Source organism: Oratosquilla oratoria, chromosome 1, assembly GCF_046742065.1.
Source record: "Oratosquilla oratoria isolate Oo_2021 chromosome 1, ASM4674206v1, whole genome shotgun sequence".
Classification (NCBI taxonomy): Eukaryota; Metazoa; Arthropoda; class Malacostraca; order Stomatopoda; family Squillidae; genus Oratosquilla; species Oratosquilla oratoria.
This window is the reverse complement of record NC_134777.1, coordinates 43,033,111-43,136,996: the sequence shown is the minus strand read 5'-3', so window position 1 is coordinate 43,136,996 and position 103,886 is coordinate 43,033,111. Positions and strand designations below refer to the sequence as shown.

General features: G+C 40.8%; 2 protein-coding genes and 2 long non-coding RNA genes across 6 annotated transcripts in view; 1 reads left to right on the top strand and 3 right to left on the bottom strand.

Moving 5' to 3' along the window:
* Positions 1-3,745: 3,745 nt before the first annotated feature.
* LOC143030611 (uncharacterized) lies at positions 3,746-6,245 on the bottom strand. Its single transcript, XR_012966919.1, has 3 exons — positions 5,939-6,245; positions 5,550-5,646; positions 3,746-4,973 (listed from the first exon to the last, which is right to left on the bottom strand). It is a non-coding gene; the product is annotated as an uncharacterized LOC143030611 (long non-coding RNA).
* A 15,648-nt stretch (positions 6,246-21,893) lies between these two features.
* spoon (A-kinase anchor protein spoonbill) lies at positions 21,894-65,776 on the top strand. 3 transcript variants are annotated; one of them, XM_076186392.1, is made up of 10 exons: positions 21,907-21,986; positions 28,588-28,702; positions 30,255-31,989; positions 38,293-38,409; positions 38,523-38,649; positions 39,667-39,812; positions 40,325-40,505; positions 50,885-51,091; positions 55,508-55,638; positions 64,773-65,776. In XM_076186392.1, the coding sequence occupies exons 3-10, from the start codon at positions 30,268-30,270 to the stop codon at positions 64,845-64,847; spliced, it is 2,706 nt and encodes a 901-aa protein (XP_076042507.1). In that variant the 5' UTR covers positions 21,907-21,986; positions 28,588-28,702; positions 30,255-30,267; the 3' UTR covers positions 64,848-65,776. The 3 variants fall into 3 exon arrangements, with proteins under 3 accessions (XP_076043406.1, XP_076042507.1, XP_076041908.1); XM_076185793.1 differs by lacking the exon at positions 21,907-21,986 and adding an exon at positions 26,996-27,130; XM_076187291.1 differs by lacking the exon at positions 28,588-28,702 and having other exon boundaries at positions 21,894-21,986.
* LOC143027031 (uncharacterized) lies at positions 65,180-77,315 on the bottom strand. Its single transcript, XR_012966578.1, has 2 exons — positions 73,473-77,315; positions 65,180-72,627 (listed from the first exon to the last, which is right to left on the bottom strand). It is a non-coding gene; the product is annotated as an uncharacterized LOC143027031 (long non-coding RNA).
* Positions 77,316-95,533: 18,218 nt separating this feature from the next.
* The window catches only part of SdhD (succinate dehydrogenase, subunit D), a 9,919-nt gene continuing 1,566 nt past the window's right edge, over positions 95,534-103,886 (bottom strand). The window contains exons 2-4 of the mRNA XM_076184649.1: positions 100,403-100,533; positions 99,211-99,407; positions 95,534-96,152 (exon numbers count right to left, since the gene is read on the bottom strand). Of these exons, the coding sequence (XP_076040764.1) occupies positions 95,975-96,152; positions 99,211-99,407; positions 100,403-100,533 (506 nt within the window). The 3' untranslated portion in view covers positions 95,534-95,974. The remainder of the gene's footprint in view (positions 96,153-99,210; positions 99,408-100,402; positions 100,534-103,886) is intronic.

Here is a 103,886-nt window from a genome sequence, read left to right as displayed (position 1 = left end):
CAGGGAGAAATCCCTTCAAGCTGCGTCAAATTTTGCTCACACATACTACCTCACCCCCCACCCATTCCACCTCATGCATCACATCATCATCCATATACAACCATTCTCCATTCACCCGTCTTCTGTCCTCTCCCGTCCTTCCTCAACAGACATTCCCCTCTTCCCCAAAGCCCCCTTCACCCCATCCATCCACCTCATCCTAGGACGTCCCCTCATGTTCACTCCCTTCACATCTGCCTTCCATACCTCTTTTACTAGTCTTTCTTCACTCATTCTTTCCATGTGTCCAAACCATCCCAATACTCTTTCATCAACCCTATCTCCCAACTCCCTTTCCACCCCCGTTCTTCTCCTCACCTCCTCATTTCTCACTCTATCTAGCCTAGTAACCCCCATCATACTTCTCAGACACCTCATCTGCAAATGTGGCAGGAAAAGGTGGAGTGAAGGTGGAGGTAGAATGTAAATTGAGAGAAGTGAGTAAATGCCTTGGTGTATTGAAGAGTGTAATGAGGAATAGACATTTGGGAATGGATGCTAAGAGGAGACTGTATGAAGGAGTGATTGTGCCAACAGCACTGTATGGAGCAGAAACATGGAACATAAGAGAGGAAGAGAGAAGGAGTTTGAATGTGTTTGAGATGAGGTGTCTGAGAAGTATGATGGGGGTTACTAGGCTAGATAGAGTGAGAAATGAGGAGGTGAGGAGAAGAACGGGGGTGGAAAGGGAGTTGGGAGATAGGGTTGATGAAAGAGTATTGGGATGGTTTGGACACATGGAAAGAATGAGTGAAGAAAGACTAGTAAAAGAGGTATGGAAGGCAGATGTGGAGGGAGTGAACATGAGGGAACGTCCTAGGATGAGGTGGATGGATGGGGTGAAGGGGGCTTTGGGGAAGAGGGGAATGTCTGTTGAGGAAGGACGGGAGAGGACAGAAGACAGGGGTGAATGGAGAATGGTTGTATATGGATGATGTTGTGATGCATGAGGTGGAATGGACGGGGGGGTGGGGGTGAGGTAGTATGTGTGAGCAAAATTTGACGCAGCCTGAAGGGATTACTCCCCATCTTCTCCTTTTATGCATGGGGGGGACAGAGAGGGGGGGTCGCCGATTTAATGAAGTGGCCTTGCTATGGATGTGCTTTGTCTTGCGACACTGCTTCTGACCCAGGGCAGTGGACAAGGCGCAGGGATGACCCGTCATCCAGGGGGTGCTAAGATAAGAGGGAGGGTGGAGGGGTGTGGAGTGTATTCAGGGATGGAATGGGTGGGAATGAATTTATGCCTTTTCCTTTTTGGCTACCTCCCTTGTAAGGGGGAAAAAGCCTTGGTATATGTATGTATGTTTTACTGGAAATTAAACCCAGAGTTTGACTATGCAGAAAAACCACAGTCTCTCTTGTGATAAGCCATCATAGAAATTATTGGTGTTCCTGACAGAACAACAGGAATAACATCAATAACCAGGGACATTTTGCCCAGGGCTTTATACTCCTGTGAATTTAATTGTTCATGGTGGTATAGCCTAGGCCTAGATCTCTGCAAAATAACAGCTAACAATTATATTGAGATACTAGTGTTAATGCATAGTGCTGTGATATGCTGGTACACAAGTGGATGAGTTTGACCAGGATGTGGGACAAGTTGGCAACAGGACTTGACCTGTTGCCCAATGAAGTACCTTTTTCACTGCAAAGTTTCCCTCAGTCAAATAAAATCACTTAAAGTAAGTTAATGTTCAGGATGACACAGATTGTTACTTTCCAAAATGTGTTGTTTTTTTTCAAACTTGTTTGGACAAAGTAAAGCATTTTCTCGATGAAGTTATTACAAAACAAATTGCTTTAACATGTTTAGCACCACAGGGGCAGTGGAAGAAACTGTGTTTGCAGAAGGAATGCCAGGACTCCTATTCCCATCTGAACAAATACTTGGTACTCAAGAAAGCAACTCATACACTCGACCCTCCATTTAATGGACACCAATGCAACAAATCCTCGACTTAATGGACAAAAAATCCCATCCATTATAGAGCCGGATGATGGTCCAATCACCATTGCTGCATACAGTTGACTGATCCAACTCAGGGTGGGTGATGCCGACAAGACTAGTATCAAACCTTTCTGCCTCAAACTGCAGAAATTAATAGAAGGTGAGGGGCTAACATTATCACAAGTGTACAGTGGCAATGAAACAGGTATTTTTTGGCATTCTATGCCAAAAAAACATAACCACATGAAGAAAAGCAGAGACCACTAGGGGGTAAAAATCAAGCAAGGAGCACTTGTCATGTTAGGTATGTGCCAGCAGAAGTGGTACCCATTGCCTTTAATTCACCACTGTTGGCTTACCTAAGGTGCCTTGTGCATTGCGAGCTGTGATGAACAAACTTCCAGTGATACATTTTAACAGTAAAGTCCTGGTTTAACCAACAAATATTCCTTGAGTGTTTTCACAGTCATTTTGTACCAGCAGTGAGGAAGTTCCAGATGCATTTTAAAAATTGCAGCAGTGGACGTCAAGGCCATTCAACTCCTGAATAACACTCCCACACACCTAAGGGGCTTATAAGTGACAACAGACATATTAGAGTGGTTTACCTGCCACCAAACACCACCTCTGTCATCCAACCTATGGGTCAAGACATATCTGCTTTGAAGTGCTGCTACATCCATCATTACCTTGATGAAGTGTTGGTGGTGTTGGAGGACAAGAGTAACATCTGCAGAGCCCATACAATTGCCAACATTAAAGCCTAAACAATCCAGTCTGGAATAAAAAAAAATTCATCAAGTAGGCAGAGATGAAGGTGTCTACACTGGCCAATTGTTGGAAAAAGCTCTTGATTGGCATGAACAGTGATGCAGACTTTGAAGCTGAGGACTTCTGCACACAACTTAAGTGTGGTGGGGAAACGGAGCCTAATGTTGAGGATATGTGAGTGGTTGAAGGACCAGGATTCATTTGAGAGATATGAAATCTTGACCAATGACCAGATTGTTACTACAATTGTTAATCCTCCCTTGAGTGACAGCAGTGATGATGAAGAAGATATGCAGATGAAATGTTGCAAAATATTAACTCTGAGACAGGTTGTGGATGGGCTAATTGACTACACAATGTACATCAAGTATCCTGAGCAAGTGATCAAGTACAAAACTCACCTGCTCCAGCTAGCCCATAGCCAGACCCCTCAGGATTGCTGGGCACTGCCACTGCTAGCTCACAGCCAGGCCCCTCAGGCTTGTAAGCCCCAGCTAGCCCAGAGCCAGGACCCTCAGGTTTGCTAGGCCTTCCTACTACTAGCCCACAGCTTAACTGGCCCCTTGCCTAGCACCTCTGGCACCAAGGCCCCTTCACCAGACCTCTTTGACATTGATGAGCCATTTGAGGTGTCTGTTGGTGAGGGTGGGGCCATGGAACTAGAATAACAAGCATTCTAGATCCTGTAAATAGTGTACATTATGCCTTTCTGTTCATTTATTTCATATCTACCTTGTGTGTGTGCCAAAAGCTAATCGATAATATAGTATTATATTATTATTTCCAGGCACAGTAAAAGAAATCAACAAATGTATACCATACCATATTGCCAGCAACGGTCATTTGTCCATTATTTACTGATCTGATCCATTCTGTTTACATTTGGTAGGAACAGACTGGTCCTTGCACAAATCTGTCCATTAAATGGAGGGTTGAATGTACTTGTAAACTGGGTAAAAAAAAATTAAAATACCATGTACACCTTTTTTGTTTTGATTTTTTCTAGTTGTAAAGAAATGGTTAATAGAAATAGGCTAGTTTCAACCCTTTCACTGCAGAGGTTTTTTCTTCAATTTAGCATGGCAGTTAGAATTAACATCTAAAGTTGTGAAATGCATTGAAAAGATTTATCTATGATGGAGGGTGGACAACAAACTTCAAGAACTGAATAATTCAATAAAACTTTGAACTTGGACATGTGCACAATGGTTACGATAATTTTAGGTTTATAAGGTGGGGGGGGAGTGCCACAGGGGGATGGGTAACTGAATGATTTGGGAGTGAATCATCTATGCACTGTGTACAGATGTAACAGAGAGCTGCATCATGAGGAGCTACAATTGAAAAATAAATTTGAAAAGAACAAGGTGAGAATCAAAGGACTGGGTTAGCGCCTTGATCCCTTGTGGTCTACTACAAGGGTGCCATTGTTAGGTCATAAAATACCTACCCCCTCACCCCCAACCTGCCTCCCCAGTCAGGCAAGGTTTAAATGGTCAACTGAACCACAAGCCCCACCATATCTCTCAAGCTTCCTCCCTCCCTCCTCCTACTCTCCCTCTCTCCTTTCTTATTTTTCTTATTCATATTCTTTTTCTGATCACATTTCTTGATTTTAATCTCCCACTCATCCATTGAACCCTCAAGATGACAACAGTACACAAGGCTGTTTTATACTGGCTGATAACAGCACATATATAGAACAGTCATTCAACTTTGTACCCTGTCATAGGAGGTGCAGAGAATCAGTGGAAGGGTAGCTCTATGGGTTTGACTCAGTTATAAACTACAATAACATTAAAGATCATTTCAGTCTTAGATCTATTGTGGACACACTTCTATCATCTATAATAACAAAACTGCAGTCAGGGAGGAAGTGTAAACAATTGGGGCCTACTGTGAACAGTGTTCAATATATCTCTATAGTAACTTTGATTCTGGTGGAAAACATAAACCCAAACCCAGGCCCACCCAATTGTCCATGTTTTGTATGTGAAAAGGGTATCAGATCTAACAACCATGCCATCAAATGTCTCCAGTGGACTCACTTGAGGTGCTGCGATGCAAGCACGGAGGAATACCATAACAATGTAGAGTTATCATTCACCTGTCCTCAGTGCCTGGTAAATCAACTACCACAGCTGGTGCCTGAGGACGGTGAACATGCCAAGTTGTTTGGCAATAAAGACACCATAAGCAAGGACACAATCTGCAATGATTTTGGGTGCTTCAGAAGGCATGGTCTTCGTATTCTTCATCTAAACATGCATAGCCTGAGTCTCATCCCAAAAATAGCAGAACTCCATGGACTTGCTTGTGATACAAACACTATGATGTCAGGCTTCACAAAAACATGGTTGGACAACACAGTTACAGACAGGGAGATAGACATTCGTGGATGTAGCTGTATCCGAAGGGCCAGTAATTGTCATGGTGGAGATGTATCCATGTACATCCATAGTGACCTCACATTCAACATTCACAATGATCTGAACAAGACACTTCAGTTCCTCTGGATTGATATCCTTTCACCAAAAACAGGGACAATTTATATATTCACACAATAGTACAAGTTGATATATGGCTCATGTGTTTCTAGTGATAAATGTTGTGATATGACTGTAGTGTATCATTTAAGGTGATTTCAATACTAATGTCAATAATGCAGACTCTAATAAAATTAATTTTATTTGTGTAAAGGTCTAAAAACCCTCTCATTACCTCATACATGCAGATCACTATCTATGTTACTCTAAATCAACATGTGTCATATCAAAGAACTTACCAGGATTTAGAAAATATGTAGTTCTATAATTGATCTGATCCTGGTGACAGATCACAGATGAGCACAGCCACAGAATTTCTAATAGTGGTGTATTAACCTGTGATGTAAATGACCACAACATAAAATTTATTATACATGGAAAATAACTAAGAAACAAGTAATAATAATAATAATAATTAAAATAAGTTTATGTGGCAAAGAATCAATATACATGAAGTGCAGATATTGACAATAACACATAGTTCAAAATAATAATTGCAAATTGCCGAGTATAACACAAAAAAGCATGTTGTATTGTAATTGTACGCTTATTTCCATTATGGTCCTCACTCGTGTCTTTATATTTGCTCTTTGAAACGCTAAAATAAAGAGTTTCAGTGAATAATTACCTACTATTGATTGGTCAGTAGTATTGAACTGTATGGATCCCAACACAACCTGGAAGAAATACTAGCTAGAGCCTAGATTAGTTAGTACTAGTTGCTAGTAGATGATAAGGTATCTCCAATCAAAACATTTAGGTTAAAACAAAGGTTTAGTGAAAGGTCTAGTGAAATTTTAAGTCACATCTATCTTATGGACAATCTATTGAAACAGTTCATAGTATCAATGGATCCTGGGAAATGATAGGTTAAAGATACTTAGGAACAAAATACAAAAGCTCATCTACACTGCTAGTGACTGGACTGTCAGCGTTCGTTACCGTATACTGGTGGCTTCGTTCGTTAGTAAATTTGCTTGTAGCATTTTCTTTTTTTTATTTCCGCCAAGAAAATCGCACATTACGTCCATGTATTATAATCTATAAAATTAATATTTAATATTCTAATGCTATATCGCGTAGGTGTGCACAACTAAAATAAAACCACAATCTTAGATTATAAATATGATGATACGCGAAATTATTTTGAGAACTTTCAATCTGTACTCTAGAGGTTAATTTTTTTCTAATCTACAGCCTCGCTTGGTTTGCTCAGTATTACTTCCATCTGCATCAATCACATCACTACCCTTCAACTACATGTAAACAAACAAAGACCCATCCGAAACTCACTCTCAGTCAACATTGCACTGTTATCATATTTTGTTACAGGTCGTTTCGCTACATTGCCAGTTCACTACCAACCATTTCGCTACTTTCCTCGGTCGTTTCGCTACATTCTTCGGTCGTTTCGCTACGTTTCTGCTGTCGTTTCGCTACATTCTTCGGTCGTTTCGCTACATCCTTTCGGTCATTTCGCTACACTGTTTTTTTTCGCATTTGAGATACGAATATGATAAAAAATACAATGTGTGCAGGTTTATAAAGTACCTGTAACCCATTGGACGTTTCGCTACATGGCCAGTTCGCTGCTAACGATTTGCTACATTCTTTGGTCGTTTTGCTACATTCTTTCGGTCGTTTCGCTACATTCTTCGGTCGTTTCGCTACATGGCCAGTTCGCCACCAACCATTTCGCTACATTCTTCGGTCGTTTTGCTACATTTGGCTACGTTGTTCGGTCGTTTCGTTACATTCTTTCGGTCGTTTCGCTACATTCTTTGATCGTTTCGCTACATTTCGCTACACTGTTTTTATCGCATTTGAGATATGAATATGATAAAAAAAAATACGATTTGTGCAAATTTATAAAGTAATTTTGTAGGCTACGGAAGCAGAATTTGCGAACTGGCCATGTTGCGAAATGACCTGTAACCGCTACATTCTTCGGTGGTTTCGCTACATTTGGCTATATTGTTCGGTCGTTTCGCTACATTCTTTCGGTAGTTTCGCTACATTCTTTGGTCGTTTCGCTACATTTCGATACACTTTTTTTTAATCGCATTGAGATACGAATATGATAAAAAAAAAATGCGGTCGATGTGTGCAAATTTATAAAATATTTTTGTAGGCTACGGAAGCAGAATTTGCCTAATAAGGCGATTTGGCGATAGATAAAATTGTTTTTATCGGCCCTTGCTTTATGCAATCGCCAGGCAGATTATCCAGCAGATAATTATAAAACAGTGACTTATCGTGCACATTACCAGAGCTGGGCGCGTTCCTCGGTGCGTTCCGCTTTAGTTTGACCGCGGTTAGCATTCCCAAACTATTAAAGCAATATAGGTGCCGGTATAGTATGTGGCCTACGAAATTTTTCTTTGGTATAGTATGTGGCCTACCAGACTTTTATTTCGTTACGAACCTGTCTCTTAAGCTTTAATTTTTTATCGTATTCGTATCTCAAATGCGATAAAAAGAAAAAGAAAAAAGAGTATAGCGAAATGTAGCGAAAGGACCAAACAATGTAGCGAACTGGCCATGTAGCGAAACGGCCGAGGAATGTAGCGAAATGGTTGGGAGCAAACTGGCCATGTAGCGAAACGCCCAAAGGGCTACAGGTACTTTATAAACCTGCACACATCGTATTTTTATCATATTCATATCTCAAAAGCGAAAAAACCAGTGTAGCGAAATGTAGCGAAACGACAGAACAATGTAGCGAAACGACCAAAAGAATGTAGCGAAACGACCGAACAATGTAGCGAACTGGCCATGTAGCGAAAAGACCGAACAATGTAACGAAATGGTTGGTAGTGAACTGGCCATGTAGCAAAACGCCCAAAGAGTTTCAGGTACTTAATAAACCTGCACACATCGTGTTTTTTATTATAATCATATCTCAAATTCGAAAAAAAAACAGTGTAGCGAAACGATCGAACAATATATTGAAACGACCGAAAGAATGTAGCGAAACGACCGAACAATGTAGTCAAATGTAGCGAAACGACCGAACAATATAGTGAAACGACCGAAAGAATGTAGCGAAACGACCAAACAATGTAGCGAAATGACCGAAAGAATGTAGCGAAACGACCGAACAATGTAACGAAACTACCGAACAATGTAGCGAAACGACCGAAAGAATGTAGCGAAATGACCGAAAGAATGTAGCGAAACGACCGAAAGAATGTAGCGAAACGACCGAACAATGTAGCGTAACGACCGAAAGAATGTGGCGAAACGACCGAACAATGTAGCGAACTGGCCATGTAGCGAAACGACCGAACAATGTAGCGCAATGGTTGGTAGCGAACTGGTCATGTAGCGAAACGCCCAAAGAGTTACAGGTACTTTATAAACCTGCACACATCGTATTTTTTATCATATTCGTATTTCAAATGCGAAAAAACAGTGTAGCGAAACGACCGAACAAAGTAGCCAAATGTAGCGAAACGATCGAACAATGTATCGAAACGCCCCAACAATGTAGTGAAATGGTTGGTAGCGAACTGGCCATGTAGCGAAACGACCAGATACACGGTCGTTTCGCTACATTGTTTGGGCCGTTTAGCCATATGGTTCGGTCGTTTCGCTACATTTCGCTACACTGTTTTATTCGCATTTGAGATCCGAATATGATTAAAGATACGATGTGTGCAGGTTTATGAAGTAACTTTGTGGGAGACAGAAGAAGTTGCCTAATGATACGATTTGGCGATAGATAAGGTTAACAAATTAACTTAGAAATGGAAATGAATAGCTTACACTTCAAACGGGGATGAAACAACTTTCTTGCAAAGAAAATAAATTGGTCTGCTGCAAATAAAATAAATAAATTTGTCATCGCAAAGAAAAGAAATATTTATGCTCTGGTTTGGACGGAGAAGCACCCGTTAAAGTAAAATATGCCTGTTTGGACACTACTACAAAGTTTTTAGGGCCTATACCGGTATCAAAACAAATCCTACGGAATAAAACTAACATGGGCCTAAGCTAACATAGGCCTAGCGGGGTGTATAACGCTGGGTATAAAATTTGTAACGTCACTATGACTGCAGAGCTAACAGTGCTAAAAAGTCATGCAAAAGAAAAAAAAAACACTTCATATTTCAAGGGTACAACGGACAAGCAGGTACCAGTATCAACCTTCTTTAACAAAAAACAAACCACAAGAGATCCTATGGCTGTGGCAGAAATTAAGCTGGCAAGTATTCTAGCTGCACATAATGGGCCTTTTAAAAAGGAATAAGAGTCAAACTTCAAACTTATTTCAATTTCTGTGTTTCTTTAGAATACAATAGAGCAACATTACTGAAACATATGAACAATAACACTGGTCATCAAGGAATTTGTCCCAAAGAAAACAATAGCTGTATCTTATATGTTTTTGCATGCAGAATCCAAAAATAATGTCAGATTTTTTCCATCATCCACATTTTTTGTTCCACGGATGTTACGGTACGTGCGTTATTGAGTCAGGGAGGTCTGAATGATCTTGTGCTGGATTTAAATTTGTATAAAAAATAAATAAATAAATCAATCAATAAAAAATATAAAAAAAAAATCTTGCTTCCAGGTTAAAGGGTTGGAATCTTCTCCAGAAAGAATCCAATTTTATTTTTTCATCGTAAGCGACATTATGATTTTGAACATTTCGTCTTGATGCTGTGGTGTTTTGCAATGATGTATATTCTGTTATGGATGAACTTGACCACAGATGTAACAGGAAAGAGTGTCGCTTGTTTAATGACTCTTCAAAAGTGAGCCTGAAAGCTGTTTTGCTCCACAATGGAAATAAGTTTCCTTCTGTTCCTCTGGCCCATGCAGCAAACATGAAGGAAACATATGAGAGTATGAAGCTTCTATTGCAAAAATAAATAAATGAATGAATGAATAGTGTGAAGAACATAAATAAAATATCTGTGGTGACCTAAAGGTTGTTGGAATGCAGCTGGCTTACACAAAGTTTTGTTTCTTTCTCTGTGAGTGGTACAGTCGGGATAATAAAAATGATTATGAAAAGAATGTGTGGCCGAAATGATCTCTGACCCCAGGAGAGAAGAATGTTGTCAGTCCTCCTCTTGTTGATTCAGAAAAAAAAATATTTACTTCCTTTGCATATTAAGCTAGGGTTGATGACATTTTTTGTCGAAGGTATAGATAGAACTGGCAAGGGATTCACATATCTGAAAAGTGTTTCCTAGAGTGAGTGATGCAAAAATCAAAGAAGGTATTTTTGTTGGACCACAGATTAGGGAGCTGATGAGAGACCAGAACTTTGAAAAAGCTGCACGACTCTCATTTAAGAAAGTTTGCGCAGAGTTTTGGGGGAATCACAAAGCAAATAACTATTCTGAAATCATAAAAGAGCTACTGACATCCTACAAAGCCTTGGGATGCAATATAAGCCTAAAAATCCACTTCCTAGACTCTCACTTGGACTTTTTCCCTGCAAATCTTGGCCCCGTCAGTGACGAGCACGGTGAGAGGTTTTACCAGGACATTGTGAACATGGAGACCCGGTATCAAGGGAAGTGGAGCCCTTCAATGTTGGCTGATTAACGGACACTAAAAAAGGATCTCCCAGAAAATCATACGTTTCTAAGTATATACGTTGGATTCCCCGGTAGGCACAAGTATAAATGACGCTTGAGGAATTTCTATTTACCAATTTTAACTATCATCGATCAGATCCCGAAACAAACTGCTCCAACAACCCTACCCGGAAAACAAAGACGAGATCCTCAAGAAAATATTAATGTTTGATGCTAAAGCAGAAAACCTAGAAGCGAACCAACAAACAATATATAACCTCTGGAAATACAGCAACCAAGGTCCGAAATTAAACGAAGCAAAACCCAAAACGGACTAGGGGTGCCGAAGCCAAGGCATCCACACCACCACCACCACCACTTCTACTACTACTACTACTACTACTACATTTTTTTTTTCGTTGAATTGTGTGGTGGAAGCAAATATTTCTCCCACAAACAGTTCATTGGTCCCTCTCCCGCCAATGACTGTGGTCGACGACCCTTTTATTTTTCATTTTAATGAGGGCTAATACAGAAGTTCATTTATCCTACTGTCTATAACCGTCTGCTCAAAATCTAGGTTTTGTACATGTGCTGATTTGGGCGGTGGGGACCTGGTACCTCTCAGGCATAGGAGGGCTGATCTTAGGAATGAGAATGACTGTGTACATCTCATCCATGAAACAATGCTGCTTTTTTGGTTGTTGTTTCTTTTCAGGCATCAGCTCTGCCAGACGAGCGTAGAATGCCTTTGCCCTAGGACCCATCCCACCTGAAGTCGTAAAGTTTATAAGAGTGAATGAGCCCTGGTCCACAATTTTTTTTACGCTCTTCATACATCTTGATTTTCTCATACTCGTTCCGAGAGTGAGATGCCTCAATGGTTAGGCTATTGTAACAGGGGGCCATCGGATCAAATATTTGCATGTCAAAAAAAAAAAAAAAAAATTGTCCCCGTGTCCAGAAACCTCTTGCACTGACATCCACTCTTGCTTCATGTGAGGTGTTGGACGAGCGGTACCTGAAGTTCTCCCCTCCTAGTGGGAGTAATGTTAGTTCGATGGTCACATCCTTACACGCCTCCCGAAACATTTGGGCAGTGAGATCCCTTACCTCATCATGTCTCATGCAGATGAATCCACCCTGCTAGCATATCATCGCATGGTCTGAACTAAACTGTACACCACAGGAACATCTGTTAGGCAGCCCTTCCAATGGCCATCCATACCTCAGGGCAATGACATCCGTAAATTCTCTTTTGTTTAGGGTGAATCCCTTTGCCTTGATTGGTAGTGCTGTCAGCCAATTGGACGCCCAACTTCCTGTGCCATTGTTATAATTCTTTTCATACAATTCAATAGCCGAGCTAAAAGTACGCAAAGCTCCTCCTTCTGCCTCTCTTCCCTTCCCTTTGAAATGTTTCTTTTGTTTTCTCTGATTTCCTCCACGTTAGTCTCCTTCCATTGATCTTGTGACAAGATGTTTGTCAAGGAGGACGTGAGTTTCAGGGAGTTTCGGTGTTCTATGTCGGCAATGTTTAGTGGGTTGGAGATGCATAATCCTCCCGTTCTTGGTGGATGTTTAATAAGTTTTCTTTCCTCTTCGTTTGTTGTCCGTCCGTTGGTGATGGCCGGTATTAGCTCGTATCTGATAGTTTCTTCAAGGGGTCTTAGTAGGTCGGTGATATTTGGTACCGTCCTTAATATGTAGTTCCACTTATGTTTAACACCATATATGAATGCGACATATGCCGCCTGCGGTTCAGTCTTTGCAAAGTTGGCTAGTAGCCTAACTTCCGCCACCCATTCGTTAACTTTATTTTCCATATATTGCTTTTTAAAAGATTTAGAGCCGATCACTGCACCGAGATGTCTTTCCCCCTCTTTTGTTACCTTCACTTCACTGTTCTCGAAGAGGATTTTGGCATTGTCAAAGTAGTCTGGCTTCACTACGAGGACAGACTTCTTTGCATTTGGGATGTAACCCAAATCCGAGCTGTGTGCCAGCACTTTTTTAAGTCTGCTACTTTCCCTGTCCCCGTGAGATCATCTGCATGTGCTACCTGTTTGACCTTGGTGTCCTCATGTTGTATCTTCTGCTGCAGGTGCATAAGACCAAGATTGCACATTGCCTTGGCCACAGAGTCTTCCTGAGTGGTGCCCTCTGCAGATCTGATTTTACTACTACTATTCGCATGATACTTTTAGTTGTCCACTGCCATGAACAGTAGCATGTTTTTTTTTAAATATTTAGCCTATCTTATTGGAAGACACTTTAGCTATATATACTCCACCTTTTAACAAATAATTATCAATAGCTCTGGTGTTCGTAGAATTAGGGACAGTTGTAAAGTGTGACTTATATTTTCCCGGGGCCTGGACGTTTGAGATATCGTAGATCTTCTCGGCTTTCCTCATTTCCTCATGTATATATATATATATATATATATATATATATATATATATATATATATATATATATATATATATATATATATATATATATATATATATATGTGTGTGTGTGTGTGTGTGTGTGTGTGTGTGTGTGTGTGTGTGTGTGTGTGTGTGTGTGTGTGTGTGTGTGTGTGTGTGTGTGTGTGTGTTGGCGGTGCTGGTCGTGAGTATCGGAGGCTACGAGGATGTCGTCGATGTAAACGGTGATGAAGTCGAAGTCTCTCAGGGCATGGTCTATGAACCTCTGGAACGTCTGGGCGGCATTTCGGAGGCCAAAGGCCATCATCTTCCATTCGAAGAGGCCGAACGGAGTGGCAATGGCTGTCTTCTGGACGTCTTCCGGCGCTACAGGGATTTAATGAAACGCCCTGACTAGGTCGATCTTAGAGAAGACCTGTTTCCCGTGAAGCTTGAAGTGGAAGTCCTGAGCGTGAGGGATGGGGTAGCGGTCGGGCTTCGTGATGCGGTTAAGTTGACGGTAGTCACCGCAAGGCGGTTAAGTTGACGGTAGTCACCGCAAGGCGGTTAAGTTGACGGTAGTCACCGCAAGGCGGTTAAGTTGACGGTAGTCACCGCAAGGCGGTTAAGTTGACGGTAGTCACCGCAAGCCCGCCATTGGTTGGGCGGTGGGGGTGGCTTGGGAACCATGTGGAGTGGTGATGCCCAAGCACTCTCCGATGGTTGGATGATGTCCTGGTCTAGGAGTTCTTGGAACTCCTGTTTGGCAGCGGCCAACTTTTTGGGGGAAAGTCGTCAAGGCTTGCTGTATACTGGCGGTCCAGATGTCTGGATGTGGTGCATGATGTTGTGAGGGGTGGTGGTGGTGTTGGTCTTGTCTGGCGATGTTAGCTGAGGAAACTCCTGCAGAATGCGTGCATAATCGCCATCGGGCTGGAGTGACGATATCTGGTGGGAAGTTGCGTTAGTGGTGGTTCCTGGTATGCTTGTTGTGCCGTGGTACAAGCAGTTATCCTTGGCGCTAACTACCATATTGTAGTGCTGGAGGAAGTCGTAGCCAAGGATGGGTTGCTGTACCGCTACTATGACGAATGACCAAGGGAACTTGACATCGTGGAGTTCCAGGACGCTGTGGTGGCTGCCGTACGTTGCGATGGGCGTACCGTTGGCTGCAAGCAGGTCGTAGGATGGCCAACGTGTACCGTGGTTGGGTTCTTCCGTCGGGGGTATGATGCTGACGGCTGAACCTGTGTCTACCAGGAAGGACAGGCCAGAATGGCGATCATGTACTGAGAGGAGGGTGTGGGTATGGTTAGCGGGGGTAGGGGTGGTTACCGACCCCCGCGTTTGGCGTTTCCCTGCGACCAGCTGCATGGTTGCGTGCATCTGAGCGCCTTGGCTCCGAAGCGGGTATGGTACCAGCAGGAGGTAGTATCCTGTCGTGGAGCGGGGCTACGTGGTGGTTGATGGCTTCCCTTCTCGGCTAAAAGCTGGTTGAGCAAAGTCTTCATGTCGGCCACTTCCTGTAGTAGCTGCTGCACACTTTGGTCACTGGCACTATATGACACGGGAATGTTTTCACTCACAGCACTAATGTCACTAACACCTGGGTCGTCACTACACTGAACACTTTGCATTGGTTTGTCATTGGGGTGGAAGCTGCTGGCTGACCGGACTTGTACCGAGATATGACGTTGGAACAATCTATCTGCTATTTCGCAGTATTGTTCGTCGTCCTTATCGCCGGCTAGAGCTTCCAGGTGTAAATGGAGCGGAGGAGTTCCTTGGGCAATGACACCTTTGCCCGGGTGTTGAGGGCGGCCATACGGGTGTATAATTGTGACGGGGTGATGTCGCCGAGTTCACTATGCTGGATATCTCGGTAGAGTTGGTCGTCGGGCTTGGTGTAAAGCTTTCGTAAGGCAGTCTTGAGGGCGGAACACTTGCCTTCTTGTGGAAGAGAGGAGACGACGTTACGGACAAGGGCGATGACGTCCGTTGGTAGAGCGGCGATGTACGCGCCGAAGGCTTAGAGGTCCGGCACGTTACCTTGAGTGGCTAAATAGGCCTCTGTGTGAACTAGCCAGCTCTCCAAGTCACGGGAGAAACTGGGAAGTTTCACTTGTGTGTTTTCCATAATCCTGGTTGTCCTTCACCGGGGTCACCACTTTGTAGTAGTTTTAGTTCGGAACAACGGCAGGACAAATGAAAATCAACACAAAATATCTAATCTCTTTCTTTTGGTAATTAGCCACAAGGTGCGACACTAGAAGTGTCACATGAGAAATATAGGTGAAGCTCGGACTAAGGCCACAGCTTAGTGTAGCTTATGGTTGTAGCTGGACGTGGAGCCTAACGTCAGCGAGGCGGTATCAGATGATGACGGCGAGGCTCGATGGGATGGCTAGAAGATTGGACGAGGAGATGTTGTTGTATGTGCTGGTCGGTACTGTTCTGAATTCTGAATTCCTAGGAAAGACCACCCGCTTGCGCGGGATCGGTTTTTGTGGGAGGGGAAGAATGTAAGAAAATGAAAAGATAGTAGCGTATAAAAGAGGGCTATTGCCACCTGGCGAATTAGCGAGCGATTTGGGGCAGTTGGTGGTCGTGGCTCGGGAGAAATGGACTGGGGGCTTGGACGGGGGTGCCGACGCCGGGATTAGGATTAGGATCACCAACGAAAGTTTAGAAAATGGTAGGAGGCGGTAGTAGAGAAAGGTGGAAAACAGAAAAATCTTTAGTGGGAGGTAAACTGAAATGAGAAGATGTAGTAGAAGAGAAAGTTCGAAAGGAAGCGAATTTTAGTCGAAGAAAAAGGAAGTGTAGATGTTTGTGCCTGGGTCGTGGCTATGTTCGTGAGAGGTGTGTGTGTGTATCTTACGGGAAGTGAGTAGAGTTCATTTCCCGCGTGTAGAGCGCGTTCCTGATAAGCCTCAGGTAAGGCATGATCTCTCCTGCTTTTCCCCAGGTTGGGTTTGAGTTGTGTATGGATGTAGCCTGTCAATTATTGGGCTACATGCAATATTATTATTACTATTATTATTTCATCATTATTGCTATCACCAGTCAAAGCTGGTGAAAGGGGTGTATTATTAATAGGTACGGTTATACACGTTTTATCGTGTACATCGCACGTGGGACGGGCGCAGCTGACAGATAGTCTGTACGGTGTGGTCTAGGTGTAATGTGTTGTATCAGGTGTTTGTGTCTGTCGTGCAGTTTTTCTAGGTGTCTTGAGTGAAGTTTGTGTTTGTGTTGGTTGAGTGGACGGATGTTGGAAACTCGGTGTAGAGACTCAGTGGTTCTGAAGTCGCTCCATCATGAACCCGTGATGAACTTGACAGCGGCATTCTGAACCTTCTGATGCTCGTAGTTATTAGTGGGACATGTCAGCTGGCTTAGTCCCCGGGACTGGCACAGAATCGGTCTGACGAGGGCTAGGTACAATCGACGTTTGGTGGTCAGTGTTGCAGTTTTGAAGTGTCTTAGCTTTCCCAGCACAGCCCTAGCCTTCGCTCCCTGCTTGCGGAAGTGTGGGGTCCAGGTAAGGCCACTATCAAGTGTGCTACCCAGCACACAGGTGTGGTCCTTCACTGGGATGTTTGTGTTGTTTATTTTAAGAGGAGTTTTTGTGATTGTTCTGTTGGTTCGCTTGCAGCAGAAGTATACAGCATTGCATTTCGACGCGTTGGTCTTAATGCACCACTGTTGCTCCCACGCGTGTGCCCCGTTAAGGATGTTTTGCATTACGTGTAACGCTCCCTGCAGCGTTTTGTGTCTGCTGATGTGGTTAGTGTCGTCCGCATACGAAAGAGTTAGAGCCTGGTTGCGTGGATAAGCTGGCTCCGGCAGGTCATTCGTATATAGATTGTACAGAGTGGGGGCAAGGACTGACCCTCGCGGTACTCCAGCCTTCGGCACAAAAGGTTGGGACAGACAGCCCGCCACTTTATTCTTATTGTCCTGTCGTCCAGGTAGTTGCAGAGCAACCTTGTGAACGGCAGGGCAAAGTCGAAATTGTGGTACAATTTGTACTTAAGGCCTTCATGCCAGACAGTATCGAATGCCTTCTCCACATCCTTACAAACCAAAATGGCCTTACCAGGGCGACCGTCTGGCGGTCTTTCAACCCATTGAGTGATCATGGATATTACGTCGTCTGCACCGTGCCCCGGCCGAAAACTAAATTGGCAATCCCTCAGTACATTCTCCGTCTCTAGGTATACGGTCAGGCGGCGGCATAGGACGTGCTCAAACACCTTACCAAAGTACTCCAGAAGGGAGATCGGCCGGTATGAAAGGGGGGCGGAGGCGGGTTTCTGGGGTTTAGGAATGAGGATGGTGTGGGAGGCCTTGAATAGTTGTGGGAAGTACCCAGAGGCTAGTGAGCTATTGTATAGTGTCGTCATGTGTGAGATTATGTTGTCTGGCATACGTTTGAGTATGTGTGCATCGATGCCTGAGAGGCCAGGGGATTTTAGTTTTAAAGCCGAGATAACCCCCTTTACCTCCTCCAAAACGATGGGGCAGATAAGGGGATCATCTTCATCTAACTGAGAGAGATCAACAGTCTCGTCGGGAATGAGGTCACTACATCTGTTCATGAAGGAGTTAACACTGTGCAAGGTGCTAAAGCAATGTGGTCCTTGCACAGGATGGGGTTTAAAGACCTCACTCCATGCTGATGCCAGAAGGTCAGCTTGGTGTTGGGGGGAGTGTGCAGAGTGGTTAAGATGGTTGATGACCTTGGGTGGAGGCACAGAGCACTCCTCCAGCTGACGTTTGAGGGCCCTCCAGAACTTGGAAGGGTCCGTCTCACAGGCACCGGAGAGCGAGGCCATCAGTTGCTCCTTCTCTCGATGGGAATCGATGTAGAGGGACTTCCTCAGGCTACTCTGTAGCCAGTGCATGTCTCGTAGGATGGCGACACGGGCCTCTAGGGGTGCTTGTAATAGATCTGTAAATCTGTTCTGTAGTGCAATGCGTAGTCTGTTAGTGCGCATAGAAGCGGTGAACGTGGCAACCTTTCGGTGCTTTGTTCTAGGAATGTGCTTTTTTTTTTACAGCGTTTTTGACCAACTTTGTAAGTGAGCGCCATTCCTGCTCTATCGCCGCATGTGGAGCGTTGTTCATGTTGGTGTATGTCGTGAGTGTTTTTGAAGCCTTCCCAGTCGGTCTGACTGTAACGTAACCGAGGCTCACTGGGGATAAGGATGGGTGAGGTGGAGATGCGAAGGATTAAGGGTATGTGGTCTGAGAGGGCGGGGGCACCGGGTGAGATAGTGGAGTTGAGGAAGAAAGCTCGGCTGTTGGAGAACACCAGGTCGGGCTTACCCTGCAATCCATGACCTATGAATGTGGGAAAGTCCGGACCTAGGAACTTCAGCCGGTGAAGTATAGTAAGAGAGTGTAGTTGCCGACTCACTGAGCTGCTGTTGTGCGTTCCAGGGCTCCAAGCAGCATGCCTGCAGTTGAAGTCGCCAATGAAGAAGGTTGGGACTTTGTATGACATCACCTTGGCAATGTCAACAAAGGGGAGGAAGGGGATACGGGGAGGGCGGTAGAGGGTACAGAGGAGGATGGGACCGCGAATGGTGCTTAACTTGATCGCGAGCGTCTGCTCATAATGAAATTGATCAAGTATAGTTGCCTGAAGGGACTTCCTGGCTAAAATACAGACGCCCGAGTGCAAAGCAAGACCCCGACTCCAAGTGTTGAAGCCTTGAATCTTGGGAAGAGAGTCGGGGGCTGGATCACCCATCGAAGTCAAACAAATGACATCAGGACCATGTCTGGCAATCTCTAACAAGGTGCTGGTCCTTTGTGGGGTCCAGTGACGGACGTTCTGGTAGAACACACGTAAATCCAATCTATCCATAGGAATAGTTGGCTTCAGTGAGTCCCACTAACTGGAGGGAGTTTTGAGAGGAAGCTTAGTTGGCCTTAGGGGCTTGGAGGGTTAGCACTTCGCTGTCGGAGGAGGAGGAGGAGGATACACTATCGTTAGACTGGACAGTGTCTGGAGTAGTGCTGGTGAAGGGGATTATATCCCGCAGCATCTCCTTTGTGAGCTTAGTCAGGTTCAACTTAGGCCTCCCAGTCGAGCTGGCTCGTGGTATGGCCACGCGGCGCGGGAGCCCGGATGAGGATTTGTTTGCCCCTGACGAGGAAGAGCGAGGGCTTAGGATTGGGGAGCGTGAGCGGTTGCTACATTGGTAGGATTCAAGTCTGGATACCCTGGACTTGGGGCTTGATTGCCTTAGGTTAGGTTCTTGCGCAGCCTTCTTGGGGCAGGTGGAGGAGGAGGAGGTGGAGGAATCAGAGGGAGGGGGTGCGGAGGGAGAGGGGGTGGAAACGGAAGGAAAAACAGAGGGAGCGGTGGTGGGAAGGGTAGGGGCTGGGTGGGGATAGGATGGGTTGTTGGGACCAAAGGGAATAGCCTCTAGGACGTGAGGTGGAATGGGGAAGGCAGGTAAGCCGAGGTGAGTGAGTGCTGTTGACAGCATCTCCTGCACTTGCTCTTGGACAAAAGCATTGCCGAATAGACAATACTCAGAGGAAGCACGTGAGTATCCCTCGCTTGGTTGCATCTTTTGTCTCCAGACGGGCACTGAAGATTAACAGCTGCTTCCCCTTCCAGGGTGGTGCTGATAATTGACGCGACCGTATTAGGCAGGGGGCGGGTGTTGGGAGCTGACCTAGCCACCGGTTGTGCGGGCTGCGTTGTGTCAGCTACCTTTCTCCTTTCCGGGCAGGAATTGGAGATGGCACTGTGGGCTCCACCACATAGGAGACACTGGAGTCTCGCAGCTTCGCATTCCCTATACCGATGTCCATCGGAAGCACACTTCGAGCACCTAGTCAGCTTGGGTTGGGGGCAGGATCGGGAATCATGTTTTAGGGAGTAACATATCAGGCATTGCCTGACCTTGAGGTTCTTAACCTCTCTGATTGATGAAGGGGGCAGATACATGAAACTAATCTTGAGTCCTACCTTAAGAATCTTCTCAAGGTCGGACCTAGATTTCATAGATATTCTGACGAAGTCAGAGGCCGGAAGACGTCGACAAAGACAACATCCGTGTTCCTCTCCCTTAAATCACGCAGAATGGCGTCCTTATCTCCGAGCGAGTCAAGGACCATCCTACCCACGTACATGGACGCTCTAACATGAGTATAAGTGGTTGTTAACCTACGGGGAGAGAATCCCAGCTTCTCCAGCCTAATGACAGTCTTCTTCTCGAAGCAGGCGTCGAGACTTTCCTGATCCATCAAATGGAAGAGGACATTCCGTCTGGGCGAAGCGCACAGGAGCACTGCCTACACACCGCTCAATCGGTTGGCATCGTCAACAAGTGAGATGTCATCCGGGCGTGAGTTGCCTCTCACGAAAACCACTTGGAAATTAGTTCTCATGACGAGGGCGCTTGACGGTAACCCGTATACGAGAATCAGACACGCCAGAGAAGAAAAAAGAGAAAGAGCAGAAGCACCTTCGGAGCAGACGGTCTAGTCACGAATTTTCGTTAGGCGCTAAGAGAAGAGGATATAGAGGGCGGGCAGTGTAGTTGAGTATTGACTTAATCAAGTCAGAAGCTTGTTGCTAGTGTCTTTTGTGTTAACTGTGACCTAGATGCAGACACAGCTAAATGTTTTGTGTTCTTTCTCTTTTCTACGAGAGCGATTACGTTATTTCGGAAGTGTCTGTGTAAGTAAAGTACACCACTGAGTATCAATGGATATTAAGCACTTTTGTGTCTGTGTTTACCCTGAGAGATTTCTTTACTTACGGAGAATAGGCGTTGCTATTGAGTAAGTTTGTTGGGTTAAGCGTGAGCAAGAGCGTGGTGTGTATCCTGCACTTCCATTTTCATATTGTTCAACAACTTTATTTATCTATCCCTTTCTGTGTTGAATACAGATTGGGTTTTTCATTATTTGTTTATTTTGGTTCATTGTATATTCCCATCAACTTTTGGCTCGGAAGTTCCATGTCTACGTCTCAGTTTGCCTCTTACAAATCTAACAGCTTAGTTTCATCTTTACATTTGTTTTTCTTCATCTTCTAGTTCTTGTGAAATCGTTTCTGGTTCTATTGTATTTTCGTTTTGTCTTAACGGTCTATCTATTAGTTTTAAGTTGTTTCACACATTCTTTAACATTTTTTTATTTTCTCACACTCATTCCTGGTAGTTGGTACATATCTCTCGAAACCCAGGTTGTAAAATTTCAATCGGAAAATGGAACTAACATTAAAACAATTCTTTTCTTTTTATATTTCAATCGTTAAACCAAAATTAATATATCATATTATTGTTGGTTCAATGATTACTTAAATCTGAATATAAAGTGTCTTTTAACATCATAAAACAAAAGTGAACAGCTTTCCTCTCATCGTTGTCCACAACAAAGTTATTTAAACTCCCGCGTGCGTGATGTTATTTACTATTGGGTAGGAAGTTGTTTTCTAAAAGATGTTTTCTAAAAAATATGACACAAAGATTCGTTTTATAGTAACATTATTATCTAAATATTAAAAGATTGTAAAGTTTTATTACGTTTACATTTATTAAATATTTCTGTAGATGTTGTATGTACCTAGATAACGAAAACTTTAAAAAACTCGGATGCTTTAGGTATATGCCATGGTGTTATTGGTTATGGAGAAACAGCGTGTTGTTTTACGTTCTAAAGTTGTGAGACTGTGAAAAGAAGTTGTATTAAGGTAGGCATTAGTGAAGTGTAGTTCTACATTTCCAAAAGATAGAATACATAATCCTTGTGGAGTAGATAGTGCAATAAATGAGATATTGAGTGTCTTACAGTAAATAAGGTGATATAAAGAGCTGTGGTTAAATATGCAGTTTACACCAGCTGATTTACCCTAGCAACAATATGTTCTATTTGCCCCTGGACTTGGCACTGAACTAACGTTAGGCATGTGCACAAGAGCTTTTAATAATGGTACTGGAAGTGCATTAGAAACTACATAATAACAATCCAAAACCAGTGTTTGCTGTCATGGGGTAACCAAACAGCTGCAGGAATGTGAATTTTTTCAATTTATGAGAAACGTGATTGGGATGAGTAGCAATTCATACAGTCTTAGCCAGAGTTCCCAGTAGAAGAGTCTTCAGTCCATGTGACATGTCTAATTAGATGAAGATGTAATGCAGTTGTCATAATGACAATATGTTGGTTATAATTTCTGGCATTTAAAGGGGTTTGGACTAATGGTAAAATTTTAGTTGTGCACCTACGTAATATAGCAATAGAGAATCAATCATTAATTTTGTAAATTATTATAGGTCAACATAATATGCGATTTTCTTGGCGGAAATCAATAACAAGTTGCTAAAACCCACTTTCTAGTGAATGAAGTTGAGGCAGTTGAATGATATGCCATGTTTGTTTTGATAGGTGCTGAGGTTGAAGAATTGAAAGGATGTCTATTCTTATAATTCTAACCTAACCTACCAAACCTAACTTAACCTAACCTACCCAACCTAAGCTAGATAACCTATATTTATTATTTAGTACCTCAAATTCTAAAGAGCATCCAGGTCATTGTCGTTGTCAAAGATGCTGATGGCCAGATCATTATTGTACCTCAGGCAATTAACAGATGACGGCAGAAGACCATGTTCTCTCATAAAGTCCAAGGAAGCTCTATTGTCTCGTAACAGTGCTTAAATGTCAGAGTTGGAGAACACCCGGTCCACAACATAAAAGTAATCATCTGATAGTGAATGGACTGGCATGGTGTTTGGACCATATCCTAGTAGCTTCATTCATTAGTAAATTTGCTTTTAGGAATTTTTTTTTTTTCCATCAAGAAAATTGTGTATTACATCCATGTGTTATAATTTACAAAATTTATATTTAATTATGGAATGCTCTATCACATAAGTGTGCACAACTAAAATAATACCCTAATTATTTCCATTATTTCTTTGTTTTGTCATTGGTATATATTCTGGTAAATTTTTAGAAGTGCACACTGATGTGATATAGCAAAAACATTAAATAGTAATTTCAGTGGACAGGGTGCAGGGATGACTCATTATCCAGGAGGTGCTAAGATAAGAGGGAGGGTGGAGGGGAGTGGATCATTGTATTTAGGAATGGAATGGGTGGGAATGATTTTATCCCTTTTTCTTATTGGCTACCTCCCTTGTTGCAGTATTATTTTAGTTGTGCACACCTACATGATATAGCATTAGAAAATTTGATATTAATTTTGTAAATTATATGATTATCTTGGTGGAAAAGAAAAAACTTGCTACAAGCAAATCTACTATCAAATGAAGCTGTTAGGATACGGTCCAGATGCCATGTTGTCGTCTGTCCAGTCCAGTCACTGTCAGTTAGACGATGATTTTCATGTTGTGGACCAGGTGTACTCCAACTTCAGGTGACATTAATAAATGTTGTTACAGAGACAATAGGTAGGTATGTGTGAATCCACGGGTAGTGCCACATTCGCAGATGTAATGTTTACACCTCCAACTTTTGTGACCTGTAATTCTTTAGGTCATCAAGGTTGTCGTCAGGGATGTTGATGGCTGGTTTTGGTATCATATCTGGTTGGACTGTGGGATATACAGGAGTTGCATAGCTTTAAGAAATGCATGAATCTAGCTTTGTAGGACTGTTATAAAAATATGTACTGTGCAAGGTACTGACGGAAGTGCTGAGTACGTCTTCCAGATCTTATGGTCACAGCTTCATTTAATAGTATATTTGCTCTTAGTGGAACTGGAAAGACGTGATTTGACCTTCCACCATTTTCCATGTGTAAATGATCAGATACTGTCCTCTAGTACCTTTGGACTGAGTAGAGTTTGAGGTGCTAGAGTCTGTCCCAATAGTTCATGCCTTTTACACATTCAAACTTGCTGGTGAAGATTCTTTGGGCACTGGCAAGCAGTATTCAACTTTAAGTAGTACAAGGATTTTCCAGTGTAATCATGCAGTCTTTGTCTCTTGGTGTAAATGTTCTGAGGATACAACCTAATAATTTTCTGTTGCTGTCTTTTCTTTCTGTCTCTCTTTGTGGGAACCTGCAGAGGGCTGCTCATGAGCAGCGTGATTTGCAGGTGCTTCATGGGGGAATTAAGGGTTGGGGACAGGATTTGGACTGGGAATTGGGTTAGGATAAGGGTTAAGGGTTGGATTAGAATTAGAGTTAGGACTGGGATTTGTATTGAGGAGGGAACTAGTGGTGGGTGATCTTATTTCTGAAAGTTTCAAGAGTGGGACAATACATGGAATGGGAGATGATTCCACTCTTGGATACTGCGGAGTAAAATGATTACTTGAATATGTTGGTGCTTGTTTGGTAGGTGTGGTATTAGGTTGTGACTGCCTCAAGTTATTTGTGTATTTGTTGGGTGTAAGTTTCTTTGTTTATAAGTGAAAGCAGCAATGACTGCAACAGCACTGTAGGAGAGAGGCCAAATGCAGAGTATGGGATCCAATGTATTTAATGTTTTTGAAGAAGCCCTGCTGGGCGAAACATTAAATACATTGGATCCCATACTCTGTGTTTGGCCTCTCTCCTACAGTTTTTTGTTTATGTCAACTAAATTGTTTATGATTTTGTACATCATTTGTTGTCTGTGTATTCTCATCTTGTTTCAAGTGGTTCAAGTCTAATATCTTGTTTTAACCTAGTTACTGATGTGGTGTGTCTGTAATCACGTTTGATCCATCTTGCTGCTTTATTTTGTGTGGACTCTAATTTGCATATGTCATTGTAAATGTGTGGATCTCGGATGGCATCACAATACTCTGAGTGGCTGAACAAGTGTCTTATAAGCAAGAATTTTGATGTCTGCATTGCATCTCCTGAGGTTTCTGCACAGGAATCTCAGGTCTCTGGCTGTAGCCCTGATGCTGTTCACGTGTGCCCCACGTCGTGTCTGCTGAAATGTGGACTCCCAAGTATTTGTGGTGGGAAACTGTCTAGGTTTGTGTTGTGTATAGATAAATTGGATAGATTGGTTAATATGGGTGAGTCTAATGTGGTGACATTTGTCAGGTCTAAATGCAGGGCTGTGGAGTCGGAGTTGGAAGCAATTACGGTGGCACTGGAGTCGGATTCAGAAAAAATATACCGACTCCAACTCCGATTCCAGTTAAATCTACACTTTATAAGGCCTTTTTCATGATCTCACCTTGAGATGTGGTGTAGTGATGGGCCTTTGCCATATCTCAACAGTTTGAATTTGGTTTTGTTGAATTTCATCTTATGGCCCAGATGTACACCTTTTCAAGGTACTTCTAGAGGAGGTTGGTATCTTTGATCCCCTTATTTCTTTGGTGGTTCTAGTGTCATCTGCAAATGATATGTTGGACTATATAACTGTGCAGTCAATGCTGCTGATGAGTACTAGGAACAGGAAAGGGCCTAGCACGGAGCCCTGCGGGACACCACTTATCACTGAAGATAGTTCCGAGGCTGTCCCATTGATGGTTATTTGTTACTGTCTGTCATCATCCCATAATATTAATTTGCCAGAAAAACATTACTAAGAAATTTTTATGGATTTGTCGTAATATAAGTGCATGAGTGGATGAGACAAAAGTTCACATATTCCAAGATAGGTTAGGTAATTGCCCCCAAAAATAAACATTTCCTAGTTTCTTCACTTCTTTGAAATGAAAATATTGGCATGCGCTTCATTGACTAACATACTAAATTTATTTTCAAAATTCAGTACCGCAATTATTCTGGTTCATAAGAATAGTGAATTGGACCCATTTTGGCAAATCTGAATGGAAATTGTAGAATCAGAACCAATTGTCATGAAATGGAGTATAATTTAGTTTGATAGGAATGTTATGCTCTGCTTTTAAGTGATATTTTGTCAAAATAATTTGATAGGAGTGTTGTTTGGTCATTTCTGTGCAAGACATTGTATTTTTCTTATTTTTATATGCTGTCCCGAATCAGAACTGATTTGTCATGAAATGAAGCATAATTGAATTTAATATAAGTGTTATGCTGTGCTTTTAAATTGTATATTGTAAGAATAATTTGATAGTGTTGTTTGATAATTTTGGTGCAAAAGGTATTTTTTGTATATTCATGTTTTGTCCTTAATTGGAATCAATTTGTCATGAAATGGAGCATGATTACAGGAGTGTTATGCAATGCTTTTAAATTTTATATTGTCAAAATAATGTAATAGGAGTGTTATTTGATTGTATTTCTCTCTCTCTCTCTCTCTCTCTCTCTCTCTCTCTCTCTCTCTCTCTCTCTCTCTCTCTCTCTCTCTCTCTCTCTCTCTCTCTCTCTCTCTCTCTCTCTCTCTCTCTCTCTCTCTCTCTCTCTCGCTTTCTCTCTCTCTCTCTCTCTCTCTCTCTCTCTCTCTCTCTCTCTCTCTCTCTCTCTCTCTCTCTCTCTCTCTCTCTCTCTCTCTCTCTCTCTCTCTCTCTCTCTCTCTCTCTCTCTCTCTCTCTCTCTCTCTCTCTCTCTCTCTCTCTCTCTCTCTCTCTCTCTCTCTCTCTCTCTCTCTCTCTCTCTCTCTCTCTCTCTCTCTCTCTCTCTCTCATGGGTTTTACTGTAAAATCCTTATTGTTGAACATTTCCTTCCTCAGTTTCTTACAAAAGCTGCCAAAAAAAAATTGATTGCCAGCACAAAGAAAAACTGTCCCATTACATGCCTTACTTCAGAACATGTCCAAAATTACCTGGGGTTTTCCCAGTTTGTCAAAACAAGACTGATTTTCTTTATCATGTTTTCTGCTTTCATTCTGAAATGTCTTGTACAAAAATAATTAAACAACACTTCTGGGGCATTCTCTGGCAGACAAATGTCGAACACCCTCATCTTGCCAATTTTGCTGAAATTTGGTTTATAGGTATGTTTTGGGCTCAAAACACATTTCTGAAATATTAAGGTCAATCTGAACAACCATTCAGGAGATACGAGTTCAGATATTTTGAGGTCATATGAGAGGTCACTAACATTTAGCAACCAATAACTAGGGTAATAAAAGTCATAGTTATGTAAATGTATATATGTTTAGAATCAGAAAACACAAGGAATTTGATTATTGGAGTTTTAGAACTCTAGGTTGAGAAATAAAAATCCCACTTTAGCAAAATTTTGAGGTCAAGATTTGACCCCTGGAATATCAAAATGGAAAACATTTTGTAGATGAGAAAAATGAAGGCATAAGCTTTGGCTATTAGGATTCGCAAACACTTGGGGAAACAATCATTCCATGTCCACATTTTCCTTCACAATGGTGTTATAACATCAGGTGATAAGTAGAAAACACAGAGAAAGGGAGAGAGGTAGAAGGTCAGCTGAGGGCCTGGGGTTTAATCCCTACTCCTGGTTGTCTTCCTAAAGCATGTCTGTGCTCAGTCACATTAATACTTTTACCTTTCCAAATAGTGTCCTCATCCATGTTTTTCTTTCTTTTCTCTGATCTCTGCCTTTTGTTGATAAATTTGTTTAGTTCTACTCTTTCTATTTCATCTCTCCTACTTTTGATCTGCATGGTCCTCCTTCTTTTAATTAGGTCATTTTTAGCTTTAGAATGTTTGTTTTCTCCTCCTCACCTCCTCATTTCTCACTCTATCCAGCCTAGTAATCCCTATCATACTTTTCAGACACCTCATCTCAAAAACATTCAAACTCCTCTCTTCCTCTCTCATGTTCCATGTTTCTGCCCCATACAGTGCTGTTGGCACAATCACTCCTTCATACAATCTCCTCTTAGCATCCATTCCCAAATGTCTATTTCTTATTATACTTTTTAATCCCCCAAGGCATTTACTCACTTCTCTCAATCTACATTCTACCTCCACCCCCACTCCTCCCTTTCCTGCCACATTCGCACCCAAGTATCTAAAAATATCCACTTCCATGTATAAGTTGAACAGCCAGGGCAACATAACATCCCTGACAAAGTCCCACCTTTTACCTCGAACCACTCACTCTCTCCATTTCTAATCCTGACACATGCTCTACTACTACTCGTAAAAATTCCTGACAGCTCCTAAAATCTTTCCTCCTGTCCCATATATCTGCAAAACCTCCCACAATGCTTCCCTGTTTACCCTGTCATAAGCTTTTTCCAGATCCATAAAAGCCCAAAAAACATTCTTACCTTTTCCTATAGCTTTCTCACATATCTGTCTTAGCACAAAAATCTGATCTATGCAACCTCTACCTGTCCTCACCAATCCCTCTGTTCCTCTCCTAATTCTCTCAATCAAGATCCTCCCATAAGTCTTCCCAACTACACTCAACAAGCTAATCCCTCTGAAACTACTACACTCACACTTGTCCCCTTTTCCCTTGTAGAGTGGAACTATACAGGCACTCCTCCAGTCCTTCGGCATTCTACCCTCTCTCCAACAAACCTTAAACAAATTAGTCAAGAAATTTGTGAAGGTGTTAGGGCAGAAGAAGAAAAAAAGTGAGTTCTTTTCTAAAAATTAATGCATTACTACATATTCTTTTTAAATTCAGTACTCTAATGACATTGGTATTATTTATGTTCAGTGATTTGTTATTGAAATAATTTCTTAAAAGAAATAGCTCTTCAAATTTGAAAAAAAGTTCTTACCTGATGGGCTCCCATATTGCCTGACAGAGCTGGTAATAGGGAAACCTCACCCTGACAGTACTCCCAGTTTTCCCATTAAAAAAAAAAAATTGGCTTATGTAGAAGTATGATATCAGAAATCTGATGCTTTGTATATTCACAGTATGTGTCTATGAAATGCATACTTATGCACTAGTTATAAGAACATAAGAATGGGGGACACTGCAAGAGACCACAAAGCCTATACTAGGCAGTTCCATGTCTCTTGCTACCTATCATCCCTATTCATAAAGTTATCTAACCTCTTAACCCAATGTTTCGACACTCACTGCATGGTTACTAAGTCTATTTCATTCATTAAATAATCTGTTGGTAAACCAATTCTTGCCACTTTTCTTAAATTAATTTTTTTCTAATTTGAATCCATTACTGCAAGTCTTGCCCTGCTGTCTCAATATGATGACCTTACCTGCATCACCCTTGTTACGCATACATATACCAATGGCTTTTTCCCCCTTAGAAGGGAAATAGCCAAAAAACAAAGGCATAAAATCTACTCCCACCCATTCCATCCCCACATACTCCGCTCCCATCTCCCTCCTCCTTACCTCTCATCTTGGCTCCACCTGAATAACAGGTCATCCCTACATCTCGCCCACTGCCCTGGGTCAGAAGCAATATAGCAAGACACAGCACATCCACAGCAAGGCTGCTTCATTTAATCAGTGACCCCCCTCTCCATCCCCTCATGCAGAAAAAGAGAAGATGGGGAGAAATCCCTTTGGGCTGCATTAAAATATCATTCACATATACTCCCTCATCCCCCATTCCCTTTCATGCATCACAACATTATCCATACACAAACATTCTCCATTCACCCCTATCTTCTCTCATCTCCCTTCCTTCTTCAACAAACATTCCCCTCATTCCCAATGCACCTTTTATCCCATCCATTCATCTCCTCCTTGGTTGCCTCTCATATTCACTCATTCCACCTCTGCCTTCCATGCCTCTTACTATTTTTTTTTCACTCATTCTTTCCATATGTCCAAACCATCCCAATACTCTTTTATCAGCCCTGTCTTCCAACTCCCTTTCCCTATTCTTCTCCTCACCTCATTTCTCACTCTATCCAGCCTAGTAATCCCTACCATACCATTTCATCTCAAACACATTCAAACTCCTCCTGTCTTCCTCTCCTTATGTTCCATATTTCTGCCCTATACAGTGCTGTTGGCACAATCACTCTTTCATACAATCTCCTTTTAGCATTAATTCTCAATTATTTCTCATTACACTCATTATAGCTTTCATCTATATATGGTACTTTATTGCATATAAGTTAAGAAAAATGTTTATTGTTGTTCATTTTACTTTTTCATTATTCATTCCGTTGGAAGTTAATTTTTATTCTTACTTTCAGAGCTTTTGAAGTGATGAAGGCAGCATACCTAGTGGGTGCTGTTGGTACAGGTTGTGCCTTAGCACTTTTGTATTTGAAGAGTTGGAAGAAGGATGGACAAACTGCAGATGACAGTTCTACTGGTCATCCTGAAGAGACAGATGAAATAGACAAAAATGGGACCTCGGATAATGTAGAAGAGGAAATCAAAGAATGTGAATCACACTCAATTGAGACTTGTTTGGAAAATGTTTACAAATTTGAAGAATGTGGAAGTAAACCAAAGGATTCTCTATCACAGGAGAAGGAGGGTTGTCAGAAGTCAGTCAGTATTAGTGAAGAAAGGTTTAGTACAGTTTCAGAAGATTTTATTGTTACCCAAAGTGTGAAGTTTGAAGATTTGGAGTGTGAGGAAAATGATCATGATTCATGTCACTCAGTATTAAATGATAATTTGAACTGTGCATTGGACTTAGCAAAGGGTAAAGAGGATAATATATTACATGATAATGCAGACCAGTTTTGTAAGCAGTTTGTTACACCATCAAAACAAGAGGTTCCTAATTATGATGACAGAAATGGCAGTTCAGATGTGTTTGTAAATGAGACTGTGAAAAAGGGCAGTGAATTGAATCGAGAAATTACTGTTGAAATTTTTGTAAATGAGACTGTAGAAAGGGTCAATGATGACATTGATTATGCTCAGGTTGGTAATGAGGTTCCTGCCAGAAATGAATATACAAAGATGTGTGAAGATGACCTCTTGAGTAGCACAGTTGAAGAAACAAGCAGTACATGCAGGCAGGCCAATAATGAGAGTAGTTGTGATACTTTGAACCAGCAAGAAGATAATGTTACCATGGGACAATTAGACCTAGAGGAGTGTGTGGCTGGTACTAGAGATTCCATACTTTCTACAACAGCAGAAATCTTGACTAAAAGTAAGGAAGATACAGTTCAACAGTCGAGTGTGGCAAACATTTTGACACAGCCTAAGGAAGATCTGGTAGAGCAATTAAATGTAGCTGAAAAATTTACACACATTGAAGAAGGTCCAACTGAGAAGTTGGGTGTGGCAGTAACTTTGACACCGGTAGAGGAGGCTATAATAGAACCATTGAGTGCCACAAATATTATAAAACATTCTGAGAGTGAAAAGGAAAGCGTTTGTAAAGGTCCTTTGGGAGAAAATGTGGTAGAGCTTTCCCATGAAGAAAATATGGGAAAGCAGTGCAAAGATAATGAAAATGTTCCACTTGCTACAGAAGACATTGAACTTTCTGAAGCTAATGACATAGTTGAACCTGAAAAGAAAGAAGACACCTTTGAACAGTCTGTGGATGAATGTTTAGAACAAAAGCAGGACTTTTGTGATGCTGAAATTTGTTCAAAGAAGGCTGAAGAAATGTTTGAAAATGATACAGATGATGTACAAAGTTTTTGTGAAGGAGTTAAAGATAGAAACTGTGAACAAATACTTGGAGATGACATTAATTGTAATGTAATTGTTAGAAATAATATAGATGGAATTGAAACAAGTACAGCAGTTGAAAACCAGACACGTCTTCACAGAGATTCGGAAAATCATGAAGCTTCCACAAGTGACTTGTCTTCTGCAAGTGAGATATCAGAAATAGACAAGGTACTAGAAGACTCTGCCTCAACAGAGGTGTCAGAGACGAACAAGATACATCAGGATTCTACAAGTGATTTGGAGCAAATTTTTTCCAAGCAAGTCTCAGATTCTGTTAGTATTGTAAGTATCAGTTATTTCAGTTTTACACTATAGATGCTTTTGTTCATATCAGTCAGGTATATTTCATGTACATAAATTAAACATTTTTAAAGCTGGATGCTCACACTCAAATTTTTAAGTTTATTGGCTCATCAATCTTGGGTGGTCATGATTTCAGCAGACTTTTATTGAATTGAGAATTTTTTTTTTTTAACTACTGTTATGTCTTAAGTGTTGAAGAAGTTAATTGATTTTAACCCATTCACTGAGGACTGTATCTCATCAGTTCAAATTTTTTATGCCTGATGATGCCCTATTCATGTTTGGGTCTGATTCTATTCACTTGAAAATAGAAAATAGAGATGGGGAGACTGAGGCTATCCTGGATCCATGTGATGCCTGTGATGTGTTTTGCTCTCATTAATAGCAGATTTTATTTAGCTGAGGAAAGAACCCTTAGGTGGACTCGTAACATCAATGCATATCATACTGTACCGTCTTCAAACGAAACAAGAAACCAAACAAATTCTCAGACAACAAAACAGAAATAATCACAATCCAAAACAAATATAAAGAAAGCAACTTACAGCATTACAGATATTTAGATACCACCCACTACATCAACCCCACCCCTCCCCCACAAGGTTATATTCCTTGATTTTAACCACTGCTCACTAACAGACAACATATTGGCGGTGATCTGAATGCACATCACCCAATCTGGTATAACACACAAATAGTAGGTTAAAGAGGACATAGATACTAGAACAACTCCCTTATGTATACATGGTAAACTCCAACAGCAATCCCACTAGACATCCCCTTTAACAAACCATCAAACAACATCCCTGGCATAACAGTGTGCGCTTCATCCCTGCAAACACATACATAGGAAACCATCATACAAAACCTCCTCAGATCTTTTCCAGGTAAAAATTGCCATAGAACTAGAGGGGAAAATACAATCTGTATACTAGAACATTCATAAACTACAATAAAAATAAAAGCAAAATTGCACTGAGGATATAGAGTAAATTTTGAGACCATTAGCATGCAGTGCTTGACACAGAATTGGTCAGCCAGGGCCACCGTGGACCAATGTAATGTCAAAAATGGAAATACCCTTAAGGGGGTAAATTTGTGTGTCATTTGAATGTGCTTCCTACCATTGTAATGTTGCAGGTAGAGATAATCATGCAGGTTGAGATAATCATCCCACCAGAAACCAACATGCTCGGCTGTTGTCTTACCATAGTGGGAGAGGACTTGTGCCACTAGTGTCAGATGCATCCCTGCTTCTTGACCCCCACCACTGCTTGTTCTAAAATCCCCCTCCAGTGTTGTGAACATAGGTTCTAGTAAGGATTTATCACAGAAAACCATTGCCCAGATAGTAGCCCTAAAGAAATCTAATCATACAACAAAGGAAATAGCTGAACAGGTTGGCGCATGTTCATGAAGTATTAGACGCTGGATTGCCAAGTTTCACTAGGAGGGTAGTGTCTCCATTCCCACTCAGAAAAAGAGGTCTGGAAAGGCACTGAAGACCAGTTGAAGGGCCCAGACAGTTGTCAAATGTCAGGTTGAGTCTGATTCACAAGTGACTGCAAGGAAAATCAATTAAAGTAATCCTGAACTGTTTGGTGAGGTGTCAGTTCGAAGTGTGATTTGTAGGATCATGGCTCTTGGGTATATGAGTCACTAACCTGTCAAGAAGCCTCTTCTTACCCTTAAACAGAGGCACAGTAGAATCGCTTTTGCCCAAAAATATAGTGGTTGGGATAGTGACAGGTGGCTGAGTGTGTTGTGAAGCAATGAATCCACTTTTACAGTCTCTGACAGTAGAGATGGAAATGTGTATCAGTGGTGTGGTAGCAATCCTCTTGACCCATGCTACATCCAAGCTATTGTAAAACACCTGGACTTGCATATGGTATGGGACGCATATACTGGTTATGATACTGCTAAACTTCAGGTACTTCCTAAATACCAAACAGTGAACCAGTGTATATATTTAGAGCTATTGTGTGACTTTCCAGACACATTTGATGATATGTGGGCAGCCATCTTTCAGCTAGATGGGCCCCTGTACACAAGGCCAAGTCAGTGAGTGAATGGTTGGATGATTATGCAATTGAGTATACCAGAGACTGGCCTGGTAATAACCCTGACATAAATTCCTTTGAAAACTTGTGGGAGAAAATGAAATGTGGTTTACAGGGGAAAGATGTCTCTTTTGTACCCAAGCTGGAGAAGGAGATCCAGGAATCATTGGCAAGGATACCACAGGATACACTTCATAACCATACCCTTTCTGGCCTAAAATGCCTGCAAGAGGTTATCAAGAGGAAAGGGTGCCCCGCAGAATTTCAATTGCGAGTGAAATAACCAAAGTTATTATATTTTTTATATTTTATTAATATTTATTTGACAATATTGGTGCAATTTCTATGATTTTCAACTGGACAGAACAATCTTGTGTCAACACAGTAACTCAATTTCCATCCAAGGAGCAGTAGATGAAACAGTAGTGATTCAGAAGGCAAACAAAACACAAAACCCCAACAACACACAAAAGATAACCACCCTGTAAAAGAGAAATAAACCAAAAAGCAAATATACCTAAACAACAAGAAAAATAACTAAAGCAGTTAAAGTAAGATATGAATTTACTATTAAACAACAGACAGAAAGAAAGCTGGTATATGTATCTACATACATACATATACCAAGGCTTTTTCCCCCTTCCAAGGGAGGTAGCCAAAAAGGGAAAGGCATAAAAACACTCCCACCCATTTCATCCCTAAATACCCTCCACACCCCTCCCACCCTTCCTCTCATCTGAGCACCTCCTGGATGACGGGTCATCCCTGCACCCTGCCCACCGCCCTGGGTCAGAAGCAGTGTCGCAAGACACAGCACATCCACAGCAAGGCCGCTTCATTTAATCGGCAACCCCCCCTCTCCGTCCCCCTTTGCATATAAGGCGAGGACGGGGAGAAATCCCTTCGGGCTGCGTCAAAATTTAGTCACACATACTACCCCACCCCCCACCCCCCCGCCCATTCCTCCTCATGCAGTCACAACATCATCCATATACAACCATTCTCCACTCACCTCTGTCTTCCGTCCTCTCCCTTCCTTCCTCAACAGACATTCCCCTCTTCCCCAAAGCCCCCTTCACCCCATCCATCCACCTCATCCTAGGACGTCCCCTCATGTTCACTCCCTCCACATCTGCCTTCCATACCTCTTTTACTAGTCTTTCTTCACTCATTCTTTCCATGTGTCCAAACCATCCTAATATTCTTTCATCAACCCTATCTCCCAATTCCTTTTTTACCCCTGTTCTCCTCATCACCTCCTCATTTCTCACTCTATCCAGCCTAGTAACCCCCACCATACTTCTCAGACACCTCATCTCAAACACATTCAAACTCCTTCTCTCTTCTTCTCTTATGTTCCACGTTTCTGCCCCATACAGTGCTGTTGGCACAATCACTCCTTCATACAGTCTCCTCTTCGCATCCATTCCCAAATGTCTATTCCTCATTACACTCTTTAAACCACCAAGGCATTTACTCGCTTCTCTCAATCTACATTCTACCTCCACCTTCACTCCACCTTTTCCTGCTACACTTGCACCCAAGTATCTAAAACTATCCACTTCCTCCAGTCGCTCTCCCTTAATGTTCACTTCCAGTCTACTGCCACTTTCACCCCTTGTACATCTCATCACCTTACTTTTACCCACATTTATCTTTAGCTTTCTTCTATCACATACTCTCCCAAACTCTGCCACCAGCTTCCTCAATCCCTCCTCTGACCCTGCCACAAGCGCAGTGTCGTCCGCAAACAACAGCTGGCTTACCTCCCCCCCCCCTCCATTTTCTTTAACCATCTCCAATCCCTGACTCACTACCCTAGCATTCACCTCTCGCACCACCCCATCCATGTATAAGTTGAACAGCCAGGGCGACATAACGCATCCTTGACGAAGTCCCACCTTTACTTCAAACCACTCACTCTCCATTTCTAATCCTAACACATGCTCTACTACTCTCATATAAACTCTTGACAGCTCCCAAAAGCTTTCCTCCTATCCCATAAATCTGCATAACCTCCCACAGTGCCTTTCTGTCTACCCTATCATAAGCCTTTTCCAGATCCATAAAAGCCCAAAAAACATCCTTCCCCTTTCCTATAGCTTTCTCACATATCTGTCTTACCACAAAGATCTGATCTACACAACCTCTACCCGTCCTAAATCCACACTGTTCCTCACCAATTACTCCTTCTGTTCCTCTCCTAATCCTCTCAATTAAGATCCTCCCATAAGCCTTCCCTACTACACTCAACAGGCTAATCCCTCTGAAATTACTACATTCACACTTGTCCCCTTTTCCCTTGTAAAGAGGAACTATACAGGCACTACTCCAGTCCTCCGGTACTCTACCCTCTCTCCAGCAAACATTAAATAACCTCACCAACCAGTCCACCATCACTGAACCTCCCTTTTTCAGACATTCTGCATGACATCCATCCAGACCAGGTGCCTTACCTGCTTTCATCATCTTTACAACTGCCTTCACCTCATCCTTCCTTATTTCTCCTCCATTCTCCTCACTCATCACTCTCATTTTCTTCGCATTTCCCACTGCAGCTATCTTTCCTTCCCTATCTTCCTTCACATTCAGCAACTCCCTAAAATATTCTGCCCATCTTCCCCTCACTGCCATCTCTTCCATTATCATCTCTCCATCTGTACCTTTTACCTTTTCTTCCCTACTTGATTCGCCTCCTCTTCCTCTCTTAATTTCTTTCCAAAACATCTTTTTATTACTTTCAAAATTTTCTGTCATACTCCTACCCCATTTCACATCTGCTCTCCTCTTTGCCTCCTTTACCTTTTGCTTTACTTCTCTTTTCTTTTCTTTGTACATCTCATATGACTCCCCTGTCCTTTTGTAACCAATCTGTGAAAGCTCGCTTCTTCTCTTCTACAACCTTCTTTGTTTCCTCATCCCACCATTCACTAAGCCTTTCTTCTATTTCCCCCTGTCCTTCTTGTTCCACACACCATCCTTGCACACTTTAAGACTCCCTCCTTGAACCATCCCCATTCCTCCTCCACACCCATCTCTGCTCTATCCTTTACTCCCTCCCACTCCTCCTTCAGCTTCTTTTCGTACTCCTTCTCCTTTTCCTTTTCATTCAAGGAGTTCACTCTAAGAACCTCCCTACCTTTTGTCCCTTTCCTCCTTCTCCATCTATCCTCCACTCTCAGCTTACCTTCCACCAAAAAATGATCTGATATTCCCCCACCCTCTCCCCTTAGCACATGTACATCCTTAACTCTTCCTATCATAATCCTATTTACCACTACATAATCCATTAGCGCTCTATCTACCACCCTTCCCTCCACCACCCTCTCCCATGTGTACTTATGCTTGACTTTCTTCCGAAACACTGTATTTGCTATCATCAACTCTCTTTCTAGACACATTTCCACCATCAATTCTCCACTACGATTCTTTCCTGGAACTCCACACTTCCCAACCACTCCATCGATTGGACCATTTCCCACCCTAGCATTAAGGTCTCCCAGTACTATTACATTGACATTTCTTCCTAAACCCTCTATGCACTCATTTAAATCTATCCAAAAGGCCTCCCTTTCTTCCATGCTCTTCTCACTGCCAGGCCCATATGCGCTTACAAAGACCCACATCTCCTTTCCCAGTTTCACCTTCATCCACATTATCCTTGAGGAAACCTCCTTCCACTCCACTACACGTTTACCTATCTCCTCACTTACTAGAATAGCCACCCCTTCCCTCCCTCGCCCTCTCTTCACTCCTGATAACCTCCCACTTACACTCCCAAACTTACACTCACCCTTCCCTTTCAACTTAGTTTCACTCAAAGCCAACACATCCATCTTTCTTCTCACCAACATACTACCTATCTCTTCCCTTTTACTCTCATCTGTACCACATCCACGCACATTAAAAGACCCAAACCTTAGGGTGCTGGCCCGAGGCCCTCCAGCACCCCTTATGCCTTTCCTTTTCGTTTTAGGAATCTGCCCCTTGGGGCTACAGGGAGAAGGATGCCTAGTCCCTCTCCCCGTCCCTTTCTTCTCGCCTCTTACGATCCAAGTGGGAAACTTGGTGGCAGTATTCTTTTCCCCCACCACATCGTGCACAGACTGATGTATCTCTGTATGTTAAAAAAAATCTGATGATTAATATTTTTTTCTGTTATTTGATAGTAGCAATAAAGTCAGCATATATATTAATTAAAGATAAACTGATTTGCCAGGCATCAACTGACAGTGGCCAGGGAAGCTGCGAGATTGAACCAGAAACCTTCTTCATATCAACGTCATATCCTCTGCCACCACAAGAGTATATATTCTATGAATTTTTCATACCACAGGTTAGGAACAAATTCACTTTGTATATTTGATATCATATTGAGTTATGTAGTTTTATATTATTATTTGTTTATTATGAATGAATTGAGCAATGTTTTTCCCCTATTGGTGTTAGGTGTTGGTTGGGCGTCTCATCGGCAAGAAGGGTGCAATGGTGAACAAAATTCGTGCACAGACTGATGCTCATCTGATAATTCTTCCCCAGAATGTTAATAGGAAGTACAAGATTTGCTCAGTGGAAGGTATGGTAGCATTTTGTTTATGTCATAATTGATTTTGTGACACTATTTGTGGCAGTCCAGCAAGATGGATATCAGAGAGAGAATCATGCTGCTCATCTTGAGATGGATTCAGCAGTCTCACCTTTCTTAGAAATTGTAGACCCCAGTTGCTGGGACACTGTCCTAAGGCTGGACAGCATTAGAGTGTGAAAGGAATTAGTAAAGAAAAGAGAGAGAATTGATAAAGAAATAATGTTTTGAGATGTACTTTATTATGTGGTTTACTTCTTTGTAAAATTGTATCAAGTACAAAGACTCATTAAAACAGATGTAATGGCTCCTTCCTTCACACACAAACAGACTGTGACTCACTACAGAGAGATCTGAACAGGGTCTGGGAATGGAGTCAAAAGTGGGAAGTGGACTTCAACATAAAGATGTAGGATAATGGAATTTGGAAAAAGTAAAAAAAAAAAAAGATATCAGGACAATGTAAAAATTGGCAAAAAAGAAGTAATGAAGGTGGGATCTGAAAAAGAACTAGGAGTGATCATCACAAAAGATATATCCCCTGACAAACATATAAACAAAATTGTCAGCAAAACCTATAACTTGCTAAGATCAATAAAAGTGGCTTTTACTTACTTTCTCTCACACCCACATTCTTCTCTGTCCTCTCTCCTCTCTTACTCTCCCTGCATCTTTCTTTCATTTCTCTCACTCTCGCCTCTCACTCTGTTTCTCATTCTCACTCCTTCACTCTCTTGCTGGCCTCCCTCTGGTCTCCCCTTCTTCAGTCTGATTGTTCATTTATATTTGCCCTCCATTTTTTGTCATTGTTATAATGGTAGGGTAATCTTGTTCCAGCTGTTGGACCCTGTTGTTTGAATACTTACTTTGCAGTATTGCCTTTAACCTGAGTAATACAATGTGGGATGGGTGACCGTCTGCACGGGCTAAAAGTAATGTACTTTTTTTTAATATGGTACTGCATATCTTGTTAATCATGATGCCATAATTTAATTCTCTTTTATTTAGGTACAAAAGAACAGGTAGATGCTGCTCTAGACATGATCCGCAAACACTTCCCACTGAGCCGATACCCTGATGTAACCTTGGAACGAGTTAATCAGCAGCCCTGTACACAGAGTTTGGAGGCTTGTTTTAATGCTGCAACTCTTCAGGTAAGAATTACTGTCATGTGCCCTCTCCCTAAGATATTTTACTGTTTATTGAGATGGAAATCACTATAAGTAGTACTGGATCCTCGCTGGCCGAGTGTGTTACAGCATCACTACTTGTGATGGAAGTTGAGGTGAGGGCAGCTTGAACCCTGCTTCCTGCAAGTGGGACCAAAGCCATGGTTCATTAAATTTCACGCTACAAAGTCCTCTGTAAGGGGCACTGTCCTAGGCTCCTAGGGAGAGTTTGTGACGTTAAACTGAATCATCACTCGTTAACCCAGTTGCAAGTGACATCTTGTTATGTATTTGATTTGGCTACTGCCACAAGTTTTGTCATCAGAGAGAAAATCATTCATCCCCCTTTTTCAGTTGAACTACTCAAGTATTTACATATATACTGTATTTTGGTCATTTAATGATCCAGCAAGCTAGTTGGAGGGAATTACCTCCCTCCAGCTCATCTTCAAATTCAGTCAGTTTAAACTACTATATCACTTTTTTAACCATTTCAGTTAGAGCTGCCAGCTGGGGTTGTCTCAGAAGTCCAAGTATGTTCCATCATGTCCCCATGTCAGTTCTTTGTGCACCTTCCTCTTCACCCTTCCCATGGTAACTTGGCCAGATTACTGCACTGCATGAACACAAACTATGCAGATGGATCAACCACACCAGCTCTACCACAACCCATCTCAGGTATATTGATTAGTACACTGTATTTGTGTGGTTCATACTTTAGTGACTTTCATGACACCCCAGTAAACTAGGTCTGTAGTATTCTTCTATGTTTGGAGACGAATCTAATTGAATGCCGAGCCATATTATAACTTTTACTATTCCTTGTTCTGCTGATCATAATAACTCCTAGGACACCACCTCTTCTTTTCTTATGAGTCTATCTGTATACCAAAGGTTTGTTCCCCCGTATAAGGGAGGTAGCACTTGTGGCGATGAATAGAAATGCTTCCACCACATTTCCATTCTGTTATAAAAGAAAAGAAAAGAGAAGTAAAGCAAAAGGTAAAGGAGGCAAAGAGGAGAGCAGATGTGAAATGGGGTAGGAGTATGACAGAAAATTTTGAAAGTAATAAAAAGATGTTTTGGAAAGAAATTAAGAGAGGAAGAGGAGGCGAATCAAGTAGGGAAGAAAAGGTAAAAGGTACAGATGGAGAGTTGATAATGGAAGAGATGGCAGTGAGGGGAAGATGGGCAGAATATTTTAGGGAGTGGCTGAATGTGAAGGAGGATAGGGAGGGAAAGATAGCTGCAGTGGGAAATACGAAGAAAATGAGAGTGATGAGTGAGGAGAATGGAGGAGAAATAAGGAAGGATGAGGTGAAGGCAGTTGTAAAGATGATGAAAGCAGGTAAGGCACCTGGTCTGGATGGATGTCATGCAGAATGTCTGAAAAAGGGAGGTTCAGTGATGGTGGACTGGTTGGGGAGATTATTTAATGTTTGCTGGAGAGAGGGTAGAGTACCGGAGGACTGGAGTAGTGCCTGTATAGTTCCTCTTTACAAGGGAAAAAGGGGACAAGTGTGAATGTAGTAATTTCAGAGGGATTAGCCTGTTGAGTGTAGTAGGAAAGGCTTATGGGAGGATCTTAATTGAGAGGATTAGGAGAGGAACAGAAGGAGTAATTGGTGAGGAACAGTGTGGATTTAGGACGGGTAGAGGTTGTGTAGATCAGATCTTTGTGGTAAGACAGATATGTGAGAAAGCTATAGGAAAGGGGAAGGATGTTTTTTGGGCTTTTATGGATCTGGAGAAGGCTTATGATAGGGTAGACAGAAAGGCACTGTGGGAGGTTATGCAGATTTATGGGATAGGAGGAAAGCTTTTTGGGAGCTGTCAAGAGTTTTTATGTGAGTAGTAGTAGAGCATGTGTTAGGATTGGAAATGGAGAGAGTGAGTGGTTTGAAGTAAAGGTGGGACCTCGTCAAGGATGCGTTATGTCACCCTGGCTGTTCAACTTATACATGGATGGGGTGGTGCGAGAGGTGAATGCTAGGGTAGTGAGTCAGGGATTGGAGATGGTTAAAGAAAATGGAGGAAAGTGGGAGGTGAGCCAGCTGTTGTTTGCGGACGACACTGCGCTTGTGGCAGGGTCAGAGGAGGGATTGAGGAAGCTGGTGGCAGAGTTTGGGAGAGTATGTGATAGAAGAAAGCTAAAGATAAATGTGGGTAAAAGTAAGGTGATGCGATGTACAAGGGGTGAAAGTGGCAGTAGACTGGAAGTGAACATTAAGGGAGAGCGACTGGAGGAAGTGGATAGTTTTAGATACTTGGGTGCAAGTGTAGCAGGAAAAGGTGGAGGTAGAATGTAGATTGAGAGAAGCGAGTAAATGCCTTGGTGGTTTAAAGAGTGTAATGAGAAATAGACATTTGGGAATGGATGCGAAGAGGAGACTGTATGAAGGAGTGATTGTGCCAACAGCACTGTATGGGGCAGAAACGTGGAACATAAAGAGAAGAAGAGAGAAGGAGTTTGAATGTGTTTGAGATGAGGTGTCTGAGAAGTATGGTGGGGGTTACTAGGCTAGATAGAGTGAGAAATGAGGAGGTGAGGAGGAGAACAGGGGTGAAAAAGGATTTGGGAGAGAGGGTTGATGAAAGAATATTAGGATGGTTTGGACACATGGAAAGAATGAGTGAAGAAAGACTAGTAAAAGAGGTATGGAAGGCAGATGTGGAGGGAGTGAACATGAGGGGACGTCCTAGGATGAGGTGGATGGATGGGGTGAAGGGGGCTTTGGGGAAGAGGGGAATGTCTGTTGAGGAAGGAAGGGAGAGGACGGAAGACAGAGGTGAGTGGAGAATGGTTGTATATGGATGATGATGTGACTGCATGAGGAGGAATGGGCGGGGGGTGGGGGGGTGGGGTAGTATGTGTGAGTAAATTTTGACGCAGCCCGAAGGGATTTCTCCCCGTCCTCTCCTTATATGCAAAGGGGGACGGAGAGGGGGGGTCGCCGATTAAATGAAGCGGCCTTGCTGTGGATGTACTGTGTCTTGCGACACTGCTTCTGACCCGGGGCGGTGGGCAGGGTGCAGGGATGACCCGTCATCCAGGAGGTGCTCAGATGAGAGGAAGGGTGGGAGGGGTGTGGAGTGTATTTAGGGATGGAGTGGGTGGGAGTGTTTTTATGCCTTTCCCTTTTTGGCTACCTCCCTTGGAAGGGGGAAGAAGCCTTGGTATATGTATATGTATGTATGTATGTATAAAAGGCACCAAAATAATGCAGTATGAGGGGACAGGGGATCCCCTTCCTATATTTTTCCCCTTGAAGAGTCAGGATGTGCTTCAAGTTGGTCATCCTTCTACAGTGAGGAAAAGGCTACTGGTATGTGTATATATATATATATATATATATATATATATATATATATATATATATATATATATATATATATATATATATATATAGTGATTGTGCCAACAGCACTGTATGAGACAGAAACATGGAACATTAGAGAGGAAGAGAGAAGGAGTTTGAATGTGTTTGAGATGAGGTGTCTGAGAAGTATGATGGGGGTTACTAGCCTAGATAGAGTGAGAAATGAGGAGGTGAGGAGGAGAACAGGGGTGGAAAGGGAGTTGGGAGATAAGGTTGATGAAAGAGTATTAGGATGGTTTGGACACATGGAAAGATTGAGTGAAGAAAGACTAGTAAAAGAGGTATGGAAGGCATATGTGGAGGGAGTGAACATGAGGGGATGTCCTAGGATGAGATGGATGGATGGGGTGAAGGGGGCTTTGGGGAAGAGGGGAATGTCTGTTGAGGAAGGACGGGAGAGGACAGAAGACAGGTGAATGGAGAATGGTTGTATATGGATGATGTTGTGATGCATGAGGTGGAATGGGTGAGGGGTTGGGGGGTGAGGTAGTATGTGTGAGCAAAATTTGACGCAGCCCGAAGGGATTTCTCCCCGTCTTCTCCTTTTATGCATGGGGGGACGGAGAGGGGGGTCGCCGATTTAATGAAGTGGCCTTGCTGTGGATGTGCTGTGAATTGCGACACTGGTTCTGACCCAGGGCAGTGGACAAGGTGCAGGGATGACCTGTCATCCAGGAGGTGCTAAGATAAGAGGGAGGGTGGAGGGGAGTGGAGTGTATTCAGTGATGGAATGGGTGGGAATGATTTTATGCCTTTTTCTTTTTGGCTACCTGCCTTAAAAGGGGGAAAAAGCCTGGGTATATGTATGTTTCTGCCCCATACAGTGCTGTTGGCACAATCACTTCTTCATACAGTCTCCTCTTAGCATCCATTCCCAAATGTCTGTTCTTCATTACACTTTTTATTCCACCAAGGCATTTACTCGCTTCTCTCAATCTACATTGTATGGGGCAGAAACATGGAACATAGGAGAGGAAGAGAGAAGGAGTTTGAATGTGTTTGAGATGAGGTTTCTGAGAAGTATGATGGGGGTTACTAGGCTAGATAGAGTGAGAAATGAGGAGGAGAACAGGGGTGGAAAGGGAGTTGGGAGATAGGGTTGATGAAAGAGTATTAGGATGGTTTGGACACATGGAAAGAATGAGTGAAGAAAGACTTGTAAAAGAGGTATGGAAGACAGATGTGGAGGGAGTGAACATGAGGGGACGTCCTAGGATGAGGTGGATGGATGGGGTGAAGGGGGCTTTGGGGAAGAGGGGAATGTCTGTAGAGGAAGGACGGGAGAGGATAGAAGATGGGTGAATGGAGAATGGTTGTATATGGATGATGTTGTAATGCATGAGGTAGAATGGGTGGGGGGATATGGAGGGTGAGGTAGTATGTGTGAGCAAAATTTGACGCAGCCCGAAGGGATTTCTCCCCGTCTTCTCCTTTCATGCATGGGGGGACGGAGAGGAGGGGTTGCCGATTTAATGAAGCGGCCTTGCTGTGGATGTGCTGTGTCTTGTGGCACTGCTTCTGACCCAGGGCGGTGGGCAGGATGCAGGGATGACCTGTCATCCAGGAGGTGCTGAGATGGGAGGGAGGGTGGAGGGGTGTGGAGTGTATTCAGGGATGGAATGGGTGGGAATGATTTTATGCCTTTTCCTTTTTGGCTACCTTGTGAGGGGGAAGGGTCCTTGGTATATGTATGTATGTATATATATATATTATATATATATATATATATGCACACACACACATATGTCGGATGGACGGCGAAGATTGGAGTTCCGAAGGAAAAGTGAAATTTTCGTGGATCTCAACATCAAGGAAGTACCTTATTGTATTTACAGGGAAAGGGGAAAGCTCGTGGTGTAGTGGGAAGGTGATGAAAAAGGAGAAGGGGAGGGATTACTGAGGGAAATGGAAGGAAATGAGGAAGGAGAGGACTTGGTCTAGGCAGGCAGACACCATATAAACAAACATTAATTTAGTGACGATGAAGGGACTAACAAAAATGTAAAGATTAGAAATATAGATAAGAGCAGCACAATGGAAGGTGAGGATAATAATTTCCAGGGATTTAATGAAGGGGGGGATACCAACCTCCCCCGATTAGCAAGACTAGAGGAAAAACTTGAGAAAATGACCGACCATTGGGAGAGTAGGTTCGGTGAAATGGCAGAGATTGCGCAGAGACTTGACAAATTGGAAGAATTAGAGAAGGTGAACAAAAAACCTAAAGAAATAGAAGAATTAAAAAGACAGTTAAAAGAAGTAAAAGATGAGAATGAGGAATTAAAGAAGAAGAACAAAGAGAATAAAGAGTCCATAGCAAAAGAAGCACAGGGTTGGAAAAAAATCCAAGAGAACAGTAAAGTTGCATTTACTGACATAATAAAACAGCAAATGAAAGAACAAACTGAAGACTCAGTTATTAAAGTGATGAGACAGAAGGAGAATATAGTAAGAGACTTAGCAGATAAAAAGAAATGTATAATTATATTAGGAATGGAAGAGAAGCATAATCAAAGAGGAAAAAGAAAAAGTAAGCAGTTTACTAGAATTAGTTCAGGAAGATGAACCTGAAATCATGAAACAAATTGAAGAGATGTATAGACTCGGAAAATATAGTACAGATAAGACCAGACCAATTAAGATTAAATTCAGGTCACAAACGACAGCAGAGAATATCTTAGCAAAAACAGGGAAACTAGCAAACAGTGAACAATATAAAAAGGTATGGATAAAAAGAGAAATGAATAGAGAGGAAAGAGAGGAGGAAAAAATGAAAAGACAAGAAGCTAAGGAAAAAAACGAGAACAGAACAGAGACAGAAAAAGAGAAATTCTATTGGAGAGTAGTGAATATGAAAGTGAGGAGATGGACCATACCAGAGAAAAACAAAAGGGAAACAGAAAATACAATGGAAGTAGCAGAAAATTAAGAGTGTCTTACACAAATATAGATGGATTAATAACAGGATTGAATGAACTGAATGATTATCTGAAGGAAAAAGAACCGGACATAATGGGAATTGTAGAGACAAAATTAAAAGGTCCACTACCACCCAACAGTGTAGGACATGATGCATATAATTATTGGATTAGAAACAGAGAGACAAAACAAGGGGGTGGAGTTATGTTCCTGACTAAGAAAGATATAAACGTGAGGAGTGTCACATATGGAAAGAATACAGTAGAGATGATTATGATGGAAGTGGAAGACAGAGATAAGAAGAGCAGAAAGTTTGTGATAAATTATGTGCCTCCAAAAACAGCCTCGTGGGAAGAGAGTGAACATAAAAGTATGTTAGAAGACACAAGGATAACATTAAATAAGATAAGATGGAGGAAGGTTATGATGGGCGACTTTAATTGCAAAGAAGTCTGCTGGGAAGAGATGACAGTAAAGGGTGGAGACGACTCATGGGGAAATGTTCTACTCGAGATGATTATTGACCATACAATGACACAATGGATACAAGAGAACACTAGGTATAGAAATGAAGAAGAACCATCGAGACTAGACCTAATAATCACATCTGAACCTAAAATAGTGGAAAAGATTGAATATAAGACACCAATAAGTAAAAGTGACCACATATTGATTGAACTGGAACTAAATGAGGAAAAATACATGAAAAGAAATGAACAATATAGAAAAGGAAGAATGATGTATGAAAAAAACAAATTTTGATAAAATAAGAGAATTCTTTCAAAAAGAAAACTGGGAAAGAATATACAAAGAAGAAACAACAGTGGAAGAGAAATGGAATATTTTGACAAAAATTTATAAAAAAGGAGTGGAAAAATATGTCCCAAGACAAAAACAAGAAAAAGAATATGTAAAGTGCTGGTACAACAAAAGTTGTAGGGAGTTAAAAGACAAAAGAGATAAAGCCTGGACCAAATGGAAGAAAGACAAAAGACCTGAAAAATGGAAAATATATACTTGTTATAGAAATGAATATGTACAAGTGTGCAGAGAGAAAAAGAGAAAATATGAAAAAGATGTCATTGAAAAATGTAAAGATCAACCAAAACTATTTTACAGATTTGTAAACAACAAACTGAAAAACAAACAAGATTTAGAGAAATTAAGACAAGGAGTTGAATACACAGAGGAAATAGAAATGGCAGAAATTATGAACAAGCATTTTAAATCAGTGTTTACAAGGGAGAACATACAACCTGGAGAGATTGAATGGGAAGAGAAAGTCCCCCCTATGAAAGAAATAGAAGTAACAAAGAACGTAATAATGAAACACTTGAGTAATGTTGATGTCAGAAAATCGCATGGACCAGATGAAATAGCAAACTGGATTTTGAAAGAATGCAGGAATGAACTGACAGACAAAATACATAGCTTAATAAACAGTTCCTTGAAAGAAGGAAAAGTTCCAGAAGATTGGAAAAAAGCAAATATAGTACCTATATATAAAGGAGGAAATAAAGAAGACCCTACCAACTATAGACCAGTCTCTCTAACAAGTACAATAGCAAAAATTTGTGAAAGAATTGTCAAAAGTAGATGGGTAAGTATTTGGAAAAAAGAATGTGCTAAATCCAAGGCAATTTGGATTCAGACAAGGACGATCATGCATCACCAATTTAATGTTTCTATTCAAGGCTAATAGATATAATACAAGAAAGAGATGGATGGGCTGATTGTGCATTTCTAGACCTAAAAAAAAGCTTTTGACAAAATACCACATAAGAAGTTGCTCAAGAAATTAGAAACTGAAGGAGGAATACAGGGCAAACTGCTTAAATGGATGGAAGACTTTTTGTATGAAAGAAAAATGAGAGTAGTATAAGAGACAAACACTCAAATTGGGATGAAGTAATAAGTGGTGTTCCACAAGGAACAGTTCTGGTCCCAACAATGTTTGCTATATATATTAATGATATGGATGAAGAAATTGAAAGTTATATGAGCTTCTTTGCAGATGATGCAAAACTGTTAAAAAAAAAAGTGAACACGGAAGAAGATTGTGAATCACTACAGAGTGCTCTCAATAAAGTATGGGAATGGAGTAGGAAGTGGGAGATGGAGTTCAACACTAAAAAGTGTAGTATAATGGAATTTGGAAAAAGCAAAAAAAAAAGAATAATAGGATCATATAAATTGGGAGAAGGAATAAAAAAAAATTGAAAATGAGAAGGACCTGGGAGTCAATATTATGAATAATATGTCACCTGAGAAACATATAAATAAGATTTTTGGAGAAACTTATAATTTAATAAGAACAATCAAAGTGGCATTTACATGCCTGGATAAAGAAATGGTGAAGAAAATTCTAATCACTCTGATAAGACCAAGATTGGAATATGCAGCAACGATGTGGTCACCAAGTACAAAAAAAATGTATAAAAAAACTTGAAAGAATACAAAGAGCAATTACAGAATTGGCACCAACACTCTCAAAACTATCATATGAAGAGAGACTAGCAAAACTTGAGCTACAGACACTAGAGCAAAGAAGAGAGAGAGGAGATTTGATAACTATTTACATACATATACCAAGGCTTTTTCCCCCTTACAAGGGAGGTAGCCAAAAAGGAAAAGGCATAAAATCACTCCCACCCATTCCATCCCTGAATACACTCCACACCCCTCCACCCTCCCTCGCATCTTAGCACCTCCCGGATGACAGGTCATCCCTGCACCTTGTCCACTGCCCTGTGTCAGAAGCAGTGTCGCAAGACACAGCACATCCACAGCAAGGGTATTTACAGAATCATGAAAGGCATAGAAATTATTGATAGAGAGGATCTAATAAAATGGGATGATAGAAATACAAAAGGACACTGAAAGAAAATCAAGAAAGACAGCTATAGAAGAGATCTGAAAAAGAACAGCTTTCCTCACAGAGTAATAGACATTTGGAACAAGTTAGATGAGAAAGTGGTGTGTGCAAAAACAATACATGAATTTAAAAATAGTTTAGATAAAATGAGATATGAAGACGGGACACCACGAGCATAGCTCCCCTTCACGTAAAATACAACTAGGTAAATACACACATAGAGTGTTCGGGATAAATTTGACACTTTTTTTGGAAAGGAAAGAAAGTGTCATATCTTGGCCAAAAATTGATTTATTCTTTAAATTCAAAGTGCATCTCTTAGAGAATCTTTTGTCAAATACAGCTCACTCAAAGAAACTGCCCAGAGCCTCCACCACAGCCTCCAATCAGGACTTGAACCTTCAACTTATCCTTGGTGTTGCAGGCAGTATGATTGGTGTCTTTTTCAACTGCACTCCACACATAATAGTCCATGGGGTTGCAATCAGGCAAGTTGGGGGTCCAGATGTTGGGACTGGTGAAGTTGTAGAAGTTCTCAGACAGCCACTTCTGGGTTTTCCCAGAGGTGTGACATGGAGCTGAGTCCTGCTGCCACATGTATGGTCTTCCTGCAGCCACCCTCTCCACCCAGTGCTTGACAACAGTGGAAAGCAATTCAGTATAGTCATCTGAAGTGATTCCAAGTCCCTCTTCAAAGATGTGGAGTGGTATTACGTGGCCTTCACTGGAAATACACCCAAAGACCATCACAGTTTGAGGGAACTTGTTCTTCATGAAGCGCAAGACTTCATGCGGACTGTAGGCTAGCCACCTGTTGTTCTGCATGTTGTGCAATTGGTCCTGGCAGAAGTTCTTTTCGTCTGAGAAGAACTGGAGCATCCCCAGCTCGACTGGGTGTTTGACCTTGTTGAGGAGTTTCTTGGCTTTCATAAGGCAGTTCTCTTGGGCCTTGGTGTGGAGTAATTGGCCCTTGCGCCTCTTTTATGAGCAGTAGTGAAGATCCTTGTTCAGTGCTTTCTTCATAGTTGCCACTCCGATACCCATCTCTCTCGCCAAGGTCTGTATTGCCTTGCATGGATCTTGCCGCACTTTTTTTTTCAGCTTCTCAACGAATTTTGTATCAGGATCAGAGGAGAGGTTAAGGAAATTAGTGACAGTTTGAGAAGGTGTGTGAAAGAAGGAAGTTGAAGATAAATGTGGGTAGAGGTGGAAATGGGTAGCTTTAGATACTTTGGGGCAAATGTGGCGGGAAAGGGAGGAATGGAGGTAGAATGTAGATTGAGAGAAGCAAGTAAATGCCCTGGGGGATTAAAAAGTGTAGTGAGAAATAGACATTTGGGAATAGATGCCAAGAGGTGACTCTGCTGACAGCACTGTATGGGGCAGAAACATGGAACATAGAGGGGAAGAGAGAAAGAGTGTAAATGTGTTTGAGGTGAGATGTCTGAGAAGTAGGGTAGGGGTTACTAGGCAGGATAATGTGAGAAACAAGGAGGTGAGGAGCAGCTTTGAACCCTCTCTACTTCTTACCTTTCAGCCAAGTAGTGACATGCAAAGCTTCTTGGCCAGTGGATGGGGTGGTGAGGGAGGTAAATAAATTTTCCAAACAGCAGTTTGGAGTTGAAGTGTGAGATTTTGAGGGAAGTGGGAGGGAACCAATTTGCAGAAGTATATTTTGCTTGTGGTTGAATCTGAAAATAGACCAAAGCACAGCAATGGAGTTTTTGAGGGTGTCTGAAAGGAAAGATGTGTGTGAAAGCCTGTGGGATAAAAAGAAAATAGGGGTCCTGATAATAGATTTATCATTGTGGGAGCTAAGGATTGAGAATAAGCAAAAGAATCCCTAAGTTGTGATGTCTTTAGAGATATTTTTCTTCCCACAGGTGGAACTGTGTGTGCAGCCTTAGTAAATGGACAATGGCAGCGGTGCATGGTGGTCTCATGTGAAGAGAACTGCAGTTTAAACCTCTTAGACTTAGGTGGGGTTGTAAATGTTCCCATTGAAAATCTGAGGCAGATTCGCTCCGACTACTTAACCCTCCCTTTCCAGGCAGCACAGTGTATCTTGCATGGAGTGAATTCAGCGACAGGTAAGTTTTCCTCTCCTTTTATTTTGCGGATAAGATATATTTTCACTATTGTACTATTATATCTAATTGTCATTATGGTTATGTCCACTGACAGAATATTTCACATTCCTCTCTGAAATATTTGGACATTTCACTCAAGATTTTTATTTTGGCAATTTTTAGACAGACATTTGAGAGAAGCCAATGGGACTGAAAAAGCTATATAACCATGTTAGTAATTTTTCCATAACTTTTGAAAAATTTAAATGAGTGCATAGAGGATTTAGGAAGAAATGTTGATGTAATAGTACTGGGAGACCTTAATGCTAGGGTAGGAAATGGTCCAATCGATGGAGTGGTTGGGAAATGTGGAGTTCCAGGAAAGAATCTTAGTGAACAGTTGATGGTGGAAATGTGTCTAGAAAGAGAGTTGATGATAGCAAATACAGTGTTTTAGAAGAAAGTCAAACATAAGTACACATGGGAGAGGGTGGTGGAGAGCGTTAATGGACTATGTAGTGGTATATAGGATTATGATAGGAAGAGTTAAGGATGTACACGTGCTAAGGGGAGAGGGTGGGGGAATATCAGATCATTTTTTGGTGAAAGGTAAGTTGAGAGTGGAGGATAGATGGAGAAAGAGGAAAGGGACAAAAGGTAGGGAGGTTCTTAGAGTGAACTCTTTGAATGAAAAGGAAAAGGAGAAGGAGTACGAAAAGAAGCTGAGAGAGGAGTGGGAGGGAGTGAAGGATAGAGTAGAGCTAGGTGTGGAAGAGGAATGGGGATGGTTCAAGGAGGGAGTCATAAAGTGTGCAAGGATGGTCTGTGGAACAAGGACAGGAGGAAATAGAAGAAAGGGTAGTGAATGGTGGGATGAGGAAACAAAGAAAGTTGTAGAAGAGAAGAAGCGAGCTTTCACAGATTGGTTACAAAATAGGACGAGGGAGTCATATGAGAGGTACAAAGTAAAGAAAAGAGAAGTAAAGCAAAAGGTAAAGGATGCAAAGAGGATAGCAGATGTGAAATGGGGTAAGAGTATGACAGAAAATTTTGAAAGTAATAAAAAGATGTTTTGGAAAGAAATTAACCTCTTCAGTACGGGCCTTAAATCTCGCGGGCAGCAGCCGATGCCAGCCGTACGTGTCGTAATAATACTCACATCGTAAAATATAGTCACCGCTTATATCGATCGTTCTCTCTTTCACCCGTGAATTTTGATAACCATAGAAAATGTGATTACAGACAGTTTAGAGAGTATGTCATTACGGAGGGACAACTACAATAAATATAATCAAGACGCCGATATGGCAGCCTCGCGTATCCACTTGCTCCTCATGACGCCTACGTATGCGGCACCGTATGGAAGGGGTTAAGAGAGGAAGAGGAGGCGAATCAAGTAGAGAAGAAAAGGTAAAAGGTGCAAATGGAGATATGATAATGGAAGAGAAGGCAGTAAGGGGAAGGTGGGCAGAATATTTTAGGGAATTACTAAATGTGAAGGAGGATAGGGAGGGAAAGATAGCTGCAGTGGGAAATGCGAAGAAAATGAGAGTGATGAGTGAGGAGAATGGAAGAGAAATAAGGAAGGATGAGGTGAAGGCAGTTGTTAAGTTGATGAAAGCAGGTAAGGCACCTGGTCTGGATGGATGCCATGCAGAATTTCTGAAAAAGCGAGGTACAGTGATGGTGGACTGGCTGGTGAGGTTATTTAATATTTGCTGGAGAGAGGGTAGAGTGCCGAAGGACTGGAGGAGTGCCTGTATAGTTCCTCTTTACAAGGGAATAGGGGACAAGTGTGAATGTAGTAGTTTCAGAGGGATTAGCTTGTTAAGTGTAGTTGGGAAGGCTTATGGGAGGATCTTGATTGAGAGGATTAGGAGAGGAACAGAAGGAGTAATTGGTGAGGAACAGTGTGGATTTAGGACAGGTAGAGGTTGTGTAGATCAGATCTTTGTGGTAAGAGATATGTGAGAAAGCTATAGGAAAGGGGAAGGATGTTTTTTGGGCTTTTATGGATCTGGAAAAGGCTTATGATAGGGTAGACAGAAAGGCACTGTGGGAGGTTATGCAGATATATGGGATAGGAGGAAAGCTTCTGGGAGCTGTCAAGAGTTTTTATGAGAGTAGTAGAGCTTGTGTCAGGATTGGAAATGGAGAGAGTGAGTGGTTCGAGGTAAAGGTGGGACTTCTTCAAGGATGCGTTATGTCGCCCTGGCTGTTCAACTTATACATGGATGGGGTGATGCGAGAGGTAAATGCAAGGGTAGTGGGTCAGGGATTGGAGATGGTTAAAGAAAATGGAGAAAAGTGGGAGGTGAGCCAGCTGTTGTTTGCTGACGACACTGCGCTTGTGGCAGGATCGGAGGAGGGATTGAGGAAGTTGGTGGCAGAGTTTGGGAGAGTATGTGATAGAAGAAAGCTGAAGATAAATGTGGGTAAAAGTAAGGTGATGAGATGTACAAGGGGTGAAAGTGGCAGTAGACTGGAAGTGAGCATTAAGGGAGAGCGACTGGAGGAAGTGGATAGTTATAGATACTTGGGTGCAAATGTGGCAGGAAAAGGTGGAGTGAAGGTGGAGGTAGAATGTAGATTGAGAGAAGCGAGTAAATGCCTTGGTGGATTAAAGAGTGTAATGAGGAATAGACATTTGGGAATGGATGCTAAGAGGAGACTGTATGAAGGAGTGATTGTGCCAACAGCACTGTATGGGGCAGAAACATGGAACATAAGAGAAGAAGAGAGGAGTTTGAATGTGTTTGAGATGAGGTGTCTGAGAAGTATGAAGGGGGTTACTAGGCTAGATAGAGTGAGCAATGAGGAGGTGAGGAGGAGAACAGGGGTGGAAAAGGAGCAATTGATAAAGTTTTGCCCATTTTCAAAATCTGTCAGCTCACCATCAGGAGTTGGAACCCAAAAGGGCTGACACTCAATCTCTGGTCTGAGCCCAGGATTTTTCTGTGAACTTCTGTATTTCTTACACCTTTTCACAGTGGAGAGATGATAAACCAGCAACTTCTCCCCTACTACTTTCAACCAGTGACATAGAAACAGTCCCATGCCAATAAGGATTACAAAGGCAAAGCATGCCGACAGGAGACCTTTTGATCCATATCTAGGTCGGATTAAAAAAAAAAAAAAAAAAAAAAAAAAAAAAAAAATCAGATTAATAATCAATTAAAACTATAACAATGTAAATAACAATTAAAATACATAAATAAATGCATTGGTATAGTTGAATAACAAACAGGTAAATAGTAAATGATAATAAATTGACATATAACTAATAATAAATGAAAATCAGACAGACAAATGATAACAAAACAAAAACAAATAATATAACATAAATTATAATAATTACAGCATCTTACTTAGGTATTTATCTAAATGATTCTTAAAGCTTCGAACTGAACTACATTGCACTACCTGTGCAGGAAGTTTATTCCATTCATTAACTACACGGTTGGCAAAGTTGTTTCTACCTACTTCCAAATTGAATCTATTTCCGGACAGTTTGAGACCATTGTTTCTTGTCTGATTCTCATTCAATGTGAAAATTTGGTCACTTTTGATGTTGTCAATTCCCTTTAAAATCTTAAAGACCTGTATCAAGTCACCTCTGAGTCTACGCTTTTTTAGGGAAAACAGATTCATGTGCTTAAGTCGATTTTCGTATGATTTATTTTTGATATTTGGAATCAGTTTTGTGGCTCGCCGTTGTACTTTTTCCAGTCTGTCAATGTCTTTAATGAGATTCGGTGACCATACGGAAACAGCATATTCCAAATGTGGACGAACTAACGATTTATATAGCTTGTTAATGAGTGATGGACTTTTGAAATCAAAAGATCGCGCAATCAATCCCAGAATCTTATTTGCTTTCTCAGAGGCTGAAATACACTGCTTGGATGATTTGAGGTCGTTACTGATAATTACGCCGAGATCTTTTTCACTATCCACAGACAACAGTCTAGAGCAGCGATTCCCAAACTATGGGTTGCGAAGTGTTCAAGAATGGGTCGCGAGACCTTGTTAGAAAAAAAATTATTTCAATCAAAAGCTTCCCTACACTTGTGTTTTCAATAAAAGAAGATTTTCAAAATTGCATTTTGATGCTTGGGTCACCACATCTTCAGATCTGGATTTGGGTTGAGGCCAAAAAAAAGTTTGGGAACAACTGGTCCAGAGATTCTTTGCATGGAGATCTGGGGAGGGCCCAAAGATCATTGCCAGCCACTGTGGAGAACCAGGTTTTTTATTTAATGAAACTCAAGGCAACAATTATTGCTATTATTTGCTTCTTTATCAGTATCAAAATACTCCTGGAACTCCAGGATAAATATTTTATTTTATTTCTTGTGTGTTCACAGATAAATCATACTTAAAAGCCCATCATATTGTTTGATGTATTCACCTATGGTTGAATTGTGTTCTTTGCAGAGTCATGGAGTGACACTACTTACACTGCTTTTGAGGAACTTACGAGTGATACCATCTTGTTCGCAACAGTGGTGGCATACACAGAAGAGGGCATCCCTTTCGTTAATCTTTACAGACGGGAAAATAATGAAGTAAGTTTTTATTTTTTTTTTACTTGCCAGTGCTGGTGTTTGTGGTTAGCTGTGTCATTGGATTATGACACTGGAGTTACAGTGTTCTCTACCCCAGGTATATTGAGGTATATCTATGCTGTCATTGCTGAACAGTCATTGGATATATGCTTGATAATCATGTGTGGGACAGCTTGACAGAGTGATGTCATTTTTCTATTGCCAAGTCAGTGTTAGTATGTTACAACTTGTGCATGGGGGTGTCACATACAATGCTTGACAAGGATATACGAAGGTTAGCGAGAATGAGTGATGAGTGTTGAGGATTGTTTTTGCTGAAATGCACAATTTTATATAAAAAATTAGCATATGGTTGCATTATATGACCTATTTTCTTTAAAATGTGTGATTTCCATGTAATTTGATCAAAGAGAAGTTACGTTTTTATCCTCTACAAAATTACCAACCACATACCATCCGACTCATTAAGTGCCGACCTCAACCAATGACGGTTTTTGCTCAAATGCACACTTTTATATAAAAAATTAGCATATGGTTGCATTATTTGACCTATTTTCTTTAAAATGTGTGATTTCCATGTAATTTGATCAAAGAGAAGTTGCGTTTTTATCTTCTGCAAAATTGCTGACAACAGCTATGAATACTGTCCGGTTTTTGCAGAAATGCACAATTTTATATAAAAAAAAATTAGCACATGGTTGCATTATTTGACCTATTTTCTTTAAAATGTGTGATTTTCATGCAATTTGATCAAAGAGAAGTTACGTTTTTATCCTCTGCAAATTGCCGACCGACTTGCTCATAGTCGACCAAACTCAAACAAGAACGGTTTTTGCTGAAATGCATGATTTTATATAAAAAATTAGCATATGGTTGCATTATTTGACCTATTTTCTTTAAATGTGTGATTTCCATGCAATTTGATGAAAGAGAAGTTACGTTTTTATCCTCTGCAAAATTACCGACAATAGCTATGAATACCATCCGACTCACTCATAGTCGACCAAACTCGAACAAGGACGGTTTTTGGTGAAATGCACAATTTTATATAAAAATATAGCATATGATTGCATTATTTGACCTATTTTCTTTTACAAAGGATTACAAAGGATTACAAAGGCAAAGCATTCCGACAGGAGACCTTTTGATCCATATCTAGGTCGGATGCAAAAAAAATAAATAAAAAAATAAATAAATAAATAATAAATTAAAACTATAACAATGTAAATAACAATTAAAATACATAAATAAATGCATTGGTATAGTTGAATAACAAACAAACAGGTAACAGGTAAATGATAATAAATTGACATATAACTAATAATGAATGAAAATCAGACAGACAAATGATAACAAAACAAAAACAAATAATATAACATAAATTATAATAATTACAGCATCTTACTTAGGTATTTATCTAAATGATTCTTAAAGCTTCGAACTGAACTACATTGCACTACCTGTGCAGGAAGTTTATTCCATTCATTAACTACACGGTTGGCAAAGTTGTTTCTACCTACTTCCAAATTGAATCTATTTCCGGACAGTTTGAGACCATTGTTTCTTGTCTGATTCTCATTCAATGTGAAAATTTGGTCACTTTTGATGTTGTCAATTCCCTTTAAAATCTTAAAGACCTGTATCAAGTCACCTCTGAGTCTACGCTTTTTTAGGGAAAACAGATTCATGTGCTTAAGTCGATTTTCGTATGATTTATTTTTGATATTTGGAATCAGTTTTGTGGCTCGCCGTTGTACTTTTTCCAGTCTGTCAATGTCTTTAATGAGATTCGGTGACCATACGGAAACAGCATATTCCAAATGTGGACGAACTAACGATTTATATAGCTTGTTAATGAGTGATGGACTTTTGAAATCAAAAGATCGCGCAATCAATCCCAGAATCTTATTTGCTTTCTCAGAGGCTGAAATACACTGCTTGGATGATTTGAGGTCGTTACTGATAATTACGCCGAGATCTTTTTCACTATCCACTTTTGTTAACGAATTTCCAAATAATTTGTAATCGTACTTGCTGTTATTTTTACCTATGTGCATTACCTTGCATTTACTTGTGTTAAATTTCATTAGCCACTTTTCAGACCATTGCTGTAATTTATCTAAATCTTCTTGAATATCTAATTGGTTTGAGTGATCATTTGCCACTCCGCACAGTTTTGTATCATCAGCAAATTTGGAAACAGTAGATTTTAGTCCATGGTCTATATCATTTATATATACTATGAATAGAAGTGGCCCAAGAACGGAACCCTGAGGAACTCCACTTGCAACACTTTTCCATCCAGAAGTTTTTCCATTTAAAACAACTCTCTGTTTTCGACCTTTCAACCAATTACTAGTCCAACCTAATAGGCTACCACTTATTCCATGCAAAGCTAATTTAGTAAGTAGTCTTTCGTGTGGGACGGTATCAAAAGCTTTTGCAAAGTCTAGATATATTAAATCTATATTGTTTCTTTTGTCATAATTCGAGACAACTGTGTTGTAGAATTCGAGTAAGTTAGTCACGCAAGAACGTTTCCGTCTGAAACCATGTTGGCTATCATTTATCAAACGGTTACTTTCTAAATGATATTCGATAGCATCTCTGATGATAGTTTCCATTATCTTTCCTACGATCGAAGTCAAACTAATAGGCCTATAGTTATTTGGTTTCTTTTAGTCACCTTTTTTGAATATGGGAGTAACGTTAGCTAGCTTCCATTCTCTTGGGACATCTCCAGATATGATGGATTTCTTGAAAATAATTTCTAATGGAACAACAATCTCATTTTTCATTTCCTTTAAGATTCTTGGATGCCAACCGTCAGGCCCTGGTGTTTTATTAACTTTGAGTTTGTCTATACACCTTTTAATTGTTTCTTTTGTTATATTTACCGTAGTGAGTAAGTTTACCCCAGACTTTTCACAGGTTTCAGTTTGGAATTCACTTTGAGGTGTTTCGTTTACGAATACCGAGCTAAAATAATTGTTTAAGAGATTACACATTCCTTCATTTGAATATTCAAGTTGACCGTCAGCAGATAATAGTGGACCAATGTGATTCCTAACAACCTTTTTATCTCTAATGTAACTATAGAATTCTTTGGGATTCTCTTTGGATTTCTCAGCGATGTTCATTTCGTATTGTCGTTTTCTTTTTCTTATTGTCTTTTTTAAATCTCTCTGTATTGATACATAACTTTCATAGTCATTTGATGCACCCGAGCACTTATATTTCTTATAAGCCTGTCTCTTTTTAGCAATACTTTTTTCAGTTTCTTTGTCGAGCCACTTTGGGCGAGCCTGATTTGGGGGACGTCTGTCCTTAAAAGGAATGTAAGTTTGAATCATCTTAGTGAGCGTATTTTGAAATATTTCCCACATCTGATCTACAGGCCTTTCGTTTAATTTTTCCTCCCAATCTGTAAGCTGAAGCTCCTGACGTAGTTCTATGAACTGAGCTTAACTGAAATCGGGTATTTTAGAAGCACAAGTATCTATTCTAAAATTGTTTAGGAGTTTGAATCTGACTAAGTTGTGATCGCTATTTGCAACAGATTCACCGACTTCTATATCAGTTGCCATGCTTTCGCGGCTAGTGATCAATAAATCGAGTAAGTTTCCATATCTTGTGGGCTCTTTTACATGCTGAATTAAGTAATTGTCACCAAGAAAATCAATCAAGCGACTACCTATATGGCCATGTTCAAGGGTCATCCAATCAATGTCATGTGTGATTTTCATGTAATTTGATAAAAAAGAAGTTAGTTTTTATCCTCTGCAAACTTACCGACCACAGCTACGACTCATTAATAGCCGACCAAACTCGAAAAAGAACGTTTTTTGCTGAAATGCACGATTGTATATAAAAAATTAGCATATGGTTGCATTATTTGACCTATTTTCTTTAAAATGTGTGATTTCCATGTAATTTGAGCGAAGCATTTCAGCAAAAACCGTTCTTGTTCGAGTTTGGTTGACTATGAGCAAGTCGGTCGGCAATTATGCAGAGGATAAAAACGTAAGTTCTCTTTGATCAAATTGCATGAAAATCACACATTTTAAAGAAAATAGGTCAAATAATGCAACCATATGCTAATTTTTTATATAAAATTGCATTTCAGCAAAAACCGGACAGTATTCATAGCTGTAGTCGGTAATTTTGCAGAGGATAAAAACATAACTTCTCTTTGATCAAATTACATGGAAATCACACATTTTAAAGAAAATAGGTCAAATAATGCAACCATATGCTAATTTTTTATATAAAATTGTGCATTTCAGCAAAAAGTCCTCAACACTCCTCATCACTCATTCTCGCTAACCGCTTGTTCATCCTTGTCGAGCACTGTATAATTATATTACTTGGACTAGGTGATGTAAGGAGCTGAATGAAGCTCAGTTTGGTTTGTTGGCTTTATTCTGTTTAAGTGTGAGTTGACCGCGAGGCCACATTACAAGTATAGATGAGGACTGGGGGACTGGTTACAGGACCAGGTTGTTTATATACACAGCCGACATACTCAAAAGTAGTGAAGGAGACAGCCAAACAGAAATATGGCTTGGCATGGCCAAGATTATGCTTTCATGAGGATACAAATGCCTGTAGTACAAGCATAATATGGACTTTATTTACTCATTAGTAATATGGAGCTAAAGGCCAGCTGTTTCTACACAACATATAAATTCCTTGTCAACCCACATGCTGCAACAACAATACTATAAGCCAAAGTATCGCATAGAAGCTCATGTGGGGAAGTTAGGGACACCACATTACCCTTCTTTCCCCTGCGAAGCATAGGGAGGTGACAGTCCCCAGAAGCACAGCAGGTGGAAGGGGGCTGACATTGGGAGTGGTGATGTCGAAAGTGGTGACATGCCACAGTATGTCAGAGAAGTATGGTAGGGTTTTCAAGGTTGGATAGAGTGAGAAACAAGGAGGTGAGGAGGAGAGCAGGAATGGAAAAGGAGATGGCAGATAGGGCTGATGAAAGAATATTGGGATGGTTTGGACACATGGAAAGAATGAGTAAAGAAAGATTAGTAAAAAAGGGTTTGGAAGAAAGGTGGATAAAGTGAACATAAGGGGACAACCAAGAACTAAATGGATGAATGAATTGAAAGGGGCGTTGAACAAGAAGGGGATGTCTGTTGAGCAAAAGAAGGGAGAAGGCTGGAGTTATGGGTGAGTTGAGATTGGCTATGTATAGATGATACTGTGATGCAAGGGAGGGAGGGAATAGGGAGTGGTTATATGTAGATATTATGAAGCAACCCGAAGGGATTTCTCCCTATCTTTTCTATTTTCAGCATGAGGAGATGGAGAGGGGAGTCACTGATTAATTGAAGCAGCATTTTTGTGGATGTACTGTGTCTTACTGCATTGCTTCTAACACAGGGCAGTGGGCTGGAGACAGGGATGACCCGTTATCCATGAGGAGCTAAGATGAAAGGGTGATGGATAGGACTGGAATTGGTGGGAGTGGTTATGTGCTTTTTGGCTTGACTACCTCTCTTGTAAGGGGGGAAAGCCCTTGGTATATAGATAGGTTAACCAGAGCTGTGGGCTGTGAGAATTGTCTTGTGTTAGTGTGGTTGGGTGAGAGATGTAGAGGGATATATTTTTCTGGCCTCTGTTTAATGGACCTGTGTGTTGGTGGGTACTGTTCTACAGGAGCTTCACCACCTTTGTTATCCCTCCTGGGGTTGACTGAAAGTCAGTACTAAAAGTTAAGTAGTAACTGAGATGCCAATGGCATAGCTGATTCCTTTCAGATATCCCCCCACCCCCTCTTTCTCCCTCTCTTCCCTGCTCCCCTCCCTTCCCCCGTTGACCCTGTTGCCTTATATATTTTTATTTCTTACTCTCCCTCTCCATCTCTTTCCCTATCTCCCTCACATTTTTTTTCCCTCTTTTTTCCTCCTTCACTCTTTCTCCATCCCTCTCCTCCAACATCTACTAACACACATTTGTACATGCACACACACTCACATTCACACTTGTCCAGCCCCATTTTCACCCCTACAAGTGGGTTGGAGAGCATATAAGCACCTTGCAACTCTCCAACATCCATTCAGAATTCATTTATATTTTTATTTTTGTTATGTATTTATGTATTTTACAAGAATAGTAGAGCCTGTATTAGGATTAGAAATAGAGTGAGTGGTATGAAGTAAATGTGGGACTTCATCAGGGATGTGTTTTTCGCCTTGAGTGTTCAGTATATACATGGATGGGGTGGTGCTAGAGGTAAACACAAGGGTAATGGACCAGGTATTGGAGATGATTAAAGAAAATTGAGAAAACTGGGAGATAATCCAGTTATTTGTTGACAAAACTGTGCTTGTAGGAGGATCAGATGAGGGATTAAGGAAGTTAGTGACAGAGTTTGGGAAGATGTTCAAAAGAAGGAAGTTGAAGATACATACATACATGCTTACATATACCAAAGGCTTTTTCCCCCTACATGGGGGGTAGCCAAAAAGAAAAAAGCATAGAAACCACTCCCACCCATTCCATTTCCTATATATTCCACTCCCCTCCACACTCCTCCCTCCCTCTTTATCTTGGCACCTCCTGGATGACAGGTCATCCCTGCATCCTGTCCACTGCCCTGGGTCAGAAGCAGTGTCGCAAGACACAGCACATCCACAGCAAGGCCACTTCATAAATTTGGCAACCCCCCCCTCTCTATCCCCTCATGCAGAAAAGGAGAAGACGGGGAGAAATCCCTTCGGGCTGTTTTTTTTTATTTTATTTTTTTCTCTCCATACATACTTCCTCACCCCCCATCCCTCACCCACTCCCCCTCATGCATCACAGCATCATCTATACACAACCCCTCTCCATTCACCTTTATCTTCTGTCCTCTCCCGTCCTTCCTCCACAGACATTCCTCTCTTTTGTAATGCCCCTTTCACCCCATCCATCCATCTCATCCTAGGACGCACCCTCATATTCACTCCCTCCACCTCTGCCTTCCATACTTCTTTTTACTAATCTTTCTTCACTCATTCTTTCCATGTGTCCAAACCATCCTAATACCCTTTCATCAACCCTATCTCCCAGTTCCCCCTCCACCCCTGTTCTCCTCCTCACCTCATTTCTCACTCTATCTAGCCTAGTAACCCTATCATACTTCTCAGACATTTCATCTCAAACACATTCAAACTCCTCTCTTCCTCTCTCATGTTCCATGTTTCTGCCCCATACAATGCTGTTGGTACAATCACTCCTTCATATAACCTCCTCTTAGCATCCATTCCCAGATGTCTATATCTCATTACACTTTTCAATCCACCAAGGCATTTACTTGCTTCTCTCAATCTACATTCTACCTCCACCCCCACTCCTCCCTTTCCTGCCACATTCGCACCCAAGTATCTAAAACTATCCACTTCCTCCAGTCTTTCACCCTTAATGCTCACCTCCAGCCTGCTGTCACTCTCTTCCCTTGTACATCTCATCACCTTACTTTTACCCACATTTATCTTTAGCTTCCTTCTTTCACACACCTTCTCAAACTCTGTCACTAACTTCCTCAATCCCTCCTCTCATCCTGCCACAAGTGCAGTGTCGTCAGCAAACAACAAGTGGCTCACCTCCCACTTTTCTCCATTTTCTTTAATCAAAGATAAATGTGGGTAAAAGTAAGGTGATGAGATGTACAAGGGAAAAATATGACAGCAAATTGGAATTGAGTAGTAAGGGAGAGAGACTGGAGGAAATGGATAGCTTTAGATATTTGGGTGTGAATGTGGCAGGAAAGGGAGGAGTGAAGGTGGAGGTAGAATGTAGATTAAAAAGTGTAATGAAAAATGGATATTTGGGAATGGATGCTAAGAGGAGATTGTATGAAGTAGTGTTTGTGCCAACAGCACTGTACAGGGCAGAAGCATGGAACATAAGAGAGGAAGAATTTAAATGTGTTTGAGATGAAATGCCTGAGAAGTATGGTAGGAGTTACTAGGCTGGATAAAGTGAGAAATGAGGAGGTGAGGAGGAGAACGCAGGTGGAAAGGGAGTTGGGAGATAGGGTTGATGAAAGAGTATTGGGTTGGTTTGGACACATGGAAAGAATGAGTGAAGAAAGGTTAGTAAAAGAGGTGTGGAAGGTAGAGGTGGAGGGAGTGAACATAAGGGGGTGACCAAGGAAGAGATGGATGGATGGTAAAAGGGACATTGGGAAAGAGGGCTTCTGTTGAGGAAGGACGGGAGAAGACAGAAGATACAAGCAAGTTAATGGTTGTGTATAGATGATGCTGTGATGGCTGGAAGGGAGTGGGTAGAGGTGGGAGTGTGAGGGAGTGTGTGAATGATATTTTGATGCAGCCCGAAAAGATTTCTCCTTGTCTTCTCTGTTTCTGCATAAGGGGATGGAGAGGGGGGTTCGCCAATTAAATGAACCAGACTTACTGTGGATGTGGTGCGTCTTGCTACATTGCTTCTGACCCAGGGTAATGAGTGAGGTGCATGGATGATCTGTCATCCAGGAGTAGCCAAGAAAAGAGGGAGGGAGGAGTGGTGAATGGGTGGGTGGGGATGAAAAGGGTGAGAGTAGATTTATGCCTTTGACTTTGGCTACCTCCCTTGTAAGGGGGAAAAACAATTGGAATGGATGTATGTAATTATTATGTTATTTATTTTTTTGTACATCATCAATATACTTTTCTTGATGTGTTGAAATAATCTGCACAAAATCTTTGTATTTGAAGAGCATCCAACCATTATTTTAAAGGAGTATTTATTATGACTCAGCATTATTGTTAGAAATGTTTTGAGAAAATTGTTTCTGTTGTTTAGAACTAGGTTTTAGACATTGCAGACCATTTTTACATTCCCACTTGGGATAAAGGAATAGTAAATGCTGTAGTGTAGTATTTTATTTTTTGTCTCTTTGGATGTGCTGTCTTGCTCCATTGCTTCTGACTCAGGGCAATGGGTGAGATGCAGGGATGACCTGTCATCAAGGAAGAGCCAAGAAGAGAGGGAGGGAGGGAGGGGTGGTGAATGGGAGAGGGTTGGGGATGAATTGGTGGGAAAACCCCTTGATATATGTATTATGTATGTCTCCATTTATTTAAAGAATATATTCCATTAATTTTCTAATAAAAAACATTTTCTCTTTTCAGTACATTTCCATCAATGAGAAGCTAGTTGATCTTGGCCATGCAAAATGGGTTTCACCTGTTGGAGTGGTTGCATAGCATAAGCTTGCTTGAATCTGTAGTGATAATTATGTAGAGACTCAATATACCTTTAGTTTTCTATTTTGTAATGTATTGTTATAAGATTGCCCTCTACCTGCTCCCCTTCCAGCTCTCTCTCTCTCTCTCTCTCTTTCGCTCTCTCTCTCTCTCTCTCTCTCTCTCTCTCTCTCTCTCTCTCTCTCTCTCTCTCTCTCTCTCTCTCTCTCTCTCTCTCTCTCTCTCTCTCATATTTATCTTCTTCATCCTCTTTTTATTCCCTCTCATATTTATCTTCTTCATCCTCTTTTTATTCCCTCTCATATTTATCTTCTTCATCCTCTTTTTATTCCTCCTCTTAGTTTCCTTCCATAAACCAAAACTGTAGTACTGACATGGCTGATATTCTGAATGTGTCACAAGTTTATGCACAAATCTTTCAGATATTGTGGACTTTTTTGAGATGTCGGAATTAGACATGTCAAGACCTAGTCAGGGAATTATGGTGGATTTGGCATAGAAATATTGTTTGCTTAAATTTCTAATCATAATGTGTTTTGAAGTTAGAACTACCCTTCTCTTCATTGTATCAAATAGTTGGGTTATACTGTTGAATAATAGCTATAGCTTATATGTTTTAGTTTGTCAGGCTATAGCTTACATGTTTAATATGTTAGTATGAATTGTTTGACATTAAACTTGAGATTATGTTCTTGGAATGTTGTAATCTGTGATGATGTGTTAGGAAGTAATGTATAATATAGAATTTTTGTAAAAAAAATAATCATGAGTACAGTACTGATTTCCTTTTGAAATGGTGTAGTGGTTGTGAGCAAGGAGGTGACCAAAGGGTTGTAGACCTATTGTAAGTTTGTTAATCTTGCCAGTTTTCATTCTTTTTCTGTTATATATATGAAATTTAAAATTTTGTAAGAAGTAGTGCTTTGTAATGTCCTGTGGTTTTCATTTAACAATTCAATCAAACCCTTAGCAAAGCAGTGTAGGATATAGAATGTTGAATCCTGTTATGAATATTGTACAGAGATGCAGACAAATTTAAAGACGTACAGGATCACATGGAAGCTATTGACAAGTAACTTCATCGAGACCTGTATAGAAATGGAATCAAACAAGGAGAATTCCTAACCAACTTGTATTAATAGGAGTACTGTATTTTACAATTGTACTGTTACTCTCTCCTGCCCACTTGGACAAACTTGGTATATTCACTGATTTTGTTGCAGCTAATGCCTGTTTATTTTATTTCATTTTTTCCCATCTCAAGGGGTCTTACCTTCCATCATTTGTGGTACAAGTATTTTTGCCAGTCTTCCACTTGTTGACATGGGACAGTTTTAAAAACCCATCATCACCTCCTCCATCAGGAGATGCAGCCCCCAAGGGGCTTAAACATGGTCTATGGACTAGGTCCAAGATCTCATATCAAGTTTTTATTTCTTCCACCTTTTCACGTAATGATAGCTGACAACTGGCAACTGCCTCCCATCTACTACATGCCAGGAACATAGAAATAGTTTCACAGAAGTACAGTACAGACGTCAATCCAGTTTTTTCCCTAAAAGATCTATGGGAGAGACTGAGGTCCATTGCCAACTACTTTGGGGCTGCAGGTTTCCAGCTAGTGAAATTTGAGGTAACAGTTATTATTCTCTGAAAAGGGGACCAACAACAGGGACCTGCAGGAGGTGGTCTAGCAAGGTGGCTTTAGGAGAGGACCACTTCCTCATTGAATGTCTTTAAAGCTCATCAATACTTATCTCCATTTCAATATGCAACCCCAAGGGGTTGGCATTATCTCTGTAACAGACTCAGGATCTCTCTCTGTCGACTTTATTTTTTATTTTTTATTTTTTTTCTCTCTCTCTCTCTTATATTTTCTTCAAATTAGGAGAGCTGACAACCAGCGATTTCTCCTCTCCTAGCCAGTTCAATGTTTCTTCCTGGCAAATAAAAAAAATTATAATGGATGATTTTCAGAAAAACAAAATTTTAATTCTTGCATGACCTCATGATATATCACTCTTCCATACTAAAGCATACTCTTGGGTGAAGTTTTGTAGTAGCCTTAAATATGATGTGTGGCAACTGAGCACTAATGAAATGAAAAGATTAGGTAAGAAATGAGTTTCAGCTTATGGCATACAAGTTGAAATTTGTTTCCAATCTTGTTCATTCATGTCATTAGTACTCAGATGTATACATAAACCAAAAGGTTCTTTTTCCCTTATGTGGGAGGTGGCTAGTCCAAGTATGTACCCATCCAATTTCTATTTGTTATCCAATTTATTTTAGCTCCTTGTGGGTGAAGGACCACCCAAAAAAAGTTTAGACATAGCACCTCCATGACAGGGTATGACAACCAAATCTGGTTTACCCCCACCACATCATTATATGGCAAGAAACTTGTCTAATCTTAATCTGTCTCATTCACACCTATCTCTCACCCTCTCCCTTACCTGTATAACATTCTTCATTTACTTTCCCCCCCTCATCTACTCATGAAATTACCTAGTAGAGAAGAAGTACCTTTGGGGTATATCACTTTAGTGTCCAATCACAACCAGGCGCTGAATGGCCTACCGACTCCGGCGCTTGGCCTTCAAGCCAAAAATTTTATAAATCAATCAACCAATCACAACCACTCTTCACTCACACCTATCTTTGACCCAAGACTCCCTCAGGTTCACTCCATCCACCTCCTCCATTTTTTTTTCTTTCTTTTTCTTCTTTCCCCAAATCATTCCAGTATTCTTTGATCAACCCTATTCACTAACTCCCTCCCTCTCTCCTTTTTCTCCCCTCCCCCCTTTCTGTGCCTTGCCTCATTTCCCACTCCATCCATCCTCATAACCTCAACCATACAGGGGTAATAGGAATAGGCAGACTTAAAGAGGTAAAGGACAGATTCAAGGGAGCAGCAGAATAGTGGGCAAACAGTAGTACAAAAGTATGTCATTCCCTTATGAGCAGAGATTGATTTCTTAACATAGGTGAATGATTTGTAGTTTTGATCAGTAGGAACACCCCAAAACAGTCCCTACAATATTGACTACATGCTACCATAAAGTTAATACCCCAGTATGGGGTATCCTAATTTCACCAGAAGATAGACTTTAAAGTCCTTCTGACAAGTCTCACCTTGTTCACCAGGGGCCTTATATATCACTAAAGGTCATTTCACACTAGTTCATTTGTTAAACATCTCAGTATGAAAACAATGTATAGCCTGCTTGAACATCCTCTGTAAACTGTACTCATTAAGTAGATTTTCCTTTCAGATGGTCTGGGTGTTTTGAATGGGGTAATGATTGCACAGTGGCTTGCACTGAAAATGGAATACTCCCAGTGATGGTGTTGAGTCATTTGAAAGAGATGGAGAAATTAATACTGGGTACCTTTTTATAGTGGTGCTGTAAAATGGAAGTCTTAGAGAAGCATATCATGCAGTTTATCTTAATATCCCAAGACTCTCATCTCCGATTGGAGGTGCAGCCCCCTCAGGGCTGGCATTCTTACCAAACTGAGCTCAAAGGTCTCTATCAGTTTTGAGTATCTTGAGGACCAGCTATGGAATCCTTTGAAATACATCAGATAGTATCATCTGTATCCCTTATTATCTGATCCCATCAATATGGTGATACTTGGTTTCCAGGCCAGGTCCAAGAGCTCTCAGCTACTGGCAACTTGTACTTTCCTCCTCTTCATACTAGCTAGTGACATAAAACTTGACAATAGAACATAGACAGCAGTCCAGTGTTTTATTTTTGGAGAGATTAATTAGAGGCCCCAGGTAACACTGCAGACCACTGGAGCAGCAAGGTTATAGATGGTGAAACTCAGGCAACATAGATCTTTATTTTTCAAAATAAACACCATGTGAGGACGGAGCCTTTATTAGTACCAGACTTGTTGACAACTGCCACTTTCATACAGATCATTATTTGTCTAGCTTTTCCTTCACATTTTCACATAAGGAGGACTGACTTAAGACAGCTGTTTCCTCCCTCATTCTATTATCGGTGACAGAAACAGACTTGCTAGTACAGTACAGTGTATCTTCTTGGATGTCTATGGGAGGGCCTAAGGACAGTTGCTACTGCAGGACTGAGTTTAGATTTCATGAAACTTATGAAGGAGACGGAGACTGATGATGGATACCTGTATACGAAATGTATATCAAAGAAACGTCCCCTCACTGCTTATCTTCAGATCCAGTCAACATCTTCACCTCTGTCCAGAGGTATTACATGAGGAAAATTGATAGCAATTGGTCCCATAGAACCAGTGACAAGTGCCTGCTAATGATGGCCCTGCAACATGGATGGCAGAGAGAATTGTCTCCCTGCTGCCCATTTTTGAAAACTGTCAACCCCCTCACCTCCATCGTCTAAGGAACTAGCGTGTGAACCCTTGATTGGGAAAAACTATATTTCCTGCTTATATTCATACAAGGAGAGCTGACATTTGGTAAGTGCTTCCCTTCTACTATTTTCATCCAATGTGATAGAAATGGTCCCACATTGATACAAAACAGGCCAACATATCTTTTCAGAGGAATCTATGGTAGGGCCTGAGAACTGTTGCCAGCTATTGTGGAGCTGAAACTTTCCAGTCTGAAACTAATGGCAAATCAATCAATCATTGCCTCAAGTTTCACAAAATGGAAAACCTACAGTCCCTTAGTTGCTGGCAATGGTCTTCAGAACCTTGCACAGATTTCTATGAAGAAATTTTGAACTTTTATCTGTGTTGTATCACTGTGGAACTGTTTCTGTGTTTCCAGCTCAAAGTTGGAGAGGAGATGAGTTGCCAGCTCTTCATATATGAAAACATGTAAGAAATAATGCTGAAATTTATAGAAATCTTGGGCCCTGTGTGGAGACCATGACAACCCTCCAGGGCTGCACCTCATGATAGAGGTTAGGGGGTTGACGGGTTTTGATAACGGGCAGCTTTGCTGTCCATCTTGCAGTACTCCCACATACAAGTACCTGTTGTGGCTTCACTTGAGGCAATAGTTGTCATTAATAACACTCCTATCCTCCATTTAGCAAGTGATGGACATAGACTCACACTAGTACAACAGATTACAGTTCAATGTTTCCCCATAAAGAGATCTATGTGAGGGCCTAGAGACCATTGCTGACTTGTGGCTGCAGGTTTCCAGTCAATGAAACTTTAGGCAATAACCATCATTATTAGTATATTAAAAGAGGCATTAAAAGTGATTAGTTTTTTCACAAACATCTGAGTTATCCATCAAAGCCTTGGAGAGAGATTTATTTTCATGTATTTTTATACTTGAGAATCTAATTATAAATGATGACAGTCCCTCTTAATGGGGGGAATGAATCAGACTTATGTAATGCAATTTTTTAATAGCAAGTTGTGGTATTAGTAGACTACAGAAATGAATGTGCATTCATTAATTAATGTTAATGAGCAGATATAATTTTGAAATTTATTTAAAAAAAAGTATGTCTCAATATGTCAAGTCAAAGCTTGGCAAACATGGACACTTATTGTGATAGCAGGTTATTCAGCTCCATATATTAATTGTGAATCACAATTGCTACTTAACTATTGTAACAAGTGCATGTAACAATTTATTTCTTTGGGTGTCAATATGATGTTTTTTTTTACATATTAAATAAAAATTGAAAGCTTTGGTGCAGGGTTACACATGGGAATGGATACAGCACAATGTAAGAGTGATTCAGGCAAATAAATGTGTGATTAGAATGAAAAGTTTTATGAAAAATATGTATTTTGGGGATGAATGCAGAGAAGGTTGTATAAAGGGATATTATATGCACCATTATATGGAACAGAGATAAGGGAGGCAGTAAAGAGGAGATTGGACATGTGGAAAGAAATATGGTAGTGTTGTAAGAATGGATAGAGTGATAAATGTTGAGGGGGAAGCAGAGAAAAAAAGTTCAGTGAGAGCAGTCACTCAAGATAAACTGATGAGAATGTTTGCACATGTGGAAAGAATGAATGAGGGAAGATTAGAGAAACAAATGTGGAAGAAATGGATGGAGTGTGCTTGGGAGGAAGACAGAATGAAGTGGATGATTGGGGTGAATGGGCTTTGGATATACATGGATTTACTGTTAAGGAAGGAAGAGCGTCTAAAAGATAGTTAATGCAAAGAGAATGTGAATGGATTAAAGGATGACATGGCCTGAAGTGATACTATTTTCATCTGCTTCATAAATTCTTTTGAGTAGATGAGGAGAGGTGTCACCATATATTAAAGCAGTGGGAGGTGGGGGTAAACCAACGCTTGATGTCAGGCCATGCTATACTAGCTGTATTGCCCTTGACCCATGCAGTATGATGGGGGACAGGAATGACTCTTCAAATACAAGGTGTTGAGATAGTTTGAATATATGGGATTAAATCAACAGCAATGGTCCAGGTACATAGATCACTTTTGAAATAAATTCTCTTGTTGTCCAGGGGATTGTTAGTGTGGGGGAATGTAGGATGAGGTGTTCAGTCTCGTATGTATAGTGGTTTCATTTATGGCAGTTTGATTCTGTAACTAGGCATATTCTGTGTTGTTACTGTTTCAGTCCTGGATGATATCATGAATGCAAGTGTACCAGTGTGATTCTTGGGTGTTTTGAGAGTGATTTTTCTGTGGGGTTGATATCCAGGGGTTATTGGGAAAGGATTGAGTTTATTGGTCTGTCTTAAAGAGCCTGTTTAGTGATCTGGGTGCATTTACCTAGTTGTATTTTATGGGACAAGAGCTATTCTCATAGTGACCCATTTTCGTATCTCTCCACATCCAGTTTATTCTTAAAATCATGTATAGTTTTGGCACTCACTGTTTCTCCATTTAGTTTGTTCCAGACATCAATCACTCTATGTGGGAAGCTATTCTTTTTCAGGTCTCTTCTGTAACTGTCCTTCTTTAGTTTCTTTTTGTGTCCTCTTGTTTCTCTTCTGTCCCACTTTAATAAGTCGTCTCTATCGAGAATTTCCATCCCATTCATAATTCTGTAAATGTTCAACAAATCACCTTGTTCTCTTCTCTGTTCCGGTGTTAACAGACATAATTTCTCCAATCTTTGTTCGTATGTCAAATTTGACAGTGAAGGTGCCATTTTTGTAGCTGCTCTTTGGATTCTTTCTAATTTTCTTATGTTCTTCTTTGTGCTAGGTGCCCATGGTGTTGCAGCATATTCTAGTTTAGGTCTTATCAGTGTAACCACTATTTTTTAGCCATCTCCTCATCCATGTAGTCGAAGACCACTTTCATTGATCTTAACAAGTTAAAAGTTTCCAAATAATTTATTGACATGTTTATCAGGTGTCAAGTCACTTGAGATGATTACTCCCAGGTCCCTTTCTGAATCGACTTTTTTGACTTCCTTGTTTCCAATTTTATTTTGACCTGATACTTTGCTTTTACTTTTACCAAATTCCATTATGCTACATTTCTAAATGTTGAAGTTCATTTCACATCTCTGACTTCATTCCCATATTTTGTCTAGGTCTTCTTGTAGCGATCTGCAATCTTCTTCTGTTCTTACTCTCTTGAGTAATTTGTCATCATCAGCAAAGAAGTTCATGCAACAATTTACTCCCTCATCCATATCATTTTTATATATGGCAAATATTAAAGGAGCCAATACAGAGCCTTGCGGGATGCCACTCTTCACATCTTCCCAGTTCGAATTTTTGTCTCTAAGTATCACTCATTTTTTTTTTTTTTTTTTTTCATTTTTTCCAGGCTTTGTCTCTTCTGTCTCTAGCCTCACTACACCTTTTGTTATGAATCACAATGGCAAAAGCCGACAAGACTGTGAGAATAAACACCTTGTGAGATCGAAACCTTTATTAGTACTACGTTTCGCTTGTTACAGCTTTTTCAAGTACAGACATGACACACACTCTGAGCACATATAAGCCAACAGGGAAGGAACTGGGAGAGGTTATCAGGGAGGGGTGGGTGGTAGGTGGAGGGGGAGGAGGGGGACGGGTGGGACTTGGTGGAGACAAAGGAGGACATTTCGGACAGTTTGTTGAAGTGGACTAAGGGGGACATTTCATACATTTATTTAATGCGGGTAACAGATGGATTATAGGAGGGGCGATGTTAAACATGCCTCTGTTCTGCTCAATGGTTTTGAAGCTTTGAATGGCAGCCGCTTCGAGGCATTTTCTCCTCATCCTGTCTGGTTCACTAAACAGAAGTTCTGCGTTATCCCAATCCATCAGGTTTAGTGAACCAGACAGGATGAGGAGAAAATGCCTCGAAGCGGCCGCCATTCAAAGCTTCAAAACCATTGAGCAGAACAGAGGCATGTTTAACATCGCCCCTCCTATAATCCATCTGTTACCCGCATTAAATAAATGTATGAAATGTCCCCCTTAGTCCACTTCAACAAACTGTCCGAAATGTCCTCCTTTGTCTCCACCAAGTCCCACCCGTCCCCCTCCTCCCCCTCCACCTACCACCCACCCCTCCCTGATAACCTCTCCCAGTTCCTTCCCTGTTGGCTTATATGTGCTCAGAGTGTGTGTCATGTCTGTACTTGAAAAAGCTGTAACAAGCGAAACGTAGTACTAATAAAGGTTTCGATCTCACAAGGTGTTTATTCTCACAACCTTTTGTTATACCAACACTTTATATAGATATTTTTTTTCTTTTTTTGTACATATTTGTCAATTCCTTCCATGTACTTTTCTTTGAATATGTTCCATTTGTCTTCCTAGTTTGTTTTGGAAATTTTTTTAGTTTTGCAAAATCCGTTTTGTTGTACATTAATTTTTCTTCTCTATGTTTATCATTCATACCTATATTGTTCTGTTCTTTTAATTCAAACTATATTAGTATATGGTCACTCTTTCCAATTAGTGTTTTATACTCCTCTTTGCTCACAATATCTGGTTCAGAAGTTAATATTAAGTCCAGTTTCAACAGTTCCTCATTGTTTCTATATCTAGTATTTTCTATAACCCATTCTGTTAGGGTGAACTCGATGGTCATATCCAGTAGAATGTTGCTCCAAAGTTATCGCCCATGATTACTATGTTTTCACCCTCTTTCAGTGACTCATTTAGCACATTCATTGTGTCTTCCAGTAATTTAAAATGTTTGCTATCCAATCAAGTCAGTATTTTTGGTGGTACATACACTGCTACAAATTTTCTGCTTTTCATCTTTTTGTTTACAATTTTAACATAATTAATTCTATATTGCCTTGGCCTTCATTAATCTTTGTCACATTTAGACCTTTTTTGGTTAATATCATGGCACCTCCCAGCTTGTCTGTTCTATTTTTCATCCAGTGGTTGTATAGACCTTTTCCCACTATGCTTGTTGATAGAGGTCTTTTCAGTTTTGTCTACAATTGCCATAATGTCAGGTTTTTCTGTTTCTAGATAGTCATTTAGTTCATCGATTCCAGAGATCATGCCATCGATATTTGTGTATGCCTCTTTTAGTTTTGTATTTTCTTTTCTTTTTTGGTTTAAGTTTCCATTTTATGTACCATTTTTTCAGTCTTAAGTCCAGCACACTTCAAAAAAACTGTTTTTTTTTTCCGTCTGTTCTTTTCTCATTTCTATCATTGGCTTCAATTGTGAAAGCTTTGTTTTTCTCTTTCTCCTCATCACACATTTCCTTTTGTATCCATATATGTTTGAATTTCTCACTGTTTGCCAATTTAACCGCTTTTGATAATGCCTCCTTGGCTATCATTTGAGTTCTTAGTTTTATTTTCAGAGGTCTGTGTTGTTTTTCTTTTGAATATTTGCCTATTCTGTGGATTTAATCAATTTCTTTATCAAAATTTTGCCCTTCATCCTGTATTTCTTTCAAAATTTCCTTAGCTATTTCCTTCTCCTTTTCTCTCTGGTATCTACACATATCATGTTTTTCCTGGATACCATGGACCACAAAGCACTTACCTTTGTCAACTGTATCTCTCACCCAATTTTCCTTTTCTTTAATTACTTTCATAACTGTTTATTTTGTATTTTCCTCCATCTGCTTTAGTAATATTTCTCTTGAAGATATATATATTTTTTTTCCTGTGTTTCCATTGATTTTTTTTTTCAGTGAGGTCTGTTTCTTTGACTCTTCCACCTTTCCAGTCTCTACATGTAATTGCTCTTTGACCTTTTTCAGTTCTTCAATTTCGCTCTTAAGGTCACTTAATTCTTTAATTGTTTGCTCATTACTCTTATGCAAAATAATCAATTCCTTAAGTACAGCTCGGTAATCCAATTTTAAATCTATGATTTCTTCCATTAAGTCATTTACTTCACGATTTCTTAACCCTTTAAACTCCAATGACAAGATTCTTGTTATTTGGTCAAATAAAACAAAAAATCATAAAACACCAAAATGTTTGATCAAACACCAGAAAAATATGACGTCAGTCCTCGCGCGGTCAAGCTGCATCAGATGATATTCGGATGTACAGGCCAGCGCAAGGCCTACCATATCCTGTTTTTCGTATCTACACCACAAGCAGCTGACATGAGTTGAAAGGGTTAATGCATTACTGTATCTAATTTCTCCAACTATATCTAAGCTTTTACCTATTTCATCTGGGTTTCTTTGAAACCCTGAAAAACTGTTATTTTCCCACCTTTGGTTTTTCCTTGGAGTATCTATCAAGCAATGTCTTTTGGGGATGACACCTCTTGGACTTTCCACTATGCTTATATCCAGTCCTCTCTTCGTTGGTTCGTTTATTATTTTTTCTTCTTTTTCTTTCTCCATTTTGCCAAAACTATACTTTTTTCAAGAACTGGATTTCTTTTACTGGTCACTTGAGAACAACAGCTTACCCATCCCGTACAATAACAACTGGTGCCTGTACAATAACAACTGGTGAATGTATATTTGTGTGATTGTATTGTGTGTTACAGGTGGTAAGTTGTTCCATATGTTTTATTAGTAAGCTGCTGTTTTTTGTTGCATTAAGTTTGTGTTAGTGTGATATAATGAGATGGGTGAGTGGTGCATAGGGTTCAAGTATAGGACTGCACCATCATTTTCATATGATAGTTTGTTGGAAGAATGTTATGAGTAGTTTCTGTGTGCAGGTGCCGTTTGACTGGTTTTGAAGCATCCTGTTGTTATTGTGTTTTTTTCACGGATGAAGGATTATCCCTGTCCCCCACCACCTATGGTCAGAGGCAACATGCAGCAAGACAGAGCACCTCTATGACAGGGCCTGACAGCCGAAACTGGTTTTTCCTCACCCACTTCATAGTAACAACATTTGGCTCAGCTCCATCCCTCCACTCTTACAAATCAGCTCCAAAAACATGCCCAGTACTCGCCTTTACTTTTCTCATCACCCCACCCATATACACACTGAACAATCATGGCAACATTATACAATACTGGCATAGCCCTATTTCACCTTAAACCACTCATTCTGCCCATTCCCTACCATCACACAAGCTCTATTATCATTATCTGTAAACCAGTAGGCTTTATCTCTATAAGGTAGGTAGCCAGCCAATGCATGAACCCAGCCTCCACCCATCCCAACCTCTACTACTCAAATGAAAGGCTATATTTATTCTTTACATGTTTAGAAGCTTTTGGAAGAGTTAGTAATATTTATTTTGTATTTCATTCTTTGATGTATTGTAAGTGAGAGTTTGTCAAATGGTATATGAAATTTCTATAATTGAAATATATTTACAACATGAAAAACATATTGATTCCATAACCTGGTATGTGTAATTCTGGTTGAATTTCTGTTGTGAAAATTAAACCTTAAGTGTATGGCAACAATCTATTATCATGTGAAGCCTTGTTATGGATTTTAGGCAAGAGAAATCTGAGGCAACAATTCATGGATTGAAAGATTATCTTTAATTTGATAATGGTAATAATTGTTGCCTTGAGTTTCAAAGAGTGGAAAACCAACAACCCCACAACAGTAGGTAGTAACCTTCAGGGTCTTTTCACAAATCTCTCATGGAAAGATTTTTGGACTGTGTTGTATTAGTGTGGGACAATCTTTGATTTATATGCATATATATATGTATTATATATATCATTATTATTATTATTATTTTTTGTTTTAAGAAGCATAAACACCAGACTCAAACTGGGGGGTTAATGCCTAACATTTTAGTCCTAGTCCTAGGACCATCCTCAGGGGTTTGATGGAGTACACTGATCAAATATTCAATGATTGGCTGCTGCTGCAACTGGGAGAGATAGCCAGTGCAGCTGGAGCTGCCCAGGGCCCCCCAAACCCCAGGGCAGCTCTGGCTTTACTGGCTACTTCTCCCAGTTCCAGATGTGGCCAATATATTGAATTTTTGGTCACTGTACCCCATCACTCCCCTGAAAACAGTCCTAGAACTAGGACCAAAATGTCGGCCAATAAACCTCCCACTTTGAGTCTGGTGTTTATGCTTCTCCCTTCAACATTAATCCAAGACTCCAGATCTTCACTCATATTGAATATATATATATATTTTGGTAGGAGGCCATGTTGTATACATGATTTCAAGAAATCTACAGCGACAATGGGAGTTTATATTGGAGCTTTAATTTCTCTCATGCAACAAGTTTTTGTGGTGGTTCCAAATAGCTGAGAAGGTGTCCAAAAGACATTGGGTGCGGTTTTCTCTTTTTTAATTCTCCTATACGTATTTCGACCTTAATCGGTCATCCTCAGGGAGGGAGTAACAATAGTTGGTGATTACAATGTTTAAATACAGGCCGTACATTGGCCGAACACTGGGAGAGGTCATTTCATGTAGCCGTGATCCATAGCGCTGCGTACGTGGAAGTAGCAACTTCCTTGTGGATTGTGGAAAGGGGTGTTATTGTTTGTGTTATGTGCGTCTACTGCTTGGGAGTGTGGTTGTGGGCATGAGTTGTATGTTAATGGAAGGTTTCTCGATGTATATGTTCACTGCTTCGGCCATCTTAAGGCGAAGGGGGTCGTGGGCTTTGTAGATTATTTTAGTGTTTTCGTTTAGTGTTTGTCTGGTGATGGTGGTTTTGTGTTCTTTTGTCATATGTGTTTTGATGGCGCCATTCTGGAGGTGGTATGAGAGTCTTTTGGAGAGGGTCATAGAAGTCATGCCAATGTATGAGGAGTTGCGGTGCTGACAATCACCGACAGGGCAATCAAACTTATACACGACGTTGACTTCTTGTAGAGGAGGGTTGGGGGGCTGGCTGTTGTTCTTAATAACCAGGGTGTGTGTTTTGGAGGTTTTGTAGTATACGATTAGGCGTATCTTAGTGTCTGGGTTGTTGGGTCGAATGTTACGTGTGATAATATTTTGAAGTGTTCTTTCGTCTTCTTTGTAGCCGGTGTTCATATGTCCTTTGTAGTACAGGTCCAGTGTTGGTATATTGGTGTTTGTGGGTGTTGGTTGGCCGGTAAAGGAGTTCATCTTGTTTTTGATAATGGATTCGATGGAGTGTTGTGGATAGCCGTTGTTGACAAGTAGTGTTGTTATACGTTGGAGTTCGTTGTTCGTGGTTTTCCATGTACTGCTGTGGGAGAAGGCTCGGTTCACTAGTGATCGGATCACGCTTTGTTTGTAGCGTTCTGGGCATTCGCTACTGCCGTTAAGACAGAAACCAAGGTTAGTGTCTTTGACGTAGACTTCAGTCGTGAATCGATCTGAGGCTGTGCCTACTAGTATATCTAAGAATGGGAGGGTGCCATCGTTGCGTTGGTGTTCATATGTGTAATAGAGTGATGAAAGTTTATTGAATGTGGTTGAGAGTTGAGTTACAGATTGGGAAACTTTTGCGCTAATACCGGGCGTAGATACAGGGCTGCATGTCAGGATGGTCGTTGAAGACTTTCTCTTCGATGGATCCCATATAGAAGTTGGCGAAGAGTGGTCCAAGGGGGGATCCCATTGCCACGCCGTCTACCTGTATGCGCATTTTCCCATCTGGACCGTAGAAGGGAGCTTCCATCGTGCAGATTTCAAGGAGTTCTCGGAGGATTGCTTCAGGGACGGCGAGGGGTGTTGAGTTGGGCTTGTGGTAGATACTCTGGCAGATGAGGTCAATAGTCTCTTTTACTGGCACATTTGTGAACAGATTCTCAACATCTAATGAGGCTATGACCCCTACTGGTTGGGAGGATTCAAGGATAGTGAGGAATTCCTGCGACGATTTTAGGCTGTAGGAGGTTGGGATGTATGGGGTTATTAAGGAGTTAAGGCGTTTGGCAAGTTTGTAGGTAACTGTAGGTGTTTGGCTGATGATAGGGCGGAGGGGGTTTCCAGGCTTGTGCGTTTTAACATTCCCAAAGGCATATCCAAGTTTGTGGTCTCCTTCGACTAGGGGAAGTTTGGTGGTGCCTGCTGTTATGTTGTTTTTTCTGATGATCTTGTTGAGTTTCTTTCTCAGATCCAGGGTGGGGTTAGTTGTGATGATTTTGAACTTGTTGGTGTCATCTAGTATGGTTTTCATCTTTCCGACGTATTCTTCCTTGTCAAGTAGGACGTAGATGGAAGATTTATCTGCCCTACGTATGACGATATTATCCTGCTCTTTCAGTTCCTTGGCTGCTTTCCGAAGAGGGGATGTGAGTAGGGAGGTATTGTGGTGTCCTCTTCGTTTATTGACTTCAGCACATATTTCAGATGTTAGATTGGGGTTTGTAGTAAGCTCCAATATAAATTCAACAACGCCATTGTCGCTGTAGATTTCTTGAAATCATATATATATATATATATATATATATATGTGTATATACATACACATACATATACCAACAGCTTTTCCCCCTTACAAGGGAGGTAACCAAAAACAAAGGCATAAAATCATAAAATCCATGCCCACCCATTTCATCTCCACATACTCCACTCCCATTTACCCCCCTCCCTCCCTCTTATCTTGGCTCCTCCTGGATGATGGGTCATGCGTGCATCTCACCCACTGCCCTGGATCAGAAGCAATGTAGCCGAACACAGCACATCCACAGCAAGGCCACTTCATTTAATCGGTGACCCTTCCTCTCTATCCCTTCATGCAGAAAAAGAGAAGACAGGGAGAAATCCTTTCCGGCTACATCTAAATATCATTCACACATACTCTCTCACCCACTCACTTCCATGCATCACAGCATCATCCATACACAACCATTCTCCTCTCACCCCTATCTGTCTTCTCCCTTCCTTTCCCTAACAGACATTCTCATCTTTCCCAATGCCTCCTTCCACCTCTACCTTCCACACCTTTTTCTACTATTCTTTCTTCACTCATTCTTTCCATCTGTCCAAACCATCCCAAATACTCTTTCATAAGCCCTATCTCCCAACTCCCTTTCCACTCCCACTCTCCTCATTTCCCACTCTATCCAGCCTAGAAACCCCTATGGTACTTCTCAGGCATTTCATCTCAAACACATTTAAAATCTTCCTCTCTTATGTTCCATGTTTCTACCCCATACAGTGCTGTTGGCACAATCACTACTTCATACAATATCCTCTTAGCATCCATTCCCAATTGTCCATTTCTCATTACACTTTAATCCCCCAAGGCATTTACTTACTTCTCTCAATCTATATTGTACCTCCACCTCCACTCCTCCCTTTCCCACCATATTTGCACCCAAGTACCTAAAACTGTCCACTTTGTCCAGTCTTTCTCCCTTAGTATTCACTTCCAATCTGTTACCACATTTTCCCCTTGTACATCTCATCACTTTACTTTTATCCACATTTATCTTCAACTTTCTTCTTTTGGACACCTTCCCAAACTCTGTCACCAACTTTCTTAATCCCTCCTCTGATCCTACCACAAGCACAGTGTTGTCAGCAAACAATAACTGGCTCATCTCCCATTTTTTCTCCATTTTCTTTAACCATCTCCAATCACTGGCCCATTACCCTTGTGTTTACCTCCTGCACCACCCCATCCATGTATAAATTGAATAGCCAAAGTGACATAACACATCCCTGGGGAAGTCCCACCTTTACCTCAAACCACTTTTTTTTTTCTCTCTCTCTTTTTCCCTCCCCCTACTTCCACTGGCTGAAAGCAGAATTCACCAATTATCAGTCCTCCATATAAGAAAAGGTGTAAGAAATACAGTTGAAGTTGATAGAGACTTGATAGTTGATAAAGATATCTAAGACTGCAATCTCCAGATAGAAGGGGGTTGATGGGTTTTGAAAATGGAAGACTGCTGTCCAACTTCCGAATCTCATTAAAGACATTGACAGACTGGAAAAAGTACAATGGCGAGCCACAAAACTGATTCCAAATATCAAAAATGAATCATACAAAAATTGACTAAAACATGAATCTGTTTTCCCTAAAAAGCGTAGACTCAGAGGTGACTTGATACAGGTCTTTAAAATTCTAAAGGGAATTGACATCAAAAGTGATAACATTTTCACACTGAATGAGATCCGGAAAAGAAACAATGGTCTCAAACTGTCCGGAAATAGATTCAATTTAGAAGTGGGTAGAAACAACTTTGCCAACCATGTAAGTTAATGAATGAAATAAACTTCCTGCAGAGGCAGTGCAATTTAGTACAGTTCGAAGCTTTAAGAATCATTTAGATAAACACCTAAGCAAGATGCTGTAATGATTATAATTTATTTTATATTTTTTTTGTTTTGTTATCATTTGTCTGTTTGATTTTCGTTTATTGTTAGTTATATGTCAATTTATTATTATTTTCTATTTACCTGTTTGTTTATCATTTATATATTTTATTTATTATTTACATTATTATAGTTCTTATTTATTCATTTCTTATTATTATGAATTTTTTGCATCCGACCTAGATATGGACCAAAAGGTCTCCTGTCGACATGCTCCGCCTTTGTAATCCTTTGTAACTTGCAGAACCATCACAAGCAGGTACCCATCATTATTCCTTTATCTTTAATTCCAGTAGTATAAATGTAATTCAATACACCTAGGTAAGAAACTGGAAATAAGTTCTTAAGAGTTTTACTCTTCAACGAAATTTGAAAGGTGACTTCTTATACATTATAGCAAATCTCACAACTATATGGTGTACTCAGGACCACTTTATTTTTGAAAACCAAATGTGCCTTGATAAAGATATACAAGGGCATAACCAGTGTACAGTTTATGTCATAAAACTTCATACTGGTAGTAAGTTCTATAACTGAGCATTGGCTGGCTTTCTAATTTGTATTGAAAAGTACCTCTGCAATTGTACTTCCAATGTAACACTATAATGAGCTCTCTACTCATCTGTCATTTCCCTTAGATTATCTTAGTCTGTGTATCTCTGAAGACATGATCATGAAGTAAAAATATTTTTGGAGTGAAATGTTATTTTTGTCATGATGATAGATAAGTCTAGCATGTTACGAATGTATTTAATTGAGTTTATATCATCATGTTGACATTTTAGTGAGAAACTAATGAGCTTATGTAATGTGGCAATTTGTGCCCTTATTTCTATTTTCCCATAGCCATACTAATAAATACCTCATGTACACTTTTTTTTTCTTTTGTTCCTAATTTCCATTAAACATCATAGTGTGAATGTCTATTTTGAAAGGATGTATTTACCTAATTAGAGCATATAGGAAAGGAGCAATGCTTATTGGGTCCTGTCTCCTATTCTGTTTATCGTACCTAACCTCAAATTCATGTTCAGATTCAAACTTAATCTATACCTTGGATTTCCAATTATATTTAGATTTGAATTCATGTATTGTTTGAACTTGGGCTATGTCACCTAAGCTAGTCCAAGTATTTATGCATCTGTATGGAAAACTATTTTTTCACATCATCAAGACATGTGGTCTTTCTTAATTTGTCCCCATGACCTAGAGCCTTCCCATCTTTGATCAAGAGACCTCTTCTGTCAATGCAATCTATCCCCTTTATTGAGCTGAATATTGTAATCATATCACCTCTTTCTCTTTCATCTTTCAAAGTTGGCAGACCCAGTGTTTTTAGTCTTTCCTCATATGGTTTATCTGTGAGGCTGGGGACCAGTTTGGTTGCTGCTCTGTGTATTCACCTGATCTTGCTTATATCCTTCACTCTGTGTGGGGACTATACCATTGACGCATATTCCAGTCTTAGACAAATCAGGGTTTCATTGAATTTTTTCATCATCTCTTTATCCATACTGTATAGTGAAAAGCCACATTAACCTTCTGCAGGAGTCCATGTGTCTCTGCCATGATCCTGCAGATATGTCTATCAGTTGACAGGTTGTCTTTCATCAACACTTCGAAATTTTCTCCCCTTTTGTTTTTGTAATGTGTTCTCTTCCCAAGGAATAGTGTAAGGATGGTCTTTTACCACTATTGCCCATTCCCAGTACTTTGCACTTTTTATTATTGAACTTCATTTCACATTTTTGGCTCCATGCAAAAACAATTATATGGTATAGTTAGTTGTTGTAGATATGAGCAGTATGCTGCTGGTGTTCAGTTGGTTGTGCTTGTGCAATGCAATGACCATACAATGGACACAGACCACCTCATACTACAGTACCCTACATTAATAATCCAGAGACAACAAAATATATTTTTCCTGAGCAGCATGCTGTGACATAATTATATAGTGTGTGCCCAAAGTGCTGGTAGGTGAAGCAGCAACATAGGCATGGGTACCTCATATCCTGGGAAACATATGGTTAGGCTGGTTGGAAGTTGTGGTTGATTAGTCAGGTTTTAATCTTTACACCATTTACGGTTTTCTTAACCTGATCTCTCATTATCGTCTATCATCTTATTCTTTCCATTCTTTTGTATGGTATCATAGTAGTTGAATATGGACTACTTCCATATTTATATTCAATGTTTCATGTGTTGTTGTTTGGATTGGGAGGTTTGCCAGGGTTGCCAAAGTTTTGACTTTGTCATATTGAAGTCTTGGTTCTAGTTCTATTGTTAGGGAGCACATATTGTTGGAAGGTCCTTTTTTGTCTTCAAATTCATCATATACTTTCATAGTGCAATTTTTTTAGTGGAGTTAAGGACTAAGGATCTTGTCCAGGTCAGATACCACTTCATCTCAGTATAGGTCAAATTGGTTGCTGGTTGGGCTGGGTAGGTTTAGGAATGCATTATTACTTAATAAGATCAGGGTTGTAGTCATTGATTGTGGTACTTGGATTTGTTGATAACATCAACAACATTGATCACCTTCTGTAGTTAGGGTTGGCAATTGTTTTGGTGTTGTATGCAATAGGCAGTTGCTGACGAGTATGAAAAGAATTGCCCCATGAGGAAGGAGCCTTTACTACTGTGACATTTCACTTGTTAGAACTTTATCAAGTACAGTCATGGCATACATATCTGAGAATAAATAGAACCCTGGGGGGAATGGAGAAAGATCCCTGGAGCCTAGGGATGGTTAAGAAGGTTGGGGAGCAATTGTCTGTGAGTTGTCACAGATTAGCTTAAAGTGAGCAGAGATAGTTTAGGCATATAGAAAGAATGAGTTAAGAATGATTGGCAAAAGTAGTGTGAAAGGCATAAGTTAATGGCATGCACTTGAAAATGAAGACCAAGAATGAGATGGATGTATTGGGTGAAGTAGGCATTGGATACAAGAGGAGTATCACTCAAGTGGGGAAGAGAGTGAATGGGGAATGATTGTAAATGGGTTTAACAGTCATGTGGCCTAAAGAGATGTTCTTATCTGCTCTGTAAATTACTTAGTGAATGAGGAGTGGGAGTTTATCAAAATAAACATTGTGTGGTTAGAGCCTTTATTAGTACGACATTTCACTTGCCAGAGCTTTATCAATTACATAGATGCAGTACACAAATCTCAGAAGAGGACTACAAGGAGCTAATATGAGAGGGAAACAAACAAATGGTGGATGAAAGTAGGTGTGTGCCGTGGCTGGCTACCTCACTTATAAAGAGAAAGGGGCCCTTGGTACATAGATGATTTTGTTCATCATCAGAGGACAAATGCCCCCCTTTATTTCCTCCACTGAAGTCCCAATCACACATTCAAAATTCTCACCAAATGTTGAGAATTTGAAAAGCTGGAAAACTACTTCACTAAATTTCCCTAAGGACAATTCAACAATGTTTAATATTCATATAGGTTTTGCTTCTTAGTTTGTCATTCAGTTTCTCAATATATGACAAAATTGATTAGAAATTTGGAGATTTGAAAAATAAGATTGTAACCTAAGTCTACTCAAATGAACTCAAATCATGTGTGACGGGGGCTTTACTCATTTCTCCATCAGCAGTGAAATAATGTCCTGCATACAGACAACTGGTCCCATCTTCTTTAACCATCCCTAGGCTCCAGTGACCTTTCCCCATTCCCCATAGAACCTCCTATTTATTCTCAGGAGATTTGTGTGACATTACTATGTGATTGATAAGCTCCAACAATCAAAACATATTTAGAAAGTGCCTTAAGCAGTTTTTGTTTTAGTGTTACTATTTGAGATTGCTCATAAGTTCAAGGGCCTCTTCACTCCATTCACAGGGAAATGCCCTGAGGCAAGGTGGAAGTGGAACAGGGGAGCTGTTAACTCCCACATTGTTGTTGTTTATTACCAGTCATGTTGCAATTTGGGTGGCCTTGCTGGAGGTGGCTCCAGAGCCAGGTTAGAATATGGGGGCTATGTTTGAGGTATCTATACTAGCCTCTTTCCCATGTGGGGCAAGTTGAATGGATCCTAACAAGGGCTGCTGTTGTTTTTGTTATTGTTGATATTGATAAAACTTCTAAAACTAAAGACAATGAAAAGGCAACAGTACTGGCAGACTTTTTTAGCTCGGTGTTTACCAAGGAACCAGAAGGGTTAATACCAGAGGTGGAGGTCAAGGATATTCCAATTTTATCACAGATTGAATTCTCTAGCGAGGATAATATCAGTGTTATAGATAAACTACAAAGGAATAAATCCCCTGGGCCGGAACGGCTTCATCCTCAAATTCTGAAAGAGACGAAAGATGTAATTGCATATCCGCTTTGTAAGATCTTTAATCTATCACTTTTGAGCAAAAGACTACCCATAGATTGGAAACTAGCGAACATCTCGGCAATATACAAAAAGGTGACAGAAGCGACCCAGGTAATTGCAGACCAGTTAGCTTAACATGTGTCATATGCAAGTTATTGGAATCAATAATTAGGAAAAGGATTCTGGAACATCTCAAGGGCAATAAGCTGATTAGTAACAAACAGTATGGATTTGTGGAGGGGCGTTCAACGGTACTACAAATGATCACGGTCTTGGACAGATGGACTCAGATTTTAGATGGAGGAGGAGCTGTCGATGTTGCATACTGCAATTTCATGAAGGCCTTCGACACTGTCCCCCACAGAAGGCTAGTTGAGAAGATCAAGAGTTATAACATCAGAGGAAACATTTTGTCATGGATAGCAGACTTTCTCAATGATAGAAAACAAAGAGTGATTGTCAATGGAGTTGAGTCAGAATGGAAGGACATGGTCAGTGGTGTACCTCAGGGATCTGTGTTGGGTCCGCTACTGTTTGTTTTACATATTAATGACTTGCCAGATTCTGTAATCAACAGCAATTTATTCTTGTATGCAGACGACACTTAAGTATTCAGGAGGATTCATGAAAGCCAGGACTGTGAGAAATTGCAAGAAGATCTCGTGAGGATGAGAAGCTGGTCAGAGAAGTGGCTGATGAGATTTCATCCCAAGAAGTGCTGTGTGATGAGAATCGGGAAATCAAATGTGGACAATAGGAAATATTCTATGGAAGAAGAATTGACAGGAATCAAAGTAGAGAAGGATCTGGGAGTTGTAATTGATGACGAGCTGAAGTTCACAGCACACTTGGCTGAGAAAATCAATAATGCAAATAGACTAGTCGGGCTAATAAGAAGAACTTTCATAACATTGAACGAGACCATATTCAAGTCATTATACACTGCACTAGTCCGACCACATTTGGAATACGCTAATCAGGTATGGTGTCCATACAAGAAAAAGGACATTGAGGCTGTGGAAGCAGTTCAAAGAAGAGCAACAAAGTTGGTCCCTAGCCTGAAGGATTTGCCTTACCCTGAACGATTGAGGAAATTAGACCTTCCTACACTAACATACCGTAGATCAAGAGGGGACATGATAGAAACCTTTAAAATTGTGAACAATTTATATGATAGTGAAGTGAGCAGGGGATTATTTATTGAACTTGCCGGTTCAGTGACTCGAGGACACACCAAGAGGATCTACAAGCAGCGCCCAAGATTGGACATCAGGAAATTCACTTTCTGCAGTCGTGTTGTGAACAACTGGAATAGTCTTCCTGATCAAGTTGTGAATGCAAATTCAGTTGTGAGTTTTGAAAAGAGATTGGATAGTGTATGGAAACATCAAGATCAAATATTCGATTACACAGCTCAAATAAATAACAAACACCTAGACCACAGTGACCACTAGACCCCAGATGACCTAAGTATTAGTCATTTAGAGCCGGAATCACAGGCTCAATAGCCTTCTTCTGGGACCCTTCTATGTCTATGTCTATGTCTTGATATCATTTCCTAGACTGGCTGAGTAGTCCCATCTCCCTGAGGAACACCACAGCTGGAATAGGGTTTTCCCACAAATCCTTTATGAGTGTATATAGTGTTGTTGGTGTGATTGTGTACAATGCAGTCTTCCATAATGTGTTGTATTGTATGGGGTAAAATGTTGGATCTTGTACAGTTATCTGTGATGCGGTCATCCAGCCTCTTCTGGTAGTTTAGAAAATAGATATAGCTTAGTTAACACATTTTTAGAGAAAATACAACCCCGAAAATAGACATAGCTTAGATAACACGTTTTTAGAGAAAACTGAGTGGGAGTGAATCCTGACCTTAAATCCAGGAAACAGCGCATTTGTGCCAGGAATAAAGCAAACAGATGGTGTGTCTTGTCCAACATATGGTTAAATTGAGAATTTGGAGTGGTAACGTGGTTGGTAGTTGAGCGGCGTTTGGAGGCTTAAGATAAACACGGTGGAGCAGCGTAGCTCTCTCTCTGTGGTCTTCTTCTTTATTTTGTGACAGGTGGTGTTTATATACATGGCTCATGGCTAGGTTGCCGACAAGATATTATTTATTTACAAGATGCTGTTTTAGCAAATATTAGAGATCAGGATAGGTTTTAAATACTTTACAATTTGCATATACATACTGTATATACAATGTACTACAGTTGTCCGAGGTTTGGACAGGATGGACATATCCCGTAGGGAAAGGGATTTTAATATTAATGGCAATATCGCTTGGGTTTTCTGAGGTGTCGATACCGGCGTCCAGGTGCTGGTTGTAAGGTTGACACCCTGGTCCGAACATTAGAGACTTGACCATAGATGACCGCGGGGTGACCCTTCCTTGACAAAGTGAGGTCGACTACCCGTTGACTCCTATATGCACCGAGATGCATATCGCTTGTTTGCGAAAACGTCGTCATAACTCAAAATATCGAATTTTTCAGGAGAGGCATTTTAAAGTTTCAAAACGCTCTCAATATTATAAAAAGCCCTCAAACACCATAGGTGGAAACATTTTTGGAGCATCAAATACGTCTTTAAAGTTTATAGAAGTTGAAACAATCATAATCTTTACTAAGTCTAAAATATTTGTTTGAACAAGTTGGAACATGTAAGGTTATGTCGTTGGGACATTTAGCACTCCCTAGCGGTCAATTTTTGAGCTACAGATATGACATTGTTACCAAAAAAATCCGTGTTTGAAGACGAATATGTCTGTATAGATAACTCAAAAATTCAGTTTTTTGAGTTATGACGACGTTTTCGCAAGCAAGCGATATGTGCAGTGCTGATAGTATGTGTAGAGGCGTTTGATGAAAATCTAGGAGAATTTGGTGGTAGATTACATCTTCTAGGAGGTCTAGACATTCAACACAGAGCATTAGGTGTCATTGCTAGGACAGTTATGAATGGAAGTGCAAAGGTAATCATCAAATTCGATCTAGATTTAGTTAGACCCATCCTTGACTATACAGTACAGTTTTGGTCTCTGTTTTATAGAATGGACATAAATTCACTGGAATCGGTAGAGGAGAATGACCAAAATAATATATGGGCTTAAAAATTTACCTTACAAAGAGAGGCTTAAGCACCTTAATTTACGCTCTCTGGAAAGATGCAGAGTGCTGGGTGATCCAATAGAGGTGTTTAAGTGGATCAAAGGCTTTAACAAGGGTGACAAGCAAGGTCATCATATTAAGACAAGAGGGCAGGACTTGCAGCAATGGATTTAAACTGGACTAGTTTAGATTTAAGAAGGAAATATACAAGAATTAGTTTACTAATAAGACGGTCAACGAACAGAATAGACTTAGTAACCATGTAGTGAGCATTGAAACTATCAGTTGTTTTAAGAAATGGTTCTACAACTTTATGGATGGGGATGACAGGTGGTAATGGACATGGACCTGCCTTTGTGTAGGCTTTATGATCTCTTGCAGTCTCCTTCATTCTCATGTTCTTATGATGGTGGCCACACCACAGTCTGGTCAGTGGACTGTCCTTTTGAGGCAGAGGATTCAGATGGATGGATATCAGGAGGTCTGGCATACAGCAATGTATTGCCTTTCAATTTGTTGATGGAGCAGTGAGTACTATGATTATGGATATGCTTCTGGTGGTTGAGGAAGAGAAGAAAGTATTTCTGTGTGATATAGGAATTTGGGTATTGTTTTGGCGTTTCTTGGCATGTGTGGGTGTTCTGCTATGTAGTAGAGTGGGTGTGCTGTGTTTGTGGAGGCTGTGGCAAGTGTTTGTGTGCCTCTCATGCCAAGGTGATCCTGGACTTGAGGACTTTCATTTCATGGTGTAAATAATCTGTAGGTGTTGTATTTGTGCAGCCTGTAATTGTCTTTAAGGTTTGGTTTTATATGGTTTGTAGGGTGTTGTAATGTGTCTTGGTGAGACTAGGGTTTAGAGATTATAGCTACTGTTGTACAGGCTCCTGCCTAACTGCAGTACCCCTAATCCCATGACAGCAACCACTGGTCCTGTACTGCCACCCATATGGGTTAATAAGGACTTCAAGAGATCACCTTATCCTGCCCCCACCATCACCAGAGGACTCTTGTTGTACATACATACATATACCACAGGCTGTTTCCCCCTTACAAGGGAGGTAGCCAAACTCAAAAGCATTAATTCACCCCCACCCATTTCATCCCCATATATTCCACTCCCATCCCTCCCTCTTATCTTGGCTCCTCCTGGATGACAGGTCATCCCTTTTTCTTGCCCACTGCCCTAGGTTAGAGGCAATGCGGCAAGCCGCAGCACATCCACAGCAAGGCCACTTCATTTAATTGGCAAACCCCCCCCTCTTCGTCCTCTCATGTAAAAAAAGAGGACAGGGAGAAACCCTTTCAGGCTGTGTCAAAACATTCCCTTCCATGCATCACCTATACACAACCATTTTCCACTCACCCCTATCTTCTGTCCTCTCCCTTCCTTCCTCAACAGACATTCCCCTCTTTCCCAATGCCCCTTTTACCCCATCCGTCTCATCCTTAGTTGCCCTCCCTATGTTCACTCCCTCCACCTCTGCTTTCCACACTTCTCTTACTAATCTTTCGTCTCTCATTTTTTTCATGTGTCCAATCCATCCCAATACTCTTTCATCTACCCTATCTTCCAACTCCCTTTTCACGCCTGCTCTTCTCACCTCCTCATTTCTCACTCTATCCAACCTAGTAACCCCTACCATGATTTTCAGTAATTTAATCTTAAATACATTTAAACTCTTCCTCTCTTATGTTCCATGTTTCTGCCCCATATAGTGCTGCCGGCACAAACATTCCACACAATCTCCTCTTAGCATCCATTCCCAAATGTCTATATCTCATTACACTTTTTAATTCCCCAAGGCATTTACTTGCTTCTCTCAATCTAAATTCTACCTCCACTCCTCCCTTTCCCGCCACATTTGCCCCCAAGCATCCAAAACTATCCACTTCCTCCAGTCTCCCTTAGAAAATACTTTCAATTTGCTATTCTCTCCCCTTGTACATCTCAACACCCTACACTTACCCACATTTTTCTTCAACTCTCTTCTTTTGCACACCTTCCCAAACTGTCACTACATACATACATATACCAAGGCTTTTTCCCCCTTACAAGGGAGGTAGCCAAAAAGGAAAAAGGCATAAAATCATTCCCACCCATTCCATCCCTGAATACACAACACATTCCTCCACCCTCCCTCTCATCTTAGCACCTCCTGGATGACGGGTCATCCCTGCACCTTGTCCACTGCCCTGGGTCAGAAGCAGTGTCGCAAGACACAGCACATCTACAGCAAGGCCGCTTCATTAAATCGGTGACCCCCCTCTCCGTCCCCCCATGCATAAAGGAGAAGATGGGGAGAAATCCCTTCAGGCTGCATCAAAATTTGCTCACACATACTACCACAACCCCCATCCCCCCGCCCATTCCACCTCATGCATCACATCATCATCCATATGCAACCATTCTCCATTCACCCGTCTTCTGTCCTCTCCCGTCCTTCCTCAACAGACATTCCCCTCTTCCCCAAAGCCCCCTTCACCCCATCCATCCACCTCATCCTAGGACGTCCCCTCATGTTCACTCCCTCCACACCTCTTTTACTAGTCTTTCTTCACTCATTCTTTCCATGTGTCCAAACCATCCTAATACTCTTTCATCTACCCTATCTCCCAACCCCCCTTTCCACCCCTATTCTCCTCACCTCCTCATTTCTCACTCTAGCCTAGTAACCCCCATCATACTTCTCAGACACCTCATCTCAAACACATTCAAACTCCTTCTCTCTTCCTCTCTTATGTTCCATGTTTCTGCTCCATACAGTGCTGTTGGCACAATCACTCCTTCATATAGTCTCCTCTTAGCATCCATTCCCAAATGTCTATTCCTCATTACACTTTTTAATCCACCAAGGCATTTACTCGCTTCTCTCAATCTACATTCTACCTCCATCTTCACTCCACCTTTTCCTGCCACATTTGCACCCAAGTATCTATAACTATCCACTTCCTCCAGTCGCTCTCCCTTAATGCTCACTTCCAGACTACTGCCACTTTCACCCCTTGTACATCTCATCACCTTACTTTTACCCACATTTATCTTTAGCTTTCTTCTATCACACACTCTCCCAAACTCTGTCACCAACTTCCTCAATCCCTCCTCCGATCCTGCCACAAGCGCAGTGTCGTCCGCAAACAACAGCTGGCTCACCTCCCACTTTTCTCCATTTTCTTTAACCATCTCCAATCCCTAACCCACTACCCTTGCATTAACCTCTCTCACTACCCCATCCATGTATAAGTTGAACAGCCAGGGCGACATAACACATCCTTGACGAAGTCCCACCTTTACTTCGAACCACTCACTCTCTCCATTTCTAATCATGACACAAGCTCTATTACTCTCATAAAAACTCTTGACAGCTCCTAGAAGCTTTCCTCCTATCCTGTATATCCGCATAACCTCCCACAGTGCCTTTCTGTCTACCCTGTCGTAAGCCTTTTCCAGATCCATAAAGGCCCAAAAAACATCCTTCCCCTTTCCTATAGCTTTCTCACATATCTGTCTTACCACAAAAATCTGATCTACACAACCTCTACCCGTCCTAAATCCACACTGTTCCTCACCAATTACTCCCTCTCTTCCTCTCCTAATCCTCTCAATCAAGATCCTCCCATAAGCCTTCCCAACTACACTTAACAAGCTAATCCCTCTGAAACAACTACATTCACACTTGTCCCCTTTTCCCTTGTAAAGTGGAACTATACAGGCACTCCTCCAGCACTCTACTCTCTCTCCAGCAAAGATTAAATAACCTCACCAGCCAGTCCACCATCACTGTACCTCCTATTTTTAGACATTCTGCATGGCATCCATTCAGACCAGGTGCCTTACCTGCTTTTATCATCTTAACAACTGCCTTCACTTCATCCTTCCTTATTTCTCTTCCATTTTCTTCACTCATCACGGTCATTTTCTTCGCATTTCCCACTGCAGCTATCTTTCCCTCCCTATCCTCCTTCACATTTAGCAACTCCCTAAAATATTCTGCCCATCTTCCCCTTACTGCCTTCTCCATTATTCTCTCTCCATCTGCATCTTTTACCTTTTCTTCTTTACTTGATTCGCCTCCTCTTCCTCTCTTAATTCCTTTCCAAAACATCTTTTTATTACTTTCAAAATTTTCCGTATACTCTTACCCCATCTCACATCTGCTCTCCTCTTTGCAACCTTTACCTTTTGCTTTACTTCTTTTCTTTTCTTTGTACCTCTCATATGACTCCCTCGTCCTATTTTGTAACCAATTTGTGAAAGCTCGCTTCTTCTCTTCTACAACCTTGTTTCCTCATCCCACCATTCACTACCCTTCCTTCTATTTCCTCCTGTCCTTCTTGTTCCACACACCATCTTTGCACACTTTGTGACTCTCTCCTTGAACCATCCCCATTCCTCCTCTACACCTAGCTCTACTCTATCCTTCACTCCTCCCTCAGCTTCTTCTTGTACTCCTTCTCCTTTTCATTTAAAGAATTCACTCTAAGCATATCCCTACCTTTTGTCCCTTTCCTCTTCCTCCATCTATCCTCCACTCTCAACTTACCTTCCACCAAAAAATTATCTGATATTCCCCCACCCTCTCCCCTTAGCACATGTACATCCTTAACTCTTCCTATCATAATCCTATTTACCACTACATAGTCCATTAACGCTCTATCTACCACCCTTCCCTCCACCTCCCTCTCCCATGTGTACTTATGCTTGACTTTCTTCCGAAACACTGTATTTGCTATCATCAACTCTCTTTGTAGACACATTTCCACCACCATTTCCTACCCTAGCATTAAGGTCTCCCAGTACTATTACATTGATATTTCTCCCTAAATCCTCTATGCACTCATTTAAATCTATCCAAAAAGCCTCCCTTTCTTCTACGCTCTTCTCACTGCCAGGCCCATATGCACTTACAAAAGCCCACATCTCCTTTCCCAGTTTCACCTTCATCCACATTATCCTTGAGGAAACCTCCTTCCACTCCACTACACATTTACCTATCTCTTCACTTACTAGTATAGCCACCCCTTCCCTCCCTTGCCCTCTCTTCACTCCTGATAACCTCCCATTTACACTCCCAAACTTACACTCGCCCTTCCCTTTCAGCTTAGTTTCATTCAAAGCCAACACATCCATCTTTCTTCTCACAAACATACTACCTATCTCTTCCCTTTTACTCTCATCTGTACCACATCCACGCACATTAAAAGACCCAAACCTTAGGGTGCTGATCGGAAAACTCCCAGACCCTCTTATGCCTTTGCTTTTTCTTTTAGGAATGTCCCCTGTGGGGCTACAAGGAGAAGGATGCCTAGTCCCAATTCCCGTCCCTTTCTTCTCGCCTATTACGATCCAAGTAGAAATACTTGGTGGCAGTATTCTTTTCCCCCACCACAGGGAAATCCCTCCTCTGATCTTGTTACAAGCAGTGTCATCAGCAAACAACAACTGCCTTATCTCCCATTTTTCTCCATTTTCTTTAACCATCTCCAATCTCAAGCCCCATTACCTTTACATTTACCTCTCGAACCACACCATCCATGTATAAATTGAACAGCCATGTCAACATGAAACATCACAGGCCAAGTCCCACTTTCACCTCAAACCACTCATTTTCTCCATTTCTAACTCTAACACAGGCTCTACTACTCTCATAAAAACTTGACTGCTCTTAACAGCTTACCTCCTATCCTATACATCTGCAATACCCCACAGTGACTTCCCGTCTACCCTGTCATAAGCCTTTTCCAAATCCATAAAGGCCCAAAAAACATCCTTTCCTTTTGTTGATGTTGGAATGATTAAGTCAAATTTAGTAGAAGAATTTGAGTGATATACTGTCAGTCTATGTTATTGCCTCATTGTCAACCTCAAGTCTGGGATGGGAGCATAACCCAGGGGTACCACTTAGAAGTGGTGAGGTATCATTTACTTTTCCTTCAGTCTGCTTCTAAGTCCTACTTCAAGATGTTGCCTCCCCCTTCTTAGGCAGGAGATTGGTGTAGAGGGCTAGAAGACCTCAAAACAGGAACCATAACAGGTAAGGAATATCTCACTCCCTTGGAATCAAGAATAATATTTGATGACCAAGGAAAAGAAAAAAGAAAGAGAGGTGTGAATAGATTATAATTTTTAAGTGGACTAAGAAATAACATTCTGAAGGGATCTCTTCTCATCTGCTCTGTAAAGTTTTTGAGTGGCTGAGGAAGGGGGTGCATGTATCATGAAGCAGTGGGAGTAAACTAGTAATCTATTGAGTCAAGCTGTGGAAAAGCTGTACCTTGCTACATTACCTCTGCTCTTTCATCCATGAGAAGCTAAGATGGGAGGGTTAGCAAATAGGTTTTAGGACGAGTGTAGGGTGGGTGAATGATTCGACCCAGCTACCTCCTTATAAAGGGGAAGAGGCTTCTGGTATGTGTACATATTTCATTGCACTTGTGTTCACATTACATCACTGGATCACTTAACTGTGCACTACCATTGTACAGTCAATCATATACACTTTTGAGAAGCTTCTTGAAAGTGCATATGAACTTTTCTACGCTGTTACATCATATGATGCCACCTGTGGTGATGCCACCGGTATACTCAGGCATCATATGCCATCACCCACAATTAACATTTAAAACATTACCGGTTTTATAGCAAACACAATTTAATTACACTCTTTATTGATTTTTAACATCTGAAAGAATGAAGAAAATAGACCTGTAATGGTTAACATTAAATACTTAATTTTATGTTTTTATGTACAATATACAAAATTGTGTGCAGTGTAGTGCATTACTTCCATTCCCACCCCACACATTGTGGGTCTGGTTTCAAATCCATTGGTTGGCAGACTAAGCACATACAACAAGGTGACGATTTCAGTCACAGCTGCTGCATGGTGTAAGTTCTACCTTTATAACTTACAAAAATGAGATTTACACCTGGAGCAATACTAGTGCGATGGTGAAGTTATGAATCAAATTTGTCTCTGTTTGGAAATGTAGCAATTATGCAAATTGTGTGTGCTCTTATAGCTTCCAATAAAAATAAAAAAAAATCACAATTTGCAAAATTTACAAACTCCACATGTTGGCCTCTACTTCTCTATAACCTCCACAACATCTTCACAGCATTGACAATCCCCACATCTGTGTAAATAAAGTAACAGAGGCCACCCAAGGTCACAACAGAGAGGGCATAAACAGCTGCCACAGCAATCTTGGGAATGACTTTACCAAATATACTAGGTCGCACGTAGTCCACAACAATTGCCTCTATGCCCCTGTGAAAAAGAATAAATTTAATTTCTTGAAGATATGCATTCATTATAAATAAATAAATTTTTAACTTCCATCAAAAACTTTAGTGCTATACATAGTGTCATGGACAACAATCAACCCATTCAGTCTTCTGTTTACAGTCCTCTGGGCCAGATACATATTTCACATAACACTTTTCATTTCCCCAGACTTCACTTGTTTTCTTTACTCTACAAGTTACCTCCATTTCCAGCTGTAATTGTAAACATTTAAAACTTTCCATTTCCTCCAGCTCCTCTTCTTTTATATATACCTCAAACCTACTACCTCACTCCCTTTGTGCATCTCATTAGTTTTGTTTTGCCTACATTTACTTTCAGCTTTCTCCTTTCACATACCCTCCCAAACTAAGCCACCATCTGCTTCAATTCCTCCTCTGACCCAGCTACAAGTGCAGTGTTATCCACAAACAATTGGTTCATGTCCCACTCTCATCAGCTCCAAACCCCTGTCTTTCACCATTGTATTTACCTCCCACACAATCTCATCCATATACACGATGAACAACCAGTGGAACTACACAACACTGACACAAGCCCACTTTCACCTCCTCTTGAAGACGATGACGCCTATGCATGATCATGAGCTGCGAGTGCGGTATTCAAGAATGCCAGTGAGTGACCCCTGTATTCTGTGAACAGGCTTGATCACATTTTCTGTGACGTCTTATTTATTCTGGGTGAAAGACAATAACAGCAGTGACTTTATATTTTGTAATGCATGTATTGTGATGCATCATCGTACATCAGGCAACTTGATGTGCACACAAATATTTGACTCGTATTGAAGAGGAACCATTTACTCTTTATTCCCTACATTCACACAAGTCCTACTACTCTTGTAAGAAACTTAGACTGTCCTCCACTTTAACTCTATTAATTCCCATTCTGGTAGACAATGATCTGACAATCCTCCACCCTCTACCTTGGATACATCTATGAACTGAACTCTTTTAATACTCCCCTTCAGTACCACTACATAGATAAGGGAGGTAGCCAAAAAACAAAGGCATAAAAACCACTCCCACCCATTCCATCCCTATCACACTGCACTCCCCTCCACCCTCTTCCCTCCCTCTCATCTTGCCACCTCCTGGATGATGGGTCATCCCTACATCTTGTCCACTACCCTGGGTCAGATGCAGTGTCACAAGACACAGCACATCCATAGCAAGGCCGCTTCATTAAATCGGCGACCCCCCCCCCTCTCTCTCCATCCCCTCATGCAGAAAAGGAGAAGACAAGGAGAAATCCCTTTGGGCTGCATCAAAAGTTTCTCACACATACTCCCTCACCCCCCATCCCCCCTCATGGATCACATCATTATCCATACACAACCATTCTCCATTCACCCATCTTCTGTCCTCTCTCATCCTTCCTCAACAGACTTCCCCTCTTCCCCAAATCCCCTTTTACCCCATCCATCCATCTCATCCTAAGTCGCCCCCTCATGTTCACTCCTTCCACACATCTTTACTAGTCTTTCTTCACTCATTCTTTCCATGTGTCCAAACCATCCCAATACTCGTTCATCCACCCCATCTCCCAGCTCCTTTTGCACCTCCGTTCTCCTCATCACCTCTTCATTTCTCACTCTATCCAACCTAGTAATCCCTGTCATACTTCTCAGACACCTCATCTCAAAACACATTCCAACTCCTTCTCTTTTCCTCTCTTATGTTCCATGTTTCTGCCCCATACAGTGCTGTTGGCACAATCACTCCTTCATACAATCTCCTCTTAGCATCCATTCCCAAATGTCTATTTCTCATTACACTTTTTAATCCCCCAAGGCATTTACTCGCTTTTCTCAAACTACATTCTACCTCCACCTCCACTCCTCCCTTTCCTCCTACATTCACACCCAAGTATCTAAAACTATCCACTTTGTCCAGTCTCTCTCCTTTTATACTCACTTCCAGTCTGCTGCCATTTTCATCCCTTGTACATCTCATTACCTTACTTTTACCCACATTTATCTTCAACTTCCTTCTTTCACACACTTTCCCAAACTCTGTCACCAATTTCCTCAATCACCTCCTCTGATTCTGCTACAAATGCAGTGTTGTCTGCAAACAGTTTATTAATATCCTCTTGATCATCCTCCCATCCACCACTCTGTTCCAAGTATGCTTTTTTTGTCTTTTCTTAAATGCTGTTATTGTCAACTCCCTTTCTAAATACAACTCTAAAATTTCTCCACTATAGTTCTTACCAGACATCCCATACCTCCCTACTGCTCCATTTATAAACTCATCTCCTATTCTACCATCGAAATCCCCTAACACCACTCCATTTACATTCCTCTTCACTTTTTTCACTACAAGGAATGTATGCACTCATAAAAACCTACATCTCCCATCTCAAATTCACTTTTTGTTCACATTGTCCTTTAAGATACTTCACTCCACTCCATCACACACCAACTTCCCTCCCTCATTACCTCATCAATTCTGACATCATATCCACCACACTTTCAAATTCAAACTTGCCCTTCCCTTTCAATTTAGTTTCACTCAATGCATCCTTTTCCGTTCTCCCAAACATACTACAAACCCCTTCCCATTCACTCTTGCTTGTACCATCTATCTACATAGTGGAACCTTGGATAACAAATTTAATTGATTTTGTGACTCCATTCTTAAACCAAAATGTTTGTTAACCAAAATAATTAACAGCAAATGCACCAAAGCACTACTGAGCCAGCAGAATTGAGTATTGATGAGTTATCTATCTAATACCTAAAGAGTGCATGTCTTGGCTGAGAGTTAACCATCCAAGGCATGCACCCATCCTCATCCATCCCACATTTACCTTAGTGCCTTGTGGATAATGGGTCATTCCTGTATTGATGGGCAAAAGATCTTTCTGATCTCCATCCTGTTGGACAAACTCTCAGAAGTGTCTGTTATTGGTCCCAGAAATATTGCGTTGTGACGTCTCTACATTTCTTGATACAATATGAATCTACTCACATACAAACAAACAACCTTTATCTTCTAAAGTTTCTTCAGATTCTTACCAGTGAGAGTGCACAGTTATAGACAATGCCATCAGGTACTCTAGGCTTGGTGAAGGGAAGACAACAGCAGCTGGTATGACTCCCATCAGGATTACTGACATGACTCTCTCAGCATTCCAGTGGTTCACATGGTCATGTCCAGCTTGTTCAATTTCTGGAGCAGCCTTACTTGCAGGTGAAGTGTTAAATGTTCTCACCTGTACAACCAAGAAAATAGTTAAACAACTGAATATCAAATGTTTCACAGAAATGAAAACTTCTGTTTTAAACACTGGTCTAACTACATACCAAAAGCTTTTTCTCCCTTATATGGGAGGTAGTCAAGTCAGAGGCATGTGCCTATTCCCACCCATTTCACTCTCATCCGCTACCCTTTCCATCCCTCCCATTTCAGCTCGGCTCCTCCTGGATTGGTCATCCCTGCATCCACCAACTGCCCTGGGCCTAACACAGTACATCCACAGCAAGGCCGCTTCACTTAATTGGCAATCCCCCCTCTCTGTCCTCTTATGCAGGAAAAACACTGATAGCTATCATTTAATGAATATTTCAGTTTCAAGCTCTGGTAGGTAACTATGTTTAATTTTAGACCAAAAAATTCTTAACTGCTGATGACACCATGAATTAATGTTACAGTTAAGTGCATTAACTTTTCTTTAAGTGATATTCATAACTTTTACATATTCTACACATTCCTGTACAGTTTTATGATACAACTTTTGAATAAAATCATATAGTATATATATGTATGTACATATTCACTTAACCCCTTGAGTACCGGATGTGTGTTTTGTGACACCTGCGTGTCACGGTTGAGTGCACCCACCAGGAACCGAGCATGTTCCCCGTGACACGCACGTGTCACAGTTATAAGCTGTGTGTATTGAGTGCTCTCAAGCCCTCAGTTTCTGGGTTATTTCTACCCACATGGTGGCAAGTGTCTGTGTTTACAAACATAAGGCTCCAGCCATTCGTGGGACGGTTTGAAACGTTTATGTAAGGTTGACGGGTCGGTAACGAAGGGGTTAATGTAAATTCAAACGACAGAACACATCCCTCACATATATAGGATTGGTGTACTGGAATGTTGAAATCTTAATTATACTTTTGTACTACACCTTCAGCCACTTTTCCCAAAATTATAATACCTAGCAACAAACCATGTGCAAATAAATCTAGATTTGCACATTACCTGTGAAGACAAGGGGGCAGAAATTTGACGTATAGGTTGAATCCGACTAAGAGCCATGGTCGCCGGCCAAGCTGCCTTTGCTTGATAAAGGCCATTCAATCGAAGGGCACCAAAAGCATTTAGAGATGAACCTGAAGAAAGGAAAGGAAAGAAAATTAGTGATTTGCTCTTAACAAATATCAATACTCTTAACCATTCCAAGTGGCACCTATGTAGTTTTAAGAAATGGTTTAGACAACTTTATGGATGGGAATGACAGGTGGTAAGACATGGAACTGCCTAGTGTAGGCCTTATGGTCTCTTGCAGTCTCCTTCATTCTTATTCTTATGTACATGACGTAACATTAGAAAATTGAAAATTAATTTTGTAAACTATAATACATAAATGAAATATACATTTTTCTTGGCAGATATCAATAACAGAGTTGCTAAAAGTGATACACTAATGAACAGACCTGCAGTGACTGCTTGAGATGCCATATTTGTTTTGATGTCCAGGTAAAAAAATATCAAAACATGATAAATTTGTCTAATCTAAACTGACCAAACCTGCATTTAGTAATGCAATACCTGTAATTCTAGATGTCATCAGGGTCGCTGACATTGTGTGCACTTTTTTGACCTCTACATCTATCAAAACAATGATGGCATCTCAAGCAGTTACCATGGCTCCATTTGTTATAGTGTACCTATAATATACTTTTGGATCTTCTTTTACTCTCTTGGCTATTTTAGATTCATATTTCCTTTTGGCTTGCCTAATGAGCTTTCTTGCTCTATCCATAGCCCTTTTGTATCTTAGTAGTCCTCATAGTGGTCCATTTCCCAAAATTGCTTCCATACATATATATACCAAAGGCTTCCCCCCCCCCTTATATGGGAGGTAGCCAAAAACCAAAGGCATAAAAACCACTCCCACTCATTCCATCCCTATCACACTCCCCTCCCCTTCACCCTCTTCCCTCCCTCTTATCTTGGCACCTGGATGACAGATCATCTCTGCATCTTGTACACTGCCCTGGGTCAGAAGTAGTGTTGCATGACACAGCACATCCACAGCAAAGCCACTTCATTAAATTGGCAACCCCCCTTCTCTGTCCCCTCATGCAGAAAAGGAGAAGATGGGGTGAAATCCCTTCGGGCTGCTTCAAATTTTCTCACCCCCCATCTCTCATCCCACCAGCAAAATTTATTTTTCCTTGCCTTCAATATATCTCTATTCCACCACAGTGGTTTCCTTTTTTTTTTTTTTTTTTTTTTTTTTACACATTTTTGTAGGTACATAGAGCTTTACTACATACATATACCGAAAAAGATTTGGGAGTAATTATCACGAACGACTTGTCCTATGATAAATAGATTAATAAATTGTCGGGGAGACTTACAACTTGCTAAGATCAATAAAAGTGGCATTTGCATACTTGGATGAAGACATGATAAAAAAAATATTGGTTACATTGATAAGGCCTAGACTAGAGTATGCGGCGACATTGTGGTCCCCCAGTACCAAAAAGAATATAAAGAAAATAGAAAGAATCCAGAGAGCAGCTACAAAAATGGCACCTGCACTTGCAAACCTATCATACGAGGAGAGATTGGCTAAACTGGAGTTACCGACGCTGGAGCAAAGAAGAGAGAGAGGTGACCTATTGACCATCTACAGAATCATGAAAGGCACAGAGATACTTGATAGAGAGGACTTACTTAACTGGGACAAGAGAAACACAAGAGGACATGGAAAGAAAATAAAAAAACATAGCTATAGAAGAGAACTGAAGAAAAACAGTTTTCCAAATAGAGTTTTGGACACTTGGAACAAACTGGATAATGAAATAGTATGCGCAAAAACCATTCATGAGTTTAAAAGTAAACTAGACACTGCGAGATACAATGGCGGGACACCACAAGCATAGCTCCCCTTCCCGCAAAATACAACTAGGTAAATATATATATATATATTGGTATGGAATAATAACTACCATTTTGGTATTATTTTAGTTGTGCACACCTACACAATATAGCAAAATTAAATATCAATTTTGCAAATTATAATAATGAACGTAATATACAATTTTCTTAGTGGAAAAAAAAAAAAAAAAAAAAAAACTTGCTACAAGCAAATTTACTAATGAATGAAGCAGATAGGATAAAGTCCGGACGCCATGTCAGTTCAGTCACTATCAGATGATCGCTTTCATGTAGTGGATTGGGTGTTCTCCAACTCCAGGTGACGTTAATAAGCACTGTTACAAAGACAATAGGGCTTCTTTGGACTTAATGAGAGAACACTGGGTTCTGCCATAGTCTGTTAACTGCCTGAGGTATAATAACAATCAGACCGTCAACATCCGTGCCGATGACAACCAGGATGATCTTTAGAATTTGAGGTACCAAATTACTAAATATAGGTTAGGTTATGTAGGTCAGTTCGGTTAGGTATGTTAGGATAGACCAAGGTCAATGGAAAGAATAAGTGAAGAAAGACTAGTAAAAGAGGTATGGAAGGCAGATGTGGAGGGAGTGAACATGAGGGGACATCCTAGGATGAGGTGGATGGATGGGGTGAAGGGGGCTTTGGGGAAGAGGGGAATGTCTGTTGAGGAAGGACGGGAGAGGACAGAAGACAGGGGTGAATGGAGAATGGTTGTATATGGATGATGTTGTGATGCATATAGTGGAATGGGCGGGGGGATGGGGGGTGAGGTAGTATGTGTGAGCAAAATTTGACGCAGCCTGAAGGGATTTCTCCCAGTCTTCTCCTTTTATGCATGGGCGGACAGAGAGGGGGGGGTCGCCAATTTAATGAAGTGGCCTTGCTGTGGATGTGCTGTGTCTTGCGACACTGCTTCTGACCCAGGGCAGTGGACAAGGTGCAGGGATGACCCGTCATCCAGGAGGTGCTAAGATGAGAGGGAGGGTGGAGGGGTGTGGAGTGTATTCAGGGATGGAATGGGTGGGAATGATTTTATGCCTTTTCCTTTTTGGCTACCTCCCTTGTAAAGGGGAAAAAGCCTTGGTTTATGTATGTATGCATATACCCAACAATAGAATTTGATATGTGGCTTATGTGTTTCTGATGAGAAATGTTGTGATATGAACGATGGTGTACATAATTTCTGTCGCAAATGCGTACTTTTGAAGTAATTAAATATTGAAGTTATGCACTTATGCCTACATCTCCCGAACGATCTGGGGGGACATGTGGGAAATCGGGGTTTTTGGGTGGGGAAGACATAAATGGAGTAATGTGCGTTGCAAAACAGGTATAAAATGAACAAAAACACTTAAAAAATATTTTAAAAAATATAAAAATCACATTTTACGGCCAGAGTCCAGCAGTAGCCACCTTTGTTTTTACTAACAATTCGAAAAAGGTCTCGCTAGATCTGTTACACTTAGCGAAGTCCACTCCAGCCGTGCAAGCTGTTACCTCCGTTAGGTTAGGTTAGTTGAGTTTAGGTTAGTTTATGGTTACCAAGTCTTG

Excerpts from the sequence above, each read along its gene's own strand:
- spoon (XM_076185793.1), top strand. The coding sequence starts at position 27,028 with ATGTCTTGTACAAAAATAATTAAACAACACTTCTGGGGCATTCTCTGG. Across the intron at positions 28,703-30,254 it reads AGGGCAGAAGAAGAAAAAAA|AGCTTTTGAAGTGATGAAGG; the intron begins GTGAGTTCTTTT and ends TCTTACTTTCAG. Across the intron at positions 38,650-39,666 it reads CAAGATTTGCTCAGTGGAAG|GTACAAAAGAACAGGTAGAT; the intron begins GTATGGTAGCAT and ends TCTTTTATTTAG.